Below are 144,179 nucleotides of genomic sequence, written 5' to 3' on the forward strand. Positions count from 1 at the left end.
CTACCTACATTTTACTGACTTACTAAAGCACTTTTTTGGGTTTTGTAACCTCATTGAGCTTTGAACTTCATAGCCAGGTGTATGCAATCATGAGAAAAGCTACTTAAAGTGGCCACTTGCAAGTTGTTCTCCTGTTTGAATCTCCTCTGAAGAGTGGCATCATCGGCTCCTCAAAACAACTGTCAAATGATCTGAAAACAAAGATTATTCAACATAGTTGTTCAGGGGAAGGATACAAAAAGCTGTCTCAGAGATTTAAACTGTCCGTTTCCACTGTGAGGAACATAGTAAGGAAATGGAAGAACACAGGGACAGTTCTTGTTAAGGCCAGAAGTGGCAGGCCAAGAAAAACATCAGAAAGGCAGAGAAGAAGAATGGTGAGATCAGTCAAGGACAATCCTCAGACCACCTCCAGAGAGCTGCAGCATCAACTTGCTGCAGATGGTGTCACTGTGCATCGGTCAACTATACAATGCACTTTGCACAAGGAGAATCTGTATGGGAGAGTGATGCGAAAGAAGCCTTTTCTGCAAGCACGCCACAAACAGAGTCGGCTGAGGTATGCAAAAGCACATTTGGAGAAGCCAATTTCTTTTTGGAAGAAGGTCCTGTGGACTGATGAAACCAAGAATGAGTTGTTAGGTCATACAAAAAGGCGTTATTCATGGCGGCAAAAAAACACAGCATTCCAAGAAAAACACTTGCTACCCACAGTAAAATTTGGTGGAGGTTCCATCATGCTTTGGGGCTGTGTAGCCAATGTCGGCACAGGGAATCTTGTTAAAGTTGAGAGACGCATGGATTCCACTCAGTATCAGCAGATTTTTGACAATAATGTTCAAGAATCAGTGATAAAGTTGAAGTTACGCAGGGGATGGTTCTTTCAGCAAGACAATGATCCAAAACACCGCTCCAAATCTACTCAGGCATTCATGCAGAGGAACAATTACAATGTTCTGGAATGGCCATCCCAGTCCCCAGACCTGAATATCATTGAACATCTGTGGGATCATTTGAAGAGGGCTGTCCATGCTCGGCGACCATCAAACTTTACTGAACTGGAATTGTTTTGTAAAGAGGAATGGTCAAAAATACCTTCATCCAGGATCCAGGAACTCATTAAAACCTACAGGAAGCGACTAGAGGCTGTTATTTTTGCAAAAGGAGGATCTACTAAATATTAATGTCACTTTTCTGGTGAGGTGCCCATACTTATGCACCTGTCAAATTTTGTTTGAATGCAGATTGCACATTTTCTGTTAGTACAATAAACCTCATTTCAAGACAGAAACATTACTGTGTCCAACAGTTATTACATATATCAAACTGAAATTGCTGTTGCAAAAACACCAATTTTTATAAAACATTAAGCTTAAGATTAATAGAGGTGCCCAAATTTTTTCATATAACTGTAGTTAAAGGGTATGCAGTGAGTCCAATGACTGACCAATTTTTGGAAAAACCCCGCTAAGAATTTAAAGACACATAGAGCAGGGCCACAGTAATGACAAATTCCTATTAGAAAGGAGAGAGTCTTCAATAAAGTTATAGGGTATGCAGTGAGTCAAAAGGCTGACCAATTTTAGGTAAAACCCCACAAAGAATTTAAAGACACAAAGAGCAGGGCCACAGTAACGACAAATTCTCATAAGAAAGGAGAGAGTTTTCTATACAGTTATAGGGTATGCAGTGAGTCCAGCGGCTGACCAATTTTAGGAAAAGAACCACTAAGAATTTAAAGACACATAGAGCAGGGCGACAGTAACAAGTGCGACATGTTCCCATTAGAAAGGAGAGGGTCTGCTGTACAGTTATAGGGTATCCAGTGATTTCAACGGCTGACCAAATTTAGGAAAAACCCCAATAAGAATTTAAATTCACATAGAGCAGGGCCACAGTAGCAAGTACAACATGTTCCCATTAGAAAGGAGAGGGTCTGCTATACAGTTATAGGGTATGCAGTGAGTCCAACAGCAGAACAATTTTAGGAAAAACCCCACTAAGAATTTAAAGACACATAGAGCAGGGCCACAGTAACGACAAATTCCCAATAGAAAGGAGAGAGTCTCACATAGCGTTGGCCTATGCAGTGAATGCAAGGGCTGCCAAAAATTTGGAGGCACTTCAATGCCCCTTGGAAGAGACATGGAGGAGGGGCTCATAAAAAAAATGTTACCATTAGAAAGGTGCGGGCCTCCTATACTTGTAATGCCCATGCACTAAGTGTATGGGCTGACAAAGATTTACCCCAGGGGGGTATACATGAACATACTGTATAAAAAATTATTTTACGGACATCATAAACACCCTTTAAAAAAATTATGTGGGTGTTGCATCAGGTACCACGGTCACCCTGATGATATGGTGGTGGAGGATGAGGAGATGGAGGAGGACAAGAGCAAAGAGCCAAAATCAGGAAGCGTATACCCATGTCAGGGTGTGAAAAGGTGCATGGGAATACACCTCCCAAGAAAAGACACTGGATTTGAGTTTGTTACGCTGCTATCATTCGATGGTGTTAAGAAATCTGGCCCAATCCAGCCCTTATTCATTTTTATAAGAGTCAGCCTGTCAGCATTTTGAGTTGACAGGCGGATGTGCTTATCAGTTATAATTCCACCAGCGGCACTAAAAACCCGCTCTGATAAAACGCTGGCGGCAGGGTAGGCCAGGACCTCCAAGGCATTGAGAGCCAGTTCATTCCACGTATCCAGCTTGGATACTCATTAATTATAAGGCACAGAGGAATCACGGAGGACATTGGTATGGTCGGCAAGGTACTTCCTCAGCATCTTCCAAAACTTTGCACTCCTTGTGAGAGTACCTCGCACCTCAGGGCCTGGGCGATAGGAGGGCCTGAGAAAACTATCCCAGAACTTTGACAGTGTTCCCCTGCCTCTGCTGGATTGGATTTGTGTCTGTCTCGCCTATACTCATTGGTTGTCCAACGAAGTGTGCCCTCTGCCGCCAGCGTTTTCAGGTGGAAATTTCTTTAATAGTTCTGCAACAAGGGCGTCCTGGTACTGCCCCATTTTTGTAGACCTGTCTGCCTCAGGAATAAGAGATATATAAAGTTCTCCTTGTAGCGTGGGTCTAGAAGTGTCACCAACAAGTAATGACTGTCACCCAAAATTTTGAGAATGCGAGGGTAATGGGAAAGGCAGCGTAACATAAACTCAGCAATGCATGCCAGAGTACTAACAGGCAAGACTTCTGTGTCCTCACCAAGAGGATGACTGACCATGCTCTCCTCCTCCTCCTCTCTGTCCTCTGGTCAACCACGCTGAACAGACCTTATGACAGCTGTGCAGGTAGTACCATCTATAGCGCATGAAACTAGCTCCTGTCCTTCCTCCTTCTCCTCTTCCTTATTGTCACCCAATCCACGTTGGGATGAAATGAGACTTGGCTGTGTGTAATCACCCTGAATGGTTCCTTGCTCCATATCATTGTGCTCCGCCTGCAATGCATCCTCTTTGATTGTGAGCAGAGAGCATTTCAGAAGACAAAGAAGAGGGATGGTGACGCTAATTATGGCGTCATCGCCACTCACCATCTTGGTGGAGTCCTCAAAGTTTTGGAGGTTGGTATATATGTCTGACATCCATGTCCACTCCAGAGGTCTTATGTGTGGAGTCTGAACTGAATACCGACAGCCTTGTTGATGCTGGTACTCAACAACTGCCCTCTTCTGCTCACAAATCCTTCCCAACATCTGCAGTGTAGAGTTCCAATGTGTGGAAACATCACCCACCAGTCTGTGAGCCGGAAGCTGCAAAAGCTGCTGACACACTGCAAGGGCGGCGGAAACTGTAGGTGACATTCTATAATGGGCAAACAGGCGGCGTACTCTAACAAGCAGATCTGGCAGCTTCTGGTAGGATTTTAGACACCGCTGAACCACGAGGTTAAGCACATGGGCCAGGTATGGTACGTGTGTGAGCTCGCCTTGCCTAAGAGCCGCCACCAGGTACCGGCCAATGTCACACACGACCATGCCTGACTGTAGGTTCAGTGGTGTAAGCCACAAATCTGCCTGCTCTTTCAGAGCTGTACACAACTCTTCAGCATTGTGCGGTTTTTCACCTAAGCATATTAGCTTCAGCACAGCCTGTTGCCGCTTGGCCGAGGCAGTGCTGCAGTGCTTCCAGCTTGTGACTGATGTGGTCATTTCGTAGATGGAGGCTGAAGAGGAGGAGCAGGCTGAGGAGGATGAGGTGCAGGAGCTGTAGACAGTGGGGGCAACCCTGATTTACTCATGGCCCGCAATCCTTGGCGTCGGGAGAACGTGTTGCGTCCCAAGGTCCGACTGGGTCCCGGCTTCCACTATGTTAAACCAGTGTGCCGTCAGCGAGATCTACCGTCTCTGCCCACAAGCATTTGTCCACGTGTCCATGGTAAGGTGGACTTTACCGTTAACTGCGTTGTTGAGGGCACGGCTAATGTTTTGGGACACATGCTTGTGTAATGCGGGGATGGCACACGGGAAAAATACTGGCGGCTGGGGACCGAGTACCGAGGGACGGCCGCCGCCATCAGGTTGCGGAATGCTTCCGTCTCCACGAGCCTAAAAGGCAACATTTCGAGCGCAAGCAGTAGTGAAATGTGAGAATTTAGTAGTGTGGCCTGCGGGCGTTGGCTGCACATGTGCACTTGCGTTCCAAGGACTGGGGTATGGACAACTGAACGCTGCACTGGGACAAGAACGTGAACATGCTTCCTGATGCTGCTACTTGAGAGTGTGCAACGACAGGTGCAGGGCAGGAGGCGTCTTCGCATGCACCATGGACAGGGTATTGTCTTGCATGTACAACAGAGGAAAAAGCAATGGTGCCATCCGCAGAAACTGTTCCTGGCCCTGGGGCTTGGCCCACAAAGTCGGGTGCTTTGCTGCCATGTGCCTGATCATGCTGGTGGTGGTCAGGCTGGTCGTTTTGCCACCCCTGCTGATGCTGGCCAGGCAGGTGGTGCAAATAGCCTTTTTGGGGTTATCGGCAGAGTCTTTAAAAAACAACCAGACTCGGGAAGACCTAACAGTTGTGCAGGCAACTTCCTTCGTGTTGGTGTTACGGGGTAAGGTAGCCTGCCTTCTGTCTGTGGCCACCACACTGCTTCTTCCTGCCTGTTGGGGTGCTCTGCCTCCCTCCCCCTGTGTGCTGCTGTCCTCACTCTGCATGTCCTCCTGCCATTTTGGGTCAGTTACTATTTAATCCACCACCTCGCCTTTCACTTCCGCACCCTGGTACTCCTCCTGACTTTCTGGCAATTGTGTCTCATCATCGTCCACCTCTTGTGACACTTTCCCACCGTCACCTTCGCGTGACCGTGGCTGCTCAAATATTTGGGCATCGCTACACGCAAACTTCCCTTGCCCCGCTTCAAGTGGTCCGGGCAAGAGGCCCGAATCTATCAATGGAAAAGTGAACAGCTCTTCAGAGTGTCCAAGTGTGGGATCACTTGTCTCTGTGTACTCAGCATGGTGGGATGAAGGAGTTTCAGGGTGAGGAATATTCGGTCCAAACTCACGACTACTGAGACTTGACCATATGGAAGACAGGGTGGTGGTGGCTAAGTGACTGGAAGCATTATCCGCTATCCAACCAACCACCTTTTGACACTGCTCTGGGTTCAATAGTGGTGTGCTGCGGTCCCCTAGAAATTGGGACAGGAAGGTCGAGCGAGAAGATGTGGGTGTTGTGGCACAATTTCAGCTTGCCCACAGCCTTGTTCTCAGCCTCTGCATGCACTATTACAATCACTTCCTGTTCCCCGTAGCTTGCCACATGCCTTGCCCATTTTAAATAGAGGATTGTATCTTCCACGCTCACTACAAATGACTGAGTTTGCAGCGAACTTATATATGATCCGTATGATGGAGAAAACAGAGTTTTAAATATCTGGCATGTAGGTAAGTAGTTTGAACAGCAAACTGTGAATTGCTTCACTGACACACTAAAGGAAATTTTTAATGGAGGCCAGAAATGGCAGTATTTTCTCACAACATATATGTGATCCGTTTGACGGAGAAAAGGCAGTTTTGAATAGCTGGATTGCTAGTGCTGTAATATGGAAAGGACCTGGCTGTTTTCTGCAGTGCCAACAAGCAAATGGCGCAGAAAAACAGAGTTCTCTGGATTGTTTTTTAAGCAAATAATGAGGATTAAGATCCAAAGAATAGTATTCCTGGCCCCTGAGACCTGGGCCTTTGTATAGAAATATCTAACAGAAGCAGAAGTCAGAATTGGAATGGAGCCTCTTGTGCTATATGCACTGCAGTCTGCTATGTCCACTGCCTGCCTATACACCCTGCCTGCGTGATATCTCTGCAGATGGATTAGTCCTCACAAGGTCTGTTTGTTGAGATGGATATGTGTAATGTACGGTTTTTCTCCCTACACTACCTAATGCACAAGCAAATCTCTCCCTGATGCAGCAGCAGCAGCTCTCCCTAATCTGTCTGATCCGGAGTGACTGTGACGAGCTTGGTGGCGCCAGGTCTGATATAGACCTGATGACGCTGTGCGGCCAGCCAATCACTGTAATGCCCACAACCGACATGGCTACGACATTACAGTGCATGGCAGACAATCCCTGCATATTCATTGGCTCTCTAAAGAGCGCCAAAGATGCAGGGAGGGGACCCGAGTTCCCGCCCGAGCAACCCGGAAATACGCGGCGAGCGCTGAGCATCTCGAGCAGTGAGATGCTTGGGCAAGCACCGAGCAGCAGCGAGCATGCTCGCTCATCACTAGTTACAAACACTTTAGTTGCAACCCAATAATTTCCTTCACTTTTTCACCGAACGTTACAGATTTTAAGAAATAATGCTCGTGTTTCCGATCACGAATCCGACTGTGTATTATTCGTGCCGAATTTAACACTTGCTATTGTTTTTTGAACATATTCGCTCATCACCAGTGTGCAACCAAATATAAAGTTGTCTGGTCCATTTTTGGGGTTTAGTGTGAAATTATGTCCAATTTGCATTTTCTTTCTCTTTTTTTCAAATGAAATAAACATGTGTATAACAAAATATGTGTAATGCACGGTCACCCCCCACTCCAATCTACGATCCTGACAGCAACTAGGGTTTATTTTTAGAGTAGAGCTTATATTTAAAGCATACGCCAAAAATCCTGTAAAATCATGCTAGGGCTAATTTTCAGGGTAGGTCTTACTTTCGGGGTAACAAAGTAGTTTATATTGTCTACTGAATGCAATAAAAATGAAAATGAATCTGCATGGAAAAGTTAATTATTGGAGGTTTTTTTTTTCATTTCTCCACAAAAAAATAATAAGTTTTTTTTTTTTTTACTTTTGCAAAGTTATGAATACATATATATATCATACATGTATGCATGTATGACAAAATTATACAAATTGTACAATACAAACTACAGCTTTTCTCACATTACTAACCCAGGCACAGCTAAATTCAGAAAATTTTTTTGAATGGTGCATGCCGTAAAAAACACAAAACCAAAGACTTTTTGTTTTGTTTTTCTTTATGTTAAAATTGAAAGCTGCAATTAAAACTTTCAACATGTTCTGCAAAAAAGCATGACAATTTCTATATCTCCGAGAACAAAATATTCCAATTTCAGTTTAACTACTCATTGTATTATTAAGCAAAACAATAGCAGGGATGAAAAGAAATAAAAATAAAGCTATAAAGATCCCCCCCCCAAAAAAAACGTTATATCCGTTTTGTTACAATAAGCAGCATGTTCAAGGTGACATGTTTGCTTTAAGTAAGGTGTACTATAAATGTAAACATTCTAGGACTGTCGGGTGCTTAAGAAGCTGATTTACCCTTTCTTGAACTAAATTGAATCTGTTTAAAGTGTCACATTTAGTTTGTCAACTTTGTTTTTGGAAGTGTATTGAAAAACTATGTTGCCACAAAGAAGAAATCCACATTTATTTATTGTGCATATACAACTGGACTTTGCAAGATTAGTGTCCTTTAGAATTTAATTTTGATTTATTACCTAAGTATAAGCATAAAGTTTTTTTAAGGATATTTTATAAATTAAAAATTCACTCATTAAACATTGAAAGATTATAAATTGTAAAGCTGTCCAAGGGTAAGGTTATCTCTGTGTCAGTCTATCACAATTCTTGCTTATTGCATTTTCTTAATCTTATGTATTTAACCTTTTTTAAAATGTATGGGAACTATTAGAACATATAACCTCTACCCATATATTTTATGTGGTTAACTGCTATTTTTAGGGTTTTTTAGCCTACAAATGTTTAGCTTCAGTAAATGGGTATTAATATTTAGATTTTCAGCTGGAAGTATTTTAAGTGTCCCTTACTGCAGAAAACCTTCTAGGAATGTTCAAAGAACCGTCAAAGTTACTAATATGGTGAATATCATCTTAAATCTATAGTCCTTAAATTTTATTGTCTTGCTTGATTGTAACACTAGTGCTAAATTTTACAATGAAAAATTGTTAAATGAAGAAAAATAAATGACGTTGTTGTGAGAACTCTTGTTCTGATTTAACAAGTTAGAATTATTGACCTGCAAGCAATGTCTGGTGCACTTGTCTTGGACACAGTTTATAGTGGCCAATTACAGTATCATTTTGATTTGTTTATTTCCGAGAAATAATTTTACATTGTGAAAGAATTAAAGAAGTATCAAAGATCCGATCATTTGTTGTTCATTTTAATTCATCATGAGACAATAAAAGTTATTTTTATCTGCAATGATACCACTGGTCCTTCACAGAAGATTATGTGGCACCCCAGGTCTGGTCGCCACAGTGGCAGCAATGTCATGTCTGAGAGCAGGTGGGAGGTTCCCTGGTTGGGGACAATTAGTATGCAGCACGTCCTGCCTCAGTCCAGGGAGGGGAGAAACCTGCCCTTTATAAACTGGATCTGGGGCGGGGTTAGACAGTCTAGTGAAGCCAGAGACAAGTTCCAGTCAAGTTCCAGAGACAGGGACAGGTCAGCAGCAGGCTGAGGAGTCCCTGTAGGCAGAGGAGGAACACGAGGCCAGTAGGGGAGCTGGAAGAGCTCATCCTGACTAGAGACTTGAAAAGCCGGACACTGTAGTCCGAGGCTGTGAGGGTTATAAGTCTAGCAGCAGAAAACCACCACGCAGGGGACTTCAAATCCTCAGGCCCAAGGAAGCCCAGAGGCTCAGCCACACGAGAGGGACCACTACTGCCCTGGAGGGGTGAGAGGTACGGAAGGCCCGAGTCGCCAGTCATACGGGTGAGAACAACACGGTGCACTCAGAGACGTGGGCTACCACTACACTACAGCGAGATAGCCAAGAAAGAGTGAAGTCAGCACGGTAGGCCTACAAACTCCCCCTGACCAGCGGGATTTCCCAGTTGCTCTCAGACTGACCAGGCCTCCATTGTTAAACTGTATTCCGGATGGGTCCCTTAATACCACCAACAGTAAAGACCCTGAATTGCATGACTCCGTGTGGTTACTGCTGCTCCCGCACACCATCACCACTAACATCCCTATTTACTGCCCTGAGGCTATACTCCGCCCGTAGGGAGTTATACTATCCTCTGTTGCACCCACAACACCAGCCTCAGCGGTCTGCCCTGCAGCGGCGGTTCACTCTGACCGCAATCCATGGGTGGCGTAGTCGGACATTCAGCATATAGACTGCCATTTAGTTTGACCACCCTGAGCCATGGGACCGGGTCACCGCCACGGTGACTACAACCCCCAGCATTCCACAAAAGGCCCGGTTCCGGGGTCCCCCACGCGGCCCAGGGGGCGCGTCAATTATAGGTCCATTCGATCTTTTGTGACAACTCAAAAAGCTCATGTAAAGTAGACTTTACTCACAAAATACTGTAAGTGCAGTATTATCCAGGCATAAAGAACCAGGACTTATTCAAATGTCAAATACTTGTCTTACTTTGAAATACCCAATCATACATTCTGCATATCATTCTGTTTTTTTCCTACAGTATACAGCAACTCAATCACTAAATTAGAGATGAGCTGACTATTTGAAATTAAAATTACTAATAGCCTGAGCTCCTTGCCTCCTACCTAATTTATATCTTGAGGTACGCCCTTCCTGAGAGTGGTACTACCAGTGACAGTTCTCCTACCACTATGGCTTTATGAGTCAGCAACACAGCTTGGCATTGGAATTATGCCCTTCATCTCATCTGGCCCCACTTTATCTGATTGCAAAGACTGACTGCACATTTGTTCCAGTAATTCAAGTGGAAGAGGTTTTGCTGATGTTCTTTAGCCCCAGAGGTGCTCTGAATTAGGAAACTAAGGTGCATACCTGAAACAGGCATCCTGGATGGAATAGAAATTCCACTCTATACAACATTTAGTGATATGGCAGAGAAGGTCGACTGAGCAGAACACTAACTCAAGTTGATGGTGACGCTATCAGAGGCTACATCTTCCTGCTGTGACTGGGATAAGAAATATGACAGACAGTTCATTATGCCCTCTACTTTTTCCCAACAGAACAGAGGCAAAGGAGGCCAGTTGTGGTCTTCATTTGGTACGACTACTGCCGGGTCAGTTGCTGCCAACAGTGCTCTCAAATTTGTTGCCATGGTATGTTTTTTCTCTTTTGCTACTACGTCTGCTGCTAATGTCATGTTTTGGTTTCACGTACATTTTGAACAAAGCATGAAGTTATTCAAAAAAAAGTTACCACACTTAACCAACCTGGAAAAATATGGCATCAATGAGAAATACTAGGCAAGGTTCACGTAATGACCAAAAAGGCTAATGCAATAGTCACCTGCACAAATTATTAGTGTATCCTGTATGTGTCTCCAATTTGATAATTTAGGCAAGTGTGTCAAAATAGATCTCCACAGTCAAATGTCTCAATTTAGAGTAATACATTTTAGCACATTTTTAATTGTAGCCAAATAATTCTCCATGCTCAACAAAGAACCATGTAACACCAAATGACAGTAGGTAGGAACACAGCCTTAAAATGCTGAAACAGCCAACAGTATAGTTGTGCGGTGTATGGTTGCCTAATTACATATTAAAACAGGCCTGCATAAATTAAAATGTATTTATAATGTTTTTAAATTTAATAAAAAACACTATTATCCTCATAGACAAAAAATTGAATCTATAATGTTATATTGGATTTTAAGTACATGCATGGAATGGAAATTAAGGCACCAAACAGCAGTGTTTTTGCGGTGGTACATATGCTTGTTAAATTGTACTTGTACAACAATTATGCAATAAAATTAATCTTTTTTGCTTACACTTTATAGATGTTCATTAGTTTAAATTCTGCCCGTTAACAACAATTCTGTAGTCTTAAAAAGCTATTTCTCACAGAAAGTAAGTCATGGTAGTAGGCAGCATGCACGTTTATTTAATTGGACTAGTAAACAACTGTGCAAAAACGTAACTCTTTTTTGCATTTAAATTCTCCCCAAATTATAAAAATTCTGGAACTCAAAAAAGCTATGTTGCTAGGTAGATACACGCATGGAAATCAATTTTCCACAACAGCTAGCAGCAGCACAAAACAGTTGTAAACGTTAATTTTTTTGTATTAAATATCTTTTTTTTTAAATTATATCTCCCTTTGAACAAAATTGCATCATAACTCTCTTTGCCGTGTGACACAATATCTACACTTATGTTCACAAGCAAAACTATCATGTAACAAAAGATGAGACAAGAAAAGCTTGGTATGTTCATTAGGGTGACAGCCCAAAAATATTTGTGCAAATATTTAGTTCTCATCCCTGGAAATATTTCCCTTTGGTGTGAATGTAACATACACAAACTTCCCTTGGAACATTGTTTACTATTGTGTCAATCATCACAAAACTAACAATTATTTGTAATAAATGTCTTGCAGCAAAGTAAATGTACAATTTTACAATAGTTTCACAGTTTCACTTTTTTTAACGAAACAGTTTATTTGGTTCAGGATAGTCATGGAGACGCTTCTCCACACACTGGAGAATAAACTGTTTCTGGTCTTCTTGAGTGCTCAGTGACGAATCGAATGTATTCATGAGTGCAATGGACCGTTCGGCTGCATCATTCACAATTTTCAATCCGGCGACTTTTGAGGATGCATCAATGTAACTTGCATTAGTGTGCCACAGAAAAGGATTGGGATGAAGAAAATCTTGGTTTATTTCCCTTGCAACAGTTTTTTTTGTGTTGGATGACATGAAGTGATGAAGCTTCATGTGTGACACAAGGTCTTAGGCAAGCTGCACGCAAATTGAGCAGACATCGTTGCCTTCCTTCTGCAGAGTCAGTACAATCTCAACCTTTTCTGCAGTTGGAACCTAACTGTCAAAAAAAGCCAGACCCATCATAATTTTACTGAGGTACCACAGGTGTCAGTTGAAGGTTTTTATTGCTGCCTCAGCAACAGGCTGGGTTCTGACAGAGGTGCTAAGCCTTCAAGTATAAGCGGACAGTAAAAGTGCAAAATTGACTGAGATTTTTTAACTCTTTCAAAGTTAAATGAAATTGATAATGAAATATGAAGATCTTCACAGCGTATATCACCTTGGCCATCCATCGGGCCCGATGTTAGATGCCTGGAGTGTTGATGTGTATGTCTGGGTTTTCTGGCAAAACAAGGAACAGGAGTTCCAGTGTTAACAATTCCTTGTAATCATCTTTTAGATGGCATTGTGCAAGCTGGTTGGTGCAAAATTCAACAAGACACTCCTTTAGTGGACCTAGCTCAGTTGAAACTATGTCATCTTCCATTCCAGCCAAAAACTTGGTTTTATCCAGTTGATTCCAGGCGGCTGAAAATCTCTTGAATAGGTTTTGTACTTGAACCTGTTGATGCTGGCAGAGCCGGCATCACCATTGGGCACATCCAGGCAAATTCCGAGATCCTGAGCAAACGGGGGGTGCCCACTTGCCATCGGGGACACCGGCGTGCTATGGGGCCCATAAGTCGGGGGGGTGCAGTGCCAGCATAGGGGCTGGCACTGGGCCCCCCAACATTGCTTTAAACTGTTTGAAATACTTACCTCTCCCCGTTACCCGCAGCTCCAGTATCTTAAATGTCTTCTGACTGTCTGTGATGTCTCAGGGCAAAGGGCACAATGACATCAATACAGCACGCCTTCTGTGATGAGCGGTGCCATGAGGCAGAAGATGCTGAAGAGACAAGACCTGGAGGAGAGGTGAGTATTTGATTATTTATTTTCATGCATTATATGGTGCCCATTCTATAGGGAGCTTTGAATGGTGCCCATTCTGTTGGCAGCATTATATGGGGCCAATTCTGTATGGAGCATTATTTGGGGCCCATTCTGTATGGAGCATTAAATGGGGCCCATTCTGTATGGAGCATTATGTGAGGCCCATTTTATATGATGTATAATATGAGGCATTGGGGCCCATTCTGTCTGGAGCATTGTATGGGTCCAATATTCTGTATGAAACAATATATGGGACCCATTATTCTGTATAGATCATTATATGGGGCCCATTATTCTGCATAAAGCATTATATGGGGCCCATTATTCTGTATGGAGCAATATACAGTGCTGGCCAAAAGTATTGGCACCCCTGCAATTCTGTCAGATAATACTCAGTTACTTACTGAAAATGATTGCAATCACAAATTCTTTGGTATAATTCTCTTCATTTAATTTGTCTTCAATGAAAAAAACACAAAAAGAATTGTCCTAAAGCCAAATTGGATATAATTCCACACCAAACCTAAAAAAGGGGTGGACAAAAGTATTGGCACCCTTTGAAAAATCATGTGATGCTTCTCTAATTCGTGTAATTAACAGCACCTGTAACTTACCTGTGGCACCTAACAGGTGTTGGCAATAACTAAATCACACTTGCAGCCAGTTAACATGGATTAAAGTTGACTCAACCTCTGTCCTGTGTCCTTGTGTGTACCACATTGAGCATGGAGAAAAGAAAGAAGACCAAAGAACTGTCTGAGGACTTGAGAAACAAAATTGTGAGGAAGCATGAGCAATCTCAAGGCTACAAGTCCATCTCCAAAGACCTGAATGTTCCTGTGCCTTCCGTGCGCAGTGTCATCCAGAAGTTTAAAGCCCATGGCACTGTGGCTAACCTCCCTAGATGTGGACGGAAAAGAAAGAGAGATTTCAACGCAAGATTGTGCGGATGGTGGATAAAGAACCTCGACTAACATCCAAACAAGTTCAAGCAGCCCTGCAGTCCGAGGGTACAAGAGTGTCAACCCGTACCATTCGTCGGCATCTGAATGAAAAGGAACTGTATGGTAGGATACCCAGGAAGACCCCACTTCTTACCCCGAGACATAAAATGCCAGGTTGGAGTTTGCCAAAACTTACCTGAGAAAAGCCTAAATCGTTTTGGAAGAATGTTCTCTGGTCAGATGAGACAAAAGTAGAGCTTTTTGGGAAAAAGCATCAAGAGTGTACAGGAAAAAAAAGAGGCATTCAAAGAAAAGAACATGGTCCCTACAGTCAAACATGGCGCAGGTTCCCTGATGTTTTGGGGTTGCTTTGCTGCCTCTGGCACTGAACTGCTTGACCGTGTGCATGGCATTATGAAGTTGGAAGACTACCAACAAATTTTGCAGCATAATGTAGGGCCCAGTGTGAGAAAGCTGGGTCTCCCTCAGAGGTCATGGGTCTTCCAGCAGGACAATGACCCAAAACACACTTCCAAAAGCACTATAAAATGATTTGAGGGAAAGCACTTGAGACTTCTAAGGTGGCCAGCAATGAGTCCAGACCTGAATCACATATAACACCTGTGGAGAGATCTCAAAATGGCAATTTGGAGAAGGCACCCTTCAAATATCAGGGACCTGGAGCAGTTTGCCAAAGAAGAATGGTCTTCAATTCCAGCAGAGCATTGTAAGAAACTCATTGATGGTTACCGGAAGCGGTTGTTCGCAGTTATTTTGGCTAAAGGTTGTGCAACCAAGTATTAGGCTGAGGGTGCCAATACTTTTGTCCGGCCCTTTTTTGGAGTTTTGTGTGAAATGATCAATGATTTGATTTTTGCTTCATTCTCTTTTTTTTCTTTTTTTCCTTGCAAGCAAATTAAATGAAGAGAATAATACCAAAGAATTTGTGATTGCAATCATTTTCAGGAAGAAACGGAGTATTATCTGACAGAATTGCAGGGGTGCCAATACTTTTGGCCAGCACTGTATGGGGCCCATTATTCTGTAAGGAAAATTTTATTGGTCCCATTATTCCATAAGGAGCATTATATGGGTTCAATTATTCTGAATGGAGAAATATATGGTGTCTGTTATTCTGTATTGAGCATTATATCAGATCTCTTATTCTGTATTGAGCATTATATGGAGGCCATAATTCTGTATAGAACATTATATGGGACCCATTATTTTGTATGGAACATTATAGGGGGCCATTATTCTGTATGGACCATTAAATGGGGCCCATTATTCTGTATGGAGCTTTATATGGGGCCCATTATTCTGTATGGAGTGCTGTATGGGGCTCATTATACTGTATGGAGCAATATATGGGGCTCATTATTCTGTATAGAGCAATATATGGGGCTCATTATACTGCATGGAGCAATATATGGAGTCCATTATACTGTATGGAGCACTATGTAGTGCCCATAATACTGTATGGAGCACTATGTGATGCCCATAATACTATATGGAAGACTAAGTAGTGCTCATACTACTGTATGGAGGACTATGTGATGCCCATATTACTGTATGGAGGACTATACTGTCCGGTCTAAAATGAAACCTTTTGAATCCCCCCAGTGCACATACTGTGCTCTGCAAGGATTTGCTGGTTTCTGAGCTATTAAAGAATTTACAATAGATATCATTCATGTAATATAAAAAGTGAAATCTTTGGCATTGTACCATACCTAAAATTCTCTGCAGTATCTGTGCATCATGAATTGTGGTATGTGTTAAAGGGGCCCACTGAGACTTTTTCGCTCGGGGCCCACAAAAACCTGGAACCAGGATGCCAGCCAAAAGTTATCAAACACATTTGCAATAATTAGCTCGTGAATGTGATGCCTACATGGCAAACTCAGTAGTTCTTTCTGCAGTTTCTGTTGCAAGAGGACGCATGCACCAGCTTTTGTGCTAGTGTTACAACTGGATCGTGTAGAAAGACATAAACTTCACTTTATCCAAGAGCTGCCAATCTTGCAGAATCTAGAAAACAGCATTAGCGTGTGCTGCTCCTGTGCTGTTAGGTATCGCAGGGACTGATAACACCTTTTCATTTCCTCCTCCTGACACTGATACTGCCAGTCACTCAGCAGTTTCATTGCGGGTCTGGCTTACAAACCTTTTCCCTTCCCAGCATGCAGTCAGTGGACCACTGCTATCAAAAGAAGCTTTGAGAGCATTTGCTACAATCTTTCCATGCCGATGAAGAGTCTGTCTGATACATTCTCTATTCAACGTGAGTCTGTCTAGTTCATGGCCAAGAGACTGAGAAGCAGCAGCAAGCAGGTAAGCCACTTTTCTATCACTGGTAGTAGTTCTGTCTAGAGTTGCAGCAACTTCCGGAGTGACAATGTTTAGAGGTTTTACCTACTTACGTTTCTTGGGATTAAATTGCCCCTCGCCCTTATCACTATCGTTGTCGGAAGCACCGTTGTCGCTGCACAACTACTGCAAAGTTCAGCCGATGCTGTCGACTGCTGAACTTTCTCAGTTTCCTTTTCTCTTCTTTTCTGTCACAAATCTTCTTTCCTCGGCCTTGGCCAGCTTTCTATCTAATGGTCTCATGATTCCACAGTGACATTTTTCTCTTTGAGCAAGAAGTTTCAGTCTTCCTGAAGATTTGTAAGTATCATGACATCAGCATGAGCGACATCAAATCATCAAGTTTATTAACAAATTCCTTCACCTTGGATTCTTGTGTTTAGGTTCGCCAATTAGCATTCTTTTTGAGACTCTTCCATTGACCAAACAGACTCTTCACCTTACTGATCACTAGTGATGAGCGAGCATGCTCACTATGCTCGGTGCTCGGTGCTCGAGATGCTCTGCGCTCTCCGAAAATTTCCGGGGTTGCTCGGCGGGAGTTCAGGTCCCCTCCCTGCATGTTTGGAGCTCTTTAGAGCGCCAATGAACATGCAGGGATTGCCTGCCACTCACTGTAATGCTGCAGCCATGTTGGTTGTGGCATTACAGTGATTGGCTGTCCGCACAGCATCATCAGGTCTATATCAGACCTGGCGCCGCCATGCTCGTCACAGTCACTCCGGAATCAGGCTGAGTAGGGTGAGTTGCTGCTGCATCATGGAGAGATTTGCTTGTGTATTAGGTATTGTATGGAGAAAAACCCTACATTAAACATATCCATCTTAACAAACAGTCCTTTTGAGGACTAACTAATCCATCAGCAGAGATATCAGGCAGGCAGTGTATATAGCAGACTGCAGTGCATATAGCACAAGAGGCTACATTCCAATTCTGCATTCTGCTGCTGTTAGATATTTCTATACAAAGGCCCAGATCTCAGGGGCCAGGAATACTTTTTTTTTTGGATCTTAATCCTCATTATTTGCTTAAAAAGCAATCCAGAGAACACCGTTTTTCTGCGCCACTTGCTTTTTGACACTGCAGAATACAGTCAGGTCCTTTCCATATTACAGCGAAATCCAGCTATTTAAAACTGTGTTTTCTCCGTCAAATGGATCACATATACGTTGTCAGAAAATACTGCCATTTCTGGCCTCCATTAAAGATTTCTTTCAGTGTGTCAGTGAAGCATTTCACACCAGTTTGCTGTTCAAACTACTTACCTACAGGCCAGGTATTTAAAACTCTGTTTTCTCCGTCACACGGATCATATATAAGTTCGCTCCAAACTCAGTTATTTGTAGTGAGTGTGGAAGATACTGTCCTCCATTTAAAATGGGCAAAGCACATGGCAAGGGATGGGGAACTGGCCGTGATGGTGATGGTGCATGCAGAGGCCGAGGACAAGACCGTGAGCAAGCTGAAATTGTGCCACAAAAAACACCCACATCTTCTCTGACCTTCCTGTCCCAATTCCTATGGGACTGCAGCACACCACTATTGAACCAAGAGCAGTGTCAAAAGGTAATTGGTTGGATAGCGGATAATGCTTATAGTCACTTAGCCACCACCATCACCACCCTGTCTTCCACATGGTCAAGTCTCAGCAGCCGTGAGTCTGAACCGCATATTCTCCTCCCTGATCCTCCTTCCTCCCACCATGCCGAGTGCCCGGAGACAACTGATCCCACACTTGGACACTCTGAAGAGCTGTTCACTTTTCCATTTATAGATTCGGGCCTCTCGCCTGGTCCACTTGAAGCGGGGCAAGAGGAGATCGTGTGTAGCGATGCCCAAATATTTGAGCAGCCACGGTCACACGAAGGCGACGGTGGGAAAGTGTCACAAGAGGTGGACGATGATGAGACACAAATGCCAGAAAGTCAGGAGGAGGACCAGAGTGCAGAATTGGAAGACGAGGTGGTGAATGATATAGTAACTGACCCAACCTGGCAGGAGAACATGCAGAGGGAGGACAGCAGCATGCAGGGGGAGGGAGGCAGAGCACCACAACAGTGAGGAAGAAGTGTTGTGGCCGCAGACAGAAGGCAGGCAACCGTTCCCCATAACACCAACACGAAGGAAGTTGCCAGTACAACTGTTAGGTCTTTACGAGTGGTTGTTTTTTAAAGTCTCTGCCGATAAACCCAAAAAGGCCATTTGCACCACCTGCCAAGCCCGCATCACCAGGGTTGGCAAAACGACCAGCCCGACCACCACCAGCATGATCAGGCACATGGCAGCAAAGCACTCGACTTTGCGGACCGAACTCCAGGGTCTAGGAACAGTGTCTGCTGGTGGCACCATTGCTTCTTCCGCTGTTGTGCATGCAAGCTAATCCCCTGTCCATACTGCATGCGAAGATGCCTCCTGCCCTGTATTTGTCGTTGCACACTCTCAAGTAGCAGCATCAGGAAGCACGTCAATATCCTTGTCCCAGGACAGCGTTCATTTGTCCATACCTCAGTCCTTGTAATGCAAGCGCAAATATGCAGCCACCACCCTACAGGCAGCACTACTAAATTCTCACATTTCATGACTGCTTGCGCTAGAAATGTTGCCTTTTAGGCTTGTGGAGAAGGAAGCTTTCTGCAACCTGATGGCGGCGGCCGTCCCTCGGTACTCGGTCCTCTGCCGCCACTATTTTTCCCATGTGCCATCCCCGCATTACACAATCACATGTCCCAAAACATTAGCAGTGCCCTCAGCAACGCAGTTACTGGGAAAGTCCATCTCACCACGGACACGTGGAAAAGTGCTTGTGGGCAGGGACGGTACATCTCGCTGACGGCACACTGGGTTAGCATAGTGGAAGCCGGGAACAAGTCGGAATCTTAGGACGGAACACGTCCTCCCGACACCAAGGATTGCGGGCCCTAGGTCAATCAGGGTTTCCCTCATGGTCTACAGCTCCTGCACCTCATCCTCCTCCTCCTCTTCAGCCTCCATCTCCGAAATGACCACATCAGCCACAAGCTGGAAGCACTGCAGCACTTACTCAGCCAAGCGGCAACAGGCTGTGCTGAAGCTAATATGCTTAGTTGACAAACCGCACAACGCTGAAGAGTTGTGGACAGCTCTGAAACAGCAGGCAGATCTGTGGCTTACACCGCTGAACCTACAGCCAGGCATGGTCATGTGTGACAATTGCCGGAACCTGGTGGCGGCTCTGAGGCGAGGCGAGCTCACACGCGTACCATGCCTCGCCCATGTGCTTAATCTCGTTGTTCAGCGGTTTCTCAAATCCTACCCGGAGCTGCCCAATATGCTTGATTAAAGTACGCCACCTGTGTGCCCATTTTAGAAAGTCAGCAACAGCTTCCGCCGCCCTTGCAGTGTTTCAGCAGCATTTGCAGCTTCTGGCTCACAGACTGGTGTGTGATGTCCCCACACGTTGGAACTCTACACTGCAGATGTTGAGTACACAAAAAATGCCATCAAATATACAAAAGAATGGACAGAGAGCATGTCAGATGACAATCATCTGTCCCTAAGCATGCTGAAAAGACATAATAAAAAGAGGAGAACAACTCAGCATATATTGCAAAAATTAAGTTTATTAGTGAAATATACATAAAAAATATAAATAGAGAAAGAAGAAAGCAGGAGGTAATTGGAAAGTAGCTTTACAAGCCAGATATATTGTTAGTAATAAGATCATAATAGATCTATGGATCTACAGAATTGCACATTTGCCCACAATAGTAGAAAAATAATAAATAACAGAATAGTGAACATTCAATATCAAAAGTGGCTATGGGTAAAGACACAGAGGTCAGCCCAAATACATATAAGCCTGCTAGTATTAGTAAGAATCGCCCTTGCTATGTTATGGGAGACTCTGTGACAGAATTAAAGTGCTCACACATTATAGTTCCATAAATTCATTACCTGGCAGGAAAGCACAGCCCAAAAGGAGGGGGGGTTAAGGTGATCAGAAGAGCCCAATGCGCGATTCACGGTATATCTAACCGCTTTCTCAAGGGCAGGGCAGAAGCTGGAAGCACTGCAGCACTTACTCGGCCAAGCGGCAACAGGCTGTGCTGAAGCTAATATGCTTAGTTGACAAACCGCACAACGCTGAAGAGTTGTGGACAGCTCTGAAACAGCAGGCAGTTCTGTGGCTTACACCGCTGAACCTACAGCCAGGCATGGTCATGTGTGACAATTGCCGGAACCTGGTGGCAGCTCTGAGGCAAGGCGAGCTCACACACGTACCATGCCTGGCCCATGTGCTTAATCTCGTTGTTCAGCGGTTTCTCAAATCCTACCCAGAGCTGCCCAATATGCTTGTTAAAGTACGCCACCTGTGTGCCCATTTTAGAAAGTCAGCTACAGCTTCCGCCGCCCTTGCAGTATTTCAGCAGCATTTGCAGCTTCTGGCTCACAGACTGGTGAGTGATGTCCCCACACATTGGAACTCTACACTGCAGATGTTGGGAAGGATTTGTGAGAAGAAGAGGGCAGTTGTTGATTACCAGCATTAACAAGGCCGTGGGTATTCAGTTCAGACTCCACATATAAGACCTCAGTAGTGGACATGGATGTCACACATATGTACCATCCTCCAAAGCTTTGAGGACTCCACCAAGATGGTGAGCGGCGATGACGCCATAATTAGCATCACCATCCCGCTACTCTGTCTTCTGAAACGCTCTCTTCTCACAATCAAAGAGGATGCATTACAGGCGGAGCACGATGAAATGGAGCAAGGAACCATACAGGGTGATTACACACAGCCAAGCCTCAGTACATCCCAACGTGGATTGGGTGACAATGAGGAAGAGGAGGAGGAGGAAGGACAGGAGCGAGTTTCAAGCATTATAGACGGTACTACCTGCACACCTGTCATATCATCTGTTCAGCGTGGAAGGCCAGAGGACAGAGAGGAGGCTGAGGAGGAGGAGGAGAAAAGCATGGTCAGCCATCCTCTTGGTGAGGACACGGAAGTCTTGCCTCTTAATAGTCTGGCACGCATGGCTGAGTTTAAGTTACGCTGCCTTTCCCATGACCCTCGCATTCTCAAAATTTGGGTGACAGTCATTACTGGTTGGTGACACTTCTAGACCCACGCTACAAGGATAACTTTATATCACTTATTCCTGAGGCGGACAGGTCAACAAAAATGGGGCAGTACCAGAAGGTTGTTGCGGAACTATTAAAAAAATTCCCATCTGAAAACGCTGGCGGCAGAGGGCACACTTCGTTGGACAACCAAGAAGAACAGGCGAGAGAGACACAACTTCAATCCAGCAGAGGAAGGGGAACACTGTCAAAGTTCTGGGAGAGTTTTCCCAGACCCTTCCATCGCACAGGCCCTGAGGTGCGGGGTACTCTCACAAGGAGTGTAAAGTTTTGGAAGATGCTGAGTGAGTACCTTGACGACCGTACCAACGTCCTCCGTGATTCCTCTGTGCTTTATAATTATTGGGTATCCAAGCTGGATACGTGGAATGAACTGGCTCTCTATGCCTTGGAGGTCCTGGCCTGCCCTGCCACTAGCGTTTTATCAGAGCGGGTTTTTAGTGCCGCTGGTGGAATTAAAACTGATAAGCGCATCCGCCTGTCAACTTAAAATGCTGACTGGCTGACTCTTATAAAATGAACAAGTGCTGGATTGGGCCAGACTTCTCAACACCACCGAATGATAGCAGCGTAACAAAAACTTAAGTCCAGTGTCTTTTCTTGGGAGGTGCATTCCCATGCACCTTTTCACACCCACACATGGGTATACGCTTCCTAATTTTGGCTATTTCCTCTTGTCCTCCTTCTTCTTCTCATCCTCCACCACCATATCATCAGGGTGACCCTAGTCCGTGATGCAACACCCACATAATTTTTTTAAAGGGTGTTTATGATGCCCGTAGAAAAAAAAAATTATACAGTATGTTCATGTATACCCCCCTGGGGTAAATGTTTGTCAGCCCATACACTTGTGCTTGGACATTACAAGTATAGGAGGCCCGCTCCTTTCTAATGGGAACATTTTTTTATGAGGCCCTCCTCCACGTCTCTTCCAAGGGGCATTGAAGTGCCTCCAAATTTCTGGCAGCCCTTGCATTCACTGCTTAGGCCAACACCATGGGAGACTCTCTCCTTTCTAATGGGAATTTGTCGTTACCGTCGCCCTGCTCTATGCCTCTATTACCCTTTTCCGACCAGGTCAGTAATAGTATGCACCTGGTCGGAAAGGCCGGTTCAGCGGGGGCTCCGGCGTTGAGCCCGCACTGAATCGGGCACATGTCAGCTGATTCTTACATCTGACTTGTGCCTGCAACAGCCGCGGGTGGAATCGCGATCCACCCGCGGCTGTTAACATGTTAAATGCCGCTGTCAATCTCTGACAGCGGCACTTAACTCGCGCTTCCGGGAAGCGCATCCTAAGCCCCGCCCATCGTTGACCCCGTCACGTGATCGCGGGTCATCGATGGGTGGTCATGACAACCCAGGGTCTGCAGCAGACGCCTGTGGTTGTAATGTCTCAATAGCTATGAACGCCACCTAGTGGTCGGCGCTCATAGCAAGTGAGCATTTCTGCTGCATACAAGCGATCTGCTTATCGCTTGTATGCAGTAGAAGCAATCAGACAACTGCTGCTTCTAGTCTCCTATGGAGACTATTGAAGCATGTAGTAAGTGTAAAAAAAATGTTTTTAAAAATATTAAAAAAATAAAAAAAATCTAAAAGTTTTAATCACCCCCCTTTCGCCCCATTCAAAATAAAATAATAAAAAAAAAAAAACACATACACATATTTGGAATCACCGCGTTAATAATAGCCCGGTCTATCAATATAAAAGAAGAATTAATCCGATCGGTAAACGGCATAAGGAGAAAAAAATTCTAAACGCCAGATTTTTTTTTTTGGTCGCTGCAACATTGCAATAAAATGCAATAACGGGCGATCAAAACATCAGATCTACCCCAAAATAGTCAGCCAGGCGCGCAAAAAATAAGCCCTCACCCTGACCCAGATTCCGAAAAATGGAGACGCTACGGGTCTTGGAAAATGGTGTCATTTTTTTTTTTTAGTAAACTTTGTTTTTTTTTCACCACTTAAATAAAAAAGAACCTGTACATGTTTGGTGTCTACGTACACATAATGACCTGGAGAATAATGATGGCAGGTCAGTTTTAGCAATCAGTGAACGTGGTAAAATAAGGACCCAAAAAACAACTGTGGAATTGCATTTTTTTTGCAATTTCACCGCACTTGGAGTTTTTTTCCCTTTTTCCAGCACACGATATGGTAAAACCAGTGAAGGCATTTAAAAGTGCTACTCGTCCCGCAAAAAATAAGCCCTCACACGGCCATATTTAATGAAAATTAAAAAAGTTCTCGCTCTGGGAAGAAGGGGAGCAAAAAATGAAAACACAAAAACAGAGAGACCCATGGTCGTTAAGGGGTTAAATTGTTAGTGTGGTTTTTCCTAAATTCGGTCAGCCGTTGGTCTCACTGCATACCCTACAACTGTATAGCAGACTCTCTCCTTTCTAATGGGAACATGTCGTACCTTATTACTGTGGCCCTGCTCTATGTGTCTTTAAATTCTTAGTGGGGTTTATCCTAAAACTGGTCAGCCGTTGGACTCACTGCATACCCTTTAACTGTATAGCACACCCTCTCCTTTCTAATGCGAATTTGTCGTACCTTATTACTGTGGCCCTGCTCTATGTGTCTTAAAATTCTTAGTGGGGTTTTTCCTAAAACTGGTCAGCCGTTGGACTCAATGCATACCCTATAACTGTATAGCAGACACTCTCCTTTCTTATAGGTATTTGTCGTTACTGTGGCCCTGCTCTATGTGTCTATAAATTCTTAGTGGGGCTTTTCCTAAAATTTTTCAGCCGTTGGACTCACTGCATACCCTGTAACTGTATAGCAAACCCTCTCCTTTCTAATGGGAACATGTCGTACTTGTTACTGTCAATAGTAAAATCTCGGCACACCAATGGTTAGAATTTTACTGATTTTATTTAGAGCAGTCCACATTAACGTTTCGGTCCGGTTGTTGGACCTTCATCAGTGTACTGCAGGTGAGAAAGATTTACAAAAAAAGTTGTCGCTTTTACAAATGACAATTAAAATGCTAGTGTAACAATATAGGTCAAAATGTGCCTAGATAAGTTATTACATTAACAGACTCTGTAGAAGGATGATTGATCAACAATATCAAAGCTGCATAATATATAATTGATACACACTTACTGAGTGTGGAGAGGAGGAAGGGGAAAAAAAAGGAAGGAATGAGAGACGCTGTGCTCCTAGTAGGGAACCTGTGGGTATAAAGAACATTGGTGGTTTCAATGAGACAGCCTAATCAGCTAAAGTCGCTGTGCTGGTCAAAATACCTGGTAGATCCTGGTATACCTGAGCGCTGATAAGAGTAGGTGTGAAGGCATGCGATATCCACCGCTAATGACCGGCATGGTGCTGTGAGGAAGCGCGCTGCATGTATCTGGAGGGTGGGCGGGTTTAGGAGCAAGCGGTAGCCAATCGGAAGCCAGGAGTTTGATTGACGTTTGACCATTTCCGGTGACATCACCGGAAGTGACGTTAGCGACTTCGGGGAACGCCCGTGATTGGTTGAAGTTCGCGCATGCGCTTGTGCGTGCGTGTCACCCGACAGGATAGTGCGTTCCACAAAGTAGGAAGAAGAATAAGCCGGCTGTTCTGTGTGTTCCACCTTAGGGGAGGCGTGGATTACGTGATGGGTGTAGAGGGAAGAGGCAGGAGGAGGACGGATGTTGGAATGCAAGGGAATCTGGAATGGAAAAAGATATCAGTTAGTATTTTATCGAAGTAGACATATCTGTAGGATGGAAAAGGTTGTCTTAAAGAAGGGACTTCGAGGTAGGACAGTGATGATATCCTATGAGACATCAAAAAGTAAATAATATCATGCAGACACCATAAAATGATCACAGTTTAGACAGAGTATCACATGAAAGCAAGAAGGTCATAATCTCTGTTGAGCCCTCTAGGGGCTAAGGATTGTAGTTCATGTATCCAGTAAGCCTCTCTTTGTTTCAGTTTTTGAATGCGGTTGCCACCGCGCCGAGGCTAACCATTGGTGTGCCGAGATTTTACTATTGATATTACGGTCTTGGATCCTACTCGTGCACCCCGGTCCAGTTGTGCTGCGTTCTTCTCTGCAGTACTTGTTACTGTGGCCCTGCTCTGGTTGTCTTTAAATTCTTAGTGAGGTTTTTCCTAAATTTGGTCAGCCGTTGCACTCTCTGCATACCCTATAACTGTATAGCAGACTCTCTCCTTTCTAACGGGAACATGTCATACTTGTTAAGGTGGCCCTGCTTTGTGTGTCTTTAAATTCTTAGTGGGGTTTTTCCTAAAATTGGTCAGCCGTTGGACTCACTGCATACCCTATAACTGTATAGCAGACTCTTTCCTTTCTTATGGGAATTTGTTTTTACTGTGGCCCTGCTCTATGTGTCTTTAAATTCTTAGTGGGGCTTTTCCTAAAATTGTTCAACCATTGGACTCACTGCACACCCTATAACTGTATAGCAGACTGTCTCCTTTCTTATGGGAATTTTTCGTTACTGTGGCCCTGCTCTGTGTCTATAAATTCCTAGTGGGGTTTTTCCTAAAATTGGTCAGCCGTTGGACTCACTGAATACCATATAACTGTATTGCAGACCCTCTCCTTTCTAATGGGAACATGTCGTACTTGTTAAGGTGGCCATATCTGTGTGTCTTTAAATTCTTAGTGGGGTTTTTCCTAAAATTGGACAGCCGTTGGACTCACTGCATACCCTATAACTGTATAGCAGACCCTCTCCTTTCTACTGGGAACATGTCGTATTTGTTACTGTGGCCCTGTTCTATGAGTCATTAAATTCTTAGTGGGGTTTTTACTAAAATTGGTCAGTCTTTGGACTCACTGCATACCCTATAACTGTATAGCAGACTCTTTCCTTTCTTTTGGGAATTTGTTTTTACTGTGGCCCTGCTCTATGTGTCTTTAAATTCATAGTGGGGCTTTTCCTAAAATTGTTCAGCAGTTGGACTCACTGCATACCCTATAACTGTATAGCAGTCTCTCTCCTTTCTTATGGGAATTTTTCGTTGCTGTGGCCCTGCTCTATGTGTCTTTAAATTCTTAGTGGAGTTTTTTCTAAAATTGGTCAGCTGTTGGACTCACTGCATACCCTATAACTGTATAGCAGTCTCTCTCCTTTCTAATGGGAACATGTCGTACCTTGTTACTGTGGCCCTGCTCTATGTGTCTTTAAATTCTTAGTGTCATTTTTCCTAAAATTGGTCAGCTGTTGGACTCACTGAATACCCTATAACTGTATAGCAGACACTCTCCTTTCTAATGGGAAGTTGTTGTACCTTGTTACTGTGGCCCTACTCAATGTGTCTTTAAATTCTTAGTGGGGTTTTTCCTAAAATTGTTCAGCCATTGGACTCACTGCATCCCCTATAACTGTATAGCCGACACTCTCCTTTCCAATGGGAACTTGTCATACTTGTTACTGTGGCCCTGCTCTATGTGTCTTTAATTTCTTTGTGGGGTTTTTCCTAAAATTGGTCAGCCTTTGGACTCACTGCATACCCTGTAACTGTATAGCAGACTCTCTGCTTTCTTATGGGAATATGTTTTACTGTGGCCCTGCTCTATGTGACTTTAAATTCTTAGTGGGGTTTTTACTAAAATTGGTCAGCCGTTGGACTCACTGCATACCCAATAACTGTATAGCAGACTCTCTCCTTTGCAATGGGAACATGTCGTACCTTGTTACTGTGGCCCTGCTCTATGTGTCTTTAAATTCTTAGTGGGCTTTTTCCTAAAATTGATCAGCCTTTGGACTCACTGCATACCCTATAACTGTATAGCAGACTCTCTCCTTTCTTATGGGAATTTGTCGTCGCTGTGGCCCTGCTCTATGTGTCTTTAAATTCTTAGTGGGGCTTTTCCTAAAATTGTTCAGCCATTGGACTCACTGCATACCCTATAACTGTAGAGCAGACTGTCTCCTTTCTTATGGGAATTTTTCATTACTGTGGCCCTGCTCTGTGTCTATAAATTCTTAGTGGGGTTTTTCCTAAAATTGGTCAGCCGTTGGACTCACTGAATACCATATAACTTAATAGCAGACTCTCTCCTTTCTTATGGGAACATGTAGTGCTTGTTACTGTGGCCCTGCTCTATGTGTCTTTAAATTCTTACTGAGGTTTTTCCCAAATTTCGGCAGCCCTTGCATGGGCATTACAACTATAGGAGACCCGCTCCTTTATAATGGGAACATTTTTTTTACTGAGCCCCTCCCCTATGTCTCTTCAAAGGGGTATTGGGTTGCATCCAAATTTTTGGCAGCCCTTGCAGTCACTGGATACGCAATAACAGTATAGGAAACCCACTTGTTAATAATGGGAACAACAAAGCATAGCCGGCTGATGGCTCTCTAACAATAGCAAGGGCACACTGCTCGCCTTTTAAGAATAGTAAGGGCCATCTGATGGCCCTATAAAAATAGGCTTAATGACTTTCAGAGTCCCTCCATCATAAATAAAACAGGATGTGTCTGATGATGTGTCACACACCACATTGCCAGATAAGGTTGCTAAATGTTAAAATGACATTTCCCGGTGAATGCATTTGTCTTAAAAAAATGTAAAAGAAACAAAACAATAGGATCTTTCTTTGGAATAAAAAACAGCATCACCAAATTAACCTCAATGTAATCACATTGTTCAGCTCCTGCACCTCTCCATCCATCTCCGAAATGACCACATCGGTCACAAGCTGACAGCACTGCAGCATTGCCTTGGCCAAGCAGCAACAGGCTGTGCTGAAGATAGCATGCTTAATGCTTAATTGACAAACCACCCAGCGCTGATGAGTTGTTGAAAGCTGTAAAACAGCAGCCTGATCTGTGTCACTCACCGCTGAACATAAAGCCAGGCATGGTCGTGTGTGACAATGGGCGGAACCTGGTGATGGAGAAATGACACCCAGAGTAGATACGGTTTACCTCTATGCCAGTCCTTTCACCGAGCTAAATACAACTCTCAGCAAAAAAAGCTGTGGAGTAGCTCAGTACCGTCCCTGGCAACTTTCACCTGTCCACGTATTTGTGGGTTGGCGGTCATTCCCTGTAAGTGCACTGGGGAGGGCACGGGTAATGTTGTGGGACCCGTGCTTGTGGAAGGCGGAGACGTTACCGGGAAAACTAATGTTGGCCCGGGACCGAGTATGGATACCCGGTTGCCGTAGCCATAAGATTGTGGACAGCTTCCGCCTCCACAAGCCTAAAAGGCCACATTTCAAGTGCAAGCAGCTGCCCTGAAATCTGGCAGTTTAATGTTACGGCCTATGGGTGGCTGGCTGTATACTTGCGCTTGCATTCCAAGTAACAGAAAACTAAGCAGATGGTGGCCTCTATCATCATCATGGCTTCACCTCGGAACTATGAACTCTCCTGAAGGAGAAGCCAGAGCCCACTGGAGGAGTCTCCGGTTCTCTGGTGGGCCCGTCCAACCCTGCGAGAAGCAGCCCTGGCTAACAAAAGTGTGAGGGAAGTTTCCTTGACACTCTATGGCTGCTTTTTTAATGTGGATAGGACATGCTTATGCATGGTATTTATTAAACAGCATTGCAGATCAGGCCATTGTCCAACTCTGTTTTCATGAAATTAAATGCACAAAGAAAGATGTTTGTGTGTCAAAGCACGACCGACAAGTGTGAGTTGATGTTGGACGGGCTGCCATTGCTTCTGCAACAAGCTGCATTTGAGGACTTCCTGGGAGAAATGACATCCAAGGTATAAAGGTATATACGGTTTCCCTCTGTGCCAGTCCTTTCACCGAGCTAACTACAACTCTCAGCAAAAAAAGCTGTGGTCTGGCTTTGTACCGTCCCTGGCCACATTCACCTGTCCATGTGTTTGTGGGTAGGCGGTCCTTCCCAGTAAGTGCACTGGGGAGGGCTCAGGTAATGTTGTGGGACCCGTGCTTGTGGAAGGTGGAGACGACACCGGGAGAAACAGTGGCAGCTGGGGATCGAGTATGGACACTCGGCCGCTGCCGGCATGAAGTTATGAAAAGCTTCAGCCTCCACGAGCCTAAAAGGTCACATTTCAAGTGCAAGCAGCTGTCAAAACTTTGGCAGTATAGTATTGCAGCCTGTGGGTGGGTGGGTGGCTGGCTGCATACTTGCGCTTGCATTCCAAGGAATGGGGTAGGGACAACTGAACACTGCACTGGGACAAGGACATGGACGGTGATTGTTGCAAGTCTGCAATGACAGGTGCATGGCGGGAGGCATCTTCGCATGTGCCAAGGATCACTTATGATGGGCACACGTTTAGGCAGTGACCTGGGAGTCAGAAATGCTTCCAGAGGTCATCCCCATGCTGTTCCCATGTCTTTTCAGCACTTTATGCATGTGTCTGATGATGTGTCACACACCCCATGGCCAGACAAGGTTGTATAATGTTAAAATTACATTTCCCAATGAATGCAAAAGTGCAAAAACGCATCAAAACACTATGTTTGAACATAGCCCAAGTTGTGGAGGAGTATTTTTGGTTTTGGTTATTTATTTTGCCTTATATACAAGTCATTACCCAGTAAAGCATGTTCCTTAATATATTTCCCAGCAAAATCCATTTTGGTTTTGTTTTTGAATGTTTTATTGTGAGTCCGTCAAAGTGGCTTAATACTTTGACAACGTTGTTGACAACAGTGACCTGGGAGTCAGAAATGCCCAAGTTGTGGAGGAGTATTTTTGGTTTTGGTTATTTATTTTGCCTTATATACAAGTCATTACCCAGTAAAGCATGTTCCTTAATATATTTCCCAGCAAAATCCATTTTGGTTTTGTTTTTGAATGTTTTATTGTGAGTCCGTCAAAGTGGCTTAATACTTTGACAACGTTGTTGACAACAGTGACCTGGGAGTCAGAAATGCTTCCAGGGGTCTCCCACATGCTGTTCCCATGTAATTTGAGCACTGTTCCCATCGATTTGAGAAATTTTTAGGCCCTCTGCAGACCGCCGGGGGGAGCCTCCTGAAAAATATTTGAGCTTCCCATAGACTTGCATTGGGCTCGTTGCTCGGGTCGAGCCCCCGAGTACTCCAATTTGCTTGACCCGAGCATCGAGTACCCGAGTATTTTAGTGCTCGCTCATCACTGCTGATCACGTGATATTTTTGCTTTGTCAGGATTATCCTTTTTACCCAGAACTGAAGTACTTTGTTGGCTGTAAAGGTAACATAGGTACATGTTAGTTGTGATTCTGTACAGTGCAGGAAATAAAACCTGGCCAGCACCTACTAATTTGACATCAGATTAGAATTGGTAATACTGCCTTGCTGTCCCTCCAATTTACCACATTCCTCTAACACTGCAATTTGTAAAAGCTATTTTTCTGACAACTGTAACTAAACCTGTGAGAGACCTATATAGCAAACATAAAAAAAATTACATTAAAGTTTGCTACAATGCTGCTAGTGATGAGCGAATCCATGTGTTTTCGGCTGTGCACCTTCTCCTTTGCCATTAGCAACCTATGCTAATGACTGAGGGAGGGTCTACAGCCGCAAAGTTTGTTGATTGACTTCCCTGCACTCAGCCTTTCATCAAAATTTATTGTCTGGGATGGAAGCCAGGGACAGAGAATGGAGCGTGAGTGCTGCGCATGCACAATCTCCAATCCATTCACTTCCAGTGCAGGCTGGAAAGTGGCTGAATGTGGCCAGAGCCAAATACACAGGGATTTGTTCATCCATAGTTGCTGCAAATCACTCTAATATCGCTCATCAACACTTGCAAATTACTATTATAAATTAAAGTAATTGAATTTCATGCAAAAATGTAATTGGACAGTACAAGACACATCTTAGTGGTGTAGGCTGATGCATAAATATTTAGAGATTAGACTTACCTAAAACAGTAAATACTACTGAATGTTGTCTGTAATCTGGCAAGTTTACTTTGAAACAGGAAATGTTAGATAATATTAGTAATATTAAATATTCTTTACAAATTACAAATAAGTAAATTGGAGAGAGTTCAAGGAGCAGAGGGGCCCATTTTGCTGTTATTATTATTTATTCATATAGCGCCTTTGATTCCATAGTGCTGTACATAAGAAGTAGTTACATACCAAATACAGATATCACTTACAGTAAACAAACTAACAATGATAGACTGGTATGGAGTGAAGAGGACCCTGCCCTTGTGGGCTTACATTCTACAGGAATTGGGAAGGAGACAGTAGGTTGAGGGGTTACAGTAGCTCCGGTGTTGTTGAGGTGGCAGCAAGCAAGGTCATAACAGGCTATAAGCTTGTTTAAAGAGATGGGCTTCCAGGTTCCGTCTGAAGGATCCAAGTATGGCGGATAATCGGACGTGTTGAGGCACAGAATTCCAGAAGACAGGGGATATTCGGGAGAAATCTTGGAGGCGATTTCGTGAGGAACGAATAAGTGTGGAGGAGAGAATGAGGTCTTGGGAGGACCAGAGACTACGTGAGGGAATATATTGGGAGATTAGTTCAGATATGTACGAGAGAGGTTATGGATGGCTTTGTAGGTCAGTATTAGTAGTTTGAACTAGATACGCTGGGCATTTGGGAGCCAGTGAAGGAATTTGCAAAGGGGAGTAGCAGAGGAGTAGCAAGGCGAGAGATGGACCAGTCTCACAGCAGAGTGGACTGGAGGGGTGCGAGAGTGCTAGCAGGTAGGCCACAGAGGAGGATGTTGCAGTAGTCGAGGCGGGAGATGATGAGGGCATGTACAAGCAGTTTAGTAGATTGAGGGTTGAGGAAATGATGGATTCTGGAAATATTTTTGAGCTGGAGGCAACAGGAGGTGGTGAGAGCTTGGGTGTGGGGTTTGAAGGACAGGGCAGAGTCAAGGGTTACTCCGAGGCAGCAAATTGTCGGTACTGGGGAAAGAGTGATGTCATTTATTGTGATAGAAAGATTAGGTGGGAAAGATATGCGAGATGGGGGAAAGATGATGAGTTCAGTTTTGTCCACATTGATCTTGAGGAAGTGGGAGGAGAAGAAGGAGGATATGGTTGCTAGACATGCTGGGATTCTGGACAGCAGAGAGGTGACATCTGGGCCAGAGAGGTAGATCTTGGTGTAATCAGCATACAGATGGTACTGGAAGCCATGGGATTTAATGAGCTGTCCCAGGCCAAGGGTATAGATTGAGAAGAGTAGGTGTCCTAGGACAAAGCCTTGAGGAACTCCAACAGAGAGGGGGAGGGGTGAGGAGGTAGTATGGGAGTGGGAGATGCTAAATGTGCAGTTAGAAAGGTATGAAGAGATCCAAGATAGGTCTTTGAAGCCAAAGAAAGAGAGGATCTGTAGTAGGAGGCAGTGGTCAACTGTATTGAAAGCAGAGGACAGGTCAGAAGAAGGAGTACAGAGAATTGTCCATAAGCTTTGGCTGTAAGTAAGTCATTGGTGATATTGGTAAGGGCAGTTTTAGTGGACTGGTGGGGGCAGAAGCCGGATTGTCGGTTGCCGAAGAGAGAGTTAGATGAGAAGTGGGAGGAAAGTTCAGCGTGAACGTGTTGCTCAAAGAGTTTGGAGGAAAATGGGAGCAGCAATATGGGGCGATAGCTGGACAAGGCGGTTGGGTCGAGAGATGGGTTTTTGAGGATGGGAGTGATTGTGGCATGGTTGAAGGCAGCAGGGAAGGTGCCAGAGAATAGTGATAGATTGAAGAGATGGGTTAAGGATGGGATGAGTGTGGGGGTGAGGTTTGGGAGGAGGTGCGATGGGATGGGGTCGAGTGCACAAGTGGTGAGGTGTGATTTGGAGAGGAGACGAGTAAGGTCTCTTTCCGTGATGTTGGGAAGGGAGGCTATGGGGGTAGTGCAATGATGTGGAAAACAAAGGGGTTGAGGTGGTCGGACAGTAAACACTTGCCGTATTTGGTCAGTCTTGTATTTGAAGTGTGTGGCAAACTCCTCTGCAGAGATGACGGAGGTCGGAGGGGGCAGTGGAGGGCAGAGGAGAGTTAAAAGTGTTGAATAGCTGTTTGGGGTTGTAGGATAGGGAAGATATGAGGGTTGTGAAGTAGGCCTGTTTAGCAGAGATGAGTGCTGATTTGAATGTGAATATTGCTTGATTTAATGCAGTGAAGTTATCTTGAGAATGTGTTTTCATCCAATGCCGCTCCGCAACCCTGGACGCTTGTTGAAGCTGTTTAGTGAGGTTGTTACGTTGTTGTGCCAGGGTTGCCTGTCACGCTCTGCCATGCATAAGAGGGGCAACCAAGTCAATAGCTGATGCGAGAGTGGCATTGTAGAAAGCAGGGGCGCTGTCTGTGTCATTAAGTGAAAATATGGATGTCAGTGGTAGAATAGAGTCAGAGAGTGTGTCGGTGTCTAGATGTGCAAGGTTTCTGCGGGGGTGTGCTAGTTGTTGGACATGGGTGACAGGTGAGGAGGTCAGGGTTGAGAAAGTGAGTAGATGGTGGTCAGATAGGGGTAGGGGGAGGTTGTAAGGTTAGATAGGGAGCAGAGTCGAGTGAAGATGAGGTCTAGTGTGTGTCCGTCTGTGTGGGTGGCTGAGGAGGACCACTGAGTAAGTCCAAAGTAAGTTCCATGTTAAAACTACCCAAATCCTATTTTAACAGCTATTAAGTGTTCAAGGGCTTGAGCCACCTTATAAACATGACTAAAAGAAACAATGTTTTAAAGGATATTACGGATCATTATATGTAACAATTATAAGGAGTGAGACTGAATAAAACACATTTTTATATTTTCTATAGAACACATTGTCACCCTAATGTTCATGTCCCAAAAGTAAGTGCCTGCAACTGGCTGTTGTGTTCAGGTTGCATGTTTGAGTCTAATATTGTAATTTTACAACAAGGAAGCTGGCAAAAAAACAATTCTTTTACAAAACACACACTTATTAATCACAGACTGACACTATCATTTTCAATGTGCTTCAGCACTGCTGTCGTACACCACAATCAGATTTTAACCATTTTCTATCCATATGTGTAATGAGCTAGGCACTCTGACCTTATCCCTATGTTTCTTGGCCAGTCCTCCTCTTTTATGGGGCTCTGATAATATCTCCTGATTGTGCTAGATCAGTGTTTCCCAAACTACAGTTGTAATGGTCCATAATAGATCATGTTTTCAGGATTCCTTAGTATTGCAGAGAAGCTGTGGCAATTTCTGCTGCCTTGATAATAATAATTCCATCACATGTGCAATACTATGGAAATCCTGGAAACACGATCTGTTGGGGGCAGTGAGGACTGGAGTTTGGAAAACACTGCGCTAGACCAATGTTTACCAAAGTCCAGTTCTCACGGCCTCACAGCACACTTTGTCTTCAGGATTTCCCTAATATAGCATAGATGAGAGAACCTGTGGCAATTTCAGAAACCATGATAATAATTCCATCACCTGCTCAATAATATCTAAATCGAGATAACATGATCTGTTGGAAGCCATAAGATCTGGATTTTGGGAACACTGCGCTAGACCATATAATGTGAAAGCTGCAAAGCATTAACCAATTCACGACATGGCAATTTCTCCATTTTTTTCATTTTTGTTTTTTACTTCCCCTTCTAAGAGCCATAACTTTTTTATTTCCCCATCATTATGACTGTATGAGGGCTTTTGAATGACACCTTTCATTCTACCATATAGTGTACTGGAAAATGAGAAAAAAAAATCCAAAATGCATTGAAATTTAAAAATAAGTGTAATTCCACAATTGTTTTTATGTTTTTTCACTTACCATGTTCACTATATGGTAAAACTGATCTGACAATAGGATTCTCCAGGTCAGTACCATTTTAGGGTAGATACGATGTTTTGATCACCTCTTATTGCATTTTATTGCAGTGTTATGACAGCAAAAAAACACTACATTTTGGCGTTTTGATTTTTTTATCATTATGACATTTACAATTTGGATTAATTTACTTTATATTTTGATATATAAGACTTTTACGAATGCAGCAATACCAAATGTGTGTATTTTTTTAATTGATATATTTTAATGGGGAAAAGGGTGATGATGTGAACTATTTTTTTTTAGTCTTTTCACTTTTTACTGTATTTGTTATTCCCCTTAGAGTACTTGAAGATGCCAGTCTTCTTATCGCATGTGCTATACACAGAAATCCATCAGCACTGCTATCTATTAATGATGAGCGAGCACTAAAATGCTCGGGTACTCGTTGCTCAGGTCGAACAAATTAGAATACTTGGGTGCTCGAACCGAGCAATAAGCCCAATGTAAGTCTATGGGAAACTCGAGCATTTTTCAGATGGCTCCCCCCGGCGGTCTGCAAAGGGCATAAAAATTGCCCAAAACGATGGGAACAGTGCTCAAATGACATGGGAACAGCATGGGGAAGACGCCTGGAAGCATCTCTGACTCCCAGATCACTGCTGTCAGCAATGTGGTCAGAGTATTACTCCTCTTTGACGGACTCACAATAAAACATACAAAAACAAAACCAAAATGGATTTTCCTGGGAAATATGTTAAGGAACATCCTTTCCAGGGTAATGACTTGTATATAAGGCAAAATAAATAACCAAAAACAAAAATACTCCTCCACAACTTGGGCTATGTTCACATGTAGCATTTTTGATGCGTTTTTGCACTTTTGAATTGCTTTCAACCAAGACAAAAGCATTCACCAGGAAAAGTCATTTTAACATTTTACAATCTTATCTGGTCATGTGGTGTGTGACACATCATCAGACACATGCATGCAGTGCTGAAAAGACATGGGAACAGCATGGGGAAGACCTCTGGAAGCATCTCTGACTCCCAGGTCACTGCCTAAAAGTGTGCCCATCATAAGTGATCCTTGGCGCATGCGAAGATGCCTCCACCATGCACCTGTCATTGCAGACTTGAAACAATCACTGTCCACGTCCTTGTCCCACTGCAGCGTTCAGTTGTCCCTACCCCATTCCTTGGAATGCAAGCACAAGTTTGCAGGCAGCCACGCACCCACAGGCTGCAATACTATACTGCCAAATTTTTGACAGCTGCTTGCACTTGAAATGTGGCCTTTTAGGCTCGTGGAGGCAGAAGCGTTTCACAACCTCATGCCGGCGGCGGCCGGGTGTCCATACTCGGTCCCCAGCTGCCACTATATTTCCCGGTATCGCCTCCACCTTCCACAAGCACGGGTCCCACAACATTACCCGTGCCTCCCCAGTGCACTTACTGGGAAGGACCGCCTTACCACAAACACGTGGACAGGTGAATGTGGCCAGGGACGGTACGAAGCCAGTCCACAACTTTTTTTGCTAAGAGTTGTATTTAGCTCAGTGAAAGGACTGGCATAGAGGGAAACCCTATCTACTCTGCGTGTCATTTCTCCCAGGAAGTCCTGTAATTGAGCTTGCTGCAGAAGCAATGGCAGCCCATCCAACATCAACTCGCACTTGTCCGTGGTGCTTTGAAACACACACATCTTTCTTTGCGCATTTAATTTCTTGAATACAGAGTTGGACAATGGCCTGATCTGTAAAGCGTTTGAGAAATAACATGCATAAGCATGGCCGATCCACATTAAAAAAGCAGCCATAGAGTGTCCGGGAACCTTTCCTCACACTTTTCTTAGCCAGGCCTGCTTTTCGGCAGGGTTGAACGGGCCCACCAGAGAACCGGAGACTCCTCCGGTGGGCCCTGGCTTCCCCTTCAGGAGAGTTCATAGTGCCGAGGTGAGGCCATGATGATGATAGAGGCCAACATCTGCTTAAGTTTCTGTTACTTGGAATGCAAGTGCAAGTATGCAGCCAGCCACCCACCCACAGGCCACAACACTAAACTGCCAGATTTCTGGGCAGCTCTTTGCACTTGAAATGTGGCCATTTAAGCTCGTGGAGGTGGATGCTTTTCACAACCTCATGCCGGCGGCGGAGGGGTGTCCATACTCGGTCCCCAGCCGCCTCTATATTTCCCGGTATCGCCTCCACCTTCCACAAGCACGGGTCACACAACATTACCCGTGCCCTCCACAGTGCACTGACTGGGAAGGACCGCCTAACCACAAACACGCGGACAGGAGAATGTGGCAAGGGACGGTACGGAGCCAGTCCACAACTTTTTTTGCTGAGAGTTGTATTTAGCTCGACGAAAGGACAGGCATAGAGGGAAACCGTATCTGCGTGTCATTTCTCCCAGGAAGTCCGGTAATTGAGCTTGTTGCAGAACCAATGGCAGCCCGCCCAACATCTACTCGTACTTGTCGGTGGTGCTTTGACACACACACATCTTTCTTTGCGCATTTAATTTCTTGAATAGAGAGTTGGACAAAGGCCTGATTTGTAATGCGTTTTGAGAAAAAACATGCATAAGCATGGCCGATCCACACTAAAAAAGCAGCCATAGAGTGTCCGGGAATCTTTCCCCACACTTTTCTTAGCCAGGGCTGCTTTTCGGCAGGGTTGAACAGGCGCACCAGAGAACTGGAGACTCCTCTGGTGGGCCCTGGCTTCTCCTTCAGGAGAGTTCATAGTGCCGAGGCGGCGGCCGGGTGTCCATACTCGGTCCCCTGCCGCCACTATATTTCCCGGTATCACCTCCGCCTTCCACAAGCACGGGTCCCACAGCTTTACCCGTGCCCTCCCCAGTGCACTTACTTAGAAGGACCGCCTAACCACAAACACGTGGACAGGTGAATGTGGCCAGGGACGGTACAGAGCCAGTCCACAACTTTTTTTACTGAGAGTTGTATTTAGCTCGGTGAAAGGACTGGCATAGAGGGAAACCATATCTACCCTGCGTGTCATTTCTCCCAGGAAGCTGCTTGCACTTGAAATGTGAGCCTGAACATTACTACTGGTACGTTTCTGTGGGAACTTGCTTGCCTCCTACCAGCCTGAAATATTTCCAGCAAACTATGGTACGACACCATGGTATTAGCAGTACCCCCAGTACCAGTAGCGAAGCCATCCCCAATTTCCTTCTCAGGAATTTTATTTGGTAGACTGAGTGGCTGCCCAAATACATTTTCTCATAAAGGAGCTGAAGATAGAGTGGCAATAGGTGCAAGTTTCTCCAGCCTGGTAGATATTAGAGGGTGAACAGCAGCACATTGGATCAGTGGTTAGCACTGAAACCTTGCAGCGCTGGGATCCTGGGTTCAAATCCCAGCAAGGACAAAATCTGCAAGGACTTTGTATGTTCTCCCAGTGTTTGCGTGTGTTTCTTCCTGAGTAAAAAAGCAGCCATAGAGTATCCGGGAACCTTCCCACAAACTTTTCTTAGCCAGGACTGCTTCTCAGCAGCGTTGGAATGTCCCACCAAAGAATCCTCTGGTTGGATTCTACCTCCGGAGAGTTCATGATAGCGCTAACTTTGCAGCTGCTATGGGACTCTTGAGCTGGTGAGAAAGGTTAGCACTCAGAATCAAATCCTCTGGTGGGCACAATGTTTTTCAATCTGAAACAGCTTCTCAGTGGGAGTTGTATTTCACCACAGCTATATTGTTTAGCTCGGTGAAAGGACTGGCATAGAGGGAAACCATATCTACCCCGGCTGTCATTTCTCTGTCACCAGGTTCCGCCCATTGTCACACACGACCATGCCTGGCTGTATGTTCAGCGGTGAGAGCCACAGATCAGGCTGCTGCGTTACAGATTTCAACAACTCTGCAGTGCTGGGCGGTTTGTCAATTAAGCATTAAGCATGTTATCTTCAGCACAGCCTGTTGCCGCTTGGCCAAGGCAGTGCTGCAGTGCTTTCAGCATGTGACTGATGTGGTCATTTCAGAGATGGAGGAGGAGGTGCATGAGCTGAACAATGTGATTACAGTGAGGTTAAATTGGTGACGCTGTTTTTTATACTAAAGAAAGATCCTATTGTTTTGTTTTTTTAATGTTATTTTTTAAGACAAATGCATTCACAGGGAAATGTCATTTTAACATTTTACAACCTTTTCTGGTAATGTGGTGTGTGACACATCATCAGACACATCCTTTTTTATTTATGAAGAGGGACTCTGAAAGTCAGAAAGCGTATTTTTATAGGCACATCAGATGCCCCTTAATATTCTTAAAAGGCCAGCAGTCGGCCCTAGCAATTGTTAGAGAGCCATCAGCCGGCTATGCTTTGTTGTTCCCATTATTAACAAGTGGGTCTTCTATACTGTTATTGCATATCCAGTGACTGCAAGGGCTGCAAAAAATTTGGACGCAACCCAATACCCCTTTTAAGAGACATAGAGAAGGGTCTCAGTAAAAAAAAAATGTTCCCATTATAAAGAAGCGGGTCTCCTATAGTGGTAATGCCCATGCTGTGACTGCAAGGGCTGTCAAAATTTGGGAAAAACCCCAGTAAGAATTTAAAGACACACGGAGCAGGGCCACAGTAACAAGGTATGATATGTTCCCATTAGAAAGGAGAGCATCTGCTATACAGTTATAGGGTATGCAGTGAGTCGAATGGCTGACCAATTTTAGGAAAAACCCCACTAAGAATTTAAAGACACATGGAGCATGGCCACAGTAACAATGTAAGACATGTTCCCGTTAGAAAGGAGAGGGTCTGCTATACAGTTATAGGTTATGCAGTGAGTCCAACGGCTGACCAATTTCCGGAAAAACCCCACTAAGAAATTAAAAACACTCAGAGGAGGGCCACAGTAACGACAAATTCACATTAGAAAGGAGAGAGTCTCCCATAGTGTTGGCTTATGCAGTGAATGCAAGGGCTGCCAAAAATTTGGAGGCACTTCTATGCGCCTTGGAAGAGATGTGGTGGAGGGCCTCATAAAAAAATGTTCCCATTAGAAATGAGCGGGCCTCCTATACTTGTAATGCCCATGCACTAAGTGTTTGTGATGGAAAACATTTACCCCTGGGGGGTATACATGAACATACTAAATAATAAAAAAAAAAAATTACGGGCATCATAAACACCCTTTAAAAAAATTATGTGGGTGTTGCATCACAGACCACGGTCACCCTGGTTAAATGGTGGTGGAGGATGAGCAGAAGGAGGAGGACAAGAGCAAATAGCCAAAATCATGACGCGTATACCCATGTGTGGGTGTGAAAAGGTGCATGGGAATACACCACCCAAGAAAAGACACTGTATTTGAGTTTATGTTATGCTGTTATCATTCGGTGGTGTTGAGAAGTCTGGCCCAATCCAGCCCTTATTCATTTTTATAAGAGTCAGCCTGTCAGCATTTTCAGTTGACAGGCGGATACGCTTATCAGTTATAATTCCACCAGTGGCACTAAAAGCCCGCTCTGATAAAACGCTGGCAGCAGGGCAGGCCAGCACCTCCAAGTCATAGAGAGACAGTTCATTCCACGTATCCAGCTTGGATACCCAATAATTATAAGGCACAGAGGAATCACGGAGGATGTTGGTACGGTCGGCAAGGTACTCCCTCATCATCTTCCCAAACTTTGCACTCCCTAAGAGAGTACCCCGCGCCTCAGGGCCTGTGCGATGGGAGGGTCTGAGAAAACTCTCCCAGAACTTTGACAGTGTTCCCCTTCCTCGACTGGATTGAAGTTGTGTCTCTCTCGCCTGTACTCCTTGGTTGTCCAACAAAGTGTGCCCTCTGCCGCCAGCGTTTTCAGATGGGAATTTTTTTAATAGTTCCGCAACAAGAACTTTCTGGTACTGCCCCATTTTTGTACACCTGTCCACCTCAGGAATAAGAGATATAAAGTTCTCCTTGTAGCGTGGGTCTAGAAGTGCCACCAAAAAGTAATGACTGTCACCCAAAATTTAGAGAATGTGAGGGTCATGGGAAAGGCAGCGTAACATAAAGCCAGCCATGCATCCCAGACAGATAACAGGCAAGACTTCCGTGTCCTCACCAAGAGGATGACTGACCATGCTCTCCTCCTCTTCCTCCTCCTCCTCTCTGTCCTCTGGCCATCCACGCTGAACAGACGATATAACAGGTGTGCAGGTAGTACTGTTTATAGTGCATGAAACTAGCTCCTGTCCTTCCTCCTCCTCTTCCTCTTTGTCACCAAATCCACGTTGGGATGAGATGAGGCTTGGCTGTGTGTAATCACGCTGTATGATTCCTTGCTCCATCTCATCGTGCTCCGCCTGAAATGCATCCTCTTTAATTGTGAGCAGAGAGCGTTTCAGAAGACAGAGAAGCGGGATGGTGACGCTAATTATGGCGTCATCGCCGCTCACCATCTTGGTGGAGTCCTCAAGGTTTTGGAGGATGGTACTTATGTCTTACATCGATGTCCACTCCTGAGGTCTTATGTGTGGAGTCTGAACTGAATACCGATGGCCTTGTTGATGCTGGTACTCAACAACTGCCCTCTTCTGCTCATAAAACCTTCCCAACATCTGCACTGTAGAGTTCCAATGCGTGGGGACATCACAAACCAGTCTGTGAGCCGGAAGCTGCAAACGCTGCTCAAACACTGCAAGGGCGGTGGAAGCTGTAGCTGACTTTCTAAAATGGGCACACACGCGGCATACTTTACCAAGCAGATCTGGCAGCTCCGGGTAGGATTGGAGAAACCGCAGAACCACGAGGTTAAGCACATGGGCCGGGCATGGTACTTGTGTGAGCTCGCCTTGCCTCAGAGCCACCACCAGGTTCCAGCCATTGTCACACTCGACCATGCCTGGCTGTAGGTTCAGCGGTGTGAGCCACAGATCTGCCTGCTCTTTCAGAGCTGTCCACAACTCTTCTGCATTGTGCGTTTTTTCACCTAAGCATATTAGCTTCAGCACAGCCTGTTGCCGCTTGGCCGAGGCAGTGCTGCAGTGCTTCCAGCTTGTGACTGATGTGGTCATTTTGGAGATGGAGACTGAAGAGGAGGAGGAGGCTGAGGAGGATGAGGTGCAGGAGCTGTAGACCATGTGGGCAATCCTGATTGACGCAGGGACCGTAATCCTTGGCATCGGGAGGACGTGTTCCATCCCAATGTCCTACTGGATCCCAGCTTCCACTATGTTAACCCAGTGTGCCGTCAGTGAGATGTACCGTTCCTGCCCACAAGCACTTGTCCACGTGTCCGTGGTTAGGTGGACTTTAATGGTAAATGCGTTGTTGAGAGCACGGCTAATGTTTTGGGACACGTGCTTGTGTAATGCGGGGATGGCACACCCGGAGAAATAGTGGCGGTTGGGGACCGAGTACCAAGGGACGGCCACCGCCATCAGGTTGCAGAATGCTTTTGTCTCCATGAGCCTAAAAGGCAACATTTCGAGCGCAAGCAGTCGTGAAATTTGAGAATTTAGTAGAGTGGCCAGTGTGGCTTTGGCTGCATATTTACACTTCCATTCCAAGGACTGGGGTATGGACAACTGAACGCTGCACTGGGACAAGGATGTGGATGTGCTTCCTGATGCTGCTACTTGAGAGTGTGCAATGACAGGTGCAGGGCAGGAGGCGTCTTCGCATGCACCATGGACAGGGGATTGGCTTGCATGCAAAACAGCAGAAGAAGCAATCGTGCCACCCACAGACACTGTTCCTGAACCCTAGGGTCTGGCCCTCAAAGTTGGGTGCTTTGCTGCCATGTGCCTGATCATGCTGGTGGTGGTCAGGCTGGTCGTTTTGCCACCCCTGCTGATGCTGGCCTGGCAGGTGATGCAAATGGCCTTTTTGGGGCTATCGGCAGAGTCTTTAAAAAGCAACCAGACTCAGGAAGACCTAACAGTTGTACTGGCAACTTCCTTCATGTTGGTCTTACGGGGAAGGGTTGCCTGCCTTCTGTCTGCGGCCACCAAACTGCTTCTTCCTGCCTGTTGGGGTGCTCTGCCTCCCTCCCCCAATGTGCTGCTGTCCTCGCTCTGCATGTCCTCCTGCCAGGTTGGGTCAGTTACTATATCATCTACACCTCTTCTTCCACTTCCGCACCCTGGTCCTCCTCCTGACTTTCTGGCAATTGTGTCTCATCATCGTCCACCTCTTGTTACACTTTCCCACTGTCGCCTTCGTGTCATCGTGGCTGCTCAAATATTTGGGCATTGCTGCATGTGATCTCCTCTTGCCCCACTTCAAGTGGACCGGACGAGAGGCCCGAATCTATAAATGGAAAAGTGAATAGATCTTCAGAGTGTCCAAGTGTGGGATCAGTTGTCTCTGGGTACTCGGCATGGTGGGAGGAAGGAGGATCAGGGAGAGGAATATGCGGTCCAGACTCACGGCTACTGAGACTTGACCATGTGGAAGACAGGGTGGTGGTGGTGATGGTTGCTAAGTGACTGGAAGCATTATCCGCTATCCAGCCAACAACCTTTTGACACTGCTCTGGGTTCAATAGTGGTGTGCTGAGGTCCCCTAGAAATTGGGACAGGAAGGTCTGTCGAGAAGATGTGGGTGTTTGTTGTGGCAAAATTTCGGCTTGCCCACAGCCTTGTCCTCGGCCTCTGCATGCACCATTACCATCACGTGCCTTGCCCATTTTAAATGGAGGACAGTATCTTCCACGCTCACTACAAATGACTGAGTTTGGAGTGAACTTATATATGATCCGTGTGATAGAGAAAACAGAGTTTTAATTACCTGGCCTGTAGGTAAGTAGTTTGAACAGCAAACTGAGGTGAATTGCTTCAATGACACACTAAATGAAATTTTTAATGGAGGCCAGAAATGGCAGCATTTTCTGACAACGTATATGTGATCCGTTTGACTGAGAAAACATAGTTTTAAATACCTGGCCTGTAGGTAAGTAGTTTGAACAGCAAACTGCGGTGAATTGCTTCAATGACACACTAAAGGAAATTTTTAATGGAGGCAAGAAATGGCAGTATTTTGTGACAACGTATATGTCCTCCGTTTGACGGAGAAAACAGAGTTTTAAATACCTGGCTTGTAGGTAAGTAGTTTGAACAGCAAACTGCGGTGAATTGCTTCAATGACACACTAAAGGAAATTTTTAATGGAGGCAAGAAATGGCAGTATTTTGTGACAACGTATATGTGATCCGTTTCACGGAGAAAACGGAGTTTTAAATACCTGGCCTGTAGGTAAGTAGTTTGAACATCAAACTGCGGTGAATTGCTTCAATGACACACTAAAGGAAATTTTTAATGGAGGCCAGAAATAGCAGTATTTTCTGACAAGGTATATGTTATCCATTTGACGGAGAAAACACAGTTAAAACTAGCTGGATTTCTAGCGCTCTAATATGGAAAGGACCTGGCTGTTTTCTGCAGTACCAACAAGCAAATGGCACAGAAAAAATGGTGTTCTCTGGATTGCTTTTTAAGCAAATAATGAGGATTAAGATCCAGAGAATAGTATTCCTGGCCCCTGAGACCTGGGACTTTGTAAGGAAATATCTAACAGCAGCAGAAGGCAGAATTGGAATGGGGCCTCTTGTACTATATGCACTGCAGTCTGCTATATAAACTGCCTGCATATACACCCTGCCTGCCTGATATCTCTGCTGATGGATTAGTCCTCAGAAGGACTGTTTGTTAAGATGGATATGTATAATGTATGATTTTTCTCCCTACACTACCTAATACACAAGCAAATCTCTCCCTGACACAGCTGCAGCTCTCCCTACACTGTCTGATCTGAAGTAACTGTGAAGAGCAATGGCAGCGCCAGGTCTGTTATAGACCTGATGATGCTGTGCGGCCAGTCAATCACTGTAATGCCCACAACCAACATGGCTACGGCATTACAGTGCATGGCAGGCAATCCCTGCATGTTCAGTGCATGTTCAGTGGCTCTCTGAATAGCGCCAAACATGCAGGGAGGGGACCCGAGTTCCCACCCGAGCAACCCGGAAATACTTGGTGAGCCCCGAGCATCTCGAGCAGTGAATTGCTCGTGCGAGTACTGAGCAGTAGCGAGCATGCTCACTCATCACTGCTATCTATAGCTAAAATCATGATCTCCCTTAAGCGCCAGCCATGGGCTGGCTTTCACAGGAGGATCATAATGACAGTCATGGGTATCATCAGCAGACCCCCGGCTGTCATGAAAACCCATCAGTACCCCGCAGCCACCGCATGTCGATGGGACCATTAAATGGCATGCCGCCATGCCGGCGACTGTTAAATGCCACTGTCATAGATTGACAGCGGGATTTACCAAGGTAACAGACGCGGTCAGAGCCCCACTTCATCCGCGTCTGTTAAAGGCGCTTGATGGCTGATTAAATCAGTAATCATTTGCCCGGAAAGATGTGGGCTTGGCATGTGAGCTCACAACAAATTCAGGGACATGACTTAGGACTTAAATGAATGTCATATGTCATGAAGAGTTTAAGGAGCAGCCTGCGCAGCTGCACCTGGTGATATTACCATACTCTCTAGCTGATGTAGTTTTCAACAGTGTGTGAAATGGTGCTGGGCATTTTTTTTATTACCATCATTTTGAAACAAATTACAAAGTGTTCAAATTCGCGGTGACTTGCAATGTTGAAAAAAATTGTCTTAAAGTCAATTTGCGTTCCACTCATTTCTACTCTAAACTTATTGTTTAACTAAATTTCTTTTTCAGAAATACAAATACCACAAACTTGATTGCCATAATTTTTTTCTCAATTTCCTAAATGTTATTCCTATTCGATCAAGTGATAAGAGGAGTCAAAAAAATCATATTTAACAATAATATTGTCAAATCATTTTTATTAAAGTTTCTTATCAAATCATCTACAGTGGTGACCAAAAGTTTTGCCTTTCTTTTAAAAGTGTGATTACTTCTGTCTGGTTGTTGTGATGCTATTTTCCTAGTGATCTTAGTGAACGGGAAGCAAATGATTGTCAGCTATAAAGACAAAAATTGTATTTGACATTGTTTTATCCCTTTATGTGTTTATTTTCAACATTTGCTGGACCAAATGTTTTGCATATTTTTTCATGGGTAGTTGAATTTTGCCAAATTTATTTATTTTTTAATATGTGTTTTTAGGTTAAAACATGACAAATACAAAGCCAAATTTATCACCAGATGTCAGGAAGCTAATTATTTTGAGAGTGTAGTCAGGCAAAAGCCAAAAAGAGGTAGCTATGGAATTCAACTGTTCAACTGTTCTCAGAGTCACGAATATTAAAGAAAGAAAAAAGAACAGCTGACAATCCTAGAAGTGGATCACCCTGGAAAACTTCCTCCAGAGTTGATCATATTATTAAGAAAAAGTCAGTATCTGATGTCTATAAAAGTGCTGTACAGATTTCACACAAAATAAATGAAGAATATGGGGTCAAAGCAAGTCGCCAAATTTTGGTGCGATGGCTAAGAGCAGTAGGGTTGAATGCATGAGTTCCAGTCAAGAAGCCTTACATCTCTGCAAAAACTGGAAGGTGTGACTTGAGTTTGCCAAAGAACACAACCAATAGAAAGAGACAGAGTGGTCTAAGGTGTTGTGGTCGGAGGAATCCAAGTTCAATCTGTTTGGTAATGATGGCAAGCACTATATATACCGTCCAATTGGAAAACGTAATGATGTAAGGTACCAAACACCTGCAGTGACAGTGAAACATGGTGGGACAATGTCATGGTTTGGGGCTGCTTTTTTGCATCTGCCATTGGCCCTTTTCATATAATTGATGGAAATATGAATGCTACCATGTACAAGGATATACTGGAGAATGTAATGCTGCCACATGGTAAAACCAAAGTATGCAGGGGATGGAAATTCCAGCTAGACAATGATCCTAAGCACAGATCTAATTTAGTCAAAAATTGGTTAGCAAAGAAAAATGTTTGTCTGTTGCAATAGCCAAGCCAATCACCTGATTTAAACCCTATTCCAATAGCAATAAAGATGAAATGTTTGCAGATTTGCAAATGGAAGCAAGATCCCTCAAGATGTCTTGAATACCCTAGTGCCTTCAATGCCCCGTTGGTGTGGTGCAGTAATTAAAGCAAGAGGTTATGCTACAAAATACTTATGGCATTGTAAACAATGAATTACTCTCTATGTTGTGATCAATGAATAGCATTTGTAAAACTTTTGGTAGTCAGTTTTCTTTAATTAAATTTGTTTAATTTTAAGGTCTTGCATAATGACAACTTCATGCACTTTCAATTCATCACCAGGGAAATGGCATCACAACAACCAGACAGAAGTAATCATACTTTAAAAAAATGCAAAACTTTTGTTTGCCACTGTATGTTTTCATAAGGACACAACACATTCAAGTAAAAACTTTGTATTTATTTGTTTGCACTAATGACCAAAAACAAAGAAGTACAGAAATAACTACTGTTTTCTTTGACTTTTCTACTCCTCTGTAACAATACTTGAAAATAAAGAGAAATGAATTGTTCCTACCACTTTAAAATGAAGAATAAAAACCAGGACACTTGAGCTCTCTCAGTTTTTATCCAGATGTCCTATTTAATCTGTGGCAGCTTGCCAGGAACATAAATCAAAGTTAAAAATATCTTTCATACATCTCCTCTCTTTCTACTGTGTATTGAAATTAACTTTCTATTTTCTCAAATTCTCTTATTTCAATTTTCTTTTTAAATGCAAATGTAAAAAGGCTTAAGCAATTCCCAGCAATCTATAAGATATCACAGTTGCGAGCATAATTTTCCTTTCCAAATGTGTTCCGTCAAAAAATCTGTTTATTTTTTTATTCATACTTTCAATGGTATAAAATTCACTTCACTGGTTAAGCTTCACCTGTCTGGATATGAAAGAATCTCTACAGAGCTCATTGTTGAAAGAACACTCTCTCTGTTCTTCAAAGACAGAAAATCTTAAGAAAAAGCAGTAAAATTCATTTTACTTTAGGATTTCTTTAGGCTTACCTAAAATAAGTTATTCATGAGAAGAGAATTAAAATGTAGATGTGTATATATTTGCTGCTAATTTGTACGCATAGTTCTTAAATTTCATCAAGTTTTCTTGGACTCATTACATGAAAATTATTATATTCTCCATGAGCCTAAATTTCAACCCAGAGCAACTAATCTTTGCGACATTCTAAAAGGTATTCCCCTTCTTAAGAGCTGTATAAAAATGCTTTTGACTTGATAGAGATTTTATTTCTCATTATACAAAAGTATTCTTCGCTTCTGAATTTCCAAAGTGAGTCTATTTGTCCCAAATATGGTGCAATTTATCATAATTTTCTTCTTCTGTTCATCTACCTTTTTCAAAGTATTTGATTTTTATTTTGCTTTGCTATTCGAGAATAATAGGTGCCTTTCTATCCTTCCACTGACTAGAGTCTTTTGCTACATCTGCCATTGCATAATGACTGAACTGTATCAAACTGTACACTGTTACATAATGACTGTACTGTATCAAAACTACATTGCCCATATAGTGAAAGATAACAGACGTGCCAACCATATGAGAGATTACAGTACAGTTATATAAAGTATAGTTGCAGCTGACATTTTTCTACTTCGTGCCATTACTTTTTCTTGTCTTCACATTTGACTTCTTACTACTTGTTATTTCCAGCACCGCCCCTACGCATTTTCAACCTGCGAACATTTTGAACAGTGACCTCCAAACATTCAAAAAATAAATTGTTACTATAATTACCCCTTCGCAAAATAGCAATAATACCCAAATTTAAACAAATCAGATCTCTACTATATGATGTCCCCAATAGCTTCTTACACATTAAAATGCCCCCACAGCTCTAATACACATTATGTTGTCCCCCATAGATCCATATATAAAATATGATGGCCGCAAAGCTCCTCTCTCTATATACACTATAATGCCATCCATCATTTTCATATACATAGTATGATGCCCTCATAGCTCCCTATTTAAAACATGATGGCCCGCACAGCTCTCTATATACAGTATTATGCTCCAACCGATCTCTATTTACAGTAGGATGGCCCCACAACTCCCTATATAAAGTATAATGGAGCAAAGAGCTGCCTATACAGAGTATGATGGCATGTCACACCTTATATACAGTAAACAAAATAATCCCAAAAACATACTGCTGGTCGGCACATCAACATGTAAAAACGAGAGTGTGCCACCACGCATAAACCACTCCAAAATTCATGGGAATAAAGACAAGAACAAAAGGAGTTTAATAGGGTTATAATGATAAAACAATTCTTTATTAATTATATAAAAACATATACAACACATTATTTATTTATTTTACTCACTTATATAGTGCCATTAATTCCACAGTGCTTTACAGACATTATGTGCACTGTCCCCATTGGGGCTCACAATCTAAATTCCCTTTCAGTATGTCTTTGGAGTGTGGGAGGAAACCCACACAAACACGGGGAGAACATACAAACTCCTTGCAGATTTTGTCCTTGGTGTGATTTGAACCCAGTACCCAAACGCTGCAAGGCTGCAGTGCTAACCACTGAGCCACCATGCTGCACATTACATAAAAACAAAAATAGACCGTGTGCAGTATATAGTATGGAAGACACCTAAGAGTCCTAAAACACCTGAGATGCAAGAGGCTGGGAAAGCTGGCCCTGATGTTAATGAAGAAGGTATGGGTGATGGTAAAAGCAAAAAAAGGGGCATTATAGGGAAAGTCACTAGAGCGAAACACTGGCCTCAGGCTAATACAAGTGGTCAGTAAAACAAAAATATACATAGTGTCAATACACCCTGTCAATGTTTGATAACCCTGCCAATCAAAAAAATCCCTAGAGGGCAGATGGCACAAGTGTGCCAACAGCAACTAAACAATTAAATACTGCAAAGCTTACCCAACCAAATGCGGGTGCTAAGGAAGTGTCCAGTGGGATATGTCCCGCTTCCCGACGTGCATTTCACGTGGAATACAGAAGCGTTTCCAAGGGAAGGTGGATTGAAGTGCTTCCAGGACCTTTTTATAGTCCCGGTAACATAACACGTGATATATCCAATCCAAGGGTACATCCAATCGCGCTGCCATACCGGCACCTGCTCACATCGTGAATCGTGCCCCCCACTGGAAGCCCAGCAGTCAAGTCCGTGGGTGGCACAAGTAGGAAGCTAGAGTGCGCACGGAGCTGGAGACGCCGAGCCGCAGAGCAGAGATGTGATCGCGATGGACACATGCGCTTCACAGCACCACTGGAGGTAAGCATTATTTACAACAAGTTAATATCAAGAATTAGTCATATCTAAAAAAATGCCCTAGTAATAAGACTACCAAAAAAGGTGATGGGGGAGGGGAGTACATGGCATGGATACAACACATAAAACAAACAGCAACTCCAAAGGAGACAGTTAGAAATAAATATATGTTTGGCAAAATCTTGAAAGTCAGGGGGAACGGTTAATCAGGATGTCACTATTCCATGAATCCTAAACCGAATAGCCAAGAACCTGGGCTACTGAGACAAAAATCAAAAAGAAAAAAAGGGATAATTAATGAAAAAAAGCACAGCAAAAAAGATTAAAACCAAGAGGCACTAAAAAAGCACAATAGGTAAAAATACATAGGCAAATTGGAAAAAAGAGAACAAAGTAACATGGGGAAAAATATTAAAGGAAGGAGGAGAAACTAAGAGACTCATTGAGGTCCCTAGGAGTCATTGTGTCCAGAGTAACAATCCACATAACTTCGCGCTGTGCGAGGAGTTTTTTCACGTTACCTCCCCTGGCTCCGAGATGAATAATATCAATACCCCTGATTGAGAGTGACCTAGCATCGCAATTGTGAAATAGACGAAAATGGCAGGGGAGCGTTTTCAACTTGGAAGGATCGGCCACCGTCTTGACTGCACCAATGTCTCATATGTGCTCCCGAACCCTGACTCTGAGCTCCTTGAAGGTTAGTAAAAGGTTAGTAGAGATGAGCGGTGTTCGACTAGAACTGTTCGCCAATCTCAAATTCGAGCTGTTTTGGGTGGTGTTTGAGTCGTTCGACGAACGCGAACGATTTGCAAAAAATTCGGCTGTTCGAGGTTATGTTTGATAACTGTTCGTGCACCGAAAGCGTGTCCTGCACGTCTGGAGCTATTTAGAGCACCAATCTTGCAGGGATTGTCTGCCACTCACTGTAATGCCACAGCCATGGTGGTTGTGGCATTACAGTGGTTGCCCAAATCGATGGGAACAGTGCTCACAGTGAAACATGAAAAGCCGGCAATTCAGCAGTGGCATACACCGGTACCCGACAATTTAGAACAGAAAGAATAGAGTATCACACAAAGATTAGATAGATAGAAACATGTCAGTCACATATATAAGAAGTAGAGTGACAGTGTTGGTTACTGTACTTATCATTTAGTGTTAAAGGATATATAAAAAAAAATATTAGTGTTTTCATGCACCGTCTCTTTAAAAAAGCCGGCCGGCAATTCAGCATCGGTACCGGACAATTTATAACATAAAGAATAGAGCATCACACTTAGATTAGATAGATAGAAACATGTCAGTCACATATATAAGAAGTACAGTGATAGTGTTGATTACTGTACTTGTCATTTAGTGTTAAAATAAAGGATTTATTAAAAAAAAAAATTGGCGTCAGGTTCCCTGTAATTTTAGTCTCTAGCGGAGGTTAAGCAGACGGCTGGGGCAGATGTTTGAAGCCTGGGAAGGGGGTAATACCCACGGAGCTTCCCAGGCTACTAATATCAGCCCCCAGCTGAATACCTAGTCGTTATTAATGAAGAGGCGTCTATAAGACACCCCCATTACTAACCCCATAGTCAAAGTTAAAAAAAAAAGCACAAACACCCAGAATAAAGTCCTTTAATTGAAATAAAGACACAATTCTTTATTGTTCTAAATTAAACCATACATACCATCACGCCTTTTCCAGCTGAAGCCAACGATCTCCTGCAATAAAAGTAAAATAATAAAGCAACATCATCCTTACCATTCCCTGGTTCCCATGACAGCTTCAGCTCTGCTACATTCACATGACAGGCAGGATCGCAGGCAAAAGCTGCCATCCAGCTTGCCATGCCGAAGACACTGAGAAGCACAGGCATGATTGCGCTCTGCAGTGTCTGGCTGTGACGGCATGAAGATGAGCCGAGGTCATGTCCAGTGAACTCAGCTCACCTCATGCACATCACTGACAGCGTGGGAAAATTCTCAGCACTTCAGCAGGAGAATTATCCAACGCTGGGATGGCATTGAGATGACAGGCTGGATGGCAGCTGAGCGCTGCCATCCAGTATGCCATCCTTCATAGACACTGCAGAGTGAAGGCATGCTTGTGCTCTGCAGTGTCTCTGAAGGATGACAAGCTGGATGGCAGCACTCAGCTGTGATCCAGGCTGTCAACTCAATGCCATCGCAGTGTGGGAGAATTCTCCTGCTGAAGCGCTGAGCGTTGAGAATTTTTCCGCATGCACAGGAGAATTTTCCCACGCTGTCAGTGACGTGCATGAGGTGAGCTGAGTTCATTGGACATGACCTCGGCTCATCTTTATGCCGTCACAGCGAGACACTGAGGAGCGCAAGCATGCCTGCGCTTCTCAGTGTCTGCCGCATGGCAAGCTGTATGGCAGCTTTCGGCTGCGGTCCAGCCTGTCATGTGAATGTAATAGAGCTGAAGCTGTCATGGGAACCATGGAAAGGTAAGGATGATGTTGTTTTATTATTTTACTTTTATTGAAGAAGACATTGGCTTCAGCTGGAATGGGCATGATGGTAAGTATGGTTTAATTTTGAACAATAAAGAATTGTGTGTTTATTTCAATTAAAGGACTTTATTCTGGGTGTTTGTGTTTTTTTTTAACTTTGACTATGGGGTTAGTAGTGGGGGTGTCTTATAGACGCCTTTCCATTACTAATCTGGGCTTGATGTCAGCTGGCATTATAAGCTGACATCAACCCCAGCCCTATTACTCCACTGGCACCGCTACAGGGCAGTGGGAAGAGCGAGGCAAAGTGCCAGAATTGGCGCATCCTATGGATGCGCCATTTCTGGGGAGGCTGACGGTTGGTGTTTCTAGCCTAGGAGGGGGCCAATATTCATGGCACCTTTCCTGGGCTATTAATATCAGCCCCCAGCTGTCTGCCTAGCCTTTGCGAGCTATTAAAATAGGAGGGACCCCACGTCATTTTTTTGGGGGTCCCCCATTTTAATAGCTAGTAAAGACTAGGAATTCAGCTGGGGGCTGATATTAGAAGCCTGGGAAGCTCCGTGGGTATTACCCCCTTCCCAGGCATCAAACATCTGCCCCAGCCGTCTGTTTAACCTCCGCTAGAGACTAAAATATGGGGAAACCCACGCCAATTTTTTTTTTAATAAATCCTTTATTTTAACACTAAATGACAAGTACAGTAATCAACACTATCACTGTACTTCTTATATATGTGACTGACATGTTTCTATCTATCTAATCTATGTCTGATGCTCTATTCTTTCTGTTATAAATTGTCGGGTACCGATGATGAAATTCCGGCCGGCTTTTTTAAAGAGACGGTGTATGAAAACACTATTATTTTTTTAAATAAATCCTTTAACACTAAATGACAAGTACAGTAAGCAACACTGTCACTGTTCTTCTTATATATGTGACTGACATGTTTCTATCTATCTAATCTATGTGTGATTCTCTATTCCTTCTTGACTAAATTGTCGGGTACCGGTGTATGCCGCTGCTGAATTGCCGGCCGGCTTTTTTAAAGAGAGTGTCTTCTGAGCAGTTTGTCAGCTTTTGAACACCTTTGAAGGTGTTTTCCATGTGTTTCTATGTGTTTTTGTTTGCCTGCCATTGGTTTTAACGGTGTTCGACTTTGTTCGACGGTGTTCTAAGGTGTTCGACGAACAGTTCCTCAAACATCCCGGTGTTCGACGAACCGAACCGAACCCGAACACTACCGGGGTGGCTTAACACTAAAGGTTAGTCCCACATAAATAAGGGAACAACCGCAGGTAGCATAGTAGATGACATTAGTGCTACTATATGAAATCCAATGTTGGATTTTAAATTGGCGGTCCCCAGCCACAGAGTCAAAAGTTCTGGAGCACAAGACATTGGCGCAAGCCAAGAAGTGACCACAGGGGAAGCAGCTCACTGTGAGCTGAAAAGATGACAAAAAAGTATTAATATCTGTAACATAATGACTCCTGACAAGAAGATCTCTAAAATTTTTCGATCGCCTAGGTGTCATAGAGGGGCGATCACCCAGTGATTGGACCAGGGACGGCTCAGTGCAGAGAATGGACCAATGTTTCATAAGTATTGTATGCATGTTATTCCACTCGCTGATAAATGTTGAAATGAAACGTCTTTTCTTTTCCCTTGTCCATCCTTTGATGACGATAGAGTATTTGATCTCTAGGGGTTACTTTAGCCCTATTATACCCCCCTCTTAATAGTAAATTGGCTATAGCCGCATTGTTCAAACCTATTTCTTAGGTCCGCTGCTTGGGCCTCAAATTTCTTGGTGGTCGAACAGATCCACCTCACCCTCAAGAACTGTCTGACCAGGACAACCCCAATGGAGGCAGGATCATGGGCAGAAGAAGTGTCGATCAATGAATTAACCATTGTCGACTTCCTATGGTTGTCAGTCTAGATGGACAATCATGAATCGACCTGCAGATTCACATCCAGGAAGTCAGTTTTAACTGTGTCAAATTTGTACAACAAATTGATGTTTCTATGGTTAGTATTTAGTGTTGAGCGAATATGTTCTATTAACTCTTTCGCCGAGTATGCTCGGGCCGAGCTCCGAGTATTTACAGCTGCTTGGTGATATGGTTAGATCGCTCCCGTGTGCATGATTTGCTACTGTTTGACAGTTTTATTACATGTGAGGAATGTGTAAGAAATAGACATTCCTCACAAGTAATAAAACTGTCAAACAGTCGCAAATAATGTACACGGGAGCGATTTAATCTTATCACCGAGCAGCTGTAAATACTCGGAGCTCAACCCTATTAGTATTCAATCTGTCCATGAAGATCTCGAGCTGCTGCTCCATACCCCTCCACAAAAATAAAATATACCTATACCAGCACAGCACATGGTCAGCGGCCCACGCGCCATTGTTGCCTACAAGGATCTCTCCCAGGAACCCAGGAAGAGTTTCATATGAGGGCAAGCAGGTCGCACCCATGGCCATGCCAAGTCACTGCAGGTAAAACAGAGCTCTAAAAATAAAAAAATTGTGGGTTAAGATAAAGCGGAGTAGCTTGAGTATGAGCTTGCAAGAGGGCCGTCCAGGTCGGAGGCCCCGAGGAAGAGCCAGACAGCATCCAAACTGTCAATGTGGTCAATACACATATAAAGTATTTCCACGTCTGCCATAACCAAAAGGGTATCAGAGTCCACAAGATGCCGTCAACCTGGGTAAGGACCTCCGTCGTGTCCTTGATTTATGATGGCAGAATCTCTACCAATAATTTTCAACAAAAATCAACAAATTTGCAGATGGATTCACAGAGGCTCTCCATGCCATACATGATCGGACGTCCCGGTGGGTTGTGGACCTTTGGCAGAAGATAAAACATGAGTACTTTGGGGAAATGCACAGTGAGTATGATACTTGATGCTTAAGTGAAAAGAATGAGTATGGTGTGTGTAATCAACGATGTGCACTGTGGCTGTAGGGGCTAGGTTATGTCAGTCAGCTGAGTGGGCTATGGAAGAGGTGTAAGATTAAACAGATATTTGCTACTGGGCACAGCTCTCAGTCATAGGAGTTTCACCAACTATTTCATTTGTGGCTGCAATACCAGCAAAATGAACAGGTGAGAGCTTATTTGTAAAACCTGTGGACGACTAGGAACACAATCTTGTTTGCTTGTTTCCTATACAATCAGATATGGAAAATTCTCATGACAATGATGATGATGGTGATGATGACTCCAACTATGTACTTAAAAAGCGTGTGGCCCGACTGACAGAAATGTGATTGAGGCGAGAAGGTGGAATGAACAAAATACTGACTTCTGCTGATGGTGTTGCCACCAAAGAATACATTATCCTGCTGTGATTAAAATGAGTGGAGTGATCTTTCATTGAACCCTATGCTTCCTTACCACTAATGCGTTTTCCAGAAGCAAAGGAGGCCCAGTGTGACATGGTTTTAGTAATACTACTGCAGGGATGGTTGCTGCAAGCAGTGCCGACAGTGTTTTCCATGATATGTTTTTTTTCACACTACCACATCCATATCCTGTGCCACGTTTTGGTTTAAGAAACATTTTTGACTCAAGTATAACATTTAATTAGTGTCCAAAGCTTTACCACCTTTAGTCAACCCAGAAAAAATCAACCAAAAATTCTAAGCAGAGTTCATGAGCTGGCAAAAATTATAATTTAACAAAGACCTGTCCATAATATTGGTGTTGTGCATATGTCTCCAATCTGACAATTTAAACAAGCAAAACCGACCTGCACAATTACATTTCTCAATTTACTGTATTAATTTATTTAGAAATTCCCCCTGACCAAAAATGACTACGTAAAACAAATGCAAAGAGGAAGAAACATCACCAAAAAATGCTGCAACAGATCATAATATAGCTGTGTGGTGTAGCATTTCCAAACTGGAATATTAAAATGTGTATGCAAAAAGTAAAACGTATATACCTTTGCTAATTTTTTTTCAATTTTTTGAAGGAAAACGTAATGTTTATTTTAAATTCTCCCCTTCTTAATAAAAATTGCTTAACCCTAACAAAAAACTAGGTCAGTAAGTATGAAAACGCAATAGATTTTTTGGCAACAGAGAGCAATATTGTTTTGATGCCTTCAATAGTTAAATGCAACTAGTAAAAAGTTGCAAAGCCTAACTTTTTTCAATTTCTTTCTTATGTAATTTTTTTTTACACTTTAATATTTGTTTATTTATTCATTGTTTTAGAAAACCGCCTCATTCAGAAAAAATGCAATGTAAGTTACGTAATTCTACAATGCTATATTGCAAACAGTGATTGTGGGCCGTACTTTGTAAATTTTATTAATATAGTATAATGTATCTGAATATCTAACTATACAGGTGAAGCACTTCCCTATATATCAGTTGACTCTTTGGATTAGTATTAGTGTTGAGCGAGCATGCTCGAGACTGCTCGGTACTCGCCCAAGCATCTCACTACTCGGGATGTTCGGCGAGCACTGAGCATTTCCGGGTTACTCGGGCGGGAGCTTGGGTCTCCACCCTGCACGTTCTTTACAGAGCCAATGAACATGCAGGGATTGCCAGCAAGTCACTGTAATAACATAGTAACATAGTTTTTAAGGTTGAAGGAAGACGAAGTCCATCTAGTTCAACGCATAGCCTAACTTGTTGATCCAGAGGAAGGCAAAAAAAAACATGTGGCAAACACTAAGCTCCACATTGGGGAAAAAAATTCCTTCCCGACTCCATACGACAATCAGACTAGTTCCCTGGATCAACGCCCTATCAAGGAATCTAGTATTTATAACCTGTAGTATTATACTTTTCAAGAAAGGCATCCATGCCCTTCTTAAATTTTAGCAGTGAATCACTCATTACAACATCATGCGGCAGAGAGTTCCATAGTTTCACTGCTCTTACAGTAAAGAATCCCCATCTGTGATTATGATTAAACCTTCTTTCCTCCAGACGTAGAAGATGCCCCCTTGTCCCCGTCTCAGGCCTCAGAGTAAAAAGATCAGTAGAAAGGTCTTTGCACTGTCCCCTCATATACTTGTACATAGTAATGAGGTCACCCCTAAGCCTTCTTTTTTCCACAGTAAATAACCCCAAGTGTAATAACCTGTCTTGGTATTGCAGACCCCCAGTCCTCTAATAACCTTGGTCGCTCTTCTCTGCACCCGCTCTAGTTCAGCTATGTCTTTCTTATACACCGGAGACCAGAACTGTACACAATATTCTAAGTGTGGTCGCACTAATGACTTGTATAGAGGTAAAATTATGTTCTCCTCATGAGCATCTATGCCTCTTTTAATGCATCCCATTATTTGATTTGCCTTTGCAGCAGCAGCCTGACACTGGCCACTAAACGTGAGCTTGTCGTCCACCAATACACCCAGGTCTTTTTCAGTTACAGTTTTGCCCAGTGTTTTACAATTAAGCATATAATTATACATTTTATTTCCTCTGCCCAAGTGCATTACCTTACATTTATCCCCATTAAAGCTCATTTGCCATTTATCTGCCCAAGCTTCTAGTTTACATAGATCCTCCTGTAATAAAAAATTGTCCTCCTCTGTATTGATTACCCTGCAGAGTTTAGTGTCATCTGCAAATATTGAAATATTACTCTGTATGCCCCCTACAAGGTCATTAATAAATATGTTAAAAAGAAGGGGGCCCAATACTGACCCCTGTGGTACCCCACTGTTAACTGAGACCCAATCTGAGTGTTTTCCATTAATAACCACCCTTTGTTTCCTATCACTGAGCCAATTCTTAACCCACATACATATATTTTCCCCTATCCCCATTGTTCTCATTTTATGTATCAACCTTTTGTGTGGAACCGTATCAAAAGCTTTTGAAAAGTCCATATACACAACATCCACTGCATTTCCTTGGTCCAGTCCAGAACTTGCCTCCTCATAAAAACTGATCAGATTAGTTTGACAGGAACGGTTCCTCGTAAACCCATGTTGATATTGGGTCATGAGGTTATTCTTCTTCAGATACTCTAGTATAGCATCTCTTAGGAAACCCTCCAGGATTTTACCCACAGAAGAGGTTAAGCTTACTGGACTATAATTTCCAAGTTCAGTATTTGTCCCCTTTTTGAATATTGGCACCACATTTGCTATACGCCAGTCCTGTGGTACAGACCCTGTTATTATGGAATCTTTAAAGATTAAAAATAATGGTCTCTCTATGACATTACTTAATTCCTGCAGTACTCGCGGGTGTATCCCATCAGGGCCTGGGGATTTGTCAACTTTAGTGATTTTTAGACGCCGCCGTACTTCCTTCTGGGTTAAGCAAGTGACATTTACTGGAGAATTTTTGTTATCACTAATCATGTTTTCTGTCATGCGATTTTCTTGTGTAAATACGGTTGAAAAAAAATCATTTAGCATATTGGCTTTTTCCTCATCCTCATCCACCATTTCACCCAGACTATTTTTAAGGGGGCCAACACTATCATTTTTTAGTTTTTTACTATTTATGCAGTTAAAGAATATTTTGGGGTTATTTTTACTTTCTCTGGCAATGATTCTCTCTGCCTCAATCTTTGCTGCCTTGATTTGCTTTTTACATAATTTATTTAATTTTCTATATTTATTTAATGACTCATCACTACCTACTTTTTGTCACTTATTGCGCCCCTTACAGCTCTATTTAGCCATAGTGGTTTTCTCCTATTTCTAGCATGTTTATTCCCAAGGGGTATATATTGTGCACAGGTCCTATTCAGGATGTTAATAAATGTCTCCCATTTGCTTTGTGTAGCTTTATGTCTCAGGATATCGTCCCAGTTTATTGCACTAAGATCATCTCTTAACCGTTGGAAATTTGCCTTCCTGAAGTTTAGTGTCCTTGTAACCCCTCTACTACACATATTATTAAAGGTTACATGAAAACGTATTATTTTGTGATCACTATTACCCAAGTGACCCCCAACTCGTATATTTTATATGTGGTCTGGCCTATTGGTTAATATTAGGTCTAGCAGTGCCCCCCTTCTTGTTGGGTCCTGAACCAGTTGTGAAAGGTAATTGTCTCTCATAGTAGTCAAAAACCTATTTCCTTTGCTTGAACTACATGTTTCTGTCCCCGAATTGTATTTCAAGGTAGTTGAAGTCTCCCATAATAATGACTTCTCCTTGAGTCGCTGCTTCATCTATTTGCTTTACGAGGATATTCTCCGCTACTTCCATTATTTTTGGAGACTTATAACAAACCCCCATCAGTAATTTATTATTTTTTCCTCCTCCCCTTATCTCCACCCACAGGGACTCTACATTTTCATTAGATTCACATATATCCTCCCGCAAGACAGGTTTTAAGGATGATTTTACATATAAACACACCCCCCCCGCTTGTTTGTACCGTCATTTCTGAACAGACTATAGCCCTGTAAATTAACTGCCCAGTCATGGCTCTCGTCCAGCCACGTCTCAGATATCCCTACCATGTCATAATTATTTTCCAACAAAATTAATTCTAATTCCTCCATTTTGTTGGTGAGGCTTCTGGCATTAGTGTACATGCATTTAATGTATCTCTCTGTACCTTTATTCCTTCTTACTTTATTAACTGTTCTAACCCCACCCCCAATTTCTTTATTTGTGCCCAGGTCACTATCTGCACTATCTTCCCCACCTATAAAATGAATACCCTCCCCCCCAATGCATAGTTTAAACACTCCTCCAACGTTCTAGCCATTTTCTACCCCAGCACAGCTGCGCCCTCCCCATTAAGGTGCAGCCAGTCCCTAGCGTAGAGTCTGTAGCCAACTGAGAAGTCGGCCCAGCTCTCCAGGAACCCAAATCCCTCCTTCCTAAACCAGTTCTTGAGCCACTTATTTATCTCCCTAATCTCCCGTTGCCTCTCTGGCGTGGCACATGGTACCGGTAGTATTTCAGAGAATACCACCTTGGAGGTCCTTGCTTTCAGCTTGCAGGCTAATTCCCTGAAATCATCTTTAAGGACCTTCCACCTACCTCTAACTTTGTCATTTGTGCCAATGTGCACCATGACCGCTGGGTCCTCACCAGCTCCTCCCAGTAATCTGTCAACCCAATCAGCGATGTGCCGGACTCGAGCGCCAGGTAGGCAGCACACTGTTCGACGATCCCTGTCTTTGTGATAGATTGCCCTATCTGTTCCCCTAATAATTGAGCCCCCCACTACCAGCACCTGCCTGGCCTGCCCTACTCTCCTATTTCCCTCTTTACTGGAGCGGACACTCCTCCGGCTTTCAGGGGACATGCCTTGCTGCAGTAGTGCTACCCCTGTACCGTCACTCCCCTCATCTGCCAACTTTGCAAACTTATTGGGGTGTGCCAGATCAGGACTAGCCTCCCTGGCACTCTTCCCTCTACCACCCCTTCTAACTGTCACCCAACTAGCGACCTCACTGTCCTGCAGCTCCGGACTACCACCCTCCCCCACATCTACCCCAGTGAGCTGCTGCTCAGTGAGCAGCAGACTCCTTTCCATGTTGTCAATGGATCTCAGTGTTGCCAGCTGCTCATTTAGATCCAGTATCTGGGCTTCCAAACGCACAGCGTGCACACATCTCGCGCAGCAGTAGGCAACCCTGACCGACTGTTCAAGGAATACATACATGTGGCAAGATGTACACTGGATAGCATTGTCAATAATGGAGCTCATTTCCTAATGGGGATTGCAATAGACAGAATGTTAAGTAAAATTAAAAGTAAAGAATGAATGAAATACAGTCAGCAATTCAGTCCAAAGTCCTCTCTTCCAAACTCCCTGAATACAAAGTCACTGAAAAACAAGTCACACACTTAGTTTCATTGTCACTTACGCTCCGGACACACCCTGCTCGTTCCCTTTTCCAGCAATGCACCCTTCACCTCAATGCACTTCCAAAGGAGAATGTAATGCAACAGCCATGTTTTTTGTGGGCATTACAGTGATTGGCTGGTCACACAGCGTCACCTCGAGAATTTAAAACCGGACGCTGCAATCTTGGATACAGTCGCTCCTGATCAGACAGTGTAAGGTCAGTGCTGCAGAGCTAGGGAGAGATTTATACTGCAAAATAGTTAGTGTAGGGTCTCTAAAGCCTGCCAAATCAAACAAGCAGTCTTTTTTAGGACTAATATCCATCCCAGATATCAGGCAGGCAGGCTGTATAGGAGACGCAGTGGTTATACCAACAAACACTGCATTACAGTCCTGTGTGCTCCTGCTGGTAAAATTGCTAGACTTATCCCCCGGTCACAGGGGCCAGGAGAAGACCTTTTTTTTCATCTAAATCCTGTATTTCTTTTTCCTCAGTCAGACTGTACAAATACACGTCTTTTTAACCTTTTGGTATTCCCCCCCCCCAAAAAAAAAAAATTGAGTGTGTCTGTGACTGTTTAGACACCAATATATCTGTTTAAAATATTCTGGTGTAGGCCAGATAACTAGAAGTTTGGTTTTGCAGTTCCACTGTTCAAATCTCTGTATTATCCATCTTTTGGCCTTTTTTACATAAAAAAACAGTAATAGTGTCTCCCTGACTGTTCAGACACAAATATATCTGTTTAAAAGATTATGGTGTAGGCCAGAGAAATAGAACTGTGGTTTTCCTCTTCCATGGTTCTAATCTCCCTTTTATTACCCTTTTTCCATTGATAGTGCGAGTTTAAGCTATTTTACTTCATTTACAATGGGCAAGGCGCGTGGCAAGGGACGTGGAACTGGACGTTCTGGTGATGGTGCGTGTAGAGGATGGGGGCCGTGGCCAAGGTGAAAATGTGCCACAACCAACAGCCTCATCTTTTCGCTCCCACTTCTTGACCGAATTACTAGGGAAGCACACTACAACACCAGTATTTCGAACTGATCAGTGTGAACAGGTTATTAATTGGATAGCAGATAATACTTTCAGTTACCTGGGCACCACCACATCCGGTCTTTCTTCCACACGGTCAAGTTTTAGTAGCCGTGAGTCTCGACCGCATACTGCTCCTCACCCTGATGCTCCTTCCTCCCACCATGCCGAGTGTCGTCAGACAGCAACTGATCCCAAAATTGGACACTCTGAAGAGATGCTCACTGGTCCATTTCCATATTTGGGCCCCTCGCCTGCTGCTCTTGAAGTGGTGAAAGAGGAGATCCCATGTAGCGATGCCCAAATATTTGAACAGCCACGGCCACAGGAAGGTGACGCTGGCAATTTGTCACAAGAGGTGGATGATGATGGGACACAATTGCCACAAAGTGAGGAGGAGGATCGTGGTGCGCAAGTGGAAGAGGAGGAGGTGGTGGATGATCTAGTAACTGACCCAACGTGGCAGGAGGACACGCTGAGCGAGGCCAGAAGCACACAGGGGGAGGTAGGCAGAGTACCCCAACAGGCAGGAAGAAGCAGTGTGGTGGCCGCAACAGTTACCCGTAACACCAACACGAGGGACGTTGCCAGTACAATCGGTAGGTTTTCCAGAGTCTGGAATTTTTTTAAAGACTCTGCTGATAACCCCAAAAAGGCCATTTGTACCACGTGCCATGCCAGCATCTGCAGGGGTGACAAAACTACCAGCCTGACCACCACCAGTATGATCAGGCACATGTCAGCAAAGCACCCGACTTTGTGAGGTGAACCCCAGGGTCCACGACCAGTGTCAGCGGGTGTCACCACTGCTACTTCCGCTGTTGTGCATGTAAGAGAACCCCCTGTTGTGCGTGCAAGGCAATCCCCTCTCCATACTGCATACAAAGATGCCCTCTCCTCTTAGTCTTCACTTGTTATGGCAGTTTCTCAAGAAACAGCGTCAACGTCCACGTCCATGTCCCACCGCAGCATTGATTTGTCCATATCCCAGAACTTTGAACAAAAGCGCAAATTCGCAGCCAATGCCCCTCAGGCCACAGTCCTAAATTCGCACATTTCACGACTGCTTGCGCTAGAAATGCTGCCTTTTAGGCTGGTGGAGACGGCCATCCCTCGGTACTCGGTTCCCAGCCGACACTATTTTGCCCGGTGTGACATCCCCGCACTACATAAGTACGTGTCCCAAAACATCTGCCGTGCCCTCAGCAACGCAGTTACTGGGAGAGTCCACCTGACAACGGACACGTGGACAAGTGTTTGTGGCCAGGGACGGTACATCTCCCAGACGGCACACTGGGTAAACATAGTGGAAGCCGGGACCCAGTCGAAGCTTAGGACGGAACACATCCTCCCCACACTGAGGATTGCGGGCCCTATGTCAGTCAGAGTTGCCCTCACAGTGTACAGCTCCTACACATCATCCTCCTCCTCCTCATGTTCAGCCTCCATCTCAGATATAACCACATCAGTTACAAGCTGGAAACACTGCAGTACTCCCTCAGCCAAGCGGCAACAGGCTGTGCTGAAACTCATAAGCTTAGGTGATAAACCTCACACTGCTTGTGAGTTGTGGACAGCTGTGAAAGAGCAGGAAGATCTGTGGCTGAGACCACTGAACCTACATCCAGGCATGGTCGTGTGTGACAATGGCCGTAACCTGGTGGCGGCTCTGAGGCGTGGAGAGATCACACACGTACCATGCCTGGCTCATGTGCTTAACCTCGTGGTTCAGCGGTTTCTTAAAACGGACCCCGAGTTGCCAGATCTGCTCGTCAATGTACGTCGCCAGTCAGCTCATTTTCGGAAGTCGGCAACAGCTTCCGCCGCCCTTGCTGTGTTGCAGCAGCGTTTGCAACTTCCGGCACACCGACTGGTGTGTGATGTCCCCACATGTTGGAACTCTACCCTCTACATGTTGCAAAGGATTTGTGAGCAGAAGAGAGCAGTTGTGGAGTACCAGCTGCAACAAGGCCATCGATATTCAGGTCAGACTCCACACATAAGACCTCAGGAGTGGACCTGGATGTCTGACATATGTACCATCCTGACAAATTTGAGGAGTCCACCAAGATGATGAGTGGCGATGACGCCATCATTAGCATCAGCATCCCACTTGTCTGTATTTTGCAACGCTCTCTGCAGAGAATTAAAGAGGAGGCATTGCAGCCAGAATATGATGAGATGGATCAAGAAGCCGTAACTGGCGATTACACACAGCCCAGCCTCATCTCATCCCAGCATGCATTGGGGGACAATGAGGGGAGGATGAGGACGAAGAAGAACAGGAGATGGTGTCATGCGCGGTAGACGGTAGTACCTGTACAACTGTCATACCGTTGGTTCAGCGTGGGTGTCCAGAGGACAGGGGGAGGAGGAGGAGGAGAGCATGGCCAGTCATGATCTTGGTGAGGACGCGGAAGTCTTGACCATTACCAGTCTGGCATGAATGGCTGACTTTATGTTACGCTGCCTTAACCGTGACCCTCGCGTTGTGAAAATGTTGGGTGACAGTCATTACTGGTTGGTGACACTTTTAGACCCCCACTACAAAGAGAACTTTCACTCTCTTATTCCTGAGGTGGAGAGGTCTACAAAAATGGGGCAGTACCAGAAGGCCCTAGCTGCAGAACTGTTAAAAAAATCCCATCTGAACACTCTAGCGACAGAGGTCACAGTTCGTTGCCCAATCAAGGCATACAGGCGAGAGAGACGCAACTCCAATCCAGCAGAGGCAGGGGAACACTGTCAACGTTCTGGGAAAGCTTTCTGAGACCCGCCCAGCTTACAGGCCCTGAGGCGCAGGGTACTCTCACAAGGAGTGGAAAGTTTCAAAAGATGGTGAGGGAGTACCTTGCCGATTGTACCAGCGTCCTCCGTGATTCCTCTGTGCCTTTTAATTATTGGGTATCCAAGCTGGACACTTGGAATGAACTCTCTCTGTACGCCTTGGAGGTCCTAGCCTGCCCTGCCGCTAGCGTGTTATCGGAGCATGTTTTTAGTGCCGCTGAGGGAATTATAACAGATAAGCGCACACGCCTGTCAACTGACAATGCTGACAAGCTGACCCTTATCAAAATGAACAAGGGCTGGATTGGGCCAGACTTGACATCACCACCAAATGACAGCAGAGTAACATAAAGTCAAATCCACTGTGTTGTTTCGGGAGGTGTATTCCAATGCACCGCTTCACACCCACACATGGGTATACGCTTCCTCATTTCGACTGTTTTTTTCTCTTCTCCTTATCCTCAGCCTCCACCACGACTATACCATAAGGGTAACTGAGATCCATGTTGCCAGCTTTACAAGTTCCTCCGTCCTAATTTTAGGCAGCTTTGCTTTGAAGGCAAAGGCAAAGACTTTGGGAGACCCACTCCCCAATAATGGGAATAATGTTTTGAATATGCTGTACTGCATGGCTCTTGTAAGGGGCATTGCAAGTTTCTCCATCCTAATTTTTGGCAGCTTTTGCTTGGAAAGCATAGGCAAAGACTATGGGAGACCCACTCCCCAATAATGGGAATAATGTTTTGAATATGCTGTACTGCATGGCTATTGTTTGCCAGCATTGCAAGTTCCTCCGTCCTAATTTTCAGCAGCTTTTGCTTGGAAGGCAAAGGCAAAGATTATGGGAGACCCACTCCCCAATAATGGGAATAATGTTTTTAATATGCTGTACTGCATGGCTCTTGTAAGGGGCATGAAAACCGTCTTGTTAAGCTACTCTGAACTCCACGTCTCTTCCAAGGGGCATTAAAACTGTCTTGTTAAACCACTCTGACCTCGACGTCTCTTCCAAGGGGCATTTAAACCATCTTGTTAAGTTACTGTGACCTCCATGACTCTTCCAAGGGGCATTAAAACCATCTTGTTAAGCTACTGTGACCTCCACGTCTCTTCCAAGAGGCATTAAAACCGTCTTGTTAAGCTACTGTGACCTCCACGTCTCTTCCAAGGGGCAATAAAACCGTCTTGTTAAACCACTCTGAACTCCACAGCTCTTCCAAGGGACATTGAAATGTTGTTTATAATAACCTCTAACCTCCACGACTTTTTCCAAAGGGCATTGCATTTCCTCCTAATTTTAGTTAGCTTTTGCTTTTCACTGCATAGGCAAACACTAAGGGAGACCCACTCCCCAATAATGGGTAGAAGGTTTTTAGTACGCTGTAATCCACGTCTGTTTCAAGGGGCATTGCACTTCCTCATAATTTTGGGAAAGCCTTCCATTCACTGCTTAGGCCAACAGGGTACAGGACACCCAGTTGCTATAAATGGAAAAAATGGTTTAGTTATGGCCTCTGACCTACATGTCACTTCCAAGGGGCATTGCAGTGCCTCGAAATTTTTGGTTGGCATTGCACTCATTGTATGCCCTTTAACTGTGTAGCTGAACTGCTCCTTTTGGTACAGAAACATATCCTACAAGACACGTGTCGTTGACTGGCCTGATATTGATGTGAATGGACCCTGTTCCTCCTGCACTTTCTCCTTTGCCACCACTTCATCCATCATTCATCACCTGAAGCTTAGTTTTAATGGGAGTCATAGAACTGGGATAGTAGCAGGAAAACATCTAGCAATCCTCGGAGGAGGTTGGATATGCGCCAAAATGCTGACAACCTTAGGCCTAGCTGCTACTACATACATGCGCTTGCATTCCAAGGAACAGAAAGCTAAGGAGATGGATGGCCTCATGATCATGTATAATTTACTCGTTGTGTAGGAGGCCGACCACTGCTGCTGTCTACCTTCTGAACTTTGTGTTGAAGCCTGATTGACCCAGAACCCACAATCCTCTATGTCTGGAGGACGTGTTGCATCCGAGTGTCCAATTGTGTCCTGGCTTCCACAATATTAACCCAGTGTGAAGGCGTCAGAGAGATGGACCATCCCTGGCCACATTCACTTGTCCACGTGTTTGTAGTTAGGCTGTCCTTCAAATAGGGGCGGCTGGGGACCGTTTATGGACACCCGGCCGCCCCCTGGTGGCTGGGGACAAAGCGTGGAAAAAAGAGAGGGGTCGCTCTCTGGTCTATTTGGGGTGCTCTGAAGAAAAGAGTAATCTCAATTGCAAAAAGAACTTCGGCACTCCATACATGAAAATATAAGAAATATTGTATCTAGACTAATGTCACTTTGAAAAATGAAGGTTTTTTGCGCATAATTTGGCCAATTTATGTGTGCCCATCAACCACGACAAGGTCACCTTCGTATGATGGGAAACTACGCTACGCTACCACTGGATATGCCACTCTTGGGCTGTAAGCCTGTATGGACAATATGTCTTTGCTTGGGCTTTTAACCTACAATGTATGGGCTGGTAGAGCTAGTTAAAACCACCTGTGACTGAATGGGAGGGACACATGGTCAGAAAAAAAGCTGTGACCTTGTCGTGGTTGATGGGCACACATAAATTGGCCAAATTATGCGCAAAAAACCTTCATTTTTCAAAGTGACATTAGTCTAGATACAATATTTCTTATATTTTCATGTATGGAGTGCCGAAGTTCTTTTTGCAATTGAGATTACTCTTTTCTTCAGAGCACCCGAATAGACCAGTGAGCGACCCCTCTCTTTTTTCTATTAATCATTTTTGGGATCCCGCTCCTGGAGCATTGCAGCAGGTACGTGTTCACGCTATTAGAAGTTTGACAGCTTTTTTTCTGACCATGTGTCCCTCCCATTCAGTCACAGGTGGTTTTAACTAGCTCTACCAGCCCATACATTGTAGGTTAAAAGCCCAAGCAAAGACATATTGTCCATACAGGCTTACAGCCCAAGAGTGGCATATCCAGTGGTAGCGTAGCGTAGTTTCCCATCATGCGAAGGTGACCTTGTCGTGGTTGATGGGCACACATAAATTGGCCAAATTATGCGCAAAAAACCTTCATTTTTCAAAGTGACATTAGTCTAGATACAATATTTCTTATATTTTCATGTATGGAGTGCCGAAGTTCTTTTTGCAATTGGGGACAAAGCGTGGACAACCGGCCGCTGGGCGGCTGGGGACTGAGTATGGATACCAGGCTGCCGACGCAGCCATGACGTGATGGGTGGCGTCTACCTCCCCAAGCCTAAAATGCCTCATTTCAAGGGCAAGCAAGCCAGCAGTATGGTATTGCAGCCTGGGGGTGGGTGGGTGGCAGGCTGTACACTTACGCTTGCATTTCAAGAAAGCAAAGCAGATGCTAACTTCTATCATCATCATCATACTCCTCACCTTGGCACTCTCAACTCCCCTGATGTAGAAGACTGGGCCCACCGTAGGAGTCTGGTTGTCTGGTGGGCTTGGCCAATGCTGCCCTAAAGCAGGCCAGGCTAAGAAAAGTGTGGGGATGGCTACCGGGACAAATAGGGGCGGCTGGGGACTGAGTATGTACACCCGGCCGCCCCCTGGCGGCTGGGGACCGAGTGTGGACACCAGGCCACGGGACGGCTGGGGACAGAGTATGGACACCCGGCCGCCCCCTGGCGGCTGGTGACCAAGCGTGGACACCCGGCCGCTGGGCGGCTGGGAACTGAGTATGGATACCAGGGCGCCAACGCTGCCATGACGTGGTGGCCAGATTCCGCCTCCATATGCCTAAAAGGCCCAATTTCAAGTGGAAGCAAGCAGTATGGTATTGCAGCCTGGTGGTGGGTGGGTGGCAGGCTGAATACTCGCGCTTGCATTGCAAGGAATGGGGGAGGTACAATTGAACACTGCCATGGGACAAGGACTTGCACGGGGATAGTTGCAAGTCTGCATCTTCTGATGCGGCAAGGATCACATCTGATGGGCACACATTTAGGCAGTGACCTGGGTGTCAGAGATGCTTCCAGGGGTCTTCCCCATGCTGTTCCCATGTCTTTACAGAACTGTATGCATGTGTCACACAGCACATGGCCTGATAAGTTTGTAAAATGTTAAAATGACATTTCCCGGTGAATGCATTTGTCACGGTTGAAAGCAATACAAAAGTGCAAAAACGCATAAAAAATGCTACTTGTGAACTTTGCCCAAGGTGTGGAGCAGTATTTTTGTTTTTGGTTATTTATTTAACCTTATACACAAGTCTTTACCCTGGAAAGATGTTCCTTAACATTTTTAACAGGAAAGCAGTTTCAGTTTTGTTTTTGAACGTTTAATTGTGAGCCCTTAAAAGTGGCTTAATACCTCTGACCACGTGATTAACAGCAGTGACCTGGGGGTCAGAAATGCTTCCTGGGGCGATCCCCATGCTGTCCCCATGTAATTTGAGCACTGTCACTATCGTTTTGGGCACTTTTTAGGCTTTCTACAGACTGCCGTGGGTGCCGCCGCAAAAATGCTCTGGTCTCCCATAGACTAACATTGGGCTCGTTGCCCGGGTTGAGCTCCCGAGTATCACGGTGAGCTTGGCCCGAGCTTTGAGCATCCGAGCATTTTAGTGCTCGCTCAACACTAATTAGTATACACAATCACTCTTATTTTCAATCTACCTGAACATACAATTAGATTAAGCCTGTTTATCACTAAGTGGAATGAGTCAAGCATAAAATATCATTCTTCGGCCGACTCACATATTTTATACTGGCTGTGATAGCCCTCCTGATTTGCTGCACTAGACCATGTGATGTGATAGCCACAGGGCATTATAAGGAAGCCTGCACAGCTTTGACTAATGTCATTAGCCTCCAATCTGAGTCTTCAGCAGTTAATGAAATGTTGCAGAGAATTTTTTTTTGCCCAGCCTCACAAAAATTAATTGCAAAGTGTTTGAATTCATGGAGACCTATGAATTGTAGGAAATTCGACTCAAGTTGATCCTCCACAGATCAACTCGCTCACCTGCATTGCCACTGTTATTTATTGAATAAATCTACATACTTTCACATTGCAGAAACTGTGGCTTCTTTGAATTCACTTTGTGTTGCAAGTTGCTCTCCACCATCAACAGCAGCAGTTAAGGCCATGCACTTTACATATATTTTAAGGTCCATTAATCAATGTTTTTCACGATGCCCATACAAAAACTAAAGTGGGCTCATTGTTTACTGTTTGTGATTTCTCCCCACAGGTCATGTATATTTACTAGGGTTGAGCGAGTATGTTCTGTCCGAGTATGCTCGTGCCGAGCTCCGAGTATTTACAGCTGCTCGGTGATAAGGTTAAATCGCTCCCGTGTGCATAATTTGCTACTGTTTGACAGCTTTATTACATGTGAGGAATGTGTAAAAAATAGACATTCCTCCCATGTAATAAAGCTGTCAAACAGTTGCAAATCATGCACACGGGAGCGATTTAACCTTATCACCGAGCAGCTGTAAATACTCTGAGCTCGGCCCGAGCATATTCTGCAAAAGGGTTAATAGAACATACTCGCTCAACACTAATATTTACTTCATTCCCCTCCTAATTAATATACACCTCCTCGTCCACACCAGCAAAGGGCAGAATGTAATATCAAATGTCACATAGGATGACACTTAGTAAACAACAACCGGGCAACCTAGTGAGTGACAATGTCAGAAGCATCATGGGTGCTATGCAATTAACAAAGTAATACAGTACATGCACTTTGTGTTTCTGCAATCCAAAAGAAATTTAATGGGTTAATCTGAAGTCATCAGTGTGCTTTTACTCTCATGCCCATCTCCTTTAGCCCTCTCACCCTCTCGAAATCATGAATGCTTTCAGAAATCTGGCCATCACGGTCATGTCTTGGTCAGACAGGTTGTTCCACCACTATGTATCTTATTGAAGTTGACAGGATTTTCCAGTCACAGGTCTGTCTCCAAATTTATACGCATTTCAGAACATGATAATCATTCAGTAGATTTGTTACTTTTGGTCCTTTTGTATTTAAAACACTCTCTTAACTTATATCTTGTATATGATGCTTGAAGAAGCAATAGTGTAGTGCACATCGGGTGCATACAAAAGTTGAAGGGAGTACTAGTTAGGGTAAAAATGATCTATTAAGATCGTAAGTTGTAAGCTTTGTGCTCTTTATAGTTTATACATATTATCCATGCAATGATTTCTATTAATAAGTTATAACTACGCAATGTATTTTGTAATGAATTTAGCACTTTCCATTAACAGGTTTGTGTATCTAGACACTTAGCATTTACAGTTTATGGCTCTATCCTCATGCTTGATAACTAGTGATGAGCGAACACTAAAATGTTCTGGTACTCATTGTTCGAGTCGAGTAAATTGGAATGCTCGAGTGGTCAGACCGAATAACGAGCCCAATGTAAGTCTATCGGAAACATTTTTCCGGCGGCTCCCCCCCGGCGGTCTGCAGAAAGCCTAAAAATTGCCCAAATTGATGGAAACAGTGCTCAAATTACATGGTAACAGCATAGGGAAGACCCCTGGAAGCATTTCTGACTCCCAGGTCACTGCTGTCAACAACATTGTCAGAGGTATTACGCCACTTTTACGGACTCACAATAAAACATACAAAGACTAAACTAAAATGGATTTTCCTGAGAAATATGTTAAGGAACATCCTTTCCAGGGTAATGAATTGTATATAAGGCAAAATAAATATACAAAAAAAAATGCTCCTCCACACCTTGGGCTATGTTCACAAGTAGCGTTTCACTTTTGCATTGCTTTCAACAAAGACAAATGCATTCAGCAGGAAATGTAATTTTAACATTTTACAACCTTATCTGGCCATGTGGTGTGTGACACATGATCAGACACATACTGTTTCATTTATGATGGAAGGACTTTGAAAGTCACAAAGACTACTTTTATAGGGCCATGAGGTGGCCCTTACTATTTGCACTTTTTCTTGAGCCTGAAATACTATGTATGAACTCTATCACAAAGTAATCATTTATATATTCCCTTACTGGCCATTGTAATAGTCCGACCCTCCTTCTTTCATTTGTTTTAATTCTGCAATTAATACTAAAATAAAGATTTACTTTTGAACTGTGTGTGTTAGTCATTCTCAAATGTTTCTGAAGTAAGATGCTTGCAGCACAGGACATGCCCTCAATTCAATTCAGCAACTTTATTTTTTAAATCTACCCTCTAGAAAAATTCTCAGAAGAAGATGTGGGCACATCAACTCTTCTGACATGGCAAAGTATGGCCACAAGTGGCATTCACAGATCAGTGTGTCTGAGCCACAGGCTGATATGTAAAATTGCAAAATGATGGAATTTACAACTGCATATGCGCCTCCATACACGCTAATTGTTTCTTGGGCTGGTGGGAGGAAATAGCAGTCTTTGGAGAGGAGGAAAGATGGTGGCACCCACATATCAGGATCTGGGCCAGTTATATTGATGATATCCTCGTTTTGTGGTCTGGCCTAAAGTCTGATTTTAGGCTGTTCATGGAAAATGTTAATAAAAATGTACTTGGTCTAAGTTTTACATTTGAGGGTCAAAGACACAGCATTACATTCCTGGATTTAACCATCATGAAAGTGGAGGATGGGAGTATTGGAACATGCTCATACCAAAAACCTACAGCCACGAACAACCTACAAAAGTGAGACAGTCATCATCCAATGGCCTTGAAGAAAGGTATACAAAAAGACCAGTTCCTCTGCATTAGGAGAAACTTGTCAAAAATTGGAGTTTTCAAAAGGGAGGCCTATGATCTCCACCACAGATTCCGCGATAGGGAATATCCATGCCAGGTCTTGGATGCATCATATTCCGATGCACTAAAAAGGGAAAGACTATCTCTTCTTTTAAATCAAAACAAGAAAAAAGATGCCAATTTCACAAGAATGACTGGAACCTTTGGTAATCAAGCTTATAGGGTATATCAGAATCTTAAGAGACACTGGGGGATTTATTTGCAGATCCTACCAAAAAAGGACTGATTCCATATTCTCCCAGTATTACATATAGAAGGAGAAGATCAATTTGTGATTGTCTTTTACACAGTCCATATCAGAGACCACCGAAACCTGGAAACTGGCTGGATAGAAAACCCTGCAGATATTATAAATGTGGTACATGCTGCAGGTGTGAGCAGAGGGACGTATGCAAAACATTCTGGAGTTCCACAACAGGTAGAACATTCTCCGTAAGGGACTTTAACAATTGCAAAACATCTGAGGTAGTATACAAAGCAACATATACGTGTCCTTTGGACTATATAGGGAAGACCATAAGGGAATTGAGAAGGCAAGTGGGAGAGCACCTAGGGGACATTAGAAAAAAGCATGATACCCTGTTTGTGCGCCATATGAATGGCGTCCATGTGTGGCTCCTAAAATATATGATTGAACTTATAATACCAAAAACTTGAAGAGGAAATCACAATAAAAACATTCCTAAAAGAGAATCTAAGTGGATATTCAGGATGCAATCCTTATCACCCAAATGCTTGAATGAGCAGTTTTCTTATACAGTGGCATATAAAGGTTTGGACACCCCTGGTCAAAATTACTGTTATTGTGAACATTTAAGCAAGTTGAAGATGAAATGATCTATAAAAGGCCCAAAGTTATAAAGTTCTCCATTAGTGTCCAGGTGTATTTTCATTCTTATTGTTTCCCTGTTAATTGCATTTACTTCATACGTTTATTTACCATGATTGTTTGGTTTTTTGTGCTTTAACCCCTTTACCCTCGAGGGTGGTTTGCACGTTAATGACCAGGCCAATTTTTACAATTCTGACCACTGTCACTTTCTGAGGTAATTACTCTGGAACGCTTCAATGGATCCCACTGATTCTGAGATTGTTTTTTCGTGACATATTGTAGTTCATGATAGGGTAAAATTTCTTTGACATCACTTGCTTTTATTTGTGAAAAAAATGGAAATTTCACAATTTTCAAACTTTACATTTCCATGCCCTTAAATCAGAGAGATATGTCAAACAAAATAGTTAATAAATAACATTTCCCACATGTCTACTTTACATCAGCACAATTTTGGAACCAAAATTTTTTTTTCTTAGAGAGCTATAAAGGTTAAAATTTGACCAGCGATTTCTCAGTTTTACAATAAAATTTACAAAACTATTTTTGTAGGAACAACATCACATTTGAAGTGACTTTGAGGGGCCTTTATGACAGAAAATACCCAAAGATGACACCATTCTAAAAAATGCACCCCTCATGGTGCTCAAAACCACATTCAAGAAGTTTATTAACCCTTCAGGTGCTTCACAGGATTTTTTGGAATGTGGAAGAAAAACATTAACATTTATTTTTTTTCACAAAAATGTTACTTTAGATGCCAATTTCTTTATTTTTGCAAGGGTTTCATTAAAAATTTAACCCCAAAATTTGCAATTCCTCCTGAGCACACTGATACCCCATATGTGGGGGAAAACCACTGTTTGGATGCATGGCAGGGTCCAGAAGGGATGGATTGCCATTTGAATTTTTGAATGTAAAATTTGCTTGATGAATTAGCGGACGCCATGTTGAGTTTGGAGAGCCTCTGATGTTCCTAAACAGTGGAAACCACTCACAAGTGACCCTATTTTCGAAACTAGACCCCCAGGGAACTCATCTAGATGTGTGGTGAGCACCCTGAACCCCCAGGTGCTTCACAGAAGTTTATAACATTGAGCCGTAAAAATAAAAATGTCACATTTTTCCAACAAAAATGTTTTTCAGACCCAAATTTTGCATTTTCATAAGGGTAACAGGAGAAATTGCACCATGAAATTTGTTGTACAATTTCTCCTGAGTAAGCAGATACCCCATATGTGGGGGAAAACCATTGTTTGGGCGCACGGCAGGGTTTGGATGGGAATGAGCGCCATTTGACCTTTTGAAATAATTTGGATTGAACATTTAGGGGATGCCATGTTGCATTTGGGGAGTCCCTGATGTGCCTAAACAGTGGAAACCCCCCCTCCCCAAGTGACTCCATTTTGGAAACTAGACCCCTCAAGGATTTTATCAAGGGGTATAGTGAACATTTTGAACCCAGAGGTACGACACAGAATTTAATAACATTAGGTCATCATATTGAATAAGTTCAAGTCTTCTTCATTGGCTGGTTAAAATAGGGGTATAATAGGGGCAACATTAGTCGTCATATCATCATAATTTTTTTTCTTTACTTCTGAAAAAATCCCAACCGCAACACAAGCCTAACCCCAACCCTAATATAACCCTAACCTTAGCCCAACCCTAACCCTAGCACAACTCTAACCCTAGCCCAACCCTAACCCTAGCCCAACCCTAACCCTAGCACAACCCTTACCCTAACCCTAGCACAAACCTAACCCTAGCACAACCCTAACCCTAACCTTAGAGTTTATTTTTTATGCCGTTCCTCATGCGGTATAAGTGATTAGATGACTTTATTCTTCGGGACGGTTACAGCGATACTAGATTCATATCGGATTTTTATGATTGACAGCAGTCACACACTCATGTGATGGCTTGTTTTTTGAGGGACAAGTTGACGTTTTTATTGGTACCATTTTTGGGCATGTGACCATTTTTAATCCCTTTCTATTCCGATTTTTGGGAGGTAGAATAAACAAAAAACAAAAATTCAGGAATTTTTTTTTGAGGTTTTTTTATGTCGCTTTGCGTGTGGTAAAATTGATTAGGTAGCTTTATTCTTCGGGTCAGTAGGTTTCCAGCGGTACCACATTTATATTTTTTTTTATGTTTTGGCGCTTTTACACAATAAAAACTATTTTACAGAAAAAATAATTGTTTTATCTTTGCTTTATTCTGAGAGCTATAACTTTTTTAGTTTTCAGCGGTTGGAGGTGTATTGTGGGACAAGATGATGTTTTCAGCGATAACATTTTTATTTACTTTTGTCTTTTTGATCGAGTTTTATTCCATTTTTTGTTTGGCGGTATGATGATAAAGCATCATTTTAAGTTTTTTTTTTTTTTACCGTGTTCACTAAAAGGGTTAACTAGTGGGACAGTTTTATAGGTCATTTCAGACGTGGCGATTCCAAATATGTGTACTTTTATTGGTTTATTTTTTTTTTCATAAGATTATTCATTTATGGGTACAATATATATCTTTTTTCATTTTTTTAATATTTTTACAGTTTTTTTTTTACTTTAAGACATTTTTATTACTTTTGCACATTATCCCGCTATGGGACTTTCACTTTTTGCAGCCTAATCGGCTGCATATCACAGGAATGCAGCACCATCCCTATGCTATGCAGCCTGTCAGCGCTGCACAGGGAGAAGTTACTTTGGTCGTTCATTGCGCATGACCAAAGTAACTTCCCGCAGCAAGATCATTTTCATGCATGATAATGCCCCGCCTCATTCTGCACATAACACATCTGCATCTCTGGCTGCTATGGGCATAAAAGGGGAAAACTTATGGTGTGTCACCCATGCTCCCCTGACCTCAACCCCATTGAGAACCTCTGGAGCATCATCAAAAGGAGTGTCTATGATGGCAGGAGGCAGTTCACATCTAAGCAACAGCTCTGGGAGGGTATTCTGTCCTCATGCAAAACAATTAAAGCAGAAACCATCCAAAACCTGACAAATTCAATGGACGAGAGAGTTCAGAAGCTGCTTTCGAACAAGGGGTCCTATGTGCAAATGTAACATCACCTAGAATATAGTATTGAGTTGAAAACTGTTTGATTTCAGTTTGTAATAACCTGCTAATGCTTATAATTTCAAAAATGACCATTTTTTTGTTCTTTATTAAAATGAAAAGGTTGAAAACTCTGCTGTGCATAATAATTTGGAACATGCATTTTGAGTGCAGTTTGAGTTTTTTATTTTTTTTTTTAAATATACTGTTATCATAGGCAGTTTGTACAAAAACCTTTCAATTGTACTCTAATAGTTATTTGACTGGAAAATTACAATGACTGCAATTCATATAGGTAATTTGGGAAAATCTGAGAAAATATTATTTGCATAATAATTTGGAACACAGTGTATTAGTGTAAACCGAATCTTTTGTCTTTCATGAGTCAAGTTTTCAGTATGAAACCTTTTTTTGGGAAAGATGGGTTGACAAGGGAGCCAGCAATGGAGAATCCTGATGGCACAAGCCATATGCTGTGAGGATTCATAAGCCTGCAGTCACATAAAGTGACTGCAGATTTTCAAGTCAAACCTAGACAATCCATTTAATCCCTGTGAAGCACCTGAAGGATTAACAAACTTTTTTAGCAGCAGCTTTAAATACATTCAGTGGTGCAGTTTTTAAAATGGTTCAACTTTTAGAGTTTTTCCAATAAATTGTCCCCTCAAAGTTACTTCAAACCTGAATAGGTGAATAGAAAAATAAAATGTTTAAGTTTTCATGAAAAAATATAAAATTTGCTGCTAAACTTCTAAAACCCTGACAAAATAAACCATTGCAAGAAAAATTTATGCTGACCTAATCACATATATCGAAAATGTTATTTATTAACCTTTTTGCTTGGTATGATTATCTGTTCAGTTTGCTTTGTTCTTGGGCTTTGCCTGTGAAATGGCCACAATATGAACTTGCTCTTACATACTGCATGTTTACCAACTTATGCTTCAGTTCATTTCTTTGGTTTTATCTGCTAGAAGGGCAGACAAATTCAAAGTTTAATAATTGCGAATTTTCCATATTTTTACCAAATTCCCATAATTTTATATGTAAATGCAAATTTTACTACCCTAAATTTATGACTAATATAAAGAACAAAGTGTTCCGAAAAAAACAGTTTCAGAATCATTGGGGTGTGTGGAAGCATTCCAGAGTTATTAATATATAAATTGACACGTTAATTAAAAAATGGGGCCTAGTCATTAAGGCCAAAAGTGCCTCAGTCCTTTAGTTGGTTAAAGAGCTCATAAGTTGTTGGATACAGTCCTAGGAGATCTCACAGCGTCACACCCATATTTTGCAAGTAATTAGAGATTTTACAGTACTGAGATTTGCAGGAAATTGTAAAACAAATATTTGTGAAAAATTTGTTGAACCGAGCAAATTTGAATTTCAAAACATTCAACCATTTCTAGCACTATTTTGTACTCATTTCCTTTGTTGACAACCAAACTATTTCTAAGCACCTATCTAAGTCTATGGTCCTAAACAAGACTGAATAGATGTACCATAATCTAGGTCTTTATACATTTGGTTGCAGGCCTATAACATTGCCTTTCAAACTGGCTAGACATGACCATAAGTGGATAAGTCTAAGTATAAAATGACCTTACACACAAAAAAAAAAAAAAGTATTATGTGCTAATAGAACAATTACAAAATGTAACCCATTTACCATATTTTGCATATTATAAGACACACCGGACAATAAGACACACCCCAAAATTTGGGGTGGAAAATAGGAAAACATTTTTTTTAAAATTAAAATGGTGGTGCATCTTATAGTCCGTTTTATCAGTAGTGGCGTTGGAGCTAGGTCACAGAAGTCAGGGTTGCTTGGGGCGGCAGTGGAGGTGGGTTACAGTAGGCAGGGTTGCTGCTTCTGGAGGCTTGGGGCGGCGACAGGAGTGAGGCGATGCTGTGGTGCCTGTGCTTCAGCTCTGCTATGTGTAGCAGAAATCATCATCTCCTATTAACGCTCGCCATGTTCCGACGTTCATAGGAGATCTGCAATACCAAGCTCAGGGTTCTTCTGCAGACCCCCGGCTGTCATGCCAACCTATCAGTGCCTGTGATCATGTGATATGGTCGCCGATTGGCGAGTCTAATGACGTGCTTCCCATGCACTCCAGTTAAATGCCACTATCAGTGATTGACAGCAACATTTAAATATTAACATCGATCCACTCGCAGCTTTTAGTTTCAAAAATGTTTTAATAATTTTAACAAATATAGTTACTAGATAACAAAGCATATTCCCTGTGCAGGGGGTCAAGATATGTTCTAATACATAAAGTATGCATATTTTACGTGTAGATCATTGAGAACAAACAAACATTTAACATATTTTAAGAGAATGGGTCAGACAAAGGGGACAAGGGTAAAAAATAAACATGGTATCATCCATCAACTAATTCTTAATCAAGGTAAGTTGGTATATATAGGAAAGAACAATCATAAAGGTTAAGATTGTCATGGTGATATAAGTATAGCCTGTCTTAAATTCTGGTCATGTTGTCATTCCATCAATGGCGTCCATATATTCAGAAAGATGTCTAAAGAATCTTTTTTAGTAGCGTCAATTCTTTCATATAGCATTATTTTATTTATTCTTTCTTTCCATTGCGAAGCTATATGAATTCTGGCTACCATGGTAATAAAATGAATTAAACGAAAGGTTTTATTAGGGATACCCATTGGCTTATCTCCAAATAGCATGACAGAGGGGCTACAGCTGATGTGTTTTCCCGTAACCTTCAATATTAGAGCCTTAATCTGCATCAAGAAGATATTTACATGTGGACACAACCACCATATGTGTTTGATGTCATTTAGTATATTGCACCCTCTAAAACATTTGTTTGATTTATTAGGATATTAGGATATATTGTATTAAGTTTAGCTGGTACCAAGTAAGCTCTGTGTAGGACTTTAAGAGAAGACAAGACAGTGAAGTCTGATTATTTCCTTTAGATAACGTATCACAGCAGTGACGCTATTTTTCTAGTGAGATTGTGAACATAAGATCATTTTCCCATTGTTCCATGAATTTGGCCTTGCAATTTCCTAATGGATAGTTGAACAGTTAGTAAACCGAAGAGATGAATCCTCTTCCAAAAGGGTAATTTAGACATGTTTGTTCAAAGGTTGAGAAACGTTTTATAGGTGTGCTAGGAGTGTTGCACCTGGCAAAATGTAGAACTTGATTTATCCTCATACATTCCCCTACTGGGGGGTTTGGACCTTATTATCACAGGTCCATAATTCCCTTCATCCTCCACCAACTAAACAGTCTTGACTCTATTCCTGGAGAAAACATTGGATTGTTAAATAGGGCCAATAGAGGTGAGGGACTTGATTGTAATTTAAAGGTGAACCTGATCTTTCTCCATATATTTAATGTGTGGTATGTGAAAGGTGTTTTGTCTGCCATATTTATTGGTAGAGGTCCTATTGACCCCATTAAGCCTGGTAGGGAATATGGTGATACTAGAGATGATTCTAAAGCTATCCATCTAGGAGGTTGTTGTTGTGAGGACACCGTTGCCAGTTGTGCTATCTGGGCGGCTTTATAATACAAAGTGAAATTAGGAAGTGATAATCCACCTCTTCTTCTGTGAAAGAACATAGTGCGCAATAGAATTCTAGGTCTTTTACCTCGCCAAATGTACTTAGAAATCATAAAGTGTAGTCTGGCAAAAGTTTTTATAGGTACGAATATGGGAGGAGATCTGAATAGATATAAAAATCTTGGGAGAGATACCATCTTTATTGAATGTATTCTACCCAACCAGGACACAGAAGTTGGGGACCATTTAGCTGCTACGCACACGCCTGGACTGACTGGCGTGAGCGTGGTTAGTGATCCCACTGAACCATGAACCGAGGAGTGCCTGGAGGGGCGTGACTAAGTATCAACTTGGTCCGACCAAGGTCGCACGGCGGCTCAGTCGACTCCGTGAACCAGGGAGGAACCGAGCAGAGGGACCAGGTGCTACTCCAGGTCAGACCCCAGTCACAGATGTTGACCCACACCCAGGAATTCAGTAACGGGCAGGCACAGCTGGTATGCAGACAGGTGGGTACTGGCAGGCACGGCTGGTTTGCAGACAGGCGAGTACTGGCAGGCATGGCGGTTATGCAGACAGGCGGGTGCTGGCTGGCACGGCTCGTATGCAGATTGGCAGATACTGGCAGGTAGGAATGCAGGCTGGATAGGCAGGGATACAGGAACAGAGTCCGCGGGTGCGGTGGACTAGCAGAGCAGAATCGCAGGCACGGAGGACAAGAAGAGCAGAGCAAACCGCAGATGCGGTGGACAAGCAGAGGAGAGCGAAGCCGTAGGTGCGGTGGACAAGCAGAGCAGAGTGAAACCGCAGGTACGGTGGACAAGCAGAGCAGAGCGAAACCGCAGGTGCGGTGGACAAGCAGAACCAGATACACACAAGGTACTTGCAATGAAGTAGTGAGTGAACACAAAACTCACAGACAGAAGTACAGAGACAACGAGTTGGAGTTAGGTGCAGGTTCAGACACTGCAGGAAAATGTAAGGTTCGGACATAGAGACAAAACAGGTAACAGGCTAGGACACCGTTCAGACAGGAACTGAACCAGGAACAAGATACAGGAACGAGCCTGGGAACTCAGCCCCCAGGGTGGCAGAAACAGACTAGAAGTCACAGATACAGGTAACAGGCCTGGGTATACAGCCCCCAGGGTGGAGGTGTAGACTAAAAGTCACAGATACAGGTATCAAGCCTGGGTATTCAGCCCCCTGGGTGGCAGAAACAGACAAGATTCAGGACAGGACCTGGCAACTCAGTTGCACAGAACACACTGAAAGAAAGTGTTGCTCAGGCACCTCCTACTGGGTGGAGAGGGTTTAAGTATCCAGTGAATCACAGCAATAGGCTGGGGACGCATTAGGAGTGTGCACACAGTATCTATTAGGCTGTGTGCCCATGATGCATTTTTTAAGCGTTTCCACAGCTGCAAAAATGCTGCAGAAACAGTTAAAAAATGCATGGTAGAAGGCCTGCCATGTTTCCCAATGATAATCCGCATGTGCTGTGCACATGCTGAGGAAATTTCCGCTGCGGATTATCATTGCGGAAAAAAACGCAGCACTACCAATTATTTTGCGCAAGCGCTGCGTTTTCGCCGCCATTGACTTGCATTAGAATGCATGTATTCCACTTCACTAGATAAGCACTTGCGGAATACATGCATTCAATTTGCGGATGGTACCCAGGTCTAGAGGAGAGGAGACTCTCCTCTGGACCCGGGTACCATAGAAACTGTAAAAAAGAAAGAATAAAATAAAAAATAAATGTTATACTTACCTTCTGATGGCCCCTGGTGTGCTTGTCTTCACTTGCTGGCAGATCGCGATGGACTGGAGGACCTGCACTGACGTCATAGTCATGTGACCGGTCACGCGACGCTGACGTTGGCAGGTCCTTCAGTGTACCGCGATCTGCCGACAAGGGAGAACGGAGCGAAGCAAGACACCTGGGGCCATCAGAAGGTAAGTATAGATTTATTTTTTATTTTTTAACATTCTTTCGATCACACTGTATAAATCCATGCCGTTTGCAAGGATTTATATAGTGTGACAAAGTTGACAAACACTTTCCAAGTGATGCTAAAATCGCTTGGAAAGCGCTTGTCAAACCGCATGTGCAAATGCATGTAAAGAACGCTTCACATCCGCATATCCCTGGCAGGAAAAACGCATGTAGAATCCGCATGCGTTTTTTCTGCCAGGGAGATGCAGAAACGCTCAGGAAAAATCCGGAGCATTTCTGCATCGTGGGCACATAGCCTAAGAATCAGGGAGTAACCGCGCCACCGCCCTAAGCAATCAGACAAGAGATATGCACACAGCAGGTACTGGAGCAAAGTGTGCAGCCTGGACTGATAGGTAAGATGGCGGTCTTGCATGATGGGAGGTGGTAAGCCATGCCAGCATGCCGCCAGGGATGTTACACTAGCAAGGTCATTTATAAATCATTCCATTAATGGCTCATAATTCCATGTAAATAAAGTCGATTTATGAGGGGTTAAATTAAATTAATTTCCTAGGTAGGAAAGATAGTGGTCTCTTTTAGTAAAGCCAAATTGGGAGATAATATGATTTTGTTCTAATTTTGGTGTATTCAAAAATAAGGCTTCTGACTTAACAACATTTACTTTTAGTCCTGATATTCTTTCAAAATCATGTAATACAGAGAATAGATTAGGTAATGAGTAGTGTTGAGCCACCCCCGTAGTGTTCGGGTTCGGTTCGGTTCGTCGAACACCGGGATGTTCGAGGAACTGTTCGTCGAACTGTTCGTCGAACACCTTAGAACACCGTCGAACACCGTTAAAACCAATGGCAGGCAAACAAAAACACATAGGAACACATAGAAAACACCTTCAAAGGTGTCCAAAAGCTGACAAACTGCTCAGAAGACGCTTTCTTTAAAAAAGCCGGCCGGCAATTCAGCAGCGGCATACACCGGTACCCGACAATTTAGACAAGAAGGAATAGAGCATCACACATAGATTAGATAGATAGAAACATGTCAGTCACATATATATGAAGTACAGTGACAGTGTTGCTTACTGTACTTGTCATTTAGTGTAAAGGATTTATTAAAAAATATAATAGTGTTTTCGTGCACCGTCTCTTTAAAAAAGCCGGCCGGCAATTCAGCAGCGGTACCCAACAATTTATAACAGACAGAATAGAGCTTCACACATAGATTAGATAGATAGAAACATGTCAGTCACATATATATGAAGTACTGTGACAGTGTTGGTTACTGTACTTGTCATTTAGTGTAAAGGATTTATTAAAAAAAATAATAGTGTTTTCATGCACCGTCTCTTTAAAAAAGCCGGCCGGCAATTCAGCATCTGTACCCGACAATTTATAACAGACAGAATAGAGCTTCACACATAGATTAGATAGATAGAAACATGTCAGTCACATATATAATAAGTACAGTGACAGTGTTGGTTACTGAACTTGTCATTTAGTATTAAAATAAAGGATTTATTATTAAAAAAAATTGGCGTGGGGTTCCCCGTTATTTTAGTCTCTAGCGGAGGTTAAGCAGACAGCTGGGGCAGATGTTTGAAGCCTGGGAAGGGGGTAATACCCACGGAGCTTCCCAGGATACTAATATCAGCCCCCAGCTGAATACCTAGCCTTTACTAGCTATTAAAATGGAGGACCCCCCCAAAAAAAATGACGTGGGGTCCCCCCTAATTTAATAGCTAGCAAAGGCTAGGCAGACAGCTGGGGGCTGATATTAATAGCCCAGGAAGGGAGCCATGAATATTGGCCCCCTCCCAGGCTAGAAACACCAGCCGTCAGCCACCCCAGAAATGGCGCATCCATAGGATGCGCCAATTCTGGCACTTAGCCTCGCTCTTCCACGCTGCCCTGGAGCGGTGGCAGGGGGTAATAGGGTTGGGGTTGATGTCAGCTTATAATGCCAGCTGACATCAAGCCCAGGTTAGTAATGGAGAGGCGTCTATAAGACACCCCCATTACTAACCCCATAGTCAAAGTTAAAAAAAACACAAACACCCAGAATAAAGTCTTTTAATTGAAATAAAGACACATTCCTTTATTGTTCTAAATTAAACCATACTTACCGTCACGCCCATTCCAGCTGAAGCCAACGATCTCCTGCAATAAAAGAAAAATAATAAAGCAACCTCATCCTTACCTTTCCATGGTTCCCAGGACAGCTTCAGCTCTGCTACATCGAGATGACAGGCTGGACCGCAGCAGAACGCTGCCATCCAGCCTGTCATCCCGCAGACACTGAGAAGCGCAGGCATGCTTGCACTCCTCAGTGTCTGACTGTGACGGCATCCAGATGAGCCGAAAATGAACTCGGCTCACCTCATGTACGTCACTGACAGCGTGGGAAAATTCTCCTGCACTCAGCGCTTCAGCGTGAGAATTCTCCCACGCTGTCAGTGACGTGTATGAGGTGAGCCGAGTTCATTGGACATGAACTCGGCTCATCTGGATGCCGTCACAGCCAGACACTGAGTAGCGCAAGCAAGCCTGCGCTTCTCAGTGTCTGCGGGATGACAGACTGGATGGCAGCGTTCTGCTGCGGTCCAGCCTGTCATCTCGATGTAGCAGAGCTGAAGCTGTCGTGGGAGCCATGGAAAGGTAAGGATGATGTTGCTTTATTATTTTACTTTTATTGCAGGAGATCATTGGCTTCAGCTGGAATGGGCGTGGCGGTAAGTATGGTTTAATTTAGAACAATAAAGAATTGTGTGTTTATTTCAATTAAAGGACTTTTTTCTGGGTGTTTGTTTTTTTAAAATACTTTACTAGAAATTCATGGTGGTCATGTCTAATATTGGCGTGACCCCATGAATTTCGGGCTTAGGGCCAGCTGATAATGCCAAGCTGGCCTTAACCCCTTTATTACCCAGTGAGCCACCGCACCAGGGCCCTGGATGAGTTGGGTACAGCGCCAGAAGATGGCGCTTCTATGAACGCGCCATTTTCCGGGGCGGCTGCGGACTGCAATTTGCAGCGGGTGGGGCCCAGAAAGCTTGGGCCTCCCTGCGCTGCAGATTCCAGCCCCCAGCTGCCTAGTTGTACCTGGCTGGACACAAAAATAGGGCGAAGCCCCACGTATTTTTTCTTTAAATTCATGAAATTCATGGAATAATTAAGAAAAAAACGGCTTCCCTATATTGTTGTGTCCGGCTAGGTACAAATAGGCAGCTGGTGGTTGGGAGCAGCCCGTTCCTGCCTGCTGTACCTGACTGGACACAAATATAGGGCGAAGCCCCACATCAATTTTTTTTTCATTATTTCATGAATTTCCTGAAATAATTTAAAAAAAATTGATGTGGGGCTTCGCCCTATATTTGTGTCCAGTCAGGTACAGCAGGCAGGAACGGGCTGCCCTCAACCACCAGCTGCCTATTTGTACCTGGCCAGACACAACAATATAGGGAAGCCCTTTTTTAAAAAAATTATTTCATGAAATAATTAAAAAAAAATTGACGTGGGGCTTCGCACTATATTTGTGTCCAGCCAGGTACAGCAGGCAGGGACGGGCTGCCCCCAACCACCAGCTGCCTATTTGTACCTGGTTGGACACAACAATATAGGGAAGCCCTTTTTTTCTTAATTATTCCATGAATTTCATGAAATAATTTAAAAAAAAAATGCGTGGGGCTTCGCCCTATTTTTGTGCCCAGCCAGGTACAACTAGGCAGCTGGGAGCTGGAATCCGCAGCGCAGGGAGGCCCAAGCTTTCTGGGCCCCACCCGCTGCAAATTGCAGTCCGCAGCCGCCCCAGAAAATGGCGCGTTCATCTTCTGGCGCTGTACCCAACTCATCCAGGGCCCTGGTGCGGTGGCTCACTGGGTAATAAAGGGGTTAAGGCCAGCTTGGCATTATCAGCTGGCCCTAAGCCCGAAATTCATGGGGTCACGCCAATATTAGACATGACCACCGTGAATTTCTAGTAAAGTATTTAAAAAAACACAACACCCAGAATAAAGTCCTTTAATTGAAATAAACACACAATTCTTTATTGTTCTAAATTAAACCATACTTACCATCACGCCCATTCCAGCTGAAGCCAATGTCTTCTGCAATAAAAGTAAAATAATTAAGCAACCTCATCCTTACCTTTCCATGGTTCCCACGACAGCTTCAGCTCTGCTACATCGAGATGACAGGCTGGACCGCAGCAGAACGCTGCCATCCAGCCGGTCATCCTGCGGACACTCAGAAGCGCAGGCATGCTTGCGCTCCTCATTGTCTCGCTGTGACGGCATAAAGATGAGACGAGTTCATGTTCAATGAACTCGGCTCACCTCATGCACGTCACTGACAGCGTGGGAGATTTCTCCTGCACTAAGCGCTTCAGCGTGAAAATTCTCCCACACTGTCAGTGACGTACATGAGGTCAGCTGAGTTCATTGGACATGAATGAGCTCACCTCATGCACGTCACTGACAGCGTGGGAAAATTCTCACGCTGAAGCGCTGAGTGTAGGAGAATTTTCCCACGCTGTCAGTGACGTGCATGAGGTGAGCTCATTCATGTCCAATGATCTCAGCTCACCTCATGCACGTCACTGACAGCGTGGGAAAATTCTCCTGCACTCAGCGCTACAGCGTGAGAATTCTCCCACGCTGTCAGTGACGTGCATGAGGTGAGCTCATTCATGTTCAATGAACTCAGCTGACCTCATGCACGTCACTGACAGCGTGGGAGAGTTCTCACGCTGAAGTGCTGAGTGCAGGAGAATTCTCCCACGCTGTCAGTGACGTGCATGAGGTGCGCCGAGTTCATTGGACACTTTATGCCGTCACAGCCAGACACTGCAGAGCGCAAGCATGCCTGCGCTTCTCAGTGTCTGCGGAATGACAGGCTGGATGGCAGCGTTCTGCTGCGGTCCAGCCTGTTATCTCGATGTAGCAGAGCTGAAGCTGTCGTGGGAACCATGTAAAGGTAAGGATGAGGTTGCTTTATTATTTTTCTTTTATTGCAGGAGATCGTTGGCTTCAGCTGGAATGGGCGTGACTGTAAGTATGGTTTAATTTAGAACAATAAAGAATTGTGTCTTTATTTCAATTAAAGGACTTTATTCTGGGTGTTTGTGTTTTCTTTTAACTTTGACTATGGGGTTAGTAATGGGGGTGTCTTATAGACGCCTCTCCATTACTAACCTGGGCTTGATGTCAGCTGGCATTATAAGCTGACATCAACCCCAACCCTATTACCCCCTGCCACCGCTCCAGGGAAGCGTGGAAGAGCGAGGCTAAGTGCCAGAATTGGCGCATCCTATGGATGCGCCATTTCTGGGGCGGCTGACGGCTGGTGTTTCTAGCCTGGGAGGGGGCCAATATTCATGGCTCCCTTCCTGGGCTATTAATATCAGCCCCCAGCTGTCTGCCTAGCCTTTGCTAGCTATTAAATTAGGGGGGACCCCACGTCATTTTTTTGGGGGGGTCCTCCATTTTAATAGCTAGTAAAGGCTAGGTATTCAGCTGGGGGCTGATATTAGTAGCCTGGGAAGCTCCGTGGGTATTACCCCCTTCCCAGGCTTCAAACATCTGCCCCAGCTGTCTGCTTAACCTCCGCTAGAGACTAAAATTACGGGGAACCCCACGCCAATTTTTTTTAATAATAAATCCTTTATTTTAATACTAAATGACAAGTACAGTAACCAACACTGTCACTGTACTTATTATATATGTGACTGACATGTTTCTATCTATCTAATCTATGTGTGAAGCTCTATTCTGTCTGTTATAAATTGTCGGGTACAGATGCTGAATTGCCGGCCGGCTTTTTTAAAGAGACAGTGCATGAAAACACTATTATTTTTTTTTAATAAATCCTTTGCAGTAAATGACAAGTACAGTAAGCAACACTGTCACAGTACTTCATATATATGTGACTGACATGTTTCTATCTATCTAATCTATGTGTGAAGCTCTATTCTGTCTGTTATAAATTGTCGGGTACCGCTGCTGAATTGCCGGCCGGCTTTTTTAAAGAGACGGTGCACGAAAACACTATTATATTTTTTAATAAATCCTTTACACTAAATGACAAGTACAGTAAGCAACACTGTCACTGTACTTCGTATATATGTGGCTGACATGTTTCTATCTATCTAATCTATGTGTGATTCTCTATTCCTTCTATTCTAAATTGTCGGGTACAGATGCTGAATTGCCGGCCGGCTTTTTTAAAGAGACGGTGCATGAAAACACTATTATTTTTTTTGATAAATCCTTTACACTAAATGACAAGTACAGTAAGCAACACTGTCACTGTACTTCTTATATGTGTGACTGACATGTTTATATCTATCTAATCTATGTGTGATGCTCTATTCTTTCGGTTCTAAATTGTCGGGTACGGGTGTATACCGCTGCTGAATTGCCGGCTTTTCATGTTTCACTGTGAGCACTGTTCCCATCGATTTGGGCAACCACTGTAATGCCACAACCACCATGGCTGTGGCATTACAGTAAGTGGCAGGCAATCCCTGCATGATTGGTGCTCTAAATAGCACCAGACATGCAGGACACGCTTTTGGTGCACGAACAGTTATCGAACATAACCTCGAACAGCCGAATTTTTTGCAAATCGTTCGGGTTCGTCGAACAACTCGAACACCACCCAAAACAGCTCGAATTTGAGATTGGCGAACAGTTCTAGTCGAACACCGCTCATCTCTAGTAATGAGGTTAGGGGTTGTGTAACTGACATTAACAAGTCGTCAGCAAAGAGACTCACTTAGTAATTTTCTGTTTGTGAGCTGAAGCTTTTAATGTGTGGATGATTTCTAATAGCATCGGCTACAGGTTCCATGGCGATCGCGAATAGAGCAGGTGAAAGAGGACAGCCTTGTCTGGTACCTCTCCTAATTTGTATAAGGGATGGCATAGTAGTTGGTAATTTCAAATATGCTGTACGGGTATCATATAATAATTGTAAAACTGAGACGAAGTTGCCATTAAACCCCAGCTTATTTAATACTTGGAAGAGATATGGCCAAGAGATAGTATCAAAAGCCTTTTCTATGTCTAATGTCAACATCATAAGGGGACTTTTGTTTAGATTTGCTGGCTGCATTATATTAAGATTCCTTCTAATGTTATCAGTAGCATGTCATATGGGGACAAACCCAACCTGATCCAAAAGGACTACACTTGGGAGTAACCTATTAATTTGTTGAGCGATAATTGATGGGAATATTTTAAGATTGAGATTAAGAAGCAAAATAAGTCTATAATTTTTGGGCAGTAGTGGATCCCTTTTGTCTTTAAGTATTACAGTTATATGGGCTATGTAAAACTGTAAAAGTATGTTTTGATGTGGGGAAGTAGCAATTCATGGAATTTTTTATAATATATCGCAGTTAGACCGTCTGGGCCAGGAGCTTTACCACTTTTAAGATGTTAAATTGTGGCGGTAGTTTCTTCTTCTGTAATATGGGATTGCAGATGTTGGGCGGTTAAGGTATTTATTTTGTGAATTTTAGAGTTTTATAAAAAGGAGTTTAAAAGACTAGAGAGAGCCGTCTTTGGACTTGAATATAGCTGCTGATAGAACTTATATCTTGTTTAATGAATTCTATCTGGGTTTGAGGTGATATTACCTCTAGAGTCTTTAAGGGAAAAAACAGAATTTAACGATTCTCTCTGTTTTATTTTATTCGCTAACATTTTTCCCAGTTTTTGGCTTGTTTATAGAAAGTTGCTTTGGTCCATTTTAGGGCTTTTTCTGATCTTGTGGTTAATAGGGCGTCTAATTGTAATTTTGTTTCTTGTATACGCTAAGTTAAATAGCTACAGGGGGACATTTGGTTTGCTAATTCCAATTTCGAGCGTTGGGATTCTAATTTAATTTGTAGGGCAGACCTCTCTTTCTTCCTTTTTGATGCTAGGTTAATCAATATTCCTGTGATCACCTTTTTGTGAGCCATCCACACATAACCAGGCGAAGCTTCTCCTGTACAGTTATTTTGGAAATATTCCTCGATATTTGTTTTGATTGAATCATTAATTAGTGGGTCAGCTAGGAGGGATTCATTTAATCTCCACTTGTATACCCAAGTTGTAGTTGTAGTTGAACATGGTATGGACTGCATCATGGTCTGACCATGAGGACACCACGTGGCGCGATAATAGCACAGAGGGTAGAGTTGTAGTATTGGTGACAATCATGTCAATTCTGGAATACGTTTTATGTACTGGGGAGAAATATGAATATCCCCTGTTCAGCCCATTGCATTCTCTCCAAGTATCTGCAAGTAGATGTAATTTCATAAGATTGTTTAGTTTTTGTCTATCTGATCTAGAAATATCTGTTCTTCTTAGGGCAGAGCTATCTATGTCAGGGTTTAAAGTTAGGTTAAAGTCACCACACCAAATCAAACATTTGTATTGAAATTGGGTTAGTTTCGTTAATATATTAATGAATGTACTCAACTGGTGGTTAGCTGGTAGATAATTATTGATCAGACATAACTCTAGTCATTGAAGGGAACCATTTAAAATAAGGAATCGACCTTCAGGGTCTGCGTATGAGTCCATTATCAGAAATGGTAAGGAGTTTTTAATAAACGTAACCACTCCCCTAGTTTTTTGTGTATGGCATGCTAGAAAGAATCTGAAGTACAGTGGGTCAAAATATTTAGGGCTCGAAGTTGTTGGAAAATGCGATTCTTGTATACAGATAATATCGGGGTTGTGTTTTTTATAATCTAGGAAGGCTTTCTTATACTTTAGAGGTGAGTTTAAACCTCAAACATTATGAGACAATATCTTACACCTGGTATTTTTGAAAATAATGGCTGAATATAATCTTCCCCAGGATCAACGTATAGATTAATAATCTTATTATAATACCTTTTATTCTGCTGTAATGGATTGAGTGATACCATGAAAAACAACCAAATAAAATACAGAAAAAAACATAAAAAGAAATAGAAAAAAATGAAAAGGTAGAGCATTTTTTCATAGACTTGGGTTGTGGACCCAGAGTAATTAGTGACGTGGGACCTCATATTAGAGAGATGCCTCCAGGACATGACTAACATTTTGGCGATATGTTATCCACCAGGTCCAGAGCAGTCTATAGAGATGTCAATGTTGTGTATATTCTCCAAATATTATTTTTCAAGTTTTGTAACTACTGATAGCCAGGAGTTCTATGCAAATTAAGTCGACATAAGCACATAGAATATATCATTTAAACAATTCTGGATAACCATGTGTAACCATGTGTATATATACACAAAGTCCTTCTGGAAAATTTAGAGGAGTCATGCTACTTATCTAAACCTAAATATAAAGCTGCATGTAAATAGAGTCAATAACCAGTTCTTGGCAGAAAATAGAATACAATGCTTCTTAACTGTGGAAACCTATGGGAGTTGCAGGAGGGGTTCAGGAAGTATTTGATGGGTGTCTCTGTCTCCTATTGACCTCTCTCCATTCCCTCGTGGGACGCGAAGCATGCAGGGGTGCTGGGTAGTGATGGGCGAGCACTAAAATGCTCTGGTGCTCGATGCTCGGGTCAAGCAAATTGGAATGCTCGGGTGCTCGACCCGAGCAACGAGCCCAATGTAAGTCTATGGGAAACTTGACCATTTTTTAGGCGGCTCCCACCGGCGGTCTGCAGCGGGTCTAAAAATTGCCCAAATCGATGGGAACAGTGCTCAAATGACATGGGAACAGCATGGGGAAGACTCCTGGAAGCATTTCTGACTCCCAGGTCACTGCTGTCAACAATGTTGTCAGCGGTATTAAGCCACTTTAACAAATTCAAAATAAAACATACAAAAACGAAACCAAAATGGATTTTCCTGGGAAATATGTTAAGGAACATTCTTTCCAGGGTAATGACTTGTATATAAGGCAGAAAAAAAAATAAAAACAAAAATACTCTTCCACACCTTGGGCTATGTTCACACATAGCGTTTTTGATGTGTTTTTGCACTTTTCCATTGCTTTCAACCGTGACAAATGCATTCAACAGGAAATGTAATTTTAACATTTTACAACCTTATCTGACCATGTGGTGTGTGAGACATGATCAGACACATCCTGTTTCATTTATGAAGAAGTGACTCTGACAGTCACAAAGCCTATTTTAATAGAGCTATCAGCCGGCCTTTACTATTCATAAAGGGCCAGCAGTCGGCCCTCGCTATTCTTAGAGAGCCATCAGCTGGCTATGCTTTGTTGTCCCCATTACTAAAGAGTGGGTCTCCTATACTCTCCTATACTATACCCTTAGAGTAAATGCAAGGGCTGCCAAAAATTTGGAGGCACTCCAATGCCCCTTGGAAGAGACATGGAGGTCAGAGGGCCTCCTGCAAACAATGTTCCCATTATTAGGAAGTGGGTCTCCCATAGTGTTGGCCTATGCAGTGAATGCAAGGGCTGCCAAAAATTTGGAGGCTCTCCAATGCACCTTGGAAAAGACATGGAGGAAGGCCTCATAAAAAATGTTCCCATTAGAAAGGAGCGGGTCTCCTATACCTGTAATGTCCATGCACTAAGTGTATGGGCTGACAAACATTTACCCCTAGGGGGTATACATGAACATACTGTATAAAAAAAATTTTTTACGGGCATCATAAACACCCTTTAAAAAAATTATGTGGGTGTTGCATCACGGACCATGGTCACCCTGGTGATATGGTGGTGGAGGATGAGGATGAGGAGAAGGAGGAGGACAAGAGCAAATAGACAAAATTAGGAAGCGTATATCCATGTGTGGGTGTGAAAAGGTGCATGGGAATACATCTCCCAAAAAAAGACACTGGATTTGAGTTTATATTACCCTGCTATCATTCGGTGGTGTTGAGAAGTCTGGCCCAATCAAGCCCTTGTTCATTTTTATAAGAGACAGCCTGTCAGCATTTTCAGTTGACAGGTGGATGCGCTTATCAGTTATAATTCCACCAGCGGCACTAAAAACACGCTCTGATAAAATGCTAGCGGCAGGTCAGGCCAAGACCTTCAAGGCGTAGAGAGACAGTTCATTCCACGTGTCTAGCTTGGATACCCAGAAATTATAAGGCACAGCGGAATCACGGAGGACGTTGGTACGGTCGGCAAGGTACTCCCTCAGCAGCTTCCCAAACTTTGCACTCCTTAAGAGAGTACCCCATGCCTCAGGGCCTGTGCGATGGGAATTGCTGAGAAAACTCTCCCAGAACTTTGACAGTGTTCCCCTGCCTCTGCTGGATTGAAGTTGTGTCTCTCTCGGCTGTACTCCTTGGTTGACCAACGAACTGTGACCTCTGCTGCCAGCGTTTTCAGGTGGGAATTTTTTTAATAGTTCCGTAACAAGGGCCTTCTGGTACTGCCCCATTTTTGTAGACCTGTCCGCCTCAGGAATAAGAGATTTAAAGTTCTCCTTGTAGCATGGGTCTAGAAGTTTCACTAACCAGTAATGACTGTCACCCAAAATTTTGAGAACGCGAGGGTCACAGGAAAGGCAGCGTAACTTAAACTCAGCCATGCGTGCCAGACTGATAACAGGCAAGACTTCCGTGACCTTACTAAGAGGACGACTAACCATGCTCTCCTCCTCCTCCTCCTCCTCTCTGTCCTCTGGCCATCCACGCTGAACAGACGGTATGACAGCTGTGCAGGTAGTACCGTCTATAGTGCTTGAAACTAGCTCCTGTTCTTCCTGCTACTCCTCCTCTTCTTCATTGTCACCCTGTCCACGTTGGGATGAGATGAGGCTTGGCTGTGTGTAATCACCCTGTATGGTTCCTTGCTCCATCTCATCATGCTCCGCCTGCAATGCATCCTCTTTGATTGTGAGCATAGAGCGTTTCAGAAGACAGAGAAGCAGGATGGTGACGCTAATTATGGTGTCATCGCTGCTCACCATCTTGGTGGAGTCGTCAAAGTTTTGGAGGATGGTACATATGTCTGACATCCTAGTCTACTCCTGAGGTCTTATGTGTGGAGTGTGAACTGAATGCCGACGGCCTTGTTGATGCTGGTACTCAACAACTTGCCTGTTCTGCTCACAAATCCTTCCCAACATCTGCAGTGTAGATTTACAGTGATTGGGGACATCACACACCAGTCTGTGAGCCGGAAGCTGCAAATGCTACTGAAACATGGCAAGGGCGGCGGAACCTGTAGGTGACTTTCTAAAATGGGCACACAGGCGGCGCACTTTAACAAGCAGATCCAGCAGCTCTGGGTAGGATTTGAGAAACCGCTGAGCCACAAGGTTAAGCAGTGAGCACATGTGCCAGGCATGGTGCGTGTGTGAGCTCGCCTCGTCTCAAAGCCACCACCAGGTTCTGGCCATTGTCACACATTACTATGCCTGGCTGTAGGTTCAATGGTGTTAGCCACAGATCTGCCTGCTCTTTCAGAGCTATCCAAAACTCTTCAGCATTATGCGGTTTGTCACTTAAGCATATAAGCTTCAGCACAGCCTGTTGCCGCTTGGCCGAGGCAGTGCTGCAGTGCTTCCAGCTTTTGACTGATGTGGTCATTTCAGAGATGGAGGCTGAAGAGGAGGAGGAGGCTGTGGAGGATGAGGAGCAGGAGCTGTGGACTGTGGGGGCAACCCTGATTGACCTAGGGCTCGCAATACTTGGCGTCGGGAGGACGTGTTCCGTCCCAAGGTCCTACTGGGTCACGGCTTCTACTATGTTAACCCAGTGTGCCGTCAGTGAGATGTACCGTCCCTGCCCACAAGCACTATTCCACGTGTCCATGGTTATGTGGTCCCGGTAACTGCGTTGTTGAGGGCACGGCTAATGTTTTGGGACCCGTGCTTGTGCAATACGGGGGCGGACCACAGGAAGAAATAGTGGCGGATGGGGACCAGGTACCATCAGGTTGCAGAATGATTCTGTCTCCACGAGCCTAAAAGGCAACATTTCGAGCGCAAGCAGTTGCGAAATGTGGAAATTTAGTAGTGTGGCCTGTGGGGCATTGGCTGTGTATTTGCGCTTGCGTTCCAAGGACAGGGGTATGGACAACTAAACGCTGTGCTGGGACAAGAACATGCTTGCTGACGGTGCTACGACAGGAGCAGGGCAGGAGGCATCTTCGCATGCACTATGGACAGGGGATTGGCTTGCAGGCACAACAGCGAAAGAATCAGTGGTGTCACCCGCAGACACTGTTCCTGGACCCTGGGGTTTGGCTCACAAAGTCAGGTGGTGCAAATGGCCTTTTTGGGGTTATCGGCAAAGTCTTTAAAAAACAACAAGACTCGGGAAGACCTAACAGTTTTACTGGCAACTTCCGTCGTATTGGTGTTATGGGAACGGTTGCCTGCTTTCTGTCTGCTGCCACCACACTGCTTCTTCCTGCCAGTTGGGGTGCTCTGCCTCCCTCCCTCTGTGTGCTGCTGTCCTCGCTCTGCATGTCCTCCTGCCAGGTTGGGTCAGTTACTATATCATCCACCACCTCGTCTTCCTCTTCCGCATCCTGGTCCTCCTCCTGACTTTCTGGCAATTGTATATCATCATCATCCACCTCTTGTGACACTTTCCCACCGTCACCTTCGTATGACTGTGGCTGCTCAAATATTTGGACATCACTACATGCGATCTCCTCTTGCCCTGCTTCAAGTGGACCAGGCGAGAGGTCCAAATCTATAAATGGAAAAGTGAACAGATCTTTAGAGTGTCCAAGTGTGGGATCAGTTGTCTCTGTGCACTCAACATGGTGGGAGGAAGGAGGTTCTGGGTGAGGAATATGCGGTCTAGACTCACGGCTACTGAGACTTGACCGTGTGGAAGACAAGGTGGTGGTGGGGGGTGGCTAAGTGACTGGAAGCATTATCTGCTATCCAACCAATAACCTTTTGACACTGTTCTGTGTTCAATAGTGGTGTTCTGAGGTCCCCTATTATTTGGGACAGGAAGGTTGAGTGAGAAGATGTGGGTGTTTGTTGTGGCACAATTTCAGCTTGCCCATGGCCTCGGCCTCTGCATGCACCATCACCATCACCATCACGTCCAGTTTTCCATCCCTTGGCACGTGCCTTGCCCATTCTAAATAGAGGACAATATCTTCCACGCTCACTACAAATGGCTGAATTTGGACCGAACTTATATGTCATCCGTGTGACGGACAAACCACAGTTTTAAATAGCTGGCCTGTAGGTAACTATTTTTAACAGCAAACTAGTGTCAATAGCTTCACTGACACACTGAAACAAAATTATAATGGAGACTAGAAATGGAAAAATTTTCAACGCAATTATATGCGATTCGTGTGATGGACAAACCACGGTTTTAAATAGCAGGCCTGTAGTTAACTATTTTTAACAGCGCCAACCTCGTGTCAATCAGTTCACTGACACACTGAAACAAAATTTAAATGGAGGCCAGAAATGGCAATATTTCAGCGTAATTATATATGATCCGTGTGACGGACAAACCTCAGATTTAAATTGCTGGCCTGTTGGTAACTATTTTTAACAGCAAACTGGTGTCAATAGCTTCACTGACACACCGCAACAAAATTTCAATGGAGGCCAGAAATGGCAATATATTCAGCGCAATTATTTATGACTCGCGTGACAGACAAACAACAGTTTTAAATAGCTGGATTTTTAGCGCTGTAATATGGAAAGGACCTGGCTCTATTCTGCAGTGCCAACAAGTAATTGGTGCAGATAAACGGTGTTCTCTGGATTGCTTTTTAAGCAAATAATCAGGATTAAGATAGAAAAAAATATATATTCCTGGCCCTTGATACCTGGGGTTATTTCTACAAATATCTGTAAAAGCACCACCAGACAAAACTGGAATGGACCCTCTTGCTATGTACACTGCAGTCTGCTAAATACCCTGCCTGCCTAGCACTGATATCTCAGCAGCTGAATTAGTCCTCAGAAGGACTATTAGTTGAGATGGATATGTGTCTCTAATATAGTCTGGTATACCTACACTAACTAGAAACAAGCAAATCTCTCCCTAGCTCAGCAGCAGCTCTCCCTACACTGTCTGATTCCGGAGTGACTGTGATGAGCATGGCGGCACCAGGTCTGACATAGACTTGATGATGCTCTGCGGCCAGCCAATCACTGTAATGCCAAGACCAACATGGCTGCGGCATTACAGTGTGTGGCAGACAACCCTTGCATGTTGATTCTCGCTCTAAAGAGCGCCAAACATGCTGGGAGGGGACCCGTGCTCCCGCCGAGAAACCCCGGAAATATCGGCAAGCGCCGAGCATCTCGAGCAGTGAGATGCTCGGGCGAGCACCGAGCAGTTGCGAGCATGCTCGCTCATCACTAGTGCTGGGATGTTGTTGACAGGTGGGATCCCCGATTTTTCTAATATTGGTAGTCCATCTTCAAGTGGGCGTATTGTAAAGAAAGTGTTGCTATGAGAGAATAGCAAGGCAAAGGGGAAGCCCCAGGGATACTTCATATTAGCTGCTTGTAATGCAGCTGTAATAGGGTGTAGGGATCTCCTCCGAAAGAGAGTAGCCAGGGATAAATCAGGGTAGAGATGCACAGATTTGGGCAGATTTGTTAGTGCCTGTTTATCCCTGGCAGCTGAGAGTATTAAATCCCTGGAGTCCTCATGGTTTAATTTTAGGATGACATCCCTGGGATTATCATCAGAGCGAGGTCGCCCTGTTGCCCTGTGGATTCTTGTTATGTAACACTGTAGAGTCTGCTTGCGGTAATAGTTCTGAGAAAAGGGTTGTGGCTGTCTCTTTTAGGGAGGTGAAACTTTCAGGTAGCCCCTTTATGCATATATTCCCTCTCCTTGATTTGTTCTCAATACCTTCATATTTTAGTTCAAGAAAGTCAAGGCGCTCAGAATGCTATTTGAGCTTTTCCTGATCTTCTTCTAATGCCTCAGCTACTTCAGCCATTTTATTTTCTAATTCTGATGTACGCTGTGCATTCTCTTGTAACTGTACTGTAAGAGTTGCTAAAGCTGATTTTAATTCTGATCTGAAAGTCTTTTGCATACTTTTAAGAAGAGCTGAAGTTGTAATTACCGAGTCTGAAGTTGTTTGCTGCTCGTCTGGGGCCACCATGCTGTCCTCAGGCTGCTTTGCAGATAAGGAAGAGCCGGCAGCTGCCATTTCTGCAGCTCCATCTGTGTGCTGGGCCATAAAGAGGTCAGAGATTGAACGACTTGCCGTCTTTCTAGGAGTCCCTTTCTTGTGCATATTCGGCTCCCAGTATTTTCCTGTCTTTATTGCTTTGGTCTGGCTTCAGATAGACGCTGTAAATCACTGCTCTCTGGAGTTCAAGTGTCAGAGCTCAGTCAAGCATGTCCTCCTGCACTGAGAGCCAAGTATGCGCCCCACCCACAGCTTTTATGAGCACATTACAACTGATCTAATCACCTGTCTTGTGCAGGGAAAGATGCAGGCTAAGTGCTTGATCCCGCATCAAAGGGAAGGACACGACCTTCAAGGTACCACTCCAGTGTTTTTTTTTAATTTCCCTTCTGGAGTGGTGCCTAAAATCCAAGTCCCCTGCCCCCTGTGTGATACTCACCTTCTGGCATTTTTATCTGTTTTCGCAGCCGTTCCAGTCCATCTCCTGCCGTTTATGATCTGCCTGTTGCTCCAGTGCTTGCTAATCAATGTCAGTTCATGGGAGCCTCATTCTCGCTCTCATAACCTTACAATGAGAGCTTGTGATGTAGCTTCTGAGTTCCGGCCACTGAAAAGCTGTGCTCACAAGATGGTGCCTCGGGTCCAGACCAGCGCCGAAAAATGACGAAGATGCGGGGGGTGAGTATATGACCGGTGGCAGGGGACGTACATTTAATTTACCACTCCAGCGGTAAAAAAAAAACGCTGGAGTGGTGGTTTAAATCATCCCCAATAAAGCAACTTCCTAGGCACAAATAACAAATTTGAAAAAGGTGCATTTTTACCTTCAAATTCTAGATGTCCCCAGAATTTTATATAAATAAATAAATATAATAAATATATTTTTTGTAAACTTACAGTTGGTAAATCTGGACAGACTGTTATTCTAACAGAGTACAGATTTTGGCAATGCATGTTCTTATTTTTGAAGTAGGATTCCTACCGATTAAAAACACTATTTACACACGTGGTCAAAATTTTTCTACACCTCATTTAATGAAAGAAAAACCCACAATGGTCACAGAAATAACTTGAATCTGACAAAAGTAATAATAAATTAAAAATCTATGAAAATGAACAAATGAAAGTCAGACATTGCTTTTCAACCCTGCTTCCACAGAATTTAAAAAAAAATTAAACTCATGAAATAGGCCTGGACAGAAATGATGGTACCCTTAACTTAATATTTTGTTGAACAACCTTTTGAGGCAAGTAATGCAATCAAAAGATTCTTGTAACTGTCAATGAGACTTCTGCACCTCTTGACACGTATTTTGGCCCACTCCTCAAGAGCAAACTGCTCCAGTTGTCTCGTGTTTGAAATTTGCCTTTTCCAGACAACATGTTTCAGCTCTTTCCAAAGATGCCCAATTGGATTTAGGTCAGGGCTCATAGAAGGCCACTTCAGAATAGTCCAATGTTTTCCTCTTGGCCTTCTTGTGTGTTTTTAGCTGTGTGTTTTGGGTCATTATCCTGTTGCAAGACCCATGACCTGCGACTGAGACCAAGCTTTCTGACACTGGGCAGCACATTTCTCTCTAGAATCCCTTGATAGTCTTGAGATTAAATTGTACCCTGCACAGGTTCAAGAACCCTGTGCCAGATGCAGCAAAGCAGCCCCAGAACATAACAGAGCCTCCTCCATGTTTCACAGTAGGGACAGTGTTCTGTTCTTGATATGCTTAATTTTTCCATCTGTGAACATAGAGCTGATGTGCCTTGCCAAAAACTTCCATTCTTGTCTCATCTGTCCATAGGACATTCTCCCAGAAGCTTTGTGGCTTGTCAACATGTAGTTTGGCAAATTCCAGTCTGGCTTTTTTATGTTTTTTTTCAACAATGGTGGTCTCCTTGGTCGTCTCCCATGAAGTCCACTTTGGATCAAACAACGACGGATGGTGCGATCTGACACTTATGTTCCTTGACCTTGAAGTTCACCTTTAATCTCTTTAGAAGTTTTCCTGGGCTCTTTTGTTACCATTCGTATTATCCGTCTCTTTGATTTGTCATCAATTCTCCTCCTGCTGCCACGTCCAGGGAGGTTGGCTACAGTCTTAAATTTCTGAATGATATGTGCAACTGTAGTCACAGGAACATCAAGCTGCTTGGAGATGGTCTTATAACCTTTACCTTTAACATGCTTGTCTATAATTTTCTTTCTACTCTCCTGAGACAACTCTTTTCTTTGCTTTCTCTGGTCCATGTTGAGTGTGGTACTCACCATGTCACCAAACAGCACAGTGAGTATCTGTAGCTCTATATACAGGCCCACTGACTGATTACAAGATTGTAGACACCTGTGATGCTAATTAGTGGACTCAACTTGATTAAACATGTCCCTTTTGTCACATTATTTTCAGGGGTATCATCATTTCTGACCAGGCCTATTTCATGAGTTTAATTTTTTTCAAATTCTGCGGAAGCAGGGTTGAAAAGCAATGTCTGACTTTCATTTGTTCATTTTCATAGATTTTTAATTTATTATTACTTTTGTCAGATTCAAGTTATTTCTGTGACCATTGTGAGTTTTTCTTTCATTAAACGAGGGGTACCAACAATTTTGACCACGTGTATAGATGTATATGTTAAATATTAAGCCTACTAATTACTTGTAGTTTCCATGTTCATTCCCTATAATACTCTATTGTAATGTATTTTGCACCTTATTACTAACAAATTGTAAACTCATATGGACAGTGGTCTTTATCTCAATGTAGATTATATGCATATACTGTATTTAAATATGTCAAATTACACTGTGAAGATCAGGAAATGTCTTGACTTTTAATAAGTAAATGTTTTATCAAGTAATAATTCACACAAGATTATTGTGTAGTAGTAGTAATAATAATAGTAATTGTAATAATAATAATAATAATAATAAAAATAATTAAATAATAATTTAATAGTTCTTTAGCATGTATGTTTTTGCTATTTACTTTCAAGTCTTGAAGTGGGTGCTATGGATATTGTGTTGAAATAAGCAAATCAATTTGACAGTAATTGCATTCATATCAAATTTTGGGAAATTCGCCAGACCCAGTCACTTTAAACAATTTACTATTGCATTTCACTAATCAATATTGGCTTTTTTATTCTGTACCTGGCATTTCTTATCCCTTCATTTTGATGAAGGGGTAAATAATTACAGTAAAAAATTAAATAGGAAAAAAATATCAAAAAACAGACATTTACCCGTGACTGTTTACTTCTCAAATTGTCATACACTAGTGTTTTCTTGTACAAGTATTTTAGCAGTTAAATCTTTATGATACTGCTTCATTTTGCTGCTGTTGAATTTTTAGACATGTACCTTGCATTTTTTTGTTCAGTCCTTTTTTGTAAAGGAAGGAAATCTATTGAAAACAGAGACAAAAGTTTTAGTGTAGTTAAAAATGTATGGTAATATAAAAGTGGTAATGGCAATGGACAGGGTAATGTAAAAGAAAAATAACATACTACAGCTTTTGGCAATAAGAATGTGGGATACTGCAAGCAGCAGCATTATTACCATCACTGGCATCAACCATATGGGTAGTAGAATTACCAAACACTGATGATAATGGGCATACATTGCGTCTGGCCAGCATGTTAGGAAGTGGAAGGCAATTGTTAGGCTCACCTCATGAGGTGGATACTCCAAGCCCAAGGTCTGGGTGGCCACATGGTCCATGAGCGTTGGTGCAGCAGACAGGTGAGGCATGAGGAAGACAGGTAGCAGAGGTACTGGAGATTGCAGGTGGACAGGAGAAGCCCTGGAGACCACAGATAAGTTGCAGAGGTACTGCAGAAAGGTAACAAAGGTACTGTAAGCCACAGGCAAATTGGAGACATCCTGGAGACCGCAAACAGGTAGCAAAGGTACTGTGAGCCACAGGTGCACCAGAATAAGGAACACTAAAGTCTTAATGCCAAGGCACAGGTTTATGCCTTGGTGAGTCTTATATAGACCAAGGCAGATGATCACATGGGATCATGCTGGGCCATTTTCATAGCCTGATGTGGAGCACAACAGAGATTAGTGGACTGAGGTGAAGGAAGCAAAGCCTGGATCCGGGACAGGTGTGTAACAGTATACCCCCTCTAAGGGCCACTCCCAGATGTGTCTGAAATAGAAGAAAGCTGATACTTAGCATGAAATTTCCTGAATAACATTACAGCATTTAAGTCCTTCCATGGCACTCAGCAACTCTCCTCAAGAATGTATCAGATCCAGTCAATCAAGTAGAGGAGATTATTTCAAACCTTCTTACAGTCTAGGATTTGGTTGATCTCTTACTCCTTGTCAGTATCAGCAATGGGAGCAGGGACAGTTTTGACCATAGTAGAGAACCTATTGAGGACCATAGGACGTAGAAGAGAGACATGAAAGGCATTAGGGATTTTCAGAGTTGTAAGAAGTTTAAGACAGAAGGTGCCCTGGTTTTCCTGCTCAATAATTTGGAATGGGAAAATGAACTTGGGTACTATTTTTTTGCATCAAGTCTTCAATCGAATTTATTTTGTGGAAAACCATACCTTGTCCCCGGGAGCAATGATGGGAACAGGTCGGCGGTTTCTATCAGCAGTCTTCTTGAATCTTTCTGCAATTGTAGCTAAACTAGCTTGTACCTCAGTCCAGATGTTATGAATGTCTTGCTGTTCACAGCAAAAAGTAGGCATTTAGCTGGAATACTAGCAAATAGAGACAATAGGTGTTTTATAACGCCCATAACAGATATATGGTTATTAAATAGAGATTGTGATGATACATCCTAAAATCTTAATAATCTAGACATTTAGATTTGTTAATCCAAGAGAAATACTCTATTATCTTTGTGTATTTGTGTCTCGTCAATAAGAACAGACCAGTATTTGCGTAACCCTGAATGTTGAATTCTATTCCTTTGGAAACAATCATGTTACATATGCTAATGACAAATTGTACTAAAAATCAGCTAGATGTTTATTTACAACAACCCCTGTGATACCAACTATGTAAATAGATCAGCTCAAATAATGATAGGTGAGCCCTGCACCTTTACCTCATACCTGTGAATAACAATATCGTTCAGGTATGCCATGGCGTATTGCTTATGGGGTGCAAGGATTCGATCCATAGCTCTTTGGAAGGTTGCATGGGCCTCTTGCAGTCCAAACTGCATCCGGACGTACTGGAAACACCCATCTGGCATAGAAAACGCAGTCTTCTCCTTGGCTCCCTGTGCCATGGGGATCTGCCAATATCCCTTCATGTAATCCAAAGTGGTTATGTATCTTGCTGGCCCAAGTCTCTCGATCAGCTCATCGACGTGTGGAATGGATATGCGTTGAACTTGATCAACTTCGTCAACTTCGGATAGTCATTGCAGAACCTCCATTCACCATCGGGCTTTGGGACCAGGACAATCGGGCTTTATCAACGGCTCTTGGATTCCTCAATGACCCCGAGTTTCAACATTTGCTCATCCTCCTTGGAGATCACTTCTCGTCGGGCCTCCGGAATTCGATAGGGCTTCACGTTTAAGCGCACATGTGGCTCCGTCAGAACTTCATGTTCTACGACCTTTGTGCACCCTGGGAATTCCGAGAACAGGTCCCTGTTCTTCTGGAGCAACTCCCTGCACTGCTGTTTTTGGGCCTTTGACAGCGTCTCCGCTATGGCAACACCTCCAAACTCGCCTTCTGGCTTGCCCAGCAAGCATGGAGTTTCAGCCAGCTCTCTTTCTTGCCATGGCTTGATTAGGTTGACATGGTCGATATGATATGGTTTCCATTTTCCTGGTTGATGAATCTTATAGTTCACATAACCAAGCTTCTCCGCCACCTCATACGGCCCTTGCCACCTGGCCAAGAACTTGCTCTCCACAGTAGGAATTAGCACAAGGACTCGGTCTTCCAGACTGAACTGCCTCACTCTGGCTGACTGGTTGTAGACCCTGGCCTGAGCTTCTTGTGCCTGGAGGAGAAGTCATTTTACAATGGGCATCACCTTCACAATCCTCTGCTGCATCAGTGCCACGTGCTCGATGACACATCTGTGGGGCGTGACTTCGGCTTCCCAGGTTTCCTTGGCTATATGAAGGAGACCCCGTGGATGTTGGCCATACAGAAGTTCAAATGGTGATAACCCCTTAGAGGCCCGTGGAACTTCACTGATGGAGAACAACAGATAAGGTAGGAGACAGTCCCAGTCTCTACCGTCCTTTTCTATGGCTTTCCTCAGCATACTCTTCAGCGTTTTATTAAACCTTTCCACAAGGACATCTGTCTGAGGATGACACACTGAAGTCCTCAACTGGGACATTTTGATGGACCTTGCATAACTCCCTCATCACCTTACTCATAAAAGATGTTCCCTAGTTGGTCAGGATCTCTTTTGGTAAACCTATCCAGGAAAAAACATGGACCAACTTGTGGGCTATACTCTTTGCGGAGGAGTTTCTTAGGAGAATTGCTTCAGGATAGTGTGTGGCATTGTCCAGGATGACCAATATATATTGATGCCCAAGAGCAGATTTAACCAGGGGACCGACCAGGTCCAAGGCAATTCTCTCAAATGGCACTTCAATAATGGGCAATGGCACGAGGGGACTTCGAAAGTGAGAGGTGGGGGAGGTTAGCTAACACGTAGGGCAGGACCTGCAATATTTTAATGTTTTCTGGTGACAACCGGGCAAAAAGAACCTCTGTATGATCAATTCCTGTGTTTTTTCCACCCCCAGATGTCCCCCCAACATATGTGAATTGGCCATGTCCAACACCTTCCGTCTATGGGGACCCGGCACAATTAACTGTTCCAGCAGCTTCTCCCTCACTTTTGTGACCCTGTACAACAATTTCCCACTTATCATAAAATGGGGAAACCTTGTGTCAGCCCCCGGTTCCTGTGTAACCCCATTTATGACTGTGAAATTATTGAAGGCTTCCTTCAGAGTTAGATCCCTATGTTGGGCAGACCCAAAATTCTCGCTGATCACCCCTAACTCAGGAATGTCAGACTCAGGTGACACTACCTCCACATCCCCCACAACAACACAAAAGGGATACCAGTCAATCTCTGGATGTGGTAATACCATTTTAGGGTTAACTGGTTCCCTATCCGAGCCAGCGAAAGCAGAACCCTTCCCCCACAGATCCCAAAATAAACAAAAGTCCCGGCCTAAAATGATAGGGTGCAACAAGCCCTGAACAACACCGACATCATGGGACTCAGTACCGTGGACCGTTTCAATGTCCACTCTGACCATAGGATGGATCTTAGCATCGCCATGAATGCACCGTACACTGACTTTTTTCCCCGGGATCAGTTGGAAAGGAAGGGTGGCTCTCACAAGGGTCACCAGACTCACAGATTCAAGCAGTGCCATTACCTGAAACCCATTCACCTTCACAGGACACGCTTGTGGCCCCTCGCTGGGTGGACAGTTCACACTGCAGGCTGGATACACATAATATGAACAGCGGCGTCCTATGCTGCAGTCCATCAACTCGGGGTTCAGGGGACAGTATGGAGTGGGCTGCCTTCCCATGGAACCTTCAACCCCCTGGTATCTCTCAACCAGTCCGACCAGTTCATCAGCATTCCGGCGATCCCACTGGGCAACCCAAGTCTGTATGGGCCTCAGCAGGGAGTGCACAAACCGGTCCATCACCACCCACTCTACCATCTGCTCAGGCGTAGAGGACTCTGGCTGCAGCCACTTCTGGACCAGGTGCAACAGGTGAAACATTTGGAAGTGAGGTGGTTTGTTCTGGTGCTGCTGGATCTGCTGTAACAACAGCCTGTTGGTCTCCTGCTGGTGCTGCTGCATCTGGACCAGGTGTTTCAGCAGGTCCTCCATTTTTTCTGGCGATGCTTGCTGCCTTGCGACAGACTTAACCCAGGACATGCAGTTCTTCCTGTAGAAGTCACATGTCTCGGCCGGGAATGCTGCCTGCACATCTAACAACAATTGTAGGGGTTTTACTCACTTGGGTGCGAAGGGAGGGAAGCAGGAGGCTTGTTCCTTTAAAAGTTCATGTGAGTTTATTGCTTAACAAACCCAGAAGCCAAACAGAAAAGCAAACAGCCTTTAGATCAGGCAAACAAAGAAAAATGTCCTTAGCAGGTCTCTGCTCAGCCAGGCCTGTGTGGAATACAGGCTGAGGTAGCATCCAGTATCCTGGCTTGGTCTGGAGACAAACATACACAGGAAGCCTGGTCCCTCCAAACACATAGACCATGTGTCAAACAACAACCTCTATTATATAGGCTGTTAACCACACCCAGAGGAGAGGTATGTGGGTAGCTAGACCCGCCCAACTCTCTAAACAACCCGTAACCATGCTCCCTTTTCCCCCAATGAATAGTGTTGAGCATTCCGATACTGAAATATCGGGTATCGACCGATATTCGCTGTATCGGAGTTCTGATACTGAGTTCCGAAACTTTTACAATATCGAATACCGGAATCGGAAGTTCACATAATGCCTGCGCTCTGCAGTGTCTCTGAAGAATGACAAGCTGGATGGCAGCACTCAGCTGCGATCCAGCCTGTCATCAGAATGCCATCCCAGCATGGGAGAATTCTCCTGCTCAAGCGCTGACATTACATTATCTCCCTTACTTTACAATTGAATGGAATAGCAGGAATTAATATTTTTTTAAGACGTTAATGCCACATCCAAGGTGGTTGTGGCATTACAGTGGTTGCCCAAATCGATGGGAACAGTGCTCACAGTGAAACATGAAAAGCCGGCAATTCATCAGCGGCATAGACTGTTACCCGACAATTTAGAAGAGATAGAATAGAGCTTCACACATATATTAGATAGATAGAAACATGTCAGTCACATATATAATAAGTACAGTGACAGTGTTGGTTACTGTACTTGTCATTTAGTGTTAAAATAAAGGATTTATTAAAAAAAAAATTGGCTTGGGGTTTCCCGTAATTTTAGTCTCTAGCGGAGGTTAAGCAGACGGCTGGGGCAGATGTTTGAAGCCTGGGAAGGCGGTAATACCCATGGAGCTTCTCAGGCTACTAATATCAGCCCCCAGCTGTCTGCCTAGCCTTTGCTTGCTATTAAAATAGGGGGGACCCCACGTCATTTTTTTGGGGGGGTCCCCCATTTTAATAGCTAGTAAAGGCTAGGTATTCAGCTGGGGGCTGATATTAGTAGCCTGGGAAGCTCCGTGGGTATTACCCCCTTCCCAGGCATCAAACATCTGCCCCAGCCGTCTGCTTAACCTCCGCTAGAGACTAAAATTACGGGGAACCTCACACCAATTTTTTTTTAATAAATCCTTTATTTTAACACTAAATGACAAGTACAGTAACCAACACTGTCACTGTACTTATTATATATGTGACTGACATGTTTCTATCTATCTAATCTATGTGTGATGCTCTATCTTTCTGTTCTAAATTGTCGGGTACCACTGCTGAATTGCCGGCCTGCTTTTTTAAAGAGACGGTGCATGAAAACACTATTATTTTTTTAAATAAATCCTTTAACACTAAATGACAAGTACAGTAACCAACACTGTCGCTGTACTTCTTATATATGTGACTGACATGTTTCTATCTATCTAATCTATGTGTGAAGCTCTATTCTTTCTGTTCTAAATTGTCGGGTACCGGTATATGCCGCTGCTGAATTGCCGGCTTTTCATGTTTCACTGTGAGCACTGTTCCCATCGATTTGGGCAACCACCTCTCCCAATACATTCTACATTATTGTTAGTTGTTTTTAGTGTTGAGCCACCCCCATAGTGTTCGAGTTCAGTTCGGTTCGTCGAACACCCATGTGTTCGCCGAACTGTTCGTCGAACTGTTCGTCGAACACCTTCGAACACCGTTAAAACCAATGGCAGGCAAACAAAAACACATAGAAACACATAGAAAACACCTTCAAAGGTGTCCAAAAGCTGACAAACTGCTCAGAAGACACAACTAACACATGGAAAAGTGACAAGTACATATAGTCATGAGAAAAGAAAAGAGGTGGAGGAGTAAAAGGAGGGGGAGACACAGACATAGGCATGTCATGCCCTTCTAAAATCCAAAAAGTGAGAAGCAGACACGTTCAGTCCGCTCCTGCCCGTGCCACCTCCGTGTCGCCGGGTTTGTGCCAGAGCCGCGGTGAACCCTGACGGCCAGCCCCCCTCTCCCAATACTGGTGCCTGTCCGCTGGTGGGTCGAGCGAGCCCCCCTGTGGTGGAGGCAGCTCTAAGCTTTTTAATTTAAATTGTCTCTCTAATTTGAATGAATACACTTTAAATCCATTTACAAGGATCTATTGGAGGGCAAGTCTCATGCCAGCAGCCGCGTAATTCCAGCTCCAGTAGCGTCCACTAAAGCTGCTGCAGTTAAAAAGCTTTTATAAGGATCGAGCTCGGCTGTCCACCGCAAGGCATCCTACTGCCAGTCCCAGCCCCTATGCCTTGGGGTGCCTCCTGATGCTCTTCACTGAGTATCCCGTGGTCCCGAAGCATTTCCTTTGAAAAAATTAAGTGTCCAAACTACAGGTGGTGTAGCTTGCTTAACAGCCGGGATAATCCGCTGACTAGCAGACACTGCTACTAGGCACAAAGTATTTCCTGGGCTAGATGCAGTTAAAAATTTGTAATTAGATACTCTCGTTGGATGCTGAGAAAGCATTCCATAGAGTCTCCTGGCACACCATATATTATTCTCTTAAAAAGCTTGGGGTAGGGGTCTAGCGGACCCTTTTATAGCCAAAATCACGGCCCTGTATCGCAATACGTCACCTAGGCTGAAGATAAATGGAACTGTAGCACCCTGAGGGCTCGGTTGCTACAGAGGTATTGCACCTCACCCAGAGGTGTGATATCTCACTCTCAGGTAAGGATGGAGGGTGGATCAGGACCCGACACCTGCATGCATTACACCACATTGCCGTGGGGCAGGGCGACCAATATGCCCCTGAGATGGGCACGACAGTCCCTGTCCCTGGCTGGAGAGGGGGAGGGAACACTGAGGAAGGGGAACCCTGTAGTGCAGGAGCAGGGAGGAAGCAGTTCCTGGGTGCATTGAGAAGTGAGTATAAAAGGTGGGCACCATCTTAGTTCAGTGCAGAGAAGTCTGAGCAGAAGTGGCAGGGAGCAGGGGCTCTGCATGAGCTCTGCTCCGGAGGCGGGCCTAGTAACAGAGGCCCAGGCCTGGAAGAGGGAGAAGGAAGGAAGAGGAGCGGAGAAGGCTCCAGGAACGAGGAACGAAGGGATCCCAACGGTGCGGATGGGCGAGTCGCCACCGCACACCCGAATCCACGTGCATGGAGGGGTCAGGCCAAAGGGGGAGACCGGTCCCCGAAACTAGTGGAGGCAGGAAACGACCCTCAGCTAGAAACTGGAGGCTGTGACATTTTATGTGGTGCAGCTCCTCGCTAGACCCGCTAGGAGGGCAGCACATAGGGTCAGGGAAACTGGCGCCAAGTTTACCAAGAGGAGGCCCGAGGCAGCCGGACAGAAGGGTTGGTAAGAAAGGCCAGACAAAGGACACACAAAGGGGGTCCTGTGAAGCGCTCCAAAGTTATCTGGAGTTGTCTGAGCCCCTCACCTGGTGAGCACAGTACGACGTGGGCAGCCGTTACCTGCAGACGTGGTCTGGATAATAAGAACTGTGAGTAAAGGCCCTGGACTGCATCACTGACTCCGTGTCGTTACTGCTGCTGCCCTGCACCATCACCCCCATCCTCCGCATACACTGCCCTGAGGCTATACTCCTCCCGTGGGGAGTTATGCTACGCTCTGCTGCACCCACAACACCAGCCTCAGCGGTCTGCCCTGCAGCGGCGGTTCACTCTGACCGCAATCCACGGGTGGCGTAGTCGGACATTTAAACATCAAAACCACATAAATAGTTACGCCACTGGTTTGACCACCCTGAGCCACGGAACCGGGTCGCCGCCACGAAGACTACAACCACCAGCATCCACCAAAAAGGGTCCGTCTCTGCGTGTCCCAAGGCCCAGGGGGTGCATCAGAACATTTTCATCACCTTTCACAATCACCAATGGGACAAGGCAGGGATGTCCTCTGTCCCCTCTCTTATACATCCTAGTGACGGAGCACCTGCTCTCATCAATTCGCCATAACCCCAATATTAGGTGGATTGAGGTGGGAGGCACCGAGTACAAGTGCTTTCTATTTGCTGATGATGTACTAGTATATATCACTCAATCACATATATCCATCCATGCTGTTATGGCTGAAATAGATCACTTTGTTACATGGTCAAATTTTAAAATCAATGCAGCGAAGTCTGAGGCCCTCGATGTCTCCCTCCCCAAATCCATATAGGATTCCATCCAGTCCAACTTTCCCTTTGCCTGGCCCTCACAGGGTATCAAATACTTAGGAATTCCTATTCATAGAGACCTCTCCCATCTATGTTATCTTAATTGTGGGCCCTTTATTGAACAGCTCCATACAGACCACGGTTGGCAAGTTAGAACTGTAAGATTCACTACGTGAACCACTGGTGTTTTGTGGAAAAGCACATGTACACTGTGTTCCAAATTATTATGCAAAAAGTGTTTAGGAGTGATAAGGGAAGAATTTGCTTGTTTGTCAGTTAAACTCATTGATGGTGATGTGTGTCGGGGCTCTTTATATCACTGTAAGCAATTGCAGACACCTGTGCTAATTAGTTTGGCAGGTGTGTCCAATGAAAGGCAAGACTACTTAAGAAGGCTGTCTCACATTATTAAGCAGCCTACATTTTCTGCCAAAATGGGAAAGAAAAAGGATGTGTCGGCTGCTGAGAAGCAACAAATTGTGGAGTGTTTAGGTCAAGGCATGACTACAATCAACATTGTGCGATGATCAGGATGAAGTGTCTTGGCAATCAAGAAGTATGTAGCTGATTCACAGTACACACGTGTGCGTGCTGATAAGGGCAAATTGAGGACTCTTTCCTACAGGCAATTACGTCAGGTTAAAAGAGCAGCTGCAAAAAAGCCTTGTCATAGCAGCAGACAAGTTTTTGAAGCTGCTGGTGCCTCCAACGTCCCCCGAACAACAAGATGCAGGGTCCTTCAGAGGTTTGCAGCTGTGCATATGCCATCCTGTCGACCTCCTCTATCCACTTCACACAAGCAGAAACGGCTCCAGTGGGCCAAACATTACATGAAGACTGATTTCAAAACTGTTTTGTTCACGGATGAGTGCCGTGCAGCGCTCGATGGTCCAGATGGATGGAGTGGAGGATGGCTAGTTGATGGACACCCCACGCAAACACGGCTACAGCGCCAACAAGGAGGAGGTGGAGTAATGTTTTGGGCTGGAATCATGGGGAGAGAGATTGTCGGCCCCTTTAGGATCCCTGAAGGCGCTAAAGATGAACTCCATAAGGTATGTGGATTTTCTCAAACTGCACTTCCTGCCATGGTTCAAGAAGAAGAACCATGTATTTCACAGCAAGATCATTTTTTTGCATGATAATGCACCATCTCATGCTGCACATAAAACATCTGCATCTCTGGCTGATATGGGCATAAAAAGGGACAAACTTATGGTGTGACCCCCATGCTCCCCTGACCTCTACCCCATTCAGAACCTCTGGAGCATCATCAAAAGGAGTGTCTATGATGGCGGGAGGCAGTTCACATCTAAGCAACAGCTCTGGGAGGGTATTCTGTCCTCATGCAAAACAATTGAAGCAGAAACCATCCAAAACCTGACAAATTCAATGGACGAGAGAGTTCAGAAGCTCCTTTCGAACAAGGGGTCCTATGTGAAAATGTAACATCACCTAGAATAAAGTTTTGAGTTGAAAACTGTTTGATTTCAGTTTCTAATAACCTGCTAATGCTTATAATTTCAAAAATGACCATTTTTTTGGTCTTTATTAAAATGAAAAGGTTGATCGAAAAGTTTGGGGGATCTAAGAGTGTGGCAACCCAGTAGTCATGATTAGTGTTGAGCCACCCCCGTAGTGTTCGGGTTCGGTTTGGTTCGTCGAACACCGGGATGTTCGAGGAACTGTTCGTCGAACTGTTCGTCGAACACCTTAGAACACCGTCGAACACCGTTAAAACCAATGGCAGGCAAACAAAAACCCATAGGAACACATAGAAAACACCTTCAAAGGTGTCCAAAAGCTGACAAACTGCTCAGAAGACGCTTTCTTTAAAAAAGCCGGCCGGCAATTCAGCAGCGGCATACACCGGTACCTGACAATTTAGACATGAAGGAATAGAGCATCACACATAGATTAGATAGATAGAAACATGTCAGTCACATATATATGAAGTACAGTGACAGTGTTGCTTACTGTACTTGTCATTTAGTGTAAAGGATTTATTAAAAAATATAATAGTGTTTTCGTGCACCGTCTCTTTAAAAAAGCCGGCCGGCAATTCAGCAGCGGTACCCGACAATTTATAACAGACAGAATAGAGCTTCACACATAGATTGGATAGATAGAAACATGTCAGTCACATATATATGAAGTACTGTGACAGTGTTGCTTACTGTACTTGTCATTTACTGCAAAGGATTTATTAAAAAAAAATAATAGTGTTTTCATGCACCGTCTCTTTAAAAAAGCCGGCTGGCAATTCAGCATCTGTACCCGACAATTTAGAATAGAAGGAATAGAGAATCACACATAGATTAGATAGATAGAAACATGTCAGCCACATATATACGAAGTACAGTGACAGTGTTGCTTACTGTACTTGTCATTTAGTGTAAAGGATTTATTAAAAAATATAATAGTGTTTTCGTGCACCGTCTCTTTAAAAAAGCCGGCCGGCAATTCAGCAGCGGTACCCGACAATTTATAACAGACAGAATAGAGCTTCACACATAGATTAGATAGATAGAAACATGTCAGTCACATATATATGAAGTACTGTGACAGTGTTGCTTACTGTACTTGTCATTTACTGTAAAGGATTTATTAAAAAAAATAATAGTGTTTTCATGCACCGTCTCTTTAAGAAAGCCGGCCGGCAATTCAGCATCTGTACCCGACAATTTATAACAGACAGAATAGAGCTTCACACCTAGATTAGATAGATAGAAACATGTCAGTCACATATATAAGAAGTACAGTGACAGTGTTGGTTACTGTACTTGTCATTTAGTATTAAAATAAAGGATTTATTATTAAAAAAAATTGGCGTGGGGTTCCCCGTAATTTTAGTCTCTAGCGGAGGTTAAGCAGACAGCTGGGGCAGATGTTTGAAGCCTGGGAAGGGGGTAATACCCACGGAGCTTCCCAGGCTACTAATATCAGCCCCCAGCTGAATACCTAGCCTTTACTAGCTATTAAAATGGAGGACCCCCCCAAAAAAAATGACGTGGGGTCCCCCCTAATTTAATAGCTAGCAAAGGCTAGGCAGACAGCTGGGGGCTGATATTAATAGCCCAGGAAGGGAGCCATGAATATTGGCCCCCTCCCAGGCTAGAAACACCAGCCGTCAGCCGCCCCAGAAATGGCGCATCCATAGGATGCGCCAATTCTGGCACTTAGCCTCGCTCTTCCACGCTGCCCTGGTGCGGTGGCAGGGGGTAATAGGGTTGGGGTTGATGTCAGCTTATAATGCCAGCTGACATCAAGCCCAGGTTAGTAATGGAGAGGCGTCTATAAGACACCCCCATTACTAACCCCATAGTCAAAGTTAAAAAAAACCACAAACACCCAGAATAAAGTCCTTTAATTGAAATAAAGACACAATTCTTTATTGTTCTAAATTAAACCATACTTACCATCACGCCCATTCCAGCTGAAGCCAACGATCTCCTGCAATAAAAGAAAAATAATAAAGCAACCTCATCCTTACCTTTCCATGGTTCCCAGGACAGCTTCAGCTCTGCTACATCGAGATGACAGGCTGGACCGCAGCAGAACGCTGCCATCCAGCCTGTCATCCCGCAGACACTGAGAAGCGCAGGCATGCTTGCGCTCCTCAGTGTCTGACTGTGACGGCATCCAGATGAGCCGACAATGAACTCGGCTCACCTCATGTACGTCACTGACAGCGTGGGAAAATTCTCCTGCACTCAGCGCTTCAGCGTGAGAATTTTCCCACGCTGTCAGTGACGTGCATGAGGTGAGCCGAGTTCATTGGACATGACCTCGGCTCATCTGGATGCCGTCACAGCCAGACACTGAGTAGCGCAAGCAAGCCTGCGCTTCTCAGAGTCTGCGGGATGACAGGCTGGATGGTAGCGTTCTGCTGCGGTCCAGCCTGTCATCTCGATGTAGCAGAGCTGAAGCTGTCGTGGGAGCCATGGAAAGGTAAGGATGATGTTGCTTTATTATTTTACTTTTATTGCAGGAGATCATTGGCTTCAGCTGGAATGGGCGTGGCGGTAAGTATGGTTTAATTTAGAACAATAAAGAATTGTGTGTTTATTTCAATTAAAGGACTTTTTTCTGGGTGTTTGTGTTTTTTTTAAATACTTTACTAGAAATTCATGGTGGTCATGTCTAATATTGGCGTGACCCCATGAATTTCGGGCTTAGGGCCAGCTGATAATGCCAAGCTGGCCTTAACCCCTTTATTACCCAGTGAGCCACCGCACCAGGGCCCTGGATGAGTTGGGTACAGCGCCAGAAGATGGCGCTTCTATGAACGCGCCATTTTCCGGGGCGGCTGCGGACTGCAATTTGCAGCAGGTGGGGCCCAGAAAGCTTGGGCCTCCCTGCGCTGCAGATTCCAGCCCCCAGCTGCCTAGTTGTACCTGGCTGGACACAAAAATAGGGCGAAGCTCCACGTATTTTTTTTTTAAATTCATGAAATTCCTGGAATAATTAAGATAAAAAGGGCTCATTCATGTCCAATGATCTCAGCTCACCTCATGCACGTCACTGACAGCGTGGGAAAATTCTCCTGCACTCAGCGCTACAGCGTGAGAATTCTCCCACGCTGTCAGTGACGTGCATGAGGTGAGCTCATTCATGTCCAATGAACTCAGCTGACCTCATGCACGTCACTGACAGCGTGGGAGAATTCTCACGCTGAAGTGCTGAGCGCAGGAGAATTCTCCCACGCTGTCAGTGACGTGCATGAGGTGCGCCGAGTTCATTGGACATGAACTCGTCTCATCTTTATGCCGTCACAGCCAGACACTGCAGAGCGCAAGCATGCCTGCGCTTCTCAGTGTCTGCGGGATGACAGGCTGGATGGCAGCGTTCTGCTGCGGTCCAGCCTGTCATCTCGATGTAGCAGAGCTGAAGATGTCGTGGGAACCATGGAAAGGTAAGGATGAGGTTGCTTTATTATTTTTCTTTTATTGCAGGAGATCATTGGCTTCAGCTGGAATGGGCGTGACGGTAAGTATGGTTTAATTTAGAACAATAAAGGAATGTGTCTTTATTTCAATTAAAGGACTTTATTCTGGGTGTTTGTGTTTTCTTTTAACTTTGACTATGGGGTTAGTAATGGGGGTGTCTTATAGACGCCTCTCCATTACTAACCTGGGCTTGATGTCAGCTGGCATTATAAGCTGACATCAACCCCAACCCTATTACCCCCTGCCACCGCACCAGGGCAGCATGGAAGAGTGAGGCTAAGTGCCAGAATTGGCGCATCCTATGGATGCGCCATTTCTGGGGTGGCTGACGGCTGGTGTTTCTAGCCTGGGAGGGGGCCAATATTCATGGCTCCCTTCCTGGGCTATTAATATCAGCCCCCAGCTGTCTGCCTAGCCTTTGCTAGCTATTAAATTAGGGGGGACCCCACGTCATTTTTTTGGGGGGGTCCTCCATTTTAATAGCTAGTAAAGGCTAGGTATTCAGCTGGGGGCTGATATTAGTAGCCTGGGAAGCTCCGTGGGTATTACCCCCTTCCCAGGCTTCAAACATCTGCCCCAGCTGTCTGCTTAACCTCCGCTAGAGACTAAAATTACGGGGAACCCCACACCAATTTTTTTTAATAATAAATCCTTTATTTTAATACTAAATGACAAGTACAGTAACCAACACTGTCACTGTACTTAGAAACATGTCAGTCACATATATAATATCTATCTAATCTATGTGTGAAGCTCTATTGTGTCTGTTATAAATTGTCGGGTACAGATGCTGAATTGCCGGCCGGCTTTTTTAAAGAGACGGTGCATGAAAACACTATTATTTTTTTTAATAAATCCTTTGCAGTAAATGACAAGTACAGTAAGCAACACTGTCACTGTACTTCATATATATGTGACTGACATGTTTCTATCTATCTAATCTATGTGTGATTCTCTCTTCTTTCTGTTATAAATTGTCGGGTACAGATGCTGAATTGCCGGCCGGCTTTTTTAAAGAGACGGTGCATGAAAACACTATTATTTTTTTTAATAAATCCTTTGCAGTAAATGACAAGTACAGTAAGCAACACTGTCACAGTACTTCATATATATGTGACTGACATGTTTCTATCTATCTAATCTATGTGTGAAGCTCTATTCTGTCTGTTATAAATTGTCGGGTACCGCTGCTGAATTGCCGGCCGGCTTTTTTAAAGAGACTGTGCACGAAAACACTATTATATTTTTTAATAAATCCTTTACACTAAATGACAAGTACAGTAAGCAACACTGTCACTGTACTTCGTATATATGTGGCTGACATGTTTCTATCTATCTAATCTATGTGTGATTCTCTATTCCTTCTATTCTAAATTGTCGGGTACAGATGCTGAATTGCCGGCCGGCTTTTTTAAAGAGACGGTGCATGAAAACACTATTATTTTTTTTGATAAATCCTTTACACTAAATGACAAGTACAGTAAGCAACACTGTCACTGTGCTTCTTATATGTGTGACTGACATGTTTCTATCTATCTAATCTATGTGTGAAGCTCTATTCTTTCTGTTCTAAATTGTCGGGTACCGGTGTATGCCGCTGCTGAATTGCCGGCTTTTCATGTTTCACTGTGAGCACTGTTCCCATCGATTTGGGCAATCATTGTAATGCCACAACCACCATGGCTGTGGCATTACAGTGAGTGGCAGACAATCCCTGCATGATTGGTGCTCTAAATAACACCAGACATGCAGGACACGCTTTTGGTGCACGAACAGTTATCGAACATAACCTCGAACAGCCGAATTTTTTGCAAATCGTTCGGGTTCGTCGAACAACTCGAACACCGCCCAAAACAGCTCGAATTTGAGATTGGCGAACAGTTCTAGTCGAACACCGCTCATCTCTAGTCATGATTACTTCGAATTCTGACAATATGAGGGTCATGTTGCAGGTAGTGCAGCAAGAAGGCACTTATGTGTCTTGCGCATCTCGGAGCCCCAAAATTATTTTCCGGGCTAGATGCAGCTAAAAATTATTATTAATTTTAAATCTGGTGGAGCTTAGTATAGATGGGCTAATAGGATCAGTGCTGCACACTGCTACAAAGCCCAAATTAATTTCCAGTCAAGATACAGATAAACATGATTAGTAATTTGAAAGCTTAAAACGGTTGGTAGGGTGATTTTAACCAATCATCAAGCTTTTACTCTCCCCAGGATGACACAGAGGTAGAAAAGTCATTTCGGATCCATGATTTGTTCATCTTTATGAACGTGAGTCTGTCTACATTATCAGTGGAGAGCCGCGTGCGCTTATCTGTCAGCACACCACCAGCAGCGCTGAACACACGTTCAGACAGAACGCTGGCTGTGGGGCATGACAAGATCTCCAAGGCGTAAGTGGCTAGCTCCGGCCATTTATCCAGATTGGAAACCCAAAAAGAGCAAGGGTCCAGTGACACAGTCATGGCTTCAATGTTTACTTGGAGATACTCCTGTACCATCGTCTCTAGGCGTTTACTATGTGTCAGACTTCTTGTCTCCTGTGGCCTTGCAAAGGATGGGCTAAAAAAGTGGTGAAATGATTCCGCAAAATTGATGTTACCAGCAGATACTGTGGTTCTGTTACGGTTTGAGTGCTGAACACTTGACGGTCCCACGGTTGGCAAGTTGGAACTGTGAGATTCACTCCGTGCACCACTGGTGTTTTGTGGAAAAGCACATGTAAGATTCTGCAACAGTCTCTGCTGATACTCCTGCATGCGTGCATCCCTTTCTATGGCAGGAATAATTTCTGCAAATTTACTTTTGTACCGGGGATCTAACAGTGTGGCAACCCAGTAGTCAGGATTATTTCTAATTCTCACAATTCGAGGGTCATGTTGCAGGTAGTGCAGCAAGAAGGCACTCATGTGTGTTGCGCATCCAGGAGCACCAAGTCCCTGTTGTGTTGGTGGCGAGGTAACAATCATGCTTCCTTCCACTGTCCTCTCCCCCCAACCTCGCACAACAGAAATGTGATCAAGGTCTCCCTCATCTGATGAGTCTTCCATCAGTTCATCCTCCACTTCTTCCTGGGCTCCTGCACCTTCCTCACTAGTTTGGCTGCTACCATGCGCCGTGGTAAAACCATCTCCCCCACCCTCACATGCCTGCCGCTTTGGTGCTGCCGACCGTCTGTACCTTGCAGATGTTAGCCCTTCCGCATACAACTCCTCCTCCTCTACTTCCTCCACCTCCTCTTGTGCCACCACCTGACTCCGAATTCTGTTTAACATGTGCTCCAGCATGTAAATTACCAGAATAGTCATGCTGATAATGGCATCGTCAGCACTAAACATCTTCGTCGCCATTTCAAAACTGTGCAGAAGGGTGCATAGGTCCCTGATCTGAGACCACTCCTCCAGCGTGATTTGACCCACCTCCGGATCTCGTTGGCCCAGGCTATACGTCAGAACGTATTGCACCAGGGCTTGTCGGTGCTGCCACAGTCGCTGCAACATGTGCAGAGTTGAATTCCACCGGGTAGGCACATCGCATTTTAGCCGGTGAAGTGGCAGGCCCAACGACTTCTGTAGAGATGTAAGTCGCTGAGCTGCGGGATGCGAACGGCGGAAGTGAGCACACAGCGACCGTGCCCTCTGCAGAAGGCCATCTAGTCTGGGATAGTGGGCTAAAAATTGCTGGACAACCAGGTTCAACACGTGAGCCATACAAGGCACGTGTGTGACATTGCCCCGGCGAAGGGCCGCACCCAGGTTTGCAGCATTGTCGCACACGGCCTTCCCTGGTTTCAGGTCCAGTGGAGACAACCATTCATGAAATTGGTTCTCCAGAGCTGACCACAACTCCTCAGCTGTGTGACTCACATTTCCCAGACATTTCAAAGTAAAAACCGCCTGATGACGTTGAGCCCTACTGCCAGCATAGTAAGGAGGTGTGCAGGATCCCTTCTGCGCAGTTAGAAAGCTTGTGGCATGACCAGACAGGCTTTGGGTGCAGGTGGAAGACCAAGAGGAGGTTGAGGAGGCAGAAGCAGTGAAGGAACTTTGACATAAAGAGGATTGACGCACAACTCGTGGGGACGGCAAGACTTGGACAGCAGCCCCTTGTCCTGCTGTCACCATAGTTACCCAGTGCCCAGTCAGCGACATGTAACGCCCCTGTCCATGCCTACTCGTCCAAGTGTCTGTGGTGAAATGCACCCTGTCACACACAGAGTTTCTCAAAGAAGCGGTGATGTTGTGTGCGACATGCTGGTGGAGCGCAGGCACACCTTTCTATGAGAAGTAGTGCCGACTGGGCATCTGGTACTGGGGCACTGCGACGGACATAAGGTCTCGAAAATCATCTGTGTCCACCAGGCGGAAAGGCAGCATTTCTGTAGCCAAGAGCTTGCAGATGGTGAAATTCAACCTCTTAGCTTTCTCATGGCTAGGAGGAAATGGTCTTTTACTTGTCCACATCTGAGGGACCGAGGGCTGGCTATTGTGCTTAGATGGGGTTGATAAGGGTGTCCCCGGCAAACTGCCGGTCTGTGAGGAAGATGCAGGCAGACATGTTAGGTTGCCTTGATCCAAAGGTGGTGCTATCGATGTCGGACAGCGCTCAACACCAGCTGGTGTTACCACCTCCAAAGAAAATGATGACCTGCCAATCACGCTGGCTGTTGCAGGTAAAGAGGTGGCAGGTCTGCGCCCCAAAACAGGTGTGACTGCTGTCCCCCCAGTCACAGAGGATGAAGAGGCCGCGGATGCACAAGATATGGCAGACGGTGGTTGGCCCGGCCGGCTAGGCCGCATTGTAGCACACTGAGCTTCCCACTGCAACTTATGCTTCATGTCCATGTGCCGGTTCATGCATGAAGTACTCAAACTATGTATTTTTTGGCCTCTACTTAGGTTTTGCTGACAAATGTTACAGATAACACGAGTTGGGTCATCTTTATCGATCTGAAAAAATGCCCAGGCTATGCAAGGCTTAGCACCCATGCGACCTGAAGAGCCACCACGACTTGTGGTGAGAGGCAGAGTTGTGTTTGAGGATGCAGTTGTTGACGTGCTTCCAGTACTACGTCTCTGTCCAGGAAGGCGCAACCTGACCTCGTCGTCACTAGCATCTTCCTCCACCTCCTCTGCTGACCTCATCTCTTGGCTGACTGTGGGTTGACAGTAAGTGGGATCTCCAACCTCATCATCATCACCCTGTGCGTTATCACACCCGTCGTCCTCAGAGCCAACCTGTTCCTGCCCTGACAAAAAACTAAAGTTGTCGCTCCAATCAGGTATTTGAGTCTCATCATCGTCTTCCTCATTGTCTCCACCAACAGGAGTTACAGTTTGGGAATGAGGGTCTACATTATGGTCAGAACCTTCTGCGTCTGGTCCTGGATCCGATTCATAAAGATTCTGGGCATCAGTGCAGATCATTTCCTCGTCTGGATTCACAGAAGCGCTGGAGTCGACCTCTGATTCCCAGGCTATAGTATGAGTAAACAGCTCTGCAGACTCAACCATCTGTTCTACCTCATACTCAGACGGGCAGCTGGAGATTTGGGAGCTGTGAGGAAGCAAGTGAGATTGGGGTGACACCTTTGAGGACTGGAGTATTTGTGATGTTGAAGTTGATGTGGAGGAGAGCCCACTTAAAGGAGCACTTGATATCCGTTGAAGCACCTGCTGTTTTTGTGCCTCATCTGGAATTTGTAGCGATTGGCGTGGCCGTAAGAAAGGGATCTTATCACATTGTCCGCTAAAAGAAGTAGACATTTTAGTTTGGCTGGAAGGTGGTCTTTCTTCTGCAGATGTTACTGTTGCTTTAACACCTAGCCCACGGACACAACCTTTATTCCCCTTCCCAACACGCCTATTCCCCTTTCCACCAGCAGCAGGCCTTTTTCCACTCATTTTGGTGGTTAACTAATTCACAACTCTGGAGTTGTTTGCACAAAAAAACAATGGATGGGAACCGAGCAGAGCTGAGTGGCCAAACTGTGGTATTAGGCCAAAACTATTGGCTGGATTAGATGCAGAAAAAAATTATATTCAATTTGCAACCTGATGGAGGTCAGTATAGATGGACTAATAGAGAAAGTCCCACACACAGCTAGAAGCCCAAATATTTTTTCAGAGGTAGATGCAGAAAAAAAATATATTCAGTTTGCAACCTGATGGAGGTCAGTATAGATGGACTAATAGAGAAAGTCCCACACACTGCTAGAAGGCCAAATATTTTTTCAGAGCTAAATGCAGACAAAAAATTATTTTTAATTTACAACCTGATGGAGGTCAGTATAAATGGACTAATACAGAACGTCCCACACACTGCTAGAAGGCCAAATATATTTTCAGAGCTGGATGCAGATAAAAATTATTTTTAATTTGCAACCTGATGGAGGTCAGTATAGATGGACTAATAGAGAAAGTCCCACACACTGCTAGAAGGCCAAATATTTTTTCAGAGCTGGATGCAGATAAAAATTATTTTTAATTTGCAACCTGATGGAGGTCAGTATAGATGGACTAATAGAGAAAGTCCCACACACTGCTAGAAGGCCAAATATTTTTTCAGAGCCAGATGCAGACAAAAAATTATTTTCAGTTTGCAACCTGATGGAGGTCAGTATAGATGGACTAATAGAACAAGTCCCACAAACAGCTAGAAGCTCAAATATTTTTTCAGAGGTAGATGCAGAAAAAAATTATATTCAGTTTGCAACCTGATGGAGGTCTGTATAGATGGATTAATAGAACAAGTCCCACACACAGCTAGAAGCCCAATATTTTTTCAGAGGTAGTTGCAGAAAAAAATAAATTCAGTTTGCAACCTGATGGAGGTCAGTATAGATGGACTAATAGAACAAGTCCCACACACTGCTAGAAGGCCAAATATTTTTTCAGAGCTAGATGCAGACAAAAAATTATTTTCAGTTTGCAACCTGATGGAGGTCAGTATAGATGGACTAATAGAACAAGTCCCACACACAGCTAGAAGCCCAAATATTTTTTCAGAGGTAGATGCAGAAAAAAATTATATTCAGTTTGCAACCTGATGGAGGTCTGTATAAATGGATTAATAGAACAAGTCCCACACACAGCTAGAAGCCCAATATTTTTTCAGAGGTAATGCAGAAAAAAAATATATTCAGTTGCAACCTGATGGAGGTCAGTATAGATGGACTAATAGAGAAAGTCCCACACACTGCTAGAAGGCCAAATATTTTTTCAAAGCTGGATGCAGATAAAAATTATTTTTAATTTGCAACCTGATGGAGGTCAGTATAGATGGACTAATAGAGAAAGTCAGACACACACTGCTAGAAGGCCAAATATTTTTTCTGAGCTGGATGCAGATAAAAATTATTTTTAATTTGCAACCTGATGGAGGTCAGTATAGATGGACTAATAGAGAAAGTCCCACACACTGCTAGAAGGCCAAATATTTTTTTCAGAGCTAGATGCAGACAAAAAATTATTTTCAGTTTGCAACCTGATGGAGGTCAGTATAGATGGACTAATAGAACAAGTCTCACACACAGCTGGAAGCCCAAATATTTTTTCAGAGGTAGATGCAGAAAAAAATTATATTCAGTTTGCAACCTGATGGAGGTCTGTATAGATGGATTAATAGAACAAGTCCCACACACAGCTAGAAGCCCAATATTTTTTCAGAGGTAGATTCAGAAAAAAAAATATTCAGTTTGCAACCTGATGGAGGTCAGTATAGATGGACTAATAGAGAAAGTCCCACACACTGCTAGAAGGCCAAATATTTTTTCAGAGCTAGATGCAGACAAAAAATTATTTTTAATTTGCAACCTGATGGAGGTCAGTATAGATGGACTAATAGAGAAAGTCCCACACACTGCTAGAAGGCCAAATATTTTTTCAGAGCTGGATGCAGATAAAAATTATTTTTAATTTGCAACCTGATGGAGGTCAGTATAGATGGACTAATAGAGAAAGTCCCACACACTGCTAGAAGGCCAAATATTTTTTCAGAGCTGGATGCAGATAAAAATTATATTCAGTTTGCAACCTGATGTAGGTCTGTATAGATGGATTAATAGAACAAGTCCCACACACAGCTAGAAGCCCAATATTTTTTCAGAGGTAGATGCAGAAAAAAAATATATTCAGTTTGCAACCTGATGGAGGTCAGTATAGATGGCCTAATAGAGAAAGTCCCACACACTGCTAGAAGGCCAAATATTTTTTCAGAGCTAGATGCAGACAAAAAATTATTTTTAATTTGCAACCTGATGGAGGTCAGTATAGATGGACTAATAGAGAAAGTCCCACACACTGCTAGAAGGCCAAATATTTTTTCAGAGCTAGATGCAGACAAAAAATTATTTTCAGTTTGCAACCTGATGGAGGTCAGTATAGATGGACTAATAGAACTAGTCCCACACACAGCTAAAAGCCCAAATATTTTTTCAGAGGTAGATGCAGAAAAAAATTATATTCAGTTTGCAACCTGATGGAGGTCTGTATAGATGGATTAATAGAACAAGTCCCACACACAGCTAGAAGCCCAATATTTTTTCAGAGGTAGATGCAGAAAAAAAATAAATTCAGTTTGCAACCTGATGGAGGTCAGTATAGATGGACTAATAGAACAAGTCCCACACACTGCTAGAAGGCCAAATATTTTTTCAGAGCTAGATGCAGACAAAAAATTATTTTCAGTTTGCAACCTGATGGAGGTCAGTATAGATGGACTAATAGAAAAAGTCCCACACACAGCTAGAAGCCCAAATATTTTTTCAGAGGTAGATGCAGAAAAAAATTATATTCAGTTTGCAACCTGATGGAGGTCTGTATAGATGGATTAATAGAACAAGTCCCACACACAGCTAGAAGCCCAATATTTTTTCAGAGGTAGATGCAGAAAAAAAATATATTCAGTTTGCAACCTGATGGAGGTCAGTATAGATGGACTAATAGAGAAAGTCCCACACACTGCTAGAAGGCCAAATATTTTTTCAGAGCTGGATGCAGATAAAAATTATTTTTAATTTGCAACCTGATGGAGGTCAGTATAGATGGACTAATAGAGAAAGTCCCACACACTGCTAGAAGGCCAAACATTTTTTCAGAGCTGGATGCAGATAAAAATTATTTTTAATTTGTAACCTGATGGAGGTCAGTATAGATGGACTAATAGAGAAAGTCCCACACACTGCTAGAAGGCCAAATATTTTTTCAGAGCTAGATGCAGACAAAAAATTATTTTCAGTTTGCAACCTGATGGAGGTCAGTATAGATGGACTAATAGAGAAAGTCCCACACACAGCTAGAAGCCCAAATATTTTTTCAGAGGTAGATGCAGAAAAAAATTATATTCAGTTTGCAACCTGATGGAGGTCTGTAAAGATGGATTAATAGAACAAGTCCCACACACAGCTAGAAGCCCAATATTTTTTCAGAGGTAGATGCAGAAAAAAAATAAATTCAGTTTGCAACCTGATGGAGGTCAGTATAGATGGACTAATAGAACAAGTCCCACACACTGCTAGAAGGCCAAATATTTTTTCAGAGCTAGATGCAGACAAAAAATTATTTTCAGTTTGCAACCTGATGGAGGTCAGTATAGATGGACTAATAGAACAAATCCCACACACAGCTAGAAGCCCAAATATTTTTTCAGAGGTAGATGCAGAAAAAAATTATATTCAGTTTGCAACCTGATGGAGGTCTGTATAGATGGATTAATAGAACAAGTCCCACACACAGCTAGAAGCCCAATATTTTTTCAGAGGTAGATGAGGAAAAAAAATATATTCAGTTTGCAACCTGATGGAGGTCAGTATAGATGGACTAATAGAGAAAGTCCCACACACTGCTAGAAGGCCAAATATTTTTTCAGAGCTAGATGCAGACAAAAAATTATTTTTAATTTACAACCTGATGGAGGTCAGTATAGATGGACTAATAGAGAAAGTCCCACATACTGCTAGAAGGCCAAATATTTTTTCAGAGCTGGATGCAGATAAAAATTATTTTTAATTTGCAACCTGATGGAGGTCAGTATAGATGGACTAATAGAGAAAGTCCCACACACTGCTAGAAGGCCAAATATTTTTTCAGAGCTGGATGCAGATAAAAATTATTTTTAATTTGTAACCTGATGGAGGTCAGTATAGATGGACTAATAGAGAAAGTCCCACACACTGCTAGAAGGCCAAATATTTTTTCAGAGCTAGATGCAGACAAAAAATTATTTTCAGTTTGCAACCTGATGGAGGTCAGTATAGATGGACTAATAGAACAAGTCCCACACACAGCTAGAAGCCCAAATATTTTTTCAGAGTTAGATGCAGAAAAAAATTATATTCAGGTTGCAACCTGATGGAGGTCTATATAGATTGATTAATAGAACAAGTCCCACACACAGCTAGAAGCCCAATATTTTTTCAGAGGTAGATTCAGAAAAAAAAAATATTCAGTTTGCAACCTGATGGAGGTCAGTATAGATGGACTAATAGAGAAAGTCCCACACACTGCTAGAAGGCCAAATATTTTTTCAGAGCTGGATGCAGATAAAAATTATTTTTAATTTGCAACCTGATGGAGGTCAGTATAGATGGACTAATAGAGAAATTCCCACACACTACTAGAAGGCCAAATATTTTTTCAGAGCTGGATGCAGATAAAAAATATTTTTAATTTGCAACCTGATGGAGGTCAGTATAGATGGACTAATAGAGAAAGTCCCACAAACTGCTAGAAGGCCAAATATTTTTTCAGAGCCAGATGCAGACAAAAAATTATTTTCAGTTTGCAACCTGATGGAGGTCAGTATAGATGGACTAATAGAACAAGTCCCCCACACAGCTAGAAGCCCAAATATTTTTTCAGAGGTAGATGCAGAAAAAAATTATATTCAGTTTGCAACCTGATGGAGGTCTGTATAGATGGATTAATAGAACAAGTCCCACACACAGCTAGAAGCCCAATATTTTTTCAGAGGTAGATGCAGAAAAAAAATAAATTCAGTTTGCAACCTGATGGAGGTCAGTATAGATGGACTAATAGAACAAGTCCCACACACTGCTAGAAGGCCAAATATTTTTTCAGAGCTAGATGCAGACAAAAAATTATTTTCAGTTTGCAATCTGATGGAGGTCAGTATAGATGGACTAATAGAACAAGTCCCACACACAGCTAGAAGCCCAAATATTTTTTCAGAGGCAGATGCAGAAAAAAATTATATTCAGTTTGCAACCTGATGGAGGTCTGTATAGATGGATTAATAGAACAAGTCCCACACACAGCTAGAAGCCCAATATTTTTTCAGAGCTAGATGCAGACAAAAAATTATTTTTAATTTGCAACCTGATGGAGGTCAGTATAGATGGACTAATAGAGAAAGTCCCACACACTGCTAGAAGGCCAAATATTTTTTCAGAGCTGGATGCAGATAAAAATTATTTTTAATTTGCAACCTGATGGAGGTCAGTATAGATGGACTAATAGAGAAAGTCCCACACACTGCTAGAAGCCCAAATATTTTTTCAGAGGTAGATGCAGAAAAAAATTATATTCAGTTTGCAACCTGATGGAGGTCTGTATAGATGGATTAATAGAACAAGTCCCACACACAGCTAGAAGTCCAATATTTTTTCAGAGGTAGATGCAGAAAAAAAATATATTCAGTTTGCAACCTGATGGAGGTCAGTATAGATGGACTAATAGAGAAAGTCCCAAACACTGCTAGAAGGCCAAATATTTTTTCAGAGCTAGATGCAGACAAAAAATTATTTTTAATTTGCAACCTGATGGAGGTCAGTATAGATGGACTAATAGAGAAAGTCCCACACACTGCTAGAAGGCCAAATATTTTTTCAGAGCTGGATGCAGATAAAAATTATTTTTAATTTGCAACCTGATGGAGGTCAGTATAGATGGACTAATAGAGAAAGTCCCACACACTGCTAGAAGGCCAAATATTTTTTCAGAGCTGGATGCAGATAAAAATTATTTTTAATTTGCAACCTGATGGAGGTCAGTATAGATGGAATAATAGAGAAAGTCCCACACACTGCTAGAAGACCAAATATTTTTTCAGAGCTAGATGCAGACAAAAATTATTTTCAGTTTGCAACCTGATGGAGGTCAGTATAGATGGACTAATAGAACAAGTCCCACACACAGCTAGAAGCCCAAATATTTTTTCAGAGGTAGATGCAGAAAAAAATTATATTCAGTTTGCAACCTGATGGAGGTCTGTATAGATGGATTAATAGAACAAGTCCCACACACAGCTAGAAGCCCAATATTTTTTCAGAGGTAGATGCAGAAAAAAAATATATTCAGTTTGCAACCTGATGGAGGTCAGTATAGATGGACTTATAGAGAAAGTCCCACACACTGCTAGAAGGCCAAATATTTTTTCAGAGCTAGATGCAGACAAAAAAATATTTTTAATTTGCAACCTGATGGAGGTCAGTATAGATGGACTAATAGAGAAAGTCCCACACACTGCTAGAAGGCCAAATATTTTTTCAGAGCCAGATGCAGACAAAAAATTATTTTCAGTTTGCAACCTGATGGAGGTCAGTATAGATGGACTAATAGAACAAGTCCCACAAACAGCTAGAAGCTCAAATATTTTTTCAGAGGTAGATGCAGAAAAAAATTATATTCAGTTTGCAACCTGATGGAGGTCTGTATAGATGGATTAATAGAACAAGTCCCACACACAGCTAGAAGCCCAATATTTTTTCAGAGGTAGTTGCAGAAAAAAATAAATTCAGTTTGCAACCTGATGGAGGTCAGTATAGATGGACTAATAGAGAAAGTCCCACACACTGCTAGAAGGCCAAATATTTTTTTCAGAGCTAGATGCAGACAAAAAATTATTTTCAGTTTGCAACCTGATGGAGGTCAGTATAGATGGACTAATAGAACAAGTCTCACACACAGCTGGAAGCCCAAATATTTTTTCAGAGGTAGATGCAGAAAAAAATTATATTCAGTTTGCAACCTGATGGAGGTCTGTATAGATGGATTAATAGAACAAGTCCCACACACAGCTAGAAGCCCAATATTTTTTCAGAGGTAGATTCAGAAAAAAAAATATTCAGTTTGCAACCTGATGGAGGTCAGTATAGATGGACTAATAGAGAAAGTCCCACACACTGCTAGAAGGCCAAATATTTTTTCAGAGCTAGATGCAGACAAAAAATTATTTTTAATTTGCAACCTGATGGAGGTCAGTATAGATGGACTAATAGAGAAAGTCCCACACACTGCTAGAAGGCCAAATATTTTTTCAGAGCTGGATGCAGATAAAAATTATTTTTAATTTGCAACCTGATGGAGGTCAGTATAGATGGACTAATAGAGAAAGTCCCACACACTGCTAGAAGGCCAAATATTTTTTCAGAGCTGGATGCAGATAAAAATTATATTCAGTTTGCAACCTGATGTAGGTCTGTATAGATGGATTAATAGAACAAGTCCCACACACAGCTAGAAGCCCAATATTTTTTCAGAGGTAGATGCAGAAAAAAAATATATTCAGTTTGCAACCTGATGGAGGTCAGTATAGATGGCCTAATAGAGAAAGTCCCACACACTGCTAGAAGGCCAAATATTTTTTCAGAGCTAGATGCAGACAAAAAATTATTTTTAATTTGCAACCTGATGGAGGTCAGTATAGATGGACTAATAGAGAAAGTCCCACACACTGCTAGAAGGCCAAATATTTTTTCAGAGCTAGATGCAGACAAAAAATTATTTTCAGTTTGCAACCTGATGGAGGTCAGTATAGATGGACTAATAGAACTAGTCCCACACACAGCTAAAAGCCCAAATATTTTTTCAGAGGTAGATGCAGAAAAAAATTATATTCAGTTTGCAACCTGATGGAGGTCTGTATAGATGGATTAATAGAACAAGTCCCACACACAGCTAGAAGCCCAATATTTTTTCAGAGGTAGATGCAGAAAAAAAATAAATTCAGTTTGCAACCTGATGGAGGTCAGTATAGATGGACTAATAGAACAAGTCCCACACACTGCTAGAAGGCCAAATATTTTTTCAGAGCTAGATGCAGACAAAAAATTATTTTCAGTTTGCAACCTGATGGAGGTCAGTATAGATGGACTAATAGAAAAAGTCCCACACACAGCTAGAAGCCCAAATATTTTTTCAGAGGTAGATGCAGAAAAAAATTATATTCAGTTTGCAACCTGATGGAGGTCTGTATAGATGGATTAATAGAACAAGTCCCACACACAGCTAGAAGCCCAATATTTTTTCAGAGGTAGATGCAGAAAAAAAATATATTCAGTTTGCAACCTGATGGAGGTCAGTATAGATGGACTAATAGAGAAAGTCCCACACACTGCTAGAAGGCCAAATATTTTTTCAGAGCTGGATGCAGATAAAAATTATTTTTAATTTGCAACCTGATGGAGGTCAGTATAGATGGACTAATAGAGAAAGTCCCACACACTGCTAGAAGGCCAAACATTTTTTCAGAGCTGGATGCAGATAAAAATTATTTTTAATTTGTAACCTGATGGAGGTCAGTATAGATGGACTAATAGAGAAAGTCCCACACACTGCTAGAAGGCCAAATATTTTTTCAGAGCTAGATGCAGACAAAAAATTATTTTCAGTTTGCAACCTGATGGAGGTCAGTATAGATGGACTAATAGAGAAAGTCCCACACACAGCTAGAAGCCCAAATATTTTTTCAGAGGTAGATGCAGAAAAAAATTATATTCAGTTTGCAACCTGATGGAGGTCTGTAAAGATGGATTAATAGAACAAGTCCCACACACAGCTAGAAGCCCAATATTTTTTCAGAGGTAGATGCAGAAAAAAAATAAATTCAGTTTGCAACCTGATGGAGGTCAGTATAGATGGACTAATAGAACAAGTCCCACACATTGCTAGAAGGCCAAATATTTTTTCAGAGCTAGATGCAGACAAAAAATTATTTTCAGTTTGCAACCTGATGGAGGTCAGTATAGATGGACTAATAGAACAAATCCCACACACAGCTAGAAGCCCAAATATTTTTTCAGAGGTAGATGCAGAAAAAAATTATATTCAGTTTGCAACCTGATGGAGGTCTGTATAGATGGATTAATAGAACAATTCCCACACACAGCTAGAAGCCCAATATTTTTTCAGAGGTAGATGCAGAAAAAAAATATATTCAGTTTGCAACCTGATGGAGGTCAGTATAGATGGACTAATAGAGAAAGTCCCACACACTGCTAGAAGTCCAAATATTTTTTCAGAGCTAGATGCAGACAAAAAATTATTTTTAATTTACAACCTGATGGAGGTCAGTATAGATGGACTAATAGAGAAAGTCCCACATACTGCTAGAAGGCCAAATATTTTTTCAGAGCTGGATGCAGATAAAAATTATTTTAATTTGCAACCTGATGGAGGTCAGTATAGATGGACTAATAGAACAAATCCCACACACAGCTAGAAGCCCAAATATTTTTTCAGAGGTAGATGCAGAAAAAAATTATATTCAGTTTGCAACCTGATGGAGGTCTGTATAGATGGATTAATAGAACAAGTCCCACACACAGCTAGAAGCCCAATATTTTTTCAGAGGTAGATGCAGAAAAAAAATAAATTCAGTTTGCAACCTGATGGAGGTCAGTATAGATGGACTAATAGAACAAGTCCCACACACTGCTAGAAGGCCAAATATTTTTTCAGAGCTAGATGCAGACAAAAAATTATTTTCAGTTTGCAACCTGATGGAGGTCAGTATAGATGGACTAATAGAACAAATCCCACACACAGCTAGAAGCCCAAATATTTTTTCAGAGGTAGATGCAGAAAAAAATTATATTCAGTTTGCAACCTGATGGAGGTCTGTATAGATGGATTAATAGAACAAGTCCCACACACAGCTAGAAGCCCAATATTTTTTCAGAGGTAGATGAGGAAAAAAAATATATTCAGTTTGCAACCTGATGGAGGTCAGTATAGATGGACTAATAGAGAAAGTCCCACACACTGCTAGAAGGCCAAATATTTTTTCAGAGCTAGATGCAGACAAAAAATTATTTTTAATTTACAACCTGATGGAGGTCAGTATAGATGGACTAATAGAGAAAGTCCCACATACTGCTAGAAGGCCAAATATTTTTTCAGAGCTGGATGCAGATAAAAATTATTTTTAATTTGCAACCTGATGGAGGTCAGTATAGATGGACTAATAGAGAAAGTCCCACACACTGCTAGAAGGCCAAATATTTTTTCAGAGCTGGATGCAGATAAAAATTATTTTTAATTTGTAACCTGATGGAGGTCAGTATAGATGGACTAATAGAGAAAGTCCCACACACTGCTAGAAGGCCAAATATTTTTTCAGAGCTAGATGCAGACAAAAAATTATTTTCAGTTTGCAACCTGATGGAGGTCAGTATAGATGGACTAATAGAACAAGTCCCACACACAGCTAGAAGCCCAAATATTTTTTCAGAGTTAGATGCAGAAAAAAATTATATTCAGGTTGCAACCTGATGGAGGTCTATATAGATTGATTAATAGAACAAGTCCCACACACAGCTAGAAGCCCAATATTTTTTCAGAGGTAGATTCAGAAAAAAAAAATATTCAGTTTGCAACCTGATGGAGGTCAGTATAGATGGACTAATAGAGAAAGTCCCACACACTGCTAGAAGGCCAAATATTTTTTCAGAGCTGGATGCAGATAAAAATTATTTTTAATTTGCAACCTGATGGAGGTCAGTATAGATGGACTAATAGAGAAATTCCCACACACTACTAGAAGGCCAAATATTTTTTCAGAGCTGGATGCAGATAAAAATTATTTTTAATTTGCAACCTGATGGAGGTCAGTATAGATGGACTAATAGAGAAAGTCCCACAAACTGCTAGAAGGCCAAATATTTTTTCAGAGCCAGATGCAGACAAAAAATTATTTTCAGTTTGCAACCTGATGGAGGTCAGTATAGATGGACTAATAGAACAAGTCCCCCACACAGCTAGAAGCCCAAATATTTTTTCAGAGGTAGATGCAGAAAAAAATTATATTCAGTTTGCAACCTGATGGAGGTCTGTATAGATGGATTAATAGAACAAGTCCCACACACAGCTAGAAGCCCAATATTTTTTCAGAGGTAGATGCAGAAAAAAAATAAATTCAGTTTGCAACCTGATGGAGGTCAGTATAGATGGACTAATAGAACAAGTCCCACACACTGCTAGAAGGCCAAATATTTTTTCAGAGCTAGATGCAGACAAAAAATTATTTTCAGTTTGCAATCTGATGGAGGTCAGTATAGATGGACTAATAGAACAAGTCCCACACACAGCTAGAAGCCCAAATATTTTTTCAGAGGCAGATGCAGAAAAAAATTATATTCAGTTTGCAACCTGATGGAGGTCTGTATAGATGGATTAATAGAACAAGTCCCACACACAGCTAGAAGCCCAATATTTTTTCAGAGCTAGATGCAGACAAAAAATTATTTTTAATTTGCAACCTGATGGAGGTCAGTATAGATGGACTAATAGAGAAAGTCCCACACACTGCTAGAAGGACAAATATTTTTTCAGAGCTGGATGCAGATAAAAATTATTTTTAATTTGCAACCTGATGGAGGTCAGTATAGATGGACTAATAGAGAAAGTCCCACACACTGCTAGAAGCCCAAATATTTTTTCAGAGGTAGATGCAGAAAAAAATTATATTCAGTTTGCAACCTGATGGAGGTCTGTATAGATGGATTAATAGAACAAGTCCCACACACAGCTAGAAGCCCAATATTTTTTCAGAGGTAGATGCAGAAAAAAAATATATTCAGTTTGCAACCTGATGGAGGTCAGTATAGATGGACTAATAGAGAAAGTCCCAAACACTGCTAGAAGGCCAAATATTTTTTCAGAGCTAGATGCAGACAAAAAATTATTTTTAATTTGCAACCTGATGGAGGTCAGTATAGATGGACTAATAGAGAAAGTCCCACACACTGCTAGAAGGCCAAATATTTTTTCAGAGCTGGATGCAGATAAAAATTATTTTTAATTTGCAACCTGATGGAGGTCAGTATAGATGGACTAATAGAGAAAGTCCCACACACTGCTAGAAGGCCAAATATTTTTTCAGAGCTGGATGCAGATAAAAATTATTTTTAATTTGCAACCTGATGGAGGTCAGTATAGATGGAATAATAGAGAAAGTCCCACACACTGCTAGAAGACCAAATATTTTTTCAGAGCTAGATGCAGACAAAAATTATTTTCAGTTTGCAACCTGATGGAGGTCAGTATAGATGGACTAATAGAACAAGTCCCACACACAGCTAGAAGCCCAAATATTTTTTCAGAGGTAGATGCAGAAAAAAATTATATTCAGTTTGCAACCTGATGGAGGTCTGTATAGATGGATTAATAGAACAAGTCCCACACACAGCTAGAAGCCCAATATTTTTTCAGAGGTAGATGCAGAAAAAAAATATATTCAGTTTGCAACCTGATGGAGGTCAGTATAGATGGACTTATAGAGAAAGTCCCACACACTGCTAGAAGGCCAAATATTTTTTCAGAGCTAGATGCAGACAAAAAAATATTTTTAATTTGCAACCTGATGGAGGTCAGTATAGATGGACTAATAGAGAAAGTCCCACACACTGCTAGAAGGCCAAATATTTTTTCAGAGCTGGATGCAGATAAAAATTATTTTTAATTTGCAACCTGATGGAGGTCAGTATAGATGGACTAATAGAGAAAGTCCCACACACTGCTAGAAGGCCAAATATTTTTTCAGAGCTGGATGCAGATAAAAATTATTTTTAATTTGCAACCTGATGGAGGTCAGTATAGATGGAATAATAGAGAAAGTCCCACACACTGCTAGAAGACCAAATATTTTTTCAGAGCTAGATGCAGACAAAAATTATTTTCAGTTTGCAACCTGATGGAGGTCAGTATAGATGGACTAATAGAACAAGTCCCACACACAGCTAGAAGCCCAAATATTTTTTCAGAGGTAGATGCAGAAAAAAATTATATTCAGTTTGCAACCTGATGGAGGTCTGTATAGATGGATTAATAGAACAAGTCCCACACACAGCTAGAAGCCCAATATTTTTTCAGAGGTAGATGCAGAAAAAAAATATATTCAGTTTGCAACCTGATGGAGGTCAGTATAGATGGACTTATAGAGAAAGTCCCACACACTGCTAGAAGGCCAAATATTTTTTCAGAGCTAGATGCAGACAAAAAAATATTTTTAATTTGCAACCTGATGGAGGTCAGTATAGATGGACTAATAGAGAAAGTCCCACACACTGCTAGAAGGCCAAATATTTTTTCAGAGCTGGATGCAGATAAAAATTATTTTTAATTTGCAACCTGATGGAGGTCAGTATAGATGGACTAATAGAGAAAGTCCCACACACTGCTAGAAGGCCAAATATTTTTTCAGAGCTGGATGCAGATAAAAATTATTTTTAATTTGCAACCTGATGGAGGTCAGTATAGATGGACTAATAGAGCAAGTCCCACACACTGCTAGAAGGCCAAATATTTTTTCAGAGCTAGATGCAGACAAAAAATTCTTTTCAGTTTGCAACCTGATGGAGGTCAGTATAGATGGACTAATAGAACAAGTCCCACACACAGCTAGAAGCCCAAATATTTTTTCAGAGGTAGATGCAGAAAAAAATTATATTCAGTTTGCAACCTGATGGAGGTCTGTATAGATGGATTAATAGAACAAGTCCCACACACAGCTAGAAGCCCAATATTTTTTCAGAGGTAGATGCAGAAAAAAAATATATTCAGTTTGCAACCTGATGGAGGTCAGTATAGATGGACTAATAGAGAAAGTCCCACACACTGCTAGAAGGCCAAATATTTTTTCAGAGCTAGATGCAGAAAAAAATTATATTCAGTTTGCAACCTGATGGAGGTCAGTATAGATGGACTCATAGAACAAGTCCCACACACTGCTAGAAGCCCAAATATTTTTTCAGAGCTAGATGCAGAAAAAAATTATATTCAATTTGCAACCTGATGGAGGTCAGTATAGATGGACTAATAGAATGATGCTATGCCCAAAAGATTTTACTTCACTAGGTGCAGTAAAAAAATTGGTATTCTATACACAGGTGGTATATCTTGCAACACAGATAGGCTACTCCACTGACTAACACACTCTGCAATAGGCCAAAAAGGATTAGCTTTGCTAGATTCAGCCAAATGCTGTGAAAAAAACTTGCACAGCACTGGCACAGACCTGCCTGGCAAAAACTGATAGGAACTGATGTAACCTAGTCCTGAAAAGGACTGCAATTACAATTAGTCTTTCCTCTTACAATCTATCTATTTAAGAGCACAGACCTGCCTGATAAAAGTCGTAGGAAATGCTGTAACCTAGTCCTTAAAAGGACTGCAATCACAACTATTCCCTACTCCCAAGCTATCTGTAGATTTGTGCGAAATTTGGCTTGAAATTAACAAGGTATAGCGCACACAGCAACAGCGGTGCCGTCTAACACGCAGCTGCAGCAGTGAGAAAATGGTGGCGACGGGGAAAATGGCTTGGTCTTATAGGGCAAGGACATGTGACATACACTGCCAATGACACATGCCCTTGCTTGTGTGAAAAAAGCACTTCGCTCCGTGTGTGCGCTGCTGATAGGCTGACAGATTGCACCTCCCCACTGTAAATGCGGGAAAGAGAAAAAAAAATGGAGATCTTCATTATTCCTGCAGAGATCCATCCCCTGTCCCTCCCCCCACCCCGCTGTACACTCAAACTGCGTATTAACATTAATTTTCATCATTACTGAGAAAAAATCCAGTTATGATTTTGGTGCACGAACAGTTATCGAACATAACCTCGAACAGCCGAATTTTTCTCAAATTGTTCGTGTTCGCCGAACGGCTCGAACACCGCCCAAAACAGTTCGAATTTGAGATTGGCGAACAGTTCGAGTAGAACAACGCTCATCTCTAGTTGTTTTCCTTCATGTAGAATTAACCTACAAGGAAAGAAAGGGTTTGTTTTCATTCCGATATTTGTGTCCCATTGACTTGCATTGGTTTCCGGTATCGGAATCGGCGATATCCGATACTTTTTGGGTATCGGTCCGATCCAATCCGATCCGATATTTCTTGATATCGGAAGGTATCGCTCAACACTACCAATGAACCTCTTAGCTCTTACATGCACTAGAGAAACACTCTGGGCTACATCACAGAGACCAGCAATCTCTGTGACACATACCTCCCATCGACTATGCGACCATTAGCCACGTTACAATAGGTACAGGGAATCCTGTATTCATGGGGGATTCTGTGTCCTAAAGTTTAGATGTTGCGCTGCACTTTACAGAAAATGCTGGAGTACAGATAATCCCGTTGCCACATTGCGTTTTGGGGGGTCATGTGTCCTGAGGTTCTGGTGCTGCGCTGCACTTGAATCCTACATCCTAAGTCTGCTCTGTGAAGAGATGATCAGTGCTAGTGTGGTGCCGGCTGGCCACTGTTACACAGACAACACATTAAAAAACTGCCGCCTTGCAGGTGTGTGACGTCACTGAAGCAGTAATGACTCTCTTCAGGAAAAGATGATGGCAGCTGCAACCTCAGTAATGCATTGGACAAGTGAATACTCTTTTTGTTCCTGAAAAGAGTATGTACTGCTTCAGTGACGTCACGCACCTGCAAGGTGGCAGTTTTTTAAACTGGTGTTTGTGTAATGGTGGCTATCCAACACCGCACTGTTCATAGTTACTTTTTTGAACAATTATACAGATATCCCCCCTTCAATCATCAACATTCATTTCTGTTAATGTTGATGATTATGGCTTACAGCCAATGAAAACACAAAAGTCATTATCTCAGTAAATTAGAATATTTAACAAAACCACCAGCAAATGCTTCCTAAGCATTTAAAAAGGTTCCTTAGTCTGTTTCAGTAGGCTCCACAACCATGGGGAAGACTACTGACTTGACATACAGTATGTCCAGAAGGCAGTCATTGACACACTCCACAAGGAGGGTAAGCCACAAAAGGTTATAGCTAAAGAAGCTGGCTGTTAACAGAGTGCTGTATCCAAGCATATTAATGGAAATTTGAGTTGAAGGAAAAAGTGTGGTAGAAAAAGGTGCACAAGCAACCGGGATAACCGCAGCCTTGAAAGGATTGTTATGAAAAGGCCATTCAAAAATTTGGGGGAGATTCACAAGGAGTGGACTGCTGCTGGAGTCATTGCTTCAAGAGCCACCACACACAGACATATCCAGGACATGGGCTACAAGTGTCGCATTCCTTGTGTCAAGCCACTCATGACCAATAGACAATGCCAGAAGCATCTTACCTGGGCTAATGAGTAAAAGACCTGTCCAAGGTGTTGTTTTCAGATGAAAGTAAATTTTGCATATCTTTTGGAAATCAAGGTCCCAGAGTCTGGAGAAAGAGTGGAGAGGCACACAATCCAAGCTGCTTGAGGGCTAGAGTGAAGTTTCCACAATCAGTGATGGTTTGGGAAGCCATGTCATCTGCTGGTGTAGGTCCACTGTGTTTAATCAAGACCAAAGTCAGCGCAGCCGTCTACAAGGAAATTTTAGAGCACTACATGCTTCCCTTTGCAGTCAAGCTTTTTTGACATGGCAATTTCATTCTCCAGCAGGACTTGGCATCTGCCCACACTACCAAAAGTACGAGTACCTGGTTTAAAAACAACAGTAACACTGTGCTTGATTGGCCAGCAAATAGAGAATCTATGGGTTATTGTCAAGAGAAATATGGGAGACACCAGACCCAATAATCCAGAGGGGCTGAAGGCTGCTATCAAAGCAACCTGGGCTTCAATAACACTTCAGCAGTGCCACAGGCTGATTGCCTCCATGCCACGCCGCATTGATGCAGTAATTGATGCAAAAGGAGCCCTGACCAAGTACTGAGTGAATTTACTGAACATACATTTCAGCAGGCCAACATTTCGGATTTTAAAAACATTTTTCAAACTGGTGTTATAAAGTATTCTAATTTAATGAGATAATGAATTTTGGGTTTTTATTGGCAGTAAGCCATAATCATCAACATTAACTGAAATAAACACTTGAGATAGATTACTCTATTTGTAATGACTTTACATAACATATGCGTTTCACTTTTTGTATTGAAGAACTGAAATAAATTACATTTTTGAGGATATTCTAATTTTGTGAGAAGCACCTGTATCTCCTGTCCATTGTGTTGTATAGCTGTAATGTAATGCTGCTGGTATCTCTATGTTGCACAAAGTAAATAAACCTGATACAGCTCACAAAACAGATATAATTATTGTGCGGCTTTTAAAAAAACATTACTTCTTCATTTTCTTCGTTTTGCTGTCCCAAAAAGTTAAAATGTTTGCACAACTTTTAAAATGTTTGTTCATTTTGCATGCAAGAAACCTATTACTGATCAAAAATGAATAACTTTTGGATAGTTTGCTAAAAAGCCATTGATTTTTTTCACTTTCCATAAGCAAATCTATTGCTCCTCTCAAAAATGGGATAATTTTTTTGTGAGCTTGTTAAACAGCAATTGCTTCTTTATTTTTAAAACAAAAAGCATTTTGCACCACCGCTTGTCAAAAAAGCAAAGTTTTTTTTCTATGTATACAAATCCTGTGTATATATACCAACACAGCAGGCATCTGCCCCCCATATCCCTCCCTCCGAAAAAAGATAATTTTTGGACATTTTTTTAGTTTTTTAAAAAAGCACATAGTCTTTCATTACAGTGTGTTTTTAATAAGGCCAATATTTACCACCCGTTAGCATCCATTTGTCCACAGTCATATATGTTGAGGTCATTTGGACATCTCAAAGGCTATGTTTGCATTAAAGAGCATGAAAAGGTGTTCAATATGGTCCTAGAAAAATTTATAGTGTTATAAATATTTTTTCTGGGTAATATGAGGCTTTTCAGTACTTGCAATTCAAGGCAAATCAAATTTTGGGGAAAAATTTTGCAAAGCATGCAAACATGAATTTTTTAAAAAAAAAAACTGCTAAACTCTAATGCTGTATAAAAATATGACAATGTAAATTGTAGCTATGAACAAAACTTTTAATTTATAAGGACTATGTGTATCTTTTTAAACTATCCTGGGGTGATTCAAGTTTGTTTTTTACACATTTTTTTAATTAAGTACACCAAACAATGTGTAATGCTTAATATGTAAATTATTCCTGAGAAAACAAGAGATGTAAAATAAAGGATAAGAGTCGTTCACAGATAAATAATAAGATAGTATAAACAGATGGACCAAAACATTTTCTCTATAAATAAAAATATTCTAGGTGAGTAAAATGCAACTTTAGCAGCTTGTGTAAGAACAAAATGTTCATACAAACAAATGTATTGATGTCAAGAAAGGAAATAATATTTTATTAGTATTATAGATGGGCGGATATTTTAAAACTAAAATTTGCAGGCTTCGCTGAATTTACCCACAAGATAAAATCACATAACTAAAAAGTCTCTAATTGCCTGGAATATATGTGCATAACACTCTGAATTCCCATTGGAGTCTATGGAACTCATTTTGAGCTCTTTAACACAATGCAGCCTTATTAATCTCCAAATGACCTCAAACTGTCAGGCTAAGGGAAAACGAATAGTAAAGGGTGGTAACCAGCAGGTTATTTAAGCATATACAGTAGTTTAAGCCTTTGTAAACTACTTATATTGTTTAAATGGTTAAAAAATTAACCTTTTTGGGGGGCAGATGCATTCCTTATTTATACACAGGCGGTGCAAATAGAAGAAGCCATGGCATTTTCACAAAGTTGAGTACAAAAATTACACCTGTTTGGAGACTATAAAGAGCTTAGCAATTTGCCAAACAAAGAACCCATAGCTTTTTCACAAGCAAACCAAAATTAATCCTTTTAATTTGGGAAAAATAGCAGTGTACTGTTTTGAACCTGATAAAACCAAATGATGTGGAGTATTCAAAGGCCCATTGTGGTATTGTGGGCCTTTGACTACTCCATATAATTTGGCCATCATATCAATACTTGAAGATAGCCTATTGATGATCCAGCATATGGTGAAACGCGTAGAGGCGCAGTGTATCATGAATGACCATCTACTAATATGAGAAGTGTTTTTTTTTTCAATTCTATTTTGATGTGCTTATATATCTCCTAGTATAGGAACTATGTTGTGTAGTCTAGCATTTTATTGTTGTATTTAGCAGGGACAACTAGAATAAGCGAGAGAGAGCCGCCAAGGAGGGGCGCCAAATCCCACATTACTAGGGTGCCAACCTCCGCTGTTAGGCAGGTACAGCCTAGCGTCTATCCTAGGGAGACACAGGCCCATTTATTGTATTATGACCTGGGATGTTATAAATATTTATTGTATTATTATTACGCATTTAAAACATAATAATTGGTCTATCCGGGGATAGTGTGCTGTGGCAGGTTTACCTGTCTCCCTGTTTATACCATTTATATCCATTCTGCTATAGCTTCAATTGGCTATGAGTATTGAATCAGACATTTATGTTGTGGTTTGTGCTATATATTTAAACACAATAATTGGCTGCAGGGCTGGCTCCAGGTTTTTCTGGGCCCCGGGTGAAAGAATCTCAGTTGACCCCTTTAACACATACCATGATTCATGATGCACAGATACCGCAGAGAAATATAGGTATAGTACAATGCAAAGATTTCACTTCTTACATTACATGAGTGATATCTATTGTAAATTCCACAATAGCTCAGAAACCGGTGAATCGTTCCACACAGTATACTGGCCCCCATATAACGCTTCATACAGAATTCTGGCACCCATTAAACGCTCCTTACAGGATACTGGCACCCATATAATGCTCCATACAGGATACTGGCCCCCATATAATGCTCCATGCAGGCTGTTCCCCCCACATAATGCCCTACGCATTATAAAGACTTATGGGTGATCTTATTACTATGTACAAGTATATGAGGGGACAGTACAAAGACCTGTCTACTGATATTTTTACTCTGAGGCCAGAGACGGGGACAAGGGGGCATCTTCTACGTCTGGAGGAAAGAATGTTTAAACATAATCACAGACGGGGATTCTTTACTGTAAGAGCAGTGAGACTATGGAACTCTCTGCCGCATGATGTTGTAATGAGTGATTCACTATTAAAATTTAAGAAGGGCATGGATGCCTTTCTTGAAAAGTATAATATTACAGGTTATATATACTAGATTTCTTGATAGGGCGTTGATCCAGGGAACTAGTCTGATTGTCGTATGGAGTCGGGAAGGAATATTTTTCCCCAATGTGGAGCTTAGTGTTTGCCACATGGTTTTTTTTTGCCTTCCTCTGGATCAACATGTTAGGCTATGGGTTGAACTAGATGCCCCATGCAGGCTGTTCCTTTCCTTATAATGCCCCATGCAGGATGTCCCTTCTGCCCAAATATAATGCCCTATGGAGGATGTCCCTTCCCCCCCATATAATGCCCCATACAGGATATCCCTTCCCCCCTATATAATGCCCCATGCAGGATGTCACCCCTCATATCATGCCCCATGCAGGATGTCCATTTCCACCATATAATGCCCCATGCAGGGTGTCCCTTTCCCCCCATACAATTCATGATTTCCCTTTCCCCCCCATATAATGCCCCATGCAGGATGTCCCTTTGCCCCATTATATAATGCCCCATGCAGGATGTCACCCCCACTCTTTATCATGCCCCATGCAGGATATCACCCCCCCTCTTTATAATGCCCCATGCAGCATGTCACCCCGCATATAATGCCCCACGCAGGATGTCACCCCCCTAATATAATGCCCCATACATTAAAAAAAAAAAATCAAATACTCACCTCACTCCTCCTCACCTGCTACCGCTGCTCAGGTCCAGACTCCAGCGTCACCAGCGTCTTCCCGCTCTGCGCTGCCTGTGACGGCTCAGGGGAGGGCACGGTGGGAAGATGTCACCGCACCCTCTGACCTGAGATGTCACAGGGAGCGCACAGCAGGAAAACAGTGGATTTGCAGAGGCACGGGGAAATGAAGTATCTGGCTGCCGGGGCCCTGAGCAAGTGGGGGAGAAGGGCGGGCGCTGGCACTGCTCTCCTCTGCCCATAGCCCGGCAGGGTGCCTGACTGCGAGTGGGCCCCCCTCCTGCTCAGGGCCCCAGCACTTGCCTGGGTGCACCGGGTGCTGACGCTGGCCCTGATTGGCTGCCTTAGGGGTGACTATTATTAGTAGGGCATATAAATGTTTTCCTGTCGACATTGGCTACATAAATTCTGATCATATTAATTGTGCACATCTTGAGTATTCGATCAGATTTTTGGTGGCCTTTATTATTTTTCATACCACAATAATCATCTGATATAGGGATAATCTTGACTGTCTAAATCTTTGCTTCCATATTTTTTGTCATTTTTTTATGTGCTTTGATTATATCATTCTATGTCTCGAGCATTTGAGCAGACATTTATATTGTGACTTTTTTCTTCACTATACACCTGGGATGTGTGGTCCTTTTTAATATATTTAAATAAAAAAGAAAAATCTTTTAAAGGATTTATATTTACCCGTTTTTCTACTCCTCTTTTTTGGTAAACAAATTACACTTTGATTTATAGTAGTGCACCAGCACTTCTATGTAATGCGAAAATCACAATCTCTTATGAACGTTGGCAATCATGAGTTACTGCAAAAGTCCCTGGCAGGGGAGGAAGAGCAGAGCAGCTGGGTAAGGAGTTGAAAAGGGGAATAATAAATGCAGGGACAGGAGACTTCCAGCTTCTACATAGAGCAGAGAAAAGAGAAGAATTTACTAGGTAGAAGGGCAAAATAAGCAATTGTAAGTACACAGTGCTATATAATATGCTGACTGCAATATTTCAAGAGGATAAAAACTTTGATGGGAGTGCTACTTTAAAAGCTACTGTCATGGGTCCTCTATTAAGGAAAGACCTTAATGACATGCAGCTGTAACACAAAGAATAATATCA

At 43.1% G+C, this 144,179-nt stretch overlaps 1 protein-coding gene across 1 annotated transcript; it reads right to left on the reverse strand.

The window, feature by feature from the left end:
• Positions 1-24,811: 24,811 nt before the first annotated feature.
• On the reverse strand, positions 24,812-99,115 carry LOC141166062 (uncharacterized). Its single transcript, XM_073652338.1, has 2 exons — positions 98,844-99,115; positions 24,812-25,295 (listed from the first exon to the last, which is right to left on the reverse strand). Exons 1-2 carry the CDS (start codon positions 99,015-99,017, stop codon positions 24,852-24,854), a joined length of 618 nt encoding a protein of 205 aa, XP_073508439.1. The 5' UTR covers positions 99,018-99,115; the 3' UTR covers positions 24,812-24,851.
• Between the last annotated feature and the right edge of the window lie 45,064 nt (positions 99,116-144,179).

Source organism: Phyllobates terribilis, unplaced genomic scaffold (assembly GCF_046119375.1).
Source record: "Phyllobates terribilis strain yellow unplaced genomic scaffold, ASM4611937v1 Scaffold_1__5_contigs__length_1240528914, whole genome shotgun sequence".
Taxonomy (NCBI): domain Eukaryota; kingdom Metazoa; phylum Chordata; class Amphibia; order Anura; family Dendrobatidae; genus Phyllobates; species Phyllobates terribilis.

Excerpts from the sequence above, each read along its gene's own strand:
- LOC141166062 (XM_073652338.1), bottom strand. The coding sequence starts at position 99,017 with ATGCACAAGAAAGGGACTCCTAGAAAGACGGCAAGTCGTTCAATCTCT. Across the intron at positions 25,296-98,843 it reads AGCAAACAACTTCAGACTCG|ATTCCCTTGCATTCCAACAT; the intron begins GTAATTACAACT and ends TTTCCATTCCAG.